This window comes from Podarcis erhardii, assembly GCF_964252035.2.
Source record: "Podarcis erhardii genome assembly, chromosome: 1".
NCBI classification, from domain to species: Eukaryota; Metazoa; Chordata; class Lepidosauria; order Squamata; family Lacertidae; genus Podarcis; species Podarcis erhardii.
Window position 1 is genome coordinate 20627001 of NC_138497.1, and position 144179 is coordinate 20771179.

The 144179-nt window shown below is 43.6% G+C and overlaps 1 protein-coding gene across 4 annotated transcripts; it reads right to left on the reverse strand.

Annotated features, from left to right (window-relative positions):
- Nucleotides 1–28244: 28244 nt before the first annotated feature.
- TUNAR (transmembrane neural differentiation associated intracellular calcium regulator) lies at nt 28245–87056 on the reverse strand. Of its 4 annotated transcripts, none has more exons than XM_081867358.1 (3): nt 86571–87051; nt 74875–75146; nt 28245–29148 (listed from the first exon to the last, which is right to left on the reverse strand). In XM_081867358.1, the coding sequence occupies exons 2-3, from the start codon at nt 74908–74910 to the stop codon at nt 28963–28965; spliced, it is 222 nt and encodes a 73-aa protein (XP_081723484.1). In that variant the 5' UTR covers nt 74911–75146; nt 86571–87051; the 3' UTR covers nt 28245–28962. The 4 variants fall into 4 exon arrangements, with proteins under 4 accessions (XP_081723484.1, XP_081723483.1, XP_081723485.1 ...); XM_081867357.1 differs by having other exon boundaries at nt 74875–75151; XM_081867359.1 differs by having other exon boundaries at nt 74875–75164.
- Between the last annotated feature and the right edge of the window lie 57123 nt (nt 87057–144179).

Genomic DNA, 144179 nt, shown 5'->3' on the forward strand with positions numbered 1-144179 from the left:
AAAGGAGAGCTCACAATCTCTTGAGGGAGACAGTTCCACTGTCAAACAGCTCTTACCATCAGAAACTTTCCCCGAATGTTTAGTCGGAATCTCCTTTCTTGTAACCTGAAGCCACTGGTTCAGGTCCCAGCCTCCAGAGCAGGAGGAAACAAGCTTGTTCCCAATGGCAGTTGCATCGCCATAGGTTCCTTACAAAACAGAGAAGAGGGAAACTAGGCCAGGTCTGAAGAGAGAGAATGAGTCTACCACAGAAGTATATGTAGTGCATCATTCAGCTCAGGTCTTCTGGGCACCGCTGAGAAAGTTTGGAGGGAGCGTTCTGAGGAAAACAGAGCGTTATCTTGCCAGGCTGTCTTTTTGCATATACACATACAAAACAGCAGAGGGAAATTTCTCCATCCTGACACTTTACAAATGGTGTTTCCCTCCTGGAGACCATACAACTGACTCACTGGGGATATAGCTTCTCCGTGCTTGTTAACAGCATCAGGAATAAAACAGGGCGACCTATTTGCTTCAAACGCACCCGGCACCCTGTTGTACAGTGAATTAATCTTCACCATCCTTGGCCATTTCTTTGTGACACAGCCGCCCAGCTGGCCCAGTAGCGGTGCATCTTCTTCACTGGTTGCACTCAGTTCTTGGGGCAAATGTTTTAGTGCTGAATTTCCGAAAGGCCTTTCCAAACAACCAGTTTATCAAACAAGAAATGAGTAGCTGCTGCACAGGGTCTAGGCCAGGCATAGGCAAACGTGGCGCTCCAGACGTTTTGGGACTACAATTCCCATCATCCCTGACCACTGCCCTTCAAAGAGGTAGAGACAGGCAATCACATTGCTACTCATGGCCTAACTGAATTGCCAGCTCTATCAGAGATCTTTGAAAATGCTATTTGCCTGTCTCAAGTTTCTCCACAGTCAAACGTCTCACTCGTGCCAGGCATCTCCCACTGCCCGCTTGCACAGAGATCAGACCAAGTGAAAATTAACTAAGATGCAATGGGGGTTGTTTGTTTGCTTATTTTTATTTTGAGGGTGCCCTGCTTTCACAAAGTGGCTTATGAGACTCTAAAGCATGTGGCAGTACAATGGCAAAGCTGCCAGGCCAAATAGATTGTTGTTGTTTAGTCGTGTCCGACTCTTCGTGACCCCATGGACCAGAGCACGCCAGGCACTCCTGTCTTCCACTGCCTCCCGCAGTTTGGTCAAACTCAAGTTGGTAGCTTCGAGAACACTATCCAACCATCTCGTCCTCTGTTGTCCCCTTCTCCTTGTGCCCTCCATCTTTCCCAACATCAGGGTCTTTTCCAGGGAGTCTTCTCTTCTCATGAGGTGGCCAAAGTACTGAAGCCTCAGCTTCAGGATCTGTCCTTCCAGTGAGCACTCAGGGCTGATTTCCTTCAGAATGGATAGGTTTGATCATCTTGCAGTCCATAGGACTCTCAAGAGTCACCATAATTCAAAAGCATCAATTATTCGGCGATCAGCCTTCTTTATGGTCCAGCTCACCCTTAGCTCTCAGCTATGTCCTTACTTGACTGTAACCACCACATTCTTTTCTATTTTGCTTGCTTATTTCTTTATTTTTAAGAGAAGTAGGAAAAGACAGAGGCCACATTGACATGCATTTCAAGCTCTGTGGTACCACTTTATTTTTTTTTATTATAAATATTTATTAAGTTTCAGAAAAGACAACAAACATAAGAAAAAAAACAAGAACAGATACACAAAAATACAAAATACATAAGTAAAAAGAAAAAATAGTTTCAAAAAAGAAAAGAAAAAACACTTTTTAAGAAAAAAGAAGAAAAAACACAAAAATCCCTCTTTTACTTCTCATCTTTGATTCACTTATTTTCTTATTTTCTCACATCTCCTTTTTTTGTATCCCTGTTGAAAATTAATTCAGCAAATTCATATCCAATTTATTTGTCTAATTATCCATCCAATCTTATTTTTAATCTCGTTAATTATCCATCCAACCTTATTTTTAACCACTTTAAACAATCATGGCTTCCCTCAAAGGATTATGGGAGCTGTCATTTGTTAAGGGTGCTGAGAATTATGACAGGACCCCCCTATTTCCTCTAGACAGCTACAATCTCAGAATTTCCTGCGAATAAGGATTGATTGTTAAACCAGTCTGGGTATCGTAGCTCTTTATTGAGAAATAAGTGCCGCTAAATCCATCGATTGTTTACTCCCTGGGAAGAGGATATACTGTAGGTTTGCAGCCTTAAAACCATAAACTGTAAAAGCCAGAAGAGAAGACACTATAGTTCTGCACTCATTTTTAAAAGTTTCAATAAAGTGAATTTAGTAGGTTTCAGCAGATTGGGGCAGGGAATGTGGAGGGAAGGGGACGTGATGTGTCCATTGGTTTTTCTGAAGCCTGTCATTGTTACAGCTCTGAATTTTGAGCTTTCAAATATCAGAGGAGTCAAGTGTTCCAGAGCTCAGTAAATGTCTCTGAATGGTATTGGCATAGTGGGCTGAGTTGGATAATAGCATATAGATTACAGACTTGCTTTTTGAGGCCAAGGAGAGACTCTCGATCAATCAGTGAGTTTTGCTAAGGGGCTCGGTGCCTCTCCGTTCTGTTTCTGTGCACTTCTTGGGAATCACGTTACCTAATCCTCACTTGAAATACTCAGTAGTTAAATGCCTAATTACTGTAAAATATTTTGCAAACAATTTAAAGGATGGAAAGCAAATAAACAGCATCTTTTAAACAGTAGCTTTAATCACATCCTACAGCTGGAGATCTCTGAGCAAAGATTAAGATAATTAACGAATGTCAACATGTCAGTCACATAAAAAGCACCTTCTTCATTTTTATTTTTATTTTTATTTTAATTATGCAAGCACTCCTCTTTCTTCAGGACGTGGGAGCACAGCGGAATCCTGTTTCTGTGAAGGTCACCCTTTGATTGCTGGAAGATTTCCCCATAGTGCAGGAGTTCAAACCTATTTTGATGCCTCCAGTAGGAGTTCCTCTCCCCAATTCAGCCACTGTTGTCAATGAATGAAATGCTGTATTCCCACCTCTGCGGAGCACTTTAAAAATAACCTTTGAATAACCTCCAGTAATTGGATTATAGTTGAATTTTGTGTGAATGCATATAAATACTAGTTAGAATCGTTTCCACTTGATGCCGTATTGGATTTTTGGCAAGTTTCCATTTCCCCCCAAGAAAGTTGCCTTTATGTAACATGCATTTCATTTCTTTTTAGCTACTGTTGATTTTAACCATCTGTTGAATATTTTTAATTACCTGTTTTTAACAGTTTTTTATTGACAATTTTAAGGCTTCATATTTTCCTAAAACACTTAGTGGTTTGTTTCTTTGTTTTTACAATCAAGTGATACACACACACACACACACACACACACACACATATATATTAGAAATTGTAGAATCCACCTAAATGCTGAAACCTCAAGGCAGCTATCAACGACATATTTAAAACAAACTAGGCAGTTTAAGAACAATTAAAAGCAGATAACACGTGAAAGCATCCGCAATGAATTTGCACTGTTTTGTTTGTTTGCTTGAGGGGACTTTGGGAGAAATCCTAACCTCCTGATCTTTACTGATAGAAAGGGTTTAGGATATAGTGGAGGTGTCCATCTGCTGGCCTTCATCACCTGCCAGGCATGGTGGAGCCATGGAAAACTCAGTGGATGGGACGGTACCACCAGAAGCAAGTAGAGATGGGGGAGAAATTAAAATCAGTTCACATTACAAGGTGGACCTACCAAATCTGTACCGTCCAAAGCAATATGGGAACTGAAACACTATCATCTTTCTAAATCCACACTAAATTTTACAATGAAGTTCTTCAGCCCGGTAATGTGTACAAAAATGCATATACTTGGACAAAGTGGGTATAACAAGGCATATATACATGGAAATAGCATGAAATGCATTGTATTTGGGGAAATTGCTTTGAAGTCCCAACAATCGGGCCTTCAAAGCACAACCACGCTAATCTGACAAAGCCGGCGCTTCAGATATGGGGAGATGATGGTCAGGAAGTGTTCTCCACCCCTGCAGCTGATATTTGTTTGCTCCATTAGTCTAGCAGTGCTGTTAAGAAAACTCAGTCCAGTGGATCAGGAGTTCTTGAGGCTGAGATTCCCCTAGTCAGGACTTCCAGGAATCCAGGCTCATGATTCCTGTCTAGACCAAGTCGGCCTAGTTGGTAGCCACCACTGCATCCTGTAGGAGTGAATTGCGTAGTTCAACCATGTGCTGTGTACTAAAGTATTTCTTTTGCCTATCCTGACTCTTCTAACAACCAGCTCTATTGGATGGATTCTGGTATATGTTAAGACCATAGCTAGAGCCCAAGTGAGCATTCATTCTTAAGCATCATGGAGCTGGCCTTCCTTTGGACAATGATAAAAGGTGGATTGTTTTAAGCTGCTTTAAACATTTAGGATTCAGTGGGTAATTATTATTATTTATTTGTTTATTTGTTTGTTTGTTTGTTTATACATACCTCACCCATCTGGCTGGGTTTCCCCAGCCACTCTGGACAGCTCCCAACAGAATATTAAAAACACAATAAAACATCAAACATTAAAAAAAATCCCTAAGCAGGGCTGCCTTCAGATGTCTTCTAAAAGTCAGATAGTTGTTTGTTTCATTGACATCTGATGGGAGGGCATCCCACAGGGCAGGTGCCACTACCGAGAAGGCCCTCTGCCTGGTTCCCTGTAGCTTCACATCTCACAGTGAGGGAACTGCCAGAAGGGCCTCGGAGCTGGACCTCAGCGTCCGGGCTGAACAATGGGGGTGGAGATGCTCCTTCAGGTATACTGGGCCGAGGCATCTGCAGACCAGATGGCACCCCAGTGTATTGCAGTCTCTCTGTGTGATTGGCATGTTGGGCATGAAGAATAATCCCTCTGTTAGATTTCCTCCTTGTATTCTAATAAAAGTTTTAAATAAAGAGAAGGTTGCCTCCCATTGGTGCCTCTATTGCTTTGCTTTCTTCTAATGAAATATTTACTGTGCCGTAATTGCAGTCCATCCCTCAGGCAGAGGGAAACTCTCAGACACTCGGCAAATATTCTACTCTGCCTCAGCAGGGCATTTGGAAGGAGAGAGGAAAGAAATGGTTCTCAGTAGATAACAATTGTTTGATAATGGCCTCTTTTGAGATGAGCTCTAGGGCTTTCTTCACTAACTGGATTAATTATCTTTGGAAGGGAGGCCTTAAATTACAGTTCGCCACATCACAGCTTGCTAATCGCTTCTGTATTAGGAAGGATCTTCCCACACAAACCTATCAGAGGACAGGCGTTTGAAGTGAGCCGCACGGGTCAAGTCTCAAAATTGCTTCTAAACTTTGGAGCAGTTGCTCAAATCACATTCCGAAGAACACTCAGGACACCATTTCTCCACTCAAGGCATTTTGTACCCAAATCCCAGCTGCTGTAACTGAGGCTGAGTTTTTCTGATCAAGTTTTAAAAGGAAATGCCATCACAAGCTCACAGGAATGTTCCTTTAATTATAAGAACATGTCTAAACTGCTGAATCTACTTCTTTCTATCTTTATTAGTAGCATCATTCAAACATCATAAAGTTGTAAAAGAATGCATTACAGAACAAATGACCAATGCTAAATCAAATTAAGTCCCTTAAAAAAACACTTGTTGCAACTTCTCTCATCTTCTCTCTTTTTAGGTTTTCCCTTCTCTTGTCTTTTTTTTCTGCCTTTATTCTTTTTTTTATACTAAATAGCTTTTTCATATCAGTATCTTATAAAAAATATACTTTGTAATGGGTATGTATTTTTTATATCTCTGAATAAGTATCAATAATTTATTTTTACTTTAAACCAACCAACCACATGTTTTATGTTTTTCTATCTGTTGGAAGCTGCCCGGAGTGGCTGGGGCAACCCAGTCAGATGGGTGGGGAATAATAATAATAATAATAATAATAATAATAATAATAATAATAGAATAGGATGTCCCTATTTTCATAGGAGAAATGTTGGAGGGTATGCATATGGTGCATGGAAGTATAAAGTGCATTCCCATTCCATGAAGTGGAGGATGAAAACAGATTACTAAAGCCATGAGCACTCTGGGGATAAGCAGGGAGGTGATCAACTGCAAGTGCAGTTTCCTATGCAGGGATGAGACTGAGAGAAGCTACACTTGTTGAATTTCTCTCTCCTACACACTGCTGCCGGCTCAGGTACTGCTACCAAGCTATGATCTTGCTTCAGACCAGCCTTAAGTAGAAGCAGCAGGCCAGGTGCTGCTATAAGAGAGAAGAGCTCTGGTTTTGCTTCAGCAACAAGCAGCCTTCTAATATTTACGTTTGATTGAAACTTTTCAGCAAAGGGATAAAATTAAAAAATCATGAGGAAAAGTGATCACAAAACAAAAAAGGAAAGAGAAAGATGTGTTTGAAACTGTAGTACAGTGGTACCTCGAGTTACAAACGCCTTAGGTTACAAACGCTTTAGCTTACAAGCTCCTCTAACCTGGAAGTCCTCAAGTTGAGAACTTTGCCCCAGGATGAGAACAGAAATTGCAGCGGCAGCAAGAGGCCCCATTAGTGAAAGCACGCCTCTTGTTAGGAACAGCTTCGGGTTAAGAACGGACCTCCGGAACAAATTAAGTTCATAACTAGAGGTACCATTGTACAATACAATATGCAGGGCTGTCACGTGGAAGATGGAGCAAGCTTGTTTTCTCCTGCTCTGGAGAAACCTATGGCTTCAAGTTACAAGAAAGGAGATTATGACTCAACACAGGAAGAACTTTCTGACAGTAAGAGCTGTTTGACAGTTGAACAGTCTCCCTCGGGAGGTTGTGGGCTCTCCTTCCTTGGAGGTTTCTAAGCAGAGGTTGGATGGCCACCTGTCATCAGTGGTGGAGCAAGCCGATTGGGTGCCTGGGGTAGCATGCATCCAGGGGCGGGACCAGCCACCCACGGGGCAGAGCCAGCCAGGCCAGGATGCTCTGTGGGGCCTCCGGAGTCTGCCTGCCACCTCCCTCTCAGCTGCCCTACAGCTGAGGGGGAGGTGGCAGGTGGACTGTTTGGGGCAGCGTGGAGCCTGCGCATTCCCAAGTTACCATGTCACTCCCAGGAGAGACGTGTGGTTTGAGCGTGCTGCAGGCCCCGCAGTGAGTTCCGCCTGGAATTTTGTCACCCCCCTCAGTAGTGACACCCAGGGCGACATGCCCCTACCACACTCCCTTCCTCTGCCCCTGCCTGTCATGGATGCTTTAGCTGAGATTCTTACATCGCAGGGACTAGGCCGAGATGGTCCTCAGGGTGGTGTAGTGGTTAAGAGCGGTAGTCTCATAATCTGGGGAACCGGGTTCGCGTCTCCGCTCCTCCACATGCAGCTGCTGGGTGACCTTGGGCTAGTCACACTTCTTTGAAGTCTCTCAGCCCCACTCACCTCACATAGTGTTTGTTGTGGGGGAGGAAGGGAAAGGAGAATGTTAGCCGCTTTGAGACTCCTTAAAAAGGAAAAGGGACCCCTGACCATTAGGTCCAGTCGTGGCCGACTCTGGGGTTGTGGCGCTCATCTCACTCTACAGGCCGAGGGAGCCAGCGTTTGTCTGCAGACAGCTTCCGGATCATGTGGCCAGCATGACTAAGCTGCTTCTGGTGAACCAGAGCAGTGCACGGAAACACCGTTTACCTTCCCGCTGGAACGGTACCTATTTATCTACTTGCACTTTGATGTGCTTTTGAACTGCTAGGTTGGCAGGAGCAGGGACCGAGCAACGGGAGCTCACCGCGTCATGGGGATTTGAACCGCCGACCTTCTGATCAGCAAGTCCTAGGCTCTGTGGTTTAACCCACAGCACCACCCACATCCCTTGAGACTCCTTAGGGTAGTGATAAAGTGGGATATCAAATCCAAACTCCTCCTCTTCCTCCTCCTCTTCTTCTTCTTCTCTATGATTCTATGATACCCCCTCTGACTCGGGAGCCCCCATCTCATCTTCTGGAGAAAGGGAATTCTGTTCCAGGCCATGACACCAGTTATGGTCCAGGAGCTTCATCAATCCATTTCACAGTACACACCCAGTTACCACACACTGAAAGGGCTGCGTCACATCCTGATCAGGGAAATATCAGCAGACAGGTTTGCTGGGACCGTCCCTGGAAAAGTCAGCCAGTGACCTGACACGTGCTCTACACCTGCAGACAGGTGGATGATGAATGGATACAGCCCGAGCGGGCTAATAACCTCCCGAGCAGGTGCAGGCGGGCTAGTTTTAAATCACCTTGAGAAAAGCGGCGCTGCGCAGCCAGGCAGCGAAAGCACCTCCTTGGAGGGTAAGCCTCGCCTTGCTCGAGATGACAAGTAGCCTGGGGGAGAGCGGAGGCTATTGTTTACCTTACTCTCTGGAGGCAGTGGGGGGGAAGGGAAGTTTTCAACACATTTCCACTCTGGGGAAATAGGTGCAAAAGAAGATTTATTAGTTATGAAGCATAAGGCATGCTGCAGGGAAAAGATAAAAAAGAAGAGGTGGGAAAAATACACAGGGGAAGGCAAAAGGCCTGCGTTCAAAGCGCTCTCATTGTCTGGGCTTGCAGAGCTGCGGTTTAGATTCTGGGATTAGTGGTGCAGCGAAGAGACTTGAGAGTCTTCATGCCCACACTGAGGCCAGTTTTAATTTCATTTCAGTGTCCTGCCCCACCAAGTACTTCTGGTATTTCTATATGCATCCTCCTCCCATAACGAAAAGCTAAAACGAAGCCTGTCCTTAGCTTCTACTTCTCTAGGCATGGGGTGGGGTCAGTATTCAATTCAATTTGTGTTTAAAATCATGCTAACCTTTTCAATTTTTCTGAAATGATTCAGAAACTGAATTCAAAATTCACACTTCTTTGAATCTTGCAGTGCAACTCAGGCAATGCATGCAAAATAGTATATAGGATAAAGTGCGGTTATAAGTTTCACTTATTTGTGAATATAGCATACAAAAACACAGCCTATTAGGCAAAAGTGCCTACAAAATTGTGCATAATTAGGTGGAAAAAAATTCCCGAGGATGTTTTAAAATTTAAAAAATCACAAACCGATGTGGAAATGTGGAGGATTAAACTTACGACTGGAAAAATGAGAAACCAAAGATGGCATAATCACCCATTGTTGCTCTTTGCACATCAAAGTTTTCTGATGTATGCTAAATATTTTTTAGAGGACAATGCAGGAATCTCAACTAAAGCATCCATAACAGGTGGCCACCCAACCTCTGCTTGGAAACTTTCAAGGACGGAGAGTTCACCACCTTTTGATGGAGTCTGTTCCACAGTTCTCACCCCCAGAAACTTCTTCCTGATGTTGAGTTGCAATCTCCTTTCTTGTAAAGTGAATCCATTGGTTCAGGTCCAGAGCAGGAGAATACAAGCTTGCTCCAAATGGTCCTTTGTACGTAAAGGAGAAGAGTTTTATGCCAGAATTTTGAAGCCTAGAAGATGATGGTGGTGACAGCAGGATGTATTGAAGTAAAGACTCATCTCAGCACATTGTGAAAAGGGAAAGCTATGAACAGGATTCTAAACAATGGAGAAGACAAGCAGAAGGGAGAATCCCTCTAACAAGGCCAACGGCTTAACAGATGCAGAGCAGCCAAAGAGTTATGGCAAGCAGCTTGCACCCACAAGCTGTCAGTGTGTTGAGCAGACACGCTTCAGCATGTGAACCAATGAAGAATTTGTCATGGCTCAAGTCTTGCTGCACACACAGAGCTCTGCTGGACTCTGCAAAGTTAGAGAAACATTAGGGTGGCAAGAATGGTGAACTGGGAGTGCTCCGCACAAGCAGATTAGCACAGAGGGTTGAGTGGATCCTTGCAGAGTTAGGCATGGAGGCCATTGCTTCTTTGAAGCTTAATCACACTCCAACCTCTCATTTTAGCCTACATAAAATCTACAGACTGTCAGCTCACATTTAGAAAGATTGTAGTGGTGTGATAAATATGGGTTGAGTTGCATGAGGAGCAGGAATGTGAGGCACACCAGGTTCACTCCAACTTGAACCTGTACATTTCTCCATAGCATCCAATTCTCATGCTGTGGATTTAAGGTAGAGAGCAGTTCTTGGCAGATATACCTGGATTCCCATGAAAATAAAATGTGCACGTTGCATATGCAAAATTTGTCTTGTAAAAAGTTCAGCATGCTAACTCAAAGTCAGGCCATTCTCCCCCCCCCCTCAGTGAGTGTTAAAGTCCCTCAGGTGGAATATTGGGAGGGGGCACATTCCAGTAGTTGGGAGAAGAGCAAAATGGGGGTGAGGCCATCCTCTTCTCTCCCCTCGCACTCTTATCTGGCCATTTCAGCACCAAACACCGAAGGTCACTTTAAACAGTCATGGTTTCCTCCAAAGAATTACAGGAATTAGTTTGTTAAAATGTGCTGAAAGTGCCAGGACACCCCAATTCACCCTGCAGAGCTACCATTCCTAGAGTTGCCTGAGAAGAGGGATTGATTGTTAACCCACTCTGGTAGTGGTAGTTCTGTGAGGGTACCAGGGGTCTCTTCAAACCACCTTTAAAAATTCACTTCCCAGGATTCTTTGGGGGCAGTTATGGCTGTTTAAAGCAGTATAACAGTGCTTTGCCTGTTGTTTTTGTTCGTGGAGTTGTTTTTGTCCATGGAGCACAAGGAGGAGGGACAACAGAGGACAATATGGTTGGACAGTGTTCTCGAAGCAACTAAACATCAACAACAAGAGTGCTTTAAATGTATGACATGGAGGTGGCCTCTCTCTTCCTCCACCTCTTTCTCTCACTTTTGTCAGAGATCTGAGCCGATTGCTTACAGTGGTCTTTTGAATTTAGGCCCAGGGTTGCCTGAAATCCCTGTTCTACCACATGGAATGACTGCAGTTGAAAGGAGAAACCTTTCTCCAGCTGTTTACTCAGATTTTGCATATCAGTGCTATGTCTTGCAAAGCATCAAAAACCGAGGGATATAAATAGAGTTCTCCTGGATAAGACCAAGATGGACAGGTAAAAGTGGAGAGTTTTGACCAAACGTGATCCACCTGGAGCAGGAACCAGCAAGCCACTCCAGTATCCCTGCCAAGAAAACTCCATGGACAAAGACAACAGGCATATGAAAGTTATGACGCTGGAAGATGAGCCCCTCAGGTCAGAAGGCATCCAACATGCTACTGAGGAAGAGCGGAGGACAAGTACAAGTAGATTCAGAGCTGATGAAGCGGCTGGGCCAAAGCCGAAAGGACGCTCAGTTGCGGATATGCCTGGAAGCGAAAAGAAAGTCCAATGCTGTAAAGAAAAATATTGCATAGGAACCTGGAATGTAAGAACCATGAACCTGGGTAAGTTGGATGTGGTCAAAAATGAGATGGCAAGAATAAATATTGACATCCTGGGCATCAGTGAACTAAAATGGACGAGAATGGGCAAATTCAGTTCGGATGACCATCATATCTACTACTGTGGGCAAGAATCCCGTAAAAGAAATGGAGTGGCCCTCATAGTCAACAAAAGAGTGGCAAAAGCTGTACTGGGATGCAATCTCAAAAATGATAGAATGATCTCGATACAAATCCAAGGCAGACCTTTTAACATCACAGTAATCCCAGTTTATGCACCAACCACTGGTGCTGAAGAAACTGAAATTGAGCAATTCTATGAAGACTTACAACACCTTATAGAAATGACACCAAAGAAGGATGTTCTTCTCATTATAGGGGATTGGAATGCTAAAGTAGGGAGTCAAGAGATAAAAGGAACAACTGGCAAGTTTGGCCTTGGAGTTCAAAACGAAGCAGGGCAAAGGCTAATAGAGTTCTGCCAAGAGAACAAGCTGGTCATCACAAACACTCTTTTCCAACAACACAAGAGACGACTCTACACATGGACATCACCAGATGGGCAGCATCGAAATCAGATTGATTATATTCTCTGCAGCCAAAGATGGAGAAGCTCTATACAGTCAGCAAAAACAAGACCTGGAGCTGACTGTGGCTCAGATCATCAGCTTCTTATAGCAAAATTCAAGCTTAAACTGAAGAAAGTAGGAAAAACCACTGGGCTGGTAAGATACAATCTAAGTCAAATCCCTTATGAATAAACAGTGGAAGTGAGGAACAGGTTTAAGGATTTAGATTTGGTGGACAGAGTGCCTGAAGAACTATGGATGGAGGCTCTTAACATTATACAGGAGGCAGCAACTAAAACCATCCTAATGAAAAGGAAATGCAAGAAAGCAAAGTGGCTGTCCAACGAGGCCTTACAAATAGCGGGGGAGAGAAGGCAAGCAAAATGCGAGGGAGATAGTGAAAGATACAGGAAATTGAATGCAGATTTCCAAAAAATAGCAAGGAGAGACAAGAAGGCCTTCTTAAACGAGCAATGCAAAGAAATAGAGGAAAACAATAGAATGGGAAAAACCAGAGATCTGTTCAAGAAAATTGGAGATATGAAAGGAACATTTCGTACAAAGATTACCACAATAAAAGACAAAAGTGGAAAGGACCTAACAGAAGCAGAAGACATCAAGAAGAGGTGGCAAGAATACACAGAGGAACTATACCAGAAAGAAATGGATGTCTCGTATACCCCAGGTAGTGTGGTTGCTGACCTTGAACCAGACATCCTGGAGAGAGAAGTCAAATGGGCCTTAGAAAGCACTGCTAATAACAAGGCCAGTGGAAGTGATGATATTCCAGCTGAACAATTTAAAATTTTAAAAGATGATGCTGTCAAGGTGCTACACTCAATATGCCAGCAAATTTGGAAAACTCAGCAATGGCCAGAGGATTGGAGAAGATCAGTCTACATCCCAATCCCCAAGAAGGACAGTGTCAAAGAATGCTCTAACTACCGCACAATTGCACTCATTTCACACGCTAGCAAGGTTATGCTTAAAATTCTATGTGGACCGAGAACTCCCAGAAGTGCAAGCTGGATTTCGAAGGGGCAGAGGAACCAGAGACCAAATTGCAAACATGCGCTGGATTATGGAGAAAGCTAGAGAGTTCCAGAAAGACATCTACTTCTGCTTCATTGACTATGCAAAAGCCTTTGACTGTGTCGACCACAGCAAACTATGGCAAGTTCTTAAAGAAATGGGAGTGCCTGATCACCTCATCTGTCTCCTGAGAAATCTCTATGTGGGACAAGAAGCTACAGTTAGAACTGGATATGGAACAACTGATTGGTTCAAAATTGGGAAAGGAGTACGGCAAAGCTGTATATTGTCTCCCTGCTTATTTAACTTATATGCAGAATTCATCATGCGAAAGGTTGGGCTGGATGAATCCCAAGCCGGAATTAAGATCGCTGGAAGACACTTCCGGGTTGGCGCGACTGGCTAATGGCGGATTCCCTCCGAGCTCCGGAGGGAATCGGCTTAGCAGGGGGCTGGGTCTTGCCGTGCCGGCGACACGGAGACCCTTAAAAACCACGGGCACGGAGCCTGTGGACATGGTGACTCGGCGGGCACCATAAGCGCCCTCCCGACTCGTGAAGGAGCCGTTTTAAAGGCTACGGATCGGGTGCCAGGGAGTGGCGTGGTGCTGTGAGTCCTTCGCTTCCCCTGCCGAGCGAAGCCGCAAGCCATTCTTCGGTCAGCGCTGACTTCTTCCTATTAAATTTGGACTTAAAAGCAAGAACAACAACCCGTGAGTAATTTGAAAATTGGATTACAATATATTTGGCTTTGGATTTGGCACGAGCGGGGGAGCTGAAAAAAAGGAAGTCCGTCTCCCCCCTATTGTAAACAGCTCAAAGCAAGGACCTGTCAACTAAGGTTGCGGGAAGAGCCGCTGGGATTGGATAAAGATACAAATTCCACGGATTTAAAAGGACTAAGCTAATGTGCTGGAGGACTAGAGTTTACTTTATTTGAATTAAGTACCATTCTTCACAAGCCCGGGAGTAACCCGAGTTAAGAGCCTGCTGAGGATTTATAGAAACCTTTGACAGCTGTCAAACTAGCTGTCAAAGTTGGAAGAATTGAAAGTTGAAACTTTAACCGGTTATATCGTTACAAAATATTGAAAACAAAGAAAGATTGTTGCAAACAAATTTGACTTTTGGGTCGGAGGGGAAAAGAACATTAAGTAACCAGAATCCCTCTAGAGGGGATTCTTGGACATTACAAGAATGGAACTAAAACAGGGAATACAGGAAATACGTGCTGACTTGAAAAAGCTGATTTCTCTCGTGGGAAAGTTGTTAGAGATGAATGAGAAAGGCCTTGTTTTGTCTACGAGCCCCTCAAACCCGAAGTTATCTGAAGATATACCAACTGAATTGGAAAAGGACTCGCTGCTCAAAACACAGGCAGCTGGACAAGAAAAAGAACCAAAGATTGAGGAGGAGAAGATATCTGCCAAGCAGGAGGAGCTGAAAGAAGGGATGGCCGAGATGATACAGAAGAGAAAAGAGAACTGGAGACCTGCTAAGAAGAACCTTAAATTGACCAAGGAGAAAGTCGGACTAGCTGGGACATATAGATTTTGGAAACAGTGTTGGAGCACCACCTGTAAACAAGTAGGTCTCATTGGAAGAATCACGGTCAGCACCGAGAAAATACATTTTCGACCCTGGGTGTTAAGCAAGAGAGACTTTCGAAGAAACCGGCTGAAAGGGGCTGAGAGAGACTTGCGTGCCTTGGACGTAAGATCACCAGGCTAAAAAGATGGACCAAATGGATTTTGGTTAGGGATGGAAACCGGGGAGGGAAGGGTGGGACCCAACAGTCCGAAGGGGGTCTGTTCTTTCTTTGCTTTAGGAGTATAAAAATTATAGGTTTTTTATTATTATAAAAATGGGGAATCGGTGGAGGGGAAATAGTGGCAATCTTAGGAAGGGTATATTTTTTTCTCTCTCTCTTTTTCTTCTTCTTCTCTATATATAGGGCTAAGGTATATATTTTAATAAATGGCTAAGGTATAATAATGAATTAAAGCTTAATTTTATTATAAAAAATTATCTTAATTAAACTAGGGTTAAGTGATTTTAAATAAACTATGTTTTAGGATATTAAGTGGAAAACTTGCTTGAAGTGGAAAACTTGCTTGAATAAACAATTTGTAACCTTTTGTTATTTACAAATAACCTTCTGTTATTTGTAACCTTTTGAAAATGTAATAAAGATCATTATAAAAAAAATAAATAAGATCGCCGGAAGAAATATCAACAACCTCAGATATGCAGATGATACAACCTTGATGGCAGAAAGTGAAGAGGAATTAAAGAACCTTTTAATGAGGGTGAAAGAGGAGAGCGCAAAATATGGTCTGAAGCTAAACATCAAAAAAACGAAGATCATGGCCACTGGTACCATCACCTCCTGGCAAATAGAAGGGAAAGAAATGGAGGCAGTGAGAGATTTTACTTTCTTGGGCTCCATGATCACTGCAGATGGTGACAGCAGTCACAAAATTAAAAGGCGCCTGCTCCTTGGGAGAAAGGCGATGGCAAACCTAGACAGCATCTTAAAAAGCAGAGACATCACCTTACCAACAAAGGTCCATATAGTTAAAGCCATGGTTTTCCCAGTAGTGATGTATGGAAGTGAGAGCTGGACCATAAAGAAGGCTGATCGCCGAAGAATTGATGCTTTTGAATTATGGTGCTGGAGGAGACTCTTGAGAGTCCCATGGACTGCAAGAAGATCAAATGCATCCATTCTTAAGGAAATCAGCCCTGAGTGCTCACTGGAAGGACAGATCATGAAGCTGAGGCTCCAATACTTTGGCCACCTCATGAGAAGAGAAGACTCCCTGGAAAAGACCCTGATGTTGGGAAAGATGGAGGGCACAAGGAGAAGGGGACGACAGAGGACGAGATGGTTCGACAGTGTTCTCGAAGCCACAAACATGAGTCTGACCAAACTGCGGGAGGCAGTGGAAGACAGGAGTGCCTGGCGTGCTCTGGTCCATGGGGTCATGAAGAGTCGGACACGACTAAACAACAACAAGGATAAGACTAAAGGCTTCCCTGATGTCCACCTGCAAGGCATGAAGGCAATAGCCCTCCCCATCTATGGCCCTTCAGGAGGTGGAATTCATTCTGGAGTTTCCTGTACTGGTTGTGGGTATTTGCTGCTGATAGACAGCCTGCCCCCACCCCACCCCACCCCCGGCGGCCAATGGCTTTATCTAATCCCCTCTAATCCAGTGGCTCTCACCACATCCTGTGACGGCAAACTGGTTATCTGTTGTGAGTGAAGAAGCACTTTCAGCAGTCCATTCTGAATCTACTGCCCATGACTTAGAAGAATTGCCGAAAACACACACATGCCAATTTATATGTACAGGTGCAGATTTAGGAATAACTGCTGGAATTTAAACAGATACAGTGGAACCTCAGTTGTCGAACACTTTGGAAGTTGAACGTTTCAGCTTTCAAATGCCGACAACCTGGAAGTGAACACATCCATTTTCGAATATGGCTCAGACGGCTTCCGAAGCGTGTTTCTCCATTCTTTTTCAATGGATTTTGCTGACCGGCAATTGTGGCTCGGTTGTCAAATGTTTTGGAAGATGAACGGTCTTCCAGAATGGATCACGTTCAACAACCAAGGTTCCACAGTACACATCTCGCCATTCTGGGAAGAGTGTAAAATGGTAGACACGACCCACCTACCCACCCCTTATTCTGCTCCCTGCTTTCTACCCATGCATATTCAGGGATATGGCAGCTCATAGGAAGCTGTCTTTTACTGAGTAAAGCCATTGCTCCATTTAGCTCAGCACAGGCAGCAGCTCTCCAGGGTTTCTGGCAGGGTTCTCTTACCTGGAGATGCCAGGAATTGAACTTGAGACCTTCTGCTTGCAAAGCAGATGCTCTGCATGGGACATTTTAGCTAGGGACATGCAGGTGAGAGATGGGGTGATCTGAAGACAGAGATTTAGATCAAAACTACAGTGGTACCTCTAGATACGAACGGGATCCGTTCCGGAGCCCCGTTCGCATCTAGAGGTAAACGTGACTAGCGACGGCACGTCTGCGCACGCACGTGTCATAGAATCATAGAATCATAGAATCATAGAATCATAGAATCATAGAATCATAGAATCATAGAATCATAGAGTTGGAAGAGACCACAAGGGCCATCGAGTCCAACCCCCTGCCAAGCAGGAAACACCATCAGAGCACTCCTGACATATGGTTGTCAAGCCTCTGCTTAAAGACCTCCAAAGAAGGAGACTCCACCACACTCCTTGGCAGCAAATTCCACTGTCGAACAGCTGTCGAAAAGTGTCACTTTTCACCGCTTTTGCGCATGCACATGATGTCATTTTGAGCGTCTGTGCATGCGCAAGCGGCAAAACCCGGAAGTAATGAGCTCCGATACTTCCGGGTTGCCGAGGAGCGCAACTTGAACGTGCTCAACTTGAAGCATATTTAACCTGAGGTATGACTGTATTAGGGACGTGGGTGGCACTGTGGGTAAAAGCCTCAGTGCCTAGGACTTGCCAATCGAAAGGTCGGTGGTTCGAATCCCCGTGGCGGGGTGCGCTCCCGTCGCTCGGTCCCAGCACCTGCCAACCTAGCAGTTCGAAAGCACCCCCGGGTGCAAGTAGATAAGTAGGGACCGCTTACTAGCGGGAAGGTAAATGGCGTTCCGTGTGCTGCGCTGGCTCGCCAGATGCAGCTTGTCACACTGGCCACGTGACCCGGAAGTGTCTGCGGACAGTGCTGGCTCCCGGCCTCTTAAATGAGATGGGCGCACAACCCTAGAGTCTGTCAAGACTGGCCCGTACGGGCAGGGGTACCTTTACCTTTTATGACTGTATAAGAAACAGATGCATCTTTTGGAGCATGTGGGTATTTTGGATACCACTTTTAAAATTTTTGTCTTAGGCATTATTCTCTCTCTTGTTTAAAGCTGTCAAAACAGATTGGTTTATTTGCATTGTTTAAACAAATTTGGATCGATCTTTTTGTACTTACTATTTATTGATGGTATTTCTAATTGTTTCATATTCATATGCATAGATAATATGAATGATTATACGCTAAGAACTTAATTCGTTCTGGAGGTCCGTTCTTAACCTGAAACTGTTTTTAACCTAAGGTACCACTTTAGCTAATGGGGCCTCCCACTGCCACCACACGATTTCTGTTCTCATCCTGAAGCAAAGTTCTTAACCTGAGGTTACTTCTGGGTTAGCGGAGTCTGTAACCTGAAGTGTCCGTAACGTGAAGCGTCTGTAACCCGAGGTACCACTGTACATCATTGTTCTCTTGATACGTTGTGAGTCACTTCGGGCACGTTATTTGGGGGAAAGTGGCATACAAATAAACAGATGGTGAAGGCAATAATTAAGAAAGGAGGGCCCTTTGAAACTGGGGGCCATGGAAGAATCCCTTGGGGGCCAGATTGGGCCTCTGGGCTGTTAGTGGCCTGTGTCTGCCTGAAGGGATGTATGCTGGAAAGGTTTGCCCTTTCCTTTTTGATATCCTGTTACTTTTGCTTTGGGTCACACATGAGTAGTATATGCAGAATTAAATGTCCACAAAGCAATACTGAAAAAATGAACAACAACCAGTGTCAGTATCAGGGCTTGGAGGAAAAGGGGAAAGAACTGGTACCCCTGGCCAGGTAACAAAGCCTATAAATAATTACCTGATTTGAAATGTGGTGGCTGGGCTCTGTTTTATAGTTACTCCCATCTCAGTAAATCTTGCAGTAAGCCCAGAGCTGAGTGATCGAAGAGCAGCCAGCTTGTTTATCGACCGCTTCTTTATTTTGATTCCCAAGCAGTGGAATCCCTGTACAAGGGGTTCTCTCTTTTCATTTCCTCCTCCTCTTCAATCCCCAGCCCCTCCAGGTATGACTGAGAATGTCTTCTGTTGCTAGTCAGTGTAGACAATACTGAGCTGCTTGGACCACTGGTCTGACTTGGGCTAATTTGCTCAACCCATTCCATAGCTTTGATCAACTTGGAAAGTTCCCAAGAGGATCTCAATAGCGGCTTAGTGCCATCTTCTCTTTTGCCTCAGTCTGCAAAATGTCTTGGGCTAGCCAAATTAATGCAATTAGCTGATGTGAGGATGGCTTGAACAGAGGGATAACCTTAATTCCTTTCCAGTCCTTTCCGATGTTTCCTCTACAGTGAGCAAGACTCCACATGTGTACACAGGGGAACGTATAGATTTGTCAAAAGTTTCATTGCTCGTTTTGGGTGCCCAGCGAATTTTGGACAACGTGCAACCTAGCAACACTACATGGTTGGGAGATTTTTTTTGGATGAATCCATTCCTAACATTGACATTTCAGCCTGGCTTTAGCTGTGCATCATGTCAGGATTGGATTTTGTGCCTTGGGGGCAGGGCCAGCCACAGGTCAAAACAAAACAAATCCAAAACTTTGGCTCTTCAGCAATTGAGAAGGCAGAGAGTATGTTTGCCTGAGGGCTCTGGTCTCCCAAGGACCCTCTTCCCCCCCATTATTCCAGGTATAAAATTCAACTGGACCGGTGGCAGGAGTGGCTAGTTTGATGGGCACCATTTCAGGTGGGCACCATTGCCATTATAAGAGAACAAGGGAGGCATTCACAGTGAGTTCCAGCCCCTCTTTTCCTAGAAAAATAGCACTGATTAAAGATCTGGGTGGCACTAATTCAAAAGCCTTGCGTTTTGCAGGGAGTTGGTCTGAAAATCAGATGCAATCTGCAATGCTGCTCCTGTAAATAGCAGTGTGCAGCATTAGAATAGTTTGAGAATGTAGTTTTCATGACCATATAATCAGATTTTGTAGCAGCCGTAAAACAACAACAACAATCTTTATTACGGTCCAGAGACCAACAAAACATTACAAATCAATACAGAGTTCATACAGCCTACCTTCAGGTTAATCAAGCACTTTGTTTGGAATATAGGGCTCATTTGTTCTTGCAACCACCGATAGAAACTTTGCCACTGCCAAAGTTCTAGCTTTTGTCCGGTCTTCCAGTAGGAACCTGACATAGTGAGCCTCTGACTTTCCCGGGAAAGGCACCAGCAAGGGTAGAATCAATTCAGCCCTGGCCTGCTCAAACTTCGCACAATGTAACAAAATATGATTTATGGAATCGATGTCTTGAGCACATGAGCAAAGTCTGTCCTGGTAGGGAACTCCTCTCAACCTACCATCCAGCACTGCAGAGGGGAAGACATTCAGTCTGGCCTTGGTAAAAAGCCTTCGATAGTTAGGTACTGTCAGGTTTTTGATGTAAGATGTTAGCTCAAAGACATACCCATATTGAACTCCTGCTGGCAGTGGACTACAGACTGCATGTGATCGAGATCGCAAGTCACTGTGTGCATTGTCCCATAATCTTTGCTTTAAAGCCTTTTGGGCGCCTTCATAGCCCAGGTAATACAGTTGGGGGGGAGACAGACCAATAGAGGTGGCTTTTTTAGCCATGGTTTTCTGCCATTTGCTGACAAATTCCTCATTGGTCAAATGTTGGTACAGACCCTTCCCTAGATTAAACACTGAAATCCTGAGCCAATGTCTTAGGGCAGCCCACCACGCTCTAGCTGAAATTGGGCATTCACCAGCTTCCAACAAAAGTACGGAGTTGGGGACGCAGTTAGGTACCTGCAGCAGAGATCGTATAAATTTTGCCTGAAAGCCATCTAGCTTTGGCAGGTCCCCATTATGCCAGACATTTGCTGCATACAGGAGTTGGGAAACGGGCTTTGCGTTGAAAACCCTTAAGGCTGCTGGAACATATTTGCCGCCCTTTGTGAAGAAGAATCTATGTATGGCTAGCTTTGTAATCTCCGCCTTTTGAAGGGAGGTTTGCCAATGGTGCTTCCAAGATCTTGTACGATGGAATGTGAGCCCTAGGTAACTGAAGTATTTTACCTGTTCAAGGTTATGGCCATCCAGCACCCATTTAGACTGGGAGAGTCTTCTTTCGAAGACTAAGATTTTAGATTTTTCATAATTAATGGATAAACCATTTCCAGAACAGTAATCAGAAAATTTCCTCAACAGATAATTCAAGCCCGGCCTGGAACGCGAGATGATGGCTGCGTCATCAGCATACAACAACAAAGGGGTCCTTCTCATTCCTATTTTTGGAATGTGTCCATCTGGGTCCATTAAGTTCTCTTCTAGGTCATTTAAGAATAGACAGAACAATGTGGGGGCCAAAATACAACCCTGTCTCACCCCCCTAGTCAAAAACCATTGCCATTATAAGAGAACAAGGGAGGCATTCACAGTGAGTTCCAGCCCCTCTTTTCCTAGAAAAATAGCACTGATTAAAGATCTGGGTGGCACTAATTCAAAAGCCTTGCGTTTTGCAGGGAGTTGGTCTGAAAATCAGATGCAATCTGCAATGCTGCTCCTGTAAATAGCAGTGTGCAGCATTAGAATAGTTTGAGAATGTAGTTTTCATGACCATATAATCAGATTTTGTAGCAGCCGTAAAACAACAACTATTATTATTATCATTACTATTGCAGGGGGGAAAAGAAGGGGCTTCCTATGCCAACTGTGGGTGCAAAATCTAAAAAACAAACAATTAAAGGCTAGTGGCTGAATAGTTAAGTACAGATTTTGTGGCCTACATATAGGCTCCTACAGTATGTCTGGAAGAAGAAAAATCCACTTTAGCACACAGAGTACAGTTGGCTGTCCCACCTGTGCAAGAGTGTTTGTTACAGTGCATTTGCCAATGATTTGTCCAATGTTCCACACTGTTTCATGAGAGGCCTTGATTTGATTTCTTGCCCTCAGGCTTGTGCTTACGTTGTGTGTTTGTTTTCAACTCTACTCTCCCTGCCACACAAACACACACACACACACCACCAACAGCAACAATGGAGAACACAGGGCACCCACAGGATATAGGGATGGCAGCTCTTTTATGTGACACAGGAAAGAGGTTTGTATCCCGGAATGGGGGTGGGGGGTGGGCTTTTTAAACTGATCTCTGCAACTTAAATGTACACAGAGAAACAAGCAGAAGAAATAAATGTATTGTTCCATATGCAGATCTAGAGTGAGACTCTGCTGCTCAACACATACTTAAGGAAGGGAATAATAACAGCACAGGCTATGCAAATGTGCAAAGCTAATTCCTAGCGCTATTGCCTACAATGAAACGCAGTGCCAGGGGAGGGGAATCTGAAGCTAAGAAACAGCAAGGAGGTATATGTGTGTGTGTTAATCATTCCGCTGCCCGCTGTTACAGTGCTTCAAATCCCCACCCTTCAGAGGCTTATTCTCCCTATCCATGTCACAAATTTCTCCTTCCCCTCCAAAAAAAAACATGGCCAGTTATTTTCAGCTCCAAATGGCAGGTAAGGGAGAACAGTGGTTCACTTAAAGTCAGGTGTGCAGCACAGTCCTTTGCATTTTTACTCAGTAGGGAGCCCCGCTGAATTCTCTGCAAATGTTTGACAGCCTTGGAGAGTTTGTAGCAGTGGTGAGATCTGAAACTGCCTTTCTGTCTCAGAATCATAACAGGGTTGTTGTTGTTTTTTAAGGCACATATTTGCATAAATTTTGCACATGCCGACTTTTAGGGACAGGTGCAAATTTAGAAGTAATTGCTATAATTTAAACAGAAATGCAATACAGCTCACTACAGTGGAGTGAGGGGACCTATGTGCCTGAGATCATTCTGCTGTCCAGTCTGTTGATGGGTAACTTCAACATTCTCCTTTCTAATGAAACTGGATTTGAACTGGACAGCCCTTCAAAGAGAGGAATGAATTTTGGGAAAATGATATCTGGGATACAGCAATGTCTGAGTGTCTCACCCAGTACAGGTGGGTAATTAAGGGCATGAAGAAAAGAGGCGCCTTCCAAGAAATGTGGACCCCTTTTTTTAACTATGTTAATGACTAAAATCAAGACTCAGGACTCAGCTACACAGGTCAATTCTAACGTTAAAAATGTGCTGTAAGAATGTGACACAGATGGTGCTTTAGAGCAGCAATCAGAAGTCAATGGTAAATTGCACTGGGAGCTATCAATACATTTTATAGCGTTTTTCATATCTGTGTAGATCCAGCCCTTGTTATACCCATCACTCAATATTCTCAATGGACAGGTTATGTCAAGTAATATGTTTGAACACTGAATGTGCAAGCTTATGTCTATAACAGATGGTTAGAACAAACACCATTAGCTGTACTGCTGGATGAGTGTTTAATAGCTTTTGCATTTGTTTAAAAACCAACAAAAATTGTTTAAAAGGAGAGAAAGAGAGCGGACTGTACATGTGCCCTAGCCACTTCCAAGCTATATCAGTGCTCATGGCCTCTTTTCCAGAAGGTTGTAAAAGGAAGCCTGCTTTTCCTCAAGGCATTCTCTTGTGGTCTTCTTTTGCTCTGGTCACCAAGCTGAGCTCATGGGAAGTCACTGGATGTGTAGCAAAGGAGGAAATAAAACCTGCCAATGCAGCAGTAAGGGATCACACAGACATTCTTAAGTTTCTAGAGAGCCTTTGTACGAGTGCCAAAAGTGTGGGAATTGTAGGTTGGTGAGAAGAATAGGGGTCTCCAAATAACTCTCAGCACCCTGAAGAAACTACAGCTCCCATAATTCTTTGGGGGAAGCTGTGAATGCAAAAGTGGTGTGATACAGCTTTAAATGTATAATACAGATTTGGCTCTAGTCCTACAAGGAATGGCTACGATTAGCTTGGAGAAGAGAAAGTCAAAGGGCTGTTTTCAAATAGCTGAAAAGCTGCCATGCTGACAATGGAGCAGACTTATTTTCTGTTGCTCTGGAGGGGCAGGACTAGGACCAGTGGGTGGAAATGGGAAGGAAACAGATTTTGGAGAAATGTCCTAATGGCAAGAACCTTTCCACTGCCTTGGTAGTTGATAGTTTCTCTGTTGCTGCTGTTGTTTAAGCAGGAGCTACACAGCCATTTGCCAAGGACGCTGCAGTTGCAAGATGTTAGACTACATGACCTGCAAGATCCCTGCCAACTCTAACATCCTATGATCATCTCTTGGTGTTGCAGCCATCTAGTGATGAATTTGCATAGCCAGGCAGTGATGTTTGCTGGGGGGAAAGAAAATGTTATGTACTGAGTTGAATAGGATCCAAACTGCAACAGTCTGATTGGTCCTAGAACAATAGGATCCAAAAGGCAGCAGTCTGATTGGTCCTAGAACAATAGGATTCAGAATGCAGCAGTCTGATTGGTCCTAGAACAATGCAGCAGTATGATTGGTTGGCAGGAACTACCCAATCATGCTCCAGATAGAAGTGAATCCACAACCTGATTGGCTTACAGTAGAATTCCGGAATTAGCCAATCATGTGCAGCCCATTGTGTAAATAATGTATATAAAGCAGATACTTTGAGGGGACTTTCATTCATTCCTCCTCACCACTATGAGCTGAATAAAGAGCATGAAATCACTTTGCGACTCTGAGTATATTTCACTGGCGACGAGGATGGGATCCCGCTGAGCTGACTGCCACACACAGCACCGCAGCACCGCCACCTGCCGCACCGCTGCCTCGCACCGTGTATCCAGGCTTCAGCTCCGGGACACAAGGAACTCAGAATGGCAACCGACAGCAGCTTCTCGCCATTCAACCCAGCATCTGGAGACTGGGAAGCGTACGCCTCCCGTTTCACCTTCCTCCTAGAAGCCAAAGGGGTCACCGATGAAGAAGACGCCAAGAAGAGGGCAATATTCTGTTGCGACTCTGAGTATATTTCAGAAAAGAAAAGAAAAGAAAAGAAGAAAAGAAAAGAAAAGAAAAGAAAAGAAAAGAAAAGCCCATATCCTTTTTCTTATCTAATTTTGAGCAGTACAAGGAATCAGGGCTGGCTGACTTGGTTCTCCTCCCCCATCTTTGTGTTCTGCATTCTTACAGCGCAGGTTGAATTAGTAAAACCTGAAGCAAAGATACACAGTCATAAGACACCGCTTTGATAGCTCCCCCATGCTTGCTTTTCAAAGTGCTTTCTCAACATTAAGCCTCTTAGCACCCCGCCGAGAAAGATCTACATTATTATCCAAAGCAAAGAGAGGTTAACTGCCTTTCCCCGGGCACAGAGGAGGCAAGATGTAAACACAAACCAAATTATAACCCTTTCACTAGTTTCTCAGTCCTAAACTATAACCAGGAGAGTCTACCTGTCATCAGGCCAGTTTTCAAAAGAGCTAATTATCTCCAATTAGGGTTGCATTTTCCAATAAGTTCAGCCTCAAGTTTGTCCTTGTGTGCAGAAGAGTTCTTCTTCACATCCTGCTTTATAGAAGGGGTGAAATGGCTCCTTTTTTTGCTACTACAGGTCTTTGCTTGAAAAGGGAATGGTGGCATTCAACACCGTGCTCCTCTCATCGTTCCATCAGCACAAGCATATCAGCTTATCAGATGGAATGATCCCCCCTCCCCTCTCTCCATGTGCTTTTTCTGGGGGTTCTCCCAACCCTTTAAAAGCCCATTTCATGGGCTGTGGGGGTACACAGGGGAAGGAGAGTGGGGGGAGCCCCCTGCGCAAGCGGAAGCCCATGTGCTGGCAGGGTTCAGTGGGTGAATCCCGTCCAATATATTTATAGCTGTATCAGACCTGAATGTTGAATGTATTGGATCTGGATGGAAACTTCCCACACTGGTTTAATGCTTTTAGTCCCAGGGTTGGAAGCCTTTTTTCTGTTGAGGGCCATATTCTGTCCAAGGTAACCTGCCAGGGGCCACACACTGGCAATGGGCAAGGTTGAAGCCATTGGTAGGTATGGCTGGAGCAAAAAAGAATGTAGTCCCTTCTTTCTTTCTCTCACTCTCCCCCCCCCCACCTCATTCTTTCCCTCTTCCTCCCATTGCCTTTTCTCTCTTTCTCTCGTTCTGCCCACTTGTGTCTTTCTCCCACTGATCCCCTTTATCTCTCCACTCCTTTCAATGGTTAGCAGCCTGCTGGGGAATGAACAGGTAGTTCTTGCCAGAGATCTGAACAGAAGCTTCCAATGGTCTTGTTTTCCTTCTCTTCTTTTCTTTAAAAAAGATTATTTATGCATTTCCCACAAATTTTATACAGACATCATACATTGTCCATCACATACAGTATCACTTCCCTTAGGACTTCCCAAGTCCATCTCTCCATGACATTTTATGCAAACCTTATTTCTGCTGCATATTCTGTTATTCCACCCAATTTTATCTCATGTGTTTCCTTTGTTTAATATTAACTGCTGCTCATAAGGGTTATACTCCTACTGGCTGGTTAAATGGAGTGTTATATCTCCTGAGATGTTCTCCGAAAGACTTGCATCCTTCTTTTATCTGTGTCTCATCTTTATTTCTTATTTTCATGGTCATAATTGCTAATTCTGTCAATTCTATCAGTTTATTCTGCTGTATTTCTTTCATTGGTAGTTCTTTTTCTTTCCATTTTTTCCGCATAAACTATTCTAGCCGCAGCGGTTGTGTGTAAGAAGAGGTTGAATGTCTTCTTTGGGATATTATCGCTTATTATCCCTAGTACGAAGGCCTCAGATCTTTTGTGAAATGCAAATTTAAAGATCTTTTTAAAATTCTATATGAATCTTTTCCCAGTACTCTCTAGCATACTTGCACAACTACCACATATGCGTCAGAGTTCCATCTACCTCTTGACACTTCCAACAAAACTTTGACCCCTTTTTAGTACATTTTTACCAGTTTGCTAGGTGTCAAGGACCACCTGTACATCATCTTATGTATGCTTTCCTTGGTAAGATAACAGGCCGAGAAATTCATGGTTTCCCCCCATAATTTTCCCCAGGCAGAAATTTCTATATTATAACCAATATTGATTGCCCATTTAGTCATTGTTGCCTTTACCATCTTGTCTTTGGTTTCCCACTCCAATAACAGTTTATATATTTTAGAGATTCATTTATCATCATTTCCTATTACAATTTATTTGAATTCTGAGCCAATTTCCCCAAATCCATTTTCTTTATCTTTTTAAAATAGCTTGTTCAACTGGAAGTACTGGAACCAATCCGTAGTATAATCTTGTACAGTCCACCATTCACTCTTTCTTCTTTAAACTCTATGAGATCTTTATAGGTAGTCCACCTTTTATCCACGTTTATCCTTTTTACTGATACCACCTAAGTAGGGGATAACCACCTTGGGGTTTTCCTTTCTAAGAGGTCCTTATGTCTTAGCCAGGCAGTGTACAGGCTCCTTCTTACTTACTACATGATTTTTGAAACCTTTATGTATCTTTGTTTTGTCATAATACAGATATTATGCATGCCATCCATAACGTAAGTCAAAACCCTATTTTCCTTCATTCCATTGCTCCATCCATTTTGTCCCTCTCTAAAATCAGACACCCCATAAGAGGACTTCTCTGCACACCTCCTGTCACTGCCATTTATCCTTTCTCACAGAGCTCCGTCCCCCTGCATAAAAGTGTGAAGGTCCACGGGGTCCTGAGGGCACTCCAGCATTAGTCCAAAGCAGGCGAAACAAAAAGCAGTACTTGCAAAGTATTAGTAAGAGAAGTGGAAGGACCTCTCAAACCAATACTATCCAGTTTTGAACTCATATCCAAGAGCAGGGGTGCCGGTTTGAATAAAATATTGTGGGGGCCCAGGTAAGCCCTGCCCCACATAATCAGTCACATGACACAGTGCACACACACCATTTGAATGGGAATGCCCATCAATTTTGTGGGGGCCCGTCCCCCTCAAATATTTTATTTTGGGGGCTGAAAGGAGTTGGCTCCTATGTCCACGAGCACCATGAAGAAGCCACAGATTTTCAGATTCCCCTCACAATCTAAATCCCATTCAAAGATGTGGGCCACAATCCTATATTTGTTTATCTCACAGCAAGCCCCATTGAACTTAATGGGACTTCAGTATAGCCTTGAAGTCCCCGTCAAAAATGGGAACTGAATACATATTTGAAAGGGTTGACATTCTCTGAGAGGAAGCGTGGAGGTGGAACAACTCTTTCTGCCCCTGTTGTCGTCTGTCTATATATAGAGTTGTGCCCATGAAACGACTTGGCAAAGGTCGCCGTGCCATACCTCCATATGAAATGCGATGTTTTCCAACTGATATTCCCGTTTCAAGTCAGGCATGTAAGCATGATGTGTCTGTGCTCTGCAGTGGAGCAGGAAACAAGGTGTCTGTCTCTGCTGCAAAGAAACAAAACTAAAGCCCAAACCCTTGGCATACGCTGATTTAGAAGGGGGGGGGGAGGATGGAGGAAGGGGAGAGAGAGAGAGGGGCGTTCTTTTGTGGAACAAACCCAGGCTGAAAAACAACAACACTGGTGTCACCCAAAGTTTGGCTCATGCTAAAAATATAGCACATTTATTAAAAATATATATTTATAAACATCGGTTTGAACAGACACAGATGTCAAGCAACCGAGAGAGAAAAGGAACGTCAGGTAACCTTACTTTGCTCAAGGTTTTACCCTTTGGTAGCTCAGGCAGCTCAGCGGAGTAGCTGGTTCCCCTCCCCCCTACCTTGTGATTGCACCATATGTTCATTTTAAGTTAAAAACTGGAAAAACAAAGAGCGAGAGAAAGAAAAGCTTGCTAGCTTCGATGTAAATCAAAGAAAGGAGAGTAGAGAAGATGCGGACTAATGGGCATGGAACATAACTTGGCACAGATATGCTATATATTTGTCACTGTTTATAATAGTGTCCAGTCTTTGGCTGTATTGAAAAGTTTTATCCATAGTGGGGGGTTTTCCCTTGACCCCCTGTCCAAAGCTGATACTTACAGATTTGCACTCATTTCTCTAGAACAGAGAGAGAGAGAGAGAGAGAGAGAGAGAGAGAGAGAGAGAGAGAGAGAGATGCGAGTTTTGCTTGTAACTGTGTGAAAAAAGTCTTGTTCAATTAATTGTGCTTCAACCTCCAACGCCCTCAGGCAGAGCTTTTATGACGTCTTAATATACTACAGAGTCAATTCTCATTAAGCCGTGTGTCAATAGCCGGCCACGTTTGCCATCACCTCTTGTCAGCTGTCTCCCCCGCTTTGCGTCTGCGGCTCACAATGTCGTGTAGATGTACACAAAAATGATCACGACGAGGTTCAGGATTGTCCCGATAATGCCCAGCATTGCCAGGATGGACTCCTCTTTGCTCTCCTTTTCCTGGTTGCCTTTTTCTTCTTCATTTCCACTAGTGATTACCATCTTGGTAGCCAGTTTCTTAATCCTTCTCCTTAGGCTAACCTACAATGTAAATAAAGAGAGAGAGAAAGAGGGAGCAAAGCAGAGAGTCAGAATACAATTGCTCTATTTATGAATTAGTGAATGGGCAAATTCTGTCAGGGTCAGTTCCTCGTTTTTCCAGTCTTCAGTTCTCCACATTTTCACATCAGCTTGCAATTTTTAAAATTAAAACTAAAAAGGCCTCGTGAAAATGCTTCAGTACCTGAGGGCAATATTTACCACACTTCTGTTTGCAGTTTTGCATGATAGGCATGTTTTTGCAAAGCAACATCCTCAAATCTAATGCATTTCGCCTGCTATTTTCATTAATAAAAGCATTTTGTGCATACTTTACACCAGCTTATTCATTTTTCTATGTATTTATAGACTGGGGATCTGCACTGTGAAATGTTGGAGAAAGATGGCTGTGTTTTGGTTTGCATATTGTCTTGAAAAGTGCAAATTAGGTAACTTCACTTTTACCTGTAAATGAGAACTGAATTGAATTCCCACCCTCCCATCCCTTTGTGTTGAATACGTATTCTGTAGTTGACCTCCTTTGTAATGTTTTATTTTGAAATCTTTAAGATAACATTTTAGTTTTCTGTTAATTTTCTGTTAATTATGTTGCTCTGACTGTATACTCTATATTTGACTTTCTTCAGAAATGTTTGATTCTGGATTGTTTTAGTTATGTTTTAATATGCCGTAAACCACTTTGGCATTTTTCTTAAAAATATATAAATGAAATAAATAATAATAGTAATAACCCCTATAATAATGAGGATCTCTTATACTGATAATAGTCAACCAATCATTCTGCAAGCCAGCAAGATGTTATTTTCTTTTATATACATGATTTCTTTCCCACACTTTACTGTAAGGTCCACAGTGGGTTACAACAATATAATTTTAGTTTTTAGTTTTGAGAAACTGAAATTGACTGATTTGTCTATTCCTAAAAGGAACAGGAAGGCTAGTTTTCGACTACATAGGGTTGCAAAAAAACCAACCCCCCCCAAACAAAAATGGCCTGGCTATGGGGTTTTTGTGTGTGATGCTACAGATGAATAGAAAGCTTTTGCTTGTTTATTTATTAAATGTGCATCCCATCTTTCCACATTTGAGCTCAAGGTGGTGTATATGGTTCCCCCTCCCTATTTTATCTTCACAGCAGCCCCATTAGGTAAGTGGGGCTGAGAGTTAGTGACTGGGTTAGAGTCATCCAATGAGCTTCTTGGCCAGTGTTAGAAACTGAGATATGAAAGCTAGGAGCTAAATGGCACCTTAAACATGGATAATGGGCACAACAATGGAATGTCTAGGTGCACTTTTTAATATAACCAGAATACAAAGCTGAAATATTATGTTCATTTTTCACATGGTCTAGTCCTTCCCCTGGCCAGCCCCCTAATATTCTTAAGAGGGTCTCTTCTCCAGTCTTCAGAGAGTAGTTGGAAGTGGGGAGGCAGAAAAAGGTCCTCCTTTCCTTTCACTGAAATCTTAGGCGTAATACTGTGCCCAGAGCTTAGAAACTGCTCAAGCTAATGAAATTCCCTGTCGCAAAATGCGCCTAGAACAATGGGAGTCTCAAATGCTGTTCATGGCTGAATGGAGATTCAAACCCTGGTCTCTCAGGTTCTAGTCTAACACTCTAATGACTACACCTCATTGTCTCTTTTTATTTATTCTTAAACAAATAAATAAACCTTGCCAGGCTTCACTTTGATATGACGAAAACCACCACGGCCCCCTGTTAAGCTTCACACTCATACCATCTCTGGGCTCTGTAACCTGGAGCCAAAAGGGTTCATTTATTAGCCTTTCCCAGGTTCTCAGAAGTTCTGATTTCAAAATCTGACACTCTGCAGCAGCACAGGTGAGGGCATAGCAGAACAGGCTTGGCCAAATCTCATTTCTGCTAATATAATCAGGGGGAGGAAAACAATCCCAGGAGGTAAACAAGAGTCCCCCGCCTTTTTTCTATATTTTCCCTGCACAGAAAGAAAGCTACAATGACTTTCTTATAAATAATGCAGAATAAAACCAGAGATGGAACTGTTTTTCTCTTTGTTTTTGTTTTTCCTTCTCCTTAATATAAAATGAAACATTTGCAGCATGGACAGCCGCTGCTGGTGGGATATGGTGGTGGACAGGCCCACTTTTTGAATCTGCAAGCTCTTTAGGACAGTGAAACACACACACACACACACACACACACACACACACACACACACACACACCCATGACTGATATTTGGTCTCTGAAAGGCAATCGCATTACGCCAAGTTGCATCCACAACTCAGGCGGCTGCATATCCATCACTGAAAGCAAGGCAGGATCTCGACCCACCTGATTTTGCCATGGTTTCATCCCTAAGACCCCCAATTCTAATAATAATAATAATAATAATAATAATAATAATAATAATAATAATAATAAAATAAAAAAAACCTTTATTGTCCCTACACCACCTGTGTGCAGTGAAATTAAATGAGCCCCCCCCCCCCCCTCAGTCTTGTTCGCGCTCTGTGTGCTTGTCGGTAGTCAATTACACCACTATTTTTTTTCATTCAGCAGCCCAACAGCGCACGGATAAAAACTGTTCTTTAACCTATTGGTGCGGCTGACTATACTTCTGTATCTCCTGCACGAAGGTAGGAGATTAAAGAGCTGCTGGGCAGGGTGTGAGTCATCCCTAAGAATTTTCCTTGCAGTCTCCTGAGATATCATCTAGCGAACTCCAAGGATAGCCCATGATGTCATATGCTGTATTCGCTACCCTCTGTAGGGACTTCCTGTCCGTGGCTGTCAAACCAGTGTATGAAAGGACACTTTCTATTGTGGCCCAGTAGAAGGAGATCGTCAATTGTTGTTTGACATTGTTCTTTCACAAGACCCTGAGGAAATGGAGTCTCTGTTGGGCCTTCCTAATCACCTGGGTTGTATTGATTTTCCAAGTGAGGTCTTCACTAAGGCAAACTCCCAGGAATTTAAAGGAAGAGACTCTCTCCACACACACACACCTGATATACAATGGGGCTAGTTTCTCTCTCTTCCTCCGAAAGTCCAACACCACCTCCTTTGACTTGCTGATATTTAGGTGCAAGTTGTTCTCTAGGCACCATGTGGAGACTTTTTGAACCTCCTCCCTATACGCTGATTCATCTCCACCTGTAATTAGACCCATTATAGTGATATCATCTGCAAACTTAATAACTGCATTGGATGGATCAGATGAAATGCAGTCATATGTATACAACGGGTACAGGTAGGGACTCAGCACGCATCCCTGTGGGGTGCCAGCGCTGAGCTTCAGAGAGGTAGTTGTAACAGGCCCAATCCTCACTATTTGTGTGCGATCCCTCTGGAAGTCTTTAATCCAATCACAGATGGTAGGGGAAAGGTCCAAGTCCATCAGCTTTTTAATAAGAATGTCCGGAAGGATGGCATTAAAAGCTGAGCTATAATCAATAAACAGCATTAATTCCCCGGTCTCTCCAGATGACTCGCTGCAAGGTGAAAAGCTGTGGGTATGGCTTCGTCTGTGACCTATTTCTCCTGTAAGCGAACTGGTGTTCATCAAAATCCGGTGGAAAACATGTCCTAAGGTGTTGAAGAACCAATCTCTCAACCCCTACCCAGGCTGGTAATATTCTTACAGAAGTTGGGAGTCACCCTCACTCTCTGCCGAGTGACAGCAAGATTCCAGGGGGTTCCAGGTGCTCACCCAGGGCTTGTGCTCTTTTGGAGAGTTGAAGACACAGTGGAGACTGTCGTAGCTTTAAGAAATATGATTTATTCACCCATTTACACCTTCAGTCTGTGTGGAGGGAGCCCAGATCTTACAGCGTGGACCTTTCAAGAGGGGCTTGTTCCTCACAAAAGTGCAGCATGTCTATCGTTATTCTGTAAGTGAGATATGTAGTGGATTTTTAATGAGTGCCTGGCTTTAGGTCCTGCACAGCTGAGACATGCTCAAGCCCTTTTGCTAAATTTTCACACGGTGCACTTGCCATTTGGGAACAGGATTTCTTAGCCCCCAACCACACTTACTGCGTAGCAGTATTTGCAGCAAATAACGTGTAGGGAGTACCTGATCTCAAACAAGCCCACCACAGGAAAGATACATCCTGGTCTCTATGAAAAAAGAAAGAGCAAATAATGGATATTCCAAAGGATATTAGAAAATAAGAGAGAAGCAGGAAATGTACACTAAAGAGAATGGGGAAACAGCTCTTTAGGATCCCAGGGATTCTTATTGTCTGATTTCCAAACAACTAACTTGTGTGGCAAGGCGTCCCCCCTGCCCTTTAGACCCCCCCCCCATACCAAAGGCATGACAACTATTAGAGAGCCAGTGTGGTGTAGTGGTTAAGAGTAGTAGACTCCTAATCTGGGGAACCTGGATCCCTTTAATAGGCTATCTCATTTTTGGACGGACCAGGCAGAGACTACAACCTCTCTTCCATCCAACACTATGCCTACCCAATGCCTAAACCACCACTTGAGCAAATGCTAACTGCCAAACCACCCATATCTGAAGCCAAAACCTTCAGCCTTCAACAGGTGGGAGCAACCAGGATGACCTCATTTTGCAGATATCACTGAGATGGGTGATTTTGTTTCATAACTCTCTTTCTAGGATGACTAGAGACTTAAAAAAAACCCTCAGAGTTTGGAGCTCCTGCTTAGGTGTGCCAATGAAGGACTTCCTCTGTGCCATCATGCCTACAGATGCCACGTTGGTGTCCTCTGTCACATATCACAGGTCCGTTTCCTGATCTTTTTTCCCCAATGTGGCTGGTCAACTTGGCATCAGGGGCTGAGGCACATATGTTTTGTTTCCTTGTCACTGTTGAAGGAGTCAACCACCAGCTTGCTTTTAGGAAAGTTTCCCAACTGCAAACTTTGAACAACCTCTGCGCTTCAGAAGATGGGAGCAGCAGCACATTTAAAAGAAATGATAAATAACAAAGGAATATTCCTTTCTTTTGTCTCATTCATACGGCTCAAGCCTATGCATTCCCCAGAATCTTCTCTTCCCTACTTGGCAATTTGATCACTGCTGGTGCCTCTCTTCTTCAGGAGATAAGGGAGACTCAGCACTCCAACAGCACAGGAACTCACACACCTCTTTACCCCTTCCTTCCGGGGGTTACTTCAGTTTGCCAATCAATGCAGGTTTCTGTTGTATATCTCTCATCTGCAGAGGGATGAAACTATCCTCCCAAAATTAATGCTCCCTTATCTCTTAATGTGTCATCACAATTAATAGCCTAGGGATAGAAAACATGCTGAAATTTCTGAACAATTTGCCTGGGAGATCTGCGATTGTGTATGAAAGCATACAGAACTGGGGGCTGATAGTCAAGCTAGACTGAACAGAGGTGTGGGACAGATCCTCATTTTTCGGTCTTTTTTCATGCTCCGTTCAAATAAAGGGAAAGCTGCTCTTGATTTACACCACCAGCAGATGTGGCCTTTGGGAAATGGTTACCAAAGAAGAGGCCTGACTTGTTTTGCAAATCATCAGATAATGCTTGCCAGCATAATGTTGAGCCTGGTCCAACATGGTGTCAAGCAAGTTTCTGCGATGTGATAATTAATTACTTCTGGCATTGCAGTAGCTGTGAGAGTTGAATCTGTTCAGTTCTCCACGGGATAAGCTTTCCTCGTGCATCTCTCTGGAGCATCTTAATAAATTATTGCTTTTAATCTCAAATCACATCATTCCCACAACTTTTTCAAGTGCAAGCCAAGGTGCCGGCAACATTCAGAGCCTGTCTCAAAAAAGTTGAAGCATTTTCTCTCAGATTATTTGGGGGGAATGCATTTCCAGGGGGTGCCCAAATGGTCTCATTCATGAGCTACTCTCTGTCTGCAGGGTTGCCAAGTTTTAAACCAGCCACCATGGCACTGTCTTTAACAGCAACAATGTTGTGTTTCCATACATGATACTGAAATTAGAAGCACAAGAGCATGCCAGACCCCTTTTCTGGTCATTTGGCAGCCTTATTCCTCTGGTGCTTGTTATCGACTAAGGTAGGCTAATGATTTCTCTTGGACCAGGGGGTACAAGTTTGTAAGTTTGCTGGGTTCATTCTGTGGCATGACTCCTGTGCTGATGTAACAGCTGCACAACAAGCAGAGATTCAGCTCTTCTCCTGCTCTAGCTCAGTTGGTTAGAGTGTGGTGCTAACAATGCCAAGGTTACAGGTTCGATCCCTGTATGGGACAACTGCGTATCCCTGCATTGCAGGGGGTTGGATTTGATGATGCTCAGGATCCCTTCCGACTCTGCAATTCTATGATTTCTATGGTTTCTAGTAAGGTTAATTCATAGTATAGTCTAGCTCAGTTGGTAGAGCATGAGACTCATAATCTCAGGGTTGTGGGTTCAAGCCCCACATTGAACAAAAGATTGGATTGGATTAATCAGGGGTCAGCAAACTTTTTCAGCAGGGGGCCAGTCCATTGTCCCTCAGACCTTGTGGGGGGCTGGACTATATTTTGAAAAAAATAATGAATGAATTCCTAGGCCCCACAAATAACCCAGAGACGCATTTTAAATAAAAGCACACATTCTACTCATGTAAAAACACCAGGCAGGCCCCACAAATAACCCAGAGATGCATTTTAAATAAAAGGACACATTTTACTCATGTAAAAACACGCTGATTCCTGGACCGTCCGCAGGCCAGATTTAGAAAGTGATTGGGCTGGATCCAGCCCCTGGGCCGTAGTTTGCCTACCCATGGATTAGATGGTCTTCACTGTCCCTTCCAACTCTATAATTCTATGATTCTTTGATAGTAAATACTTTCCATTTTTCATGCAGCTGTTCAGGGCCTGGGAAGGTTCCTACCAGGGTTGGAAAAAACTGTTGTGCACTCATGGGTAAATCAAGGTGCTTCTAGATATTCACTGTTTTCAGGTAGGATTCTATCACATACCAGAAAATTCAGGTTGCACAAATGCAGCTTACTGCAATAGCGGTGGAGTGACAATGCTCCCTTGAGCTCCGGTCGGTTGCACTGCTGCTGCTTACAATGAGGTGGAGGGGGGAGGGAGAAGCAGTGGTGCGCTGTGCCTGGTGCAAAAGCACCAGCAGGATCTCCACATTGGTCCTTCCATGTCTATATATATGAAATAGAATGGGGTTGGTTATGTGAGTCTTCCCACATAATGGGCACCAGCTCTTTCCATGCGACACCAATTCTCCATTAACAGATCCATCCAATAGGCTCTTGCACATTCTCGCAGCCATGCAGAAGCCTCTCAAGGAGGCCTTAACTGTGCATTGGAATGGAGTACAATATTGGAAAAATGGATTACCATTGGGCAACTGAGCAATCAGTTCAGTAATGTGTTAGTTGTGCAACTACTTGACTCCATTATGCATTAATATGTTTTTGATTTTCTTTCTTTCTGGTATTTCTTACCCACCCTTCACCCTAAAATCTCAGGACAAATTGCATAAACTAAAATACCAGGCTTGTCCATACAGTTGTTTAATACGGATAGGAAGCTTTCTGTACCTCTGTTAATTCACCATTGTTTGTATGCCATTCTTTTCTAAATCACTGCCTTCCCACACTTTCCCCTCCCCTGTTCTGGACTTTCTTATACCCCAATCCCTTTTGGAGTATCCCTTGTATGAGAAAATCTGTATTGAGGGAAGGGAAGTGTGAGAAGGCAGTGATTTAGAGGAGAAGGTGCTATGGAAAATGGAGAATTAATGAAGGTACAGGGAACTTTCTGTCCTCATTAACCAACAGTACAGATGAGCCCACAATCACAAAACAATGAATAATCAACATATCATAAAACAAGAACAAGAAAAGAATAAAACAAATACAGCTAGTAATGCCATTTACAAGTAAGGCAACCAAAAATTAATACCATCTGATGCAGAGATTGCTATGTTTATCATCTCACAACTAGCCTTAGCTATTATTGTGAATCTACCAGTGCTAACAATTATATTTTTGCAATATACTGCTCAGAATTGACCAGGTATAATGAGAAAGTGCTCTGAAATAGCTAGCGAGCATAGAGATGGTTCTTCATTAATAACTAAATAAAGCACAAATCAAAGCCAATGTGATCATTGACCTTATTTATTTATATCACAGTTATATTCCAGATTTCTTCTGAGCTCAAGGTGGCACTCATGGTTCCCCCTTTCCCCCTTTTATCCTCACAACAACCCTGTGAGGTAGGTTAGGATGAGAGGGAGCGATTGGCCCAAGGTCACCCAGGAAGCATTATGGCTAAGTAGGGATTTGAACCCCCTGGTCTCTCAGGTCCTAGTCCAACACTCTAACCACTACACTGTGCTGGCTCTAGATTACTCTAGACACTAGACTAATGGTCATTACGGCATGTGTATATTGTTTCCCCTCAGTCTTCCAAGTTCATGGGTTGGATTCAAATGAAATGTGGCATGTTAGATACTGCAGAAGGTACTCCACTCACGGAAGAGTGGTGTCCCACCTTGTGCTGGAGCAATGTGCAAAGCAGTGGCACAAGATCCAGAGATGCTCTCCACCTGGGCATGTTGTCTTGCATGAGCAGAAGCATGAGAACAGACTTAGAAGCTGCCCATTATAGCACCCAGAGAACCCTGCAAGTTTTCGCAGAGCTGATTTCCTTCCACATGTTGGATCCGTGGTTCTTCCCATCTAGTCCTTACAAAATACTTCCCTCCCCTCTCTAGTAATAGTTTAGTGAATAAGAACAGCCTAGATCAGCCTTCCTCAACCTCCCATCATTCTTATGATCGTTACTTATATGCCACTTAATATGCAAAGTCCATAATGAGTTTATATAAAATCCAGTAAGATAATTAACAAAGAAAAAAGATATATACAACATTTAAAACCAAAAATACAAAGAAATGCCTGAATAAAAAAGAAGAAGTTATCAATAAAGCATTCAGTTAAATATCAATAAAACATAAAACATAACCGAGCGATGAAATGCCTGTTTAAATAGACAGGTCTTTAGGAGTGTTTAAAGTCTGCCACAGTTGTTGTTTTTGTTAATTGAATTTATATACTGCCCTATAGGTCTCCTGGATGGTTAAGTCCAGTCAAATTTGACTATGGGGTTAGGGTTAGGCCGAGGGAGTCGGTGTTTGTCCGCAGACAGCTTTCCGGATCATGTGGCCAGCATGACTAAACCGCTTCTGGTGCAATGGAACACCATGATGGAAGCCAGAGCATATGGAAACGCTGTTTACCTTCCCACTGCAGCAGTACCTATTATCTACTTGCACTGCTGTGCTTTTGAACTGTTAGGTTGGCAGGAGCGAGGACAGAGCAACGGGAACTCACGGGGATTAGTCATGGGGATTCAAACCGTCAACCTTCTGATCGGCAAGCCCAAGAGGCTGAGTGGCTTAGACCACAGCACCACCCGCATCCCAGGGCAGTTCACAGAACTCAGGGCAGTTCACAGTTCCTGCCTCATGAACCGCATATGGAACTGTGTTCCAGAGAGTGGGTGGAACTCTGACCATTGGTCATGTTGACTGCGATGGATGAGAATACCACAAAACCTGGAATGTCATGGTTTCCCCATCTCTGCTTTAAAAGATAAACCCATCAAAAGTGCCAGGTGATGCTATGGGTAAATGCGTCTGGCCATTAACCAGAAGATTGGTGGTTTGAGCCCACCAAAGGGCAGGATTCCTGCATTACAGGGGGTTGGACTAGATGAATCTTGGGGACCCTTCCAACTCTACGATTTTATGACTGGGACTGTCAGATAAGAGACGAGCCAATGGTCTGGGATGATCAGAGTTGCAGTTTAAAACATCTGAAGAGGACCAGGTTGTGGAAGGGGGGCTGTCCAAATCCACTAAACAGCAAAAGAGCCATTTGGGTGGAAAGGAAGGATGTAATTAACAACAACAACAACTGTAATAGGGTCAATTGAAATCTGGCTGCAAAATGTTGCTTTAGAGGAATGTAAGGCAGTCAAATGGGCTAAGGGAGAGACATTCTGCGGCAGCATAAAGGTTGCAAAACCTTTGTCATATCCTTCAGAACACAGCTGGGAGGGAATTGCTGTGGCCAAGAAGTATGATGAGAATAGAAGCTACTTGAGGACATACGGGAGAGTTGGCTGCAAATTAAAGAATTTCCCCCGAGTCAGAAAGGTTCTCAGATCTCATAATGGTGAACATCTCCATGCCAGGAAACAATTCTTTTTTGGTCTCCTGAAGTTCAGCAGCACCTCTAACCTACATAGGTAAAAAAAGAAAAAAGAAAAAAACTAAAGGACTCCTGGACAGTTATGTCCAGTCAAAGGCGACTATGGCGTTGTGGCACTCATCTCACTTCAGGCCGAGGGAGCTGGTGTTTGTCCACAGACAGCTTTCCCGGTCATGTGGCCAATATGACTAAGCCACTTCTGTCACAATGGAACACTCTGACAGAAACCAGAGCACACAGAAACAGCATTCACCTTCCCACCACAGCAGTACCTATTTATCTACTTGCACTGGTTTGCTTTCAAACTGCAAAGTTGGCAGGTGCTGGGACAGAGCAACGGGAGCTCTGTGAGGATTTGAACTGCCAACCTTCCGATCAGCAAGCCCAAGAGGCTCAGTGGTTTAGACCACAGCTTCACCTGCTCCCCATAACCAACATAGGATAGGCCATCTGTACAGTGCTTCTGCAGCTACCCTATTCCTCTACTGGGTGTTGAGTTCAATGAATAATCTCCACTCTTGTCTGCTAAGGCAGAGTCATGCAAACTTCTTGCCCTTGAAGAAAACATGTGGCAGTGGAATGATCGTTGTGGGCAGGGGTGGCACATCTTGTTTCTCTGCTTCAGGTAGAATATGCCGCTCCGCCCTGCTGGTGCTGTGCCACTGCCCCACCTTGCAACCCTTCCTTGCCAGCTGGTCCACTCTGCGAGATCTCACCAGAAACTGGTGCCACTGCTGGCGTCACTTCTCTGCTGGCAGTAAGGCAGGAGGGGCGCCTGTGGGAGTACCGCTTCTTGGGTTTCTGCCACTTGGTTGTGGGGAATGGACATTCTTGTGGGTGTGGCAGGAACCAGCAGTAGGCAGTGCTAGAACTGGTTTCAAGTGAAGCCTAGATGATGGGCAGGTGATTCATTTACACAAACACACACAACAGCCACAGAGCTCTTTGTCAGGGTGGGGGGACACACTTGTGATGGGGGGATGGCACACAGGGAGTGTCATTCGTATATGCCCCCCTCCCAGCTTGAGTAGGCTGCCCTGAAGGCCTCCAAGGACTGCAGGTTGAGGCTTCCCCACAGAGCTACAATTTCCAGAGCAGTCTAACAACCAATCCCTCCTCCCAGGGAACTCTGGGAAAAGTTGCTCTGTGAGGGGAGTAGGGGGTCTCCTAACAACTCTCAGCACCCTTAACAAAGGACAGTTCCCGGGCTTCTTTGGGGGAAGCCATGATTGTTTGAAGCATAGGTAAAGGTAAAGAGACCCCTGACCATTAGGTCCAGTTACAGATGACTCTGGGGTTGCGGCACTCATCTCGCTTTATTGGCTGAGGGAGCCAGCGTACAGCTTCCGGGTCATGTGGCCAGCATGACTAAGCCGCTTCTGAGGAACCAGAGCAGCGCATGGAAACGCCATCTAAAGCATAGCCTCCAACATTTCTCTGATGAAAATAGGCAGTGCTTTTTTGTGAATGGATGCAAGGATACACATACCCCTAAACATTTTGTGAATCTTTGTCCATTTACTGTATTTATTTTTCCCCATTTTGAACTATAAAATGGTGATTTTGTTGAGTCAAAATGAGAAAAAAGCACTTAAAAGAGGGATATTATTATTATTATTATTATTATTATTATTATTAATACCCTGCTGGGTTTATATTGGGTTGCCCCAGTCACTCTGAGGGACTTCCAACTCATATAAAAACATAATAAAACATTAAACATTAAAAAAACCTTCCCTATACAGGGCTGCCTTCAGGTGTCTTCAAAAGGTTGTATTCAGTGGAACCTCAGTTGTCAAACGCTTCGGAAGCTGAACAATTCGGAACCTGAACACCGACAACCTGGAAGTGAATGCTTCCATTTTCGAACGCACCTCAGAAGTCGAACAGCTTCTGAGGTGTGTTTCTCTATTTTTAAAAGGAATTTGCTGACTGGCAATTGCGCCTCGGTTGTCTAATGTTTTGGAAGTCGAATAGCCTTCCAGAACAGATTATGTTCAACAACTGAGGTTCCGCTGTAGTTACTTATCTCCTTGACTCTGGGGCCGCGTGACTCCACACCATACCCTCAACATTTCTCCAATGAAAATAGGGACATCCTAAGGAAAAGTGGGACATTCCAGGATCAAATCAGAAACTGGGACAGCTTTTATGAATTTGGGACTGTCCCTGAAAAAATAGGGACACTTGGAGGGTCTGTCAAAGTGGTATGATAGTGCTTTCAATGTATGGTGTGCTTATGGCCTGTGTGCTGCTTCCTAGTAAAAGAGTTGTGAAATAATTTACAGCCAAGGGGGGGGGAGGGGAGAATGCAATAAGAAAATCACATAGACCCATTACAAGCTGGGGAAAACAAAAACACTTGTGCCTGGTATCAAAGCAATGAGAAGGGGCAGCATTCCATAAATGGGGGCTACCACAAAGAAGTCAATGCATGCCATAAGTTGCAGTAGACTCCCATTCGTGGAATGCTAAGAGCTTGTGACACACTGTCCATCCACACAGTTTTTGCAAGTCTAAGACAAGGAGCAAAAGCGATCAACGCCATAATGGTCAAAAGCTGCGGAGCTTGACCCAGAGTCAGATTTAGAATTTATTTCTCTTTTCTGCAGATCCTGAATATGGATCCTGCCAGCATGGCCCAATGCTCATGGCAGCTAACGATAAAATAAAATTAACATGCAGCAATTATACACTCTAAAGATAATGCCCTCCAAGCCAAAGCTCATCTGAACTCTGTGGTGCTGTTCAATGCACATCTTGACATCCCACTACAGTATGCAAAATCCACACCACTGCAAAGTGGTGAACCTTTGAGTTTTTGATCACAATGAGGATTTAATACATTTCCTGATTTTCAACAGGCCCCTGCAGCAGCTGCATCTGAAGGCTTCAGCAGGCGGCCTTGTTTATCTCCATGCTCTAGAAACCTCTGCCTGGTGATTTCTGCAGATCAAGCTTCCGTTCAAAGATATGGGAACAGGCCAGGCTGGATTTGCTCCCTGCTCAATTATTTCATGCAGTTCTTTAATAAATGTGTACCCTGCCTTTCAGGGTAGAAAACCTTCCCAAGGAGGCTAAGAAAGGTTCAGGGAAACAGAGACGCAACATTAAGAGCACCGCAATCAAAATTAAAAACCAAACCACTTCTTTGTCTATTAGTAAATGTGTATCCTGCCTTTTCCCACAAAGAAGCCCCGAGAAACCTGTACAAAACTCAGACAACCATACCGCTGTTCTGCTCAATCTCTCAGAATGCTAGAACATCGTAATCCAAGGAAATTGTCAGTAGATTCAGGATAGAGAAAAGAAAGCACTTCTTCATGCAACACAGCACAGTGGGCCCACCACTTAATGTGTAAATCGTGTTCTCCCTAAAGGAGGGCACATGTTGTGGTGAGACCTGGAGACTGACCTCCTGTTGTGGGTGGGTCTATTGGATAGCCACAACACCCAATTGGTCCCTCATTGCTAGGTTTAATCTGGCCAATGGGGTGCAGTCTAAACGGATCAAGGGACCTATATATACCCATGCACGTGACCCAGAGCTTCCTCTTTCGGCTCCTGCATCGGAACACCCACCCCCCTCTCCCTAATTTTAGGGCCTTTTGCAATTGACCTTGCTATGCCGTCATGTGTCGTCTGTTGTTGGGACAGGGGCACGGCAGGAATTTTCCCCACTTGGCTGATTGGCTATAGCCATTTGGGTTTCGCTTGCTGAGTAGCAATTTGTCACAAATTGTAAGGTTGTGAATAGGCACTGGTTCATGTGATAGGGATGGGAGAACGGTCTCGCCATCCCTATGTGAAGAGTATTCCATTAAAGGAATCCAGGGACTCAATTTGGTTTGGTCAACCTCTGAAAAGGGGTTGTGTCCGTGCCTGAGTCCAGGGGAGCATCTGAGGTGTGAAGAAGAAGAAGAGTTTGGATTTGATATCCCGCCTTTCACTCCCTTTAAGGAGTCTCAAAGCGGCTAACATTCTCCTTTCCCTTCCTCCCCCACAACAAACACTCTGTGAGGTGAGTGGGGCTGAGAGACTTCAGAGAAGTGTGACTAGCCCAAGGTCACCCAGCAGCTGCATGTGGAGGAGCGGGGGAGACACGAACCCAGTTCCCCAGATTAGGAGACTACCGCTCTTAACCACTACACCACACTGGCTCTGCTCCCAGGCTTTTCACCTTCCTCAGGTGTTCACCCTTGGCTGACCTATGATAGAGCTCTGGGTCAGTGCTACCTGCAAGGGTGCAGGGAGCTGGTCGAACCAGAGCCTATGCAACCACTCACTTTTCTGTAATCAATAAAGCTGTGGCCTAAATTCAGCCAAAAACGAAAACTAAAATTTGAGTCAAATGTGTCTTTATTTAGAGGGGAGGTTTCTGGGTCTGAACACGCAACTTGCATAGGTCAATGCAACTTTAGGGGCATGCCCAAAAAGTAAGCAAATGAATGAATGAATGAATGAATGAATGAATGAATAAATAAATAAATAAATAAATAAATGGAGAGTATGGGGAAGCTGTTGCACCTCCCAGAGTCCTTGTGTGACCTTCTCAGTGTGGATTTGCATGCGAGAGTGTTGGATAGCCACACCCACTTTTGGACAGAGGGTTGACCAGGGCTGAATGCAGCTTTCAGGCTAGAGAAGGTTAGCTTACCTATACTGTGAGGATTAGACAGTTTATGTAAACATGTGATCAGATATGGACTCTCCCTCCTTTCCTTTACCTGCCTTGTGCCCCACAACTAACCATATGATAGACCTTTCATAAGGATTGGGGTTGGATGATCGCATATGTGTTCTGTTGTTCCTCAGGTCAGCACCTGTGGGGTGAAATTCCCTGCTGCTGTTCCACTTGCAACAAAGGTAAGGGGAGGTGATATTCTCTCACTGAGAGCCAGTGTGGTGTAGTGGTTAAGAACAGTAGACTGATAATCTGGTGAACCGGGTTCGCTTCCCCGCTCCTCCCCCGCTCCTCCACATGCAGATGCTGGGTGACCTTGGGCAGGTCATACTGATGTATCTCAGCCTCACTCACTGTTTATTGTGGGGGAGGAAGGGAAAGGAGATTGTTAGCCACTCCTTAGGATAGTGATAAAGCAGGATATCAAATCCAAACTCCTCCCCTTCTTCTTCTTCTTCTTCTTCTTCTTCTTCTTCTTCTTCTTCTTCTTCTTCTTCATGTCCTCTTTGCATCCTATGTCCCTGCACCGATGGAGAGACCCTCCAAAACAGCACAAAGAGTGGCATGGGGGGTGCTGCTGGGGGGAAGGGATGCCTCCACTGGATCATAATCAGCTATGGGAACAAAATGGCGACATTGGATCTCACCCACTGGAACTTTTCTTCAGAACAACGCTGTAACGTCACAAGACTCTTGTATATAGTCAAACATGAGTGTGTTTCAGAGTCACCCAGGGTGCTTCCAGACAGGTACTTAATATTGCAGTCATATAATGCAAATGAGTAATCAGCAACAGTTCCCCCCCCCATATATATTTTTAAAAAATCTTACGGAATTTTCTGCATGAAGAGTGTATCTGGATTAAATGGGGCGGGAGGGATACAACCTGCCATTTTTATGCCAAGGGTGTCATGCGGACACTGCCAAAGAAAAAAAGTTGTTGGTCATCTGTAACACCCGTCTGGAAGCACCCTATAACTCTCCTATGCAGGGCTGAATTCTCTGCTGTTGTGGAGAATAGTCTCCTCTCTGCAATGGTGGCCAGACTATATAAAGAACATATTTGAATGTCTCTTGCAATGCAGCATATACACTGCAATGCCTCAAGGTCATGGTAGGTTGCACCACTGTACATGATGCATCCTGACATGCTCTAATGTATCGTCGGTAATTGAAAAACAGTGACTATGTAAAAAAGGAGATAAAAACAAGAATTTGCCCCCAAAGCAAATTATATCTTGCCCCTATCTTGCAGTGGCGGTATCCAGGCACCATTATAGTGGAGGTGGATCTGAGCTTATTATTATCAATATTTATTAAACTTATCTAGCGGCCTTCATCAGAAGATCACTGGGTGGTTTGCAGTATAACAGTGCCAAAATACATAACATAATAACAAACAAGCAAACATAAACCTACAATATCTCCCAACACCCATGAATAAAATACGTAGCAACCGTTCTCTCTCTTGCTCTCTTTTCATGTTTCCCAACTACTGGTTTTCAGAAGCTTTCTGCCTGATGCTAGAGATAGTAGTATACAACCAACTCAGTGAGTGGACACTGATAATCTCATCTTTATCTGGTATTCAGGGGCAGCTGCCTCCAGCAGCAAAAACAGAACCCAGCTATCCTCCTGGCCAGTAGCCACTGATAGATTTATGCGCCATGAATTTATCCAATCGTCTTTTAAAGCCACCCAAGCAGGTGGCCATCACTGCCTCTTGGGAGAGTGAATTTCACACACAGCGCAAAGAAAAGTCCTTCCTCTTGTCTATTTGGAATCTCCCACCAATCAGCTTCAATGGATTACCACTGGGTTCTAGTGTTACAAGAGACGGAGAGAAATGTTTCGCTATCTACTTTCTCTTGACCATCCTGCATACATGTTTGTCACCCTTTCTTGCCTCCGTATTTGTTACCAAGTTCAAAAAAGGCCCAAGCATTCCTCAAAGGGGAGCTGTTCCAGCCCCTCAATCATTTGGGTTGGCCTGTTCTTTCTGCTTCACACCTGAAAGCCATCGCCTGATGTCTCCATCAACTAGTATTGCCAGCAGGGCTGTCTTTAGCAGATGCGGAGCCAGGGTGCAAATATCCGCCCAGCGCCCCCAAAGTACCACGGATAGTGTTGGGTAGACGTAGCTGCGCACTGCCAACCATCGGGGGGGGGCGGAACTCTCCCCCATGCCACTGCGGGAGAGCGATCACGGGGCTTGGGAGTGAAGTTGCGCCCCTCCCAAGCCTCCAAGGGAGGAGAGCGCAACTTCCCTCCCAAGCCTCCTCGGGAGGAGAGCGATCCCCGCAGAGGCTTGGGAGGAAAGCTGTACGTGCGCTAGCTTTATGGTTGGCGGGGCGCAGCTGGCGGGCATGCAGGGAAAGGGGAGGCTGCCGGCAAAGCTGCACAGCTCCCCCACCTGCTGGGGCACCCCTGAGAGGCCAGCTCCCTGGCGCGACGCACCACTAAGCCGTATGGGAAAAACGGCTCTGATTGCCAGAGCACTCCAAGTTAAAGATTCCCTAGCATATAGCAGACAGATGCCAACAACCACAAGGGGTTGGGAACCTTATTAAGCCTGGGGGCTGCAATGCCTTCTGGGAAACCTTCCAAGGGCCGCATGTCACCACTGAGTACAGCCAGGTGCAAAAAGTGGACGGAGGACAGTGCAGTAGGCTAGTTTCTATGCACACTGCTTCCTATCCTTTCCCAAGCAAGGAAGAGGCATTATCAGAGTTCTAGGAAATATCCCAGTCAGGCAAAGAAACCTGGGGTGTCTGGGGGAAAGTTCTGAGGGCCAGCTAGAGAAGTCTGGGGGCCATATTTGCCCCCTGGGCTTGAGGTTCCCCACTCCTGATTTATGAACTGGCTTACTAGCAGTACATGTGAAAAGGGACTAGGGGTCTTGGTGGACCACAAGCTTGACATGAGTCAACCATGTGATGCAGCGGGGGGGGGGGGGGAGAGAGAAAAGCTAATGCTTTTCTAGGCTGCATCAGCAGAAGTATAGTGTCCAGATCATGGGAAGTTCTATTCTGCCTTGATCAGACCACACCTGGAATACTGTGTCCAACTCTGGGCACCACAGTTTAGGAAGGATGCTGGCATGATGGAACATGTGCAGAGGAGGGCAACCAAGATGATCAAGTGTCAGGGGTGCCGTCAACAGCTCACTGGCTATCTGCCTAGTGAAATCAGAGAGATTGCTTTTCAGCTACTTTATTTTAATCCACAGAAGCACAGGAAGACATGGAATGTACATCCTCACACTTGAACCAACGTTGCTCAGAGTGCCCCCCCCCCCGGCAGTTACTTCCTAGCATTCAGACCCCTCCTGCTGCCTATGGTGGCTGCTAAGGGAATTTCTCTGTTTGGCTTTCTGCTCTGAAACATGAAGGGCACATCTGATGCTAGGGGAAGCAGGGGGCTCTGGCAAACTCTCCAGAGACAGCATGTTACTTGGCCACAGTACTGTTTCTAACACATCTGACTCCTGTCTCTGTTCACTGTTATCTTGCTCCTTTCATCTTATGGGGAGTGACCCATCTCAAACCGCCACAATCCTACGTCCATACTCTCTCAAGGGCTGTCACATGGAAGAGGGAACAAGCTTGTTTTCTCCTGCTCTGGAGGGTAGGACTCAAACCAATGACTTCAACTTAGAAGAAAGGTGATTCTGACTAAACATCAGGAAAAGCTTTCTGGCAGGAAGAGGTGTTTGAGAGTGGAACAGACTCCCACGAGAGGTGGTGGACTCTCCTTCCTTGGAGGTTTTAAGCAGAGGTTGAATGTCCGTCCATCATGGATGCTTTAGCTGATTTTCCTGCATTGCAGAGAGTTGGACTGGATTACTCTTGGGGTCCCTCCCACTCTACAATTCTATGATTCTATATACTGCTCATCAACCAAGCAAAGCGAAAAAGCTTTACCCACTTCAGTGGCACTCTAGGCTATGAAGTAAGCATGTGACCACACCGCAGTGGCTGAGATGTTATTTTTCATTGAAGGCAGTGTCGGCCGGTGGAGAGAGAAGAAACAAATCTATAGTGATGTGGATTGAAATGATGGCCGTGAGTGTGTACAAAACAAAAGTACATTGAAGGAATTGTTCAACAAGAGCTTATCCTGCTGAAAAGATTACTCACAGAAGGTTGCCAAGGTCTGTGTCATCTTAGATTATCTGCAATTCAATGCCAGCTACACAAGTTAGAACCACCCAGGGGCTCTCTACTCTTAGGCAGAAGGTCACTAAACACTAACAGTTGATCTATGGCTCCTGAGACATGAAGAAGGAGTCATAACCAAAATATAACAATGCATAGTTTTTCTTTCCTGGCCTCTTTTCATGATCCTTCAAATAGAGGGTCGTGCTGCTGTCTTCCCTATGAGACCATGATCAGTAGTTCTAGGGCTGTCTGAGGCCAGAAATGGTATACGTCTGTTCTCCAAGTAAACTGGGTAGTGGTGGGCAAGGCTGCAAAGACTGCATTCCTTTATGGGCACCCTTCCAGAGGCCACAAGCCACACTGTGAGTGGCAAAAGTGGGTGGAACCAGAGCAACAGGTGTGGCAGAAGAACATAGGAAGAGCCTGCTGGATTGAGCCAATGGCCCATCTAGTCCAGCATCCTGTTCTCACAGTGGCCAACCAAATGCCTGTGGCAAGCCGGCAAGCAGGACCTGAGCACAGGAGCACATTTCCCACTTGTGGTTTCCAGCAACTGATATTCAGATGCATTACTGCTTCTGGAACGTGGAGGTAGAGCATAGGCAACACTTTCCATTATACATCAGGCTATGTTTCAGCCAAGGCAAAAGCCGAAGGTTTACATACAGACACATAATCATAATCTATGTGAGAAAGAGGCATTGTCACAGCCCAAGTCAGGTAAGAGCACATGAGAAAGGTGCAGAGCAGGGCCAGAAAAGGAGATAGTCTGGGGAGAGTGCAAGGGGCTGGGCACAGAGGCCTGTGAGATGGGAGGTTGCAGTCATCCTCCAGACCTGAAAATCCTCACCCCTGGCCTGCAGTAACACCTTAACAAGCTATGACTCTAAGCTAGTTGTAGACTCCAAGCTAAGACTTACATGTAAGCTTGCACAAAATGGCAGCCACCCATACTGATCCCATCTGGATTTTCTTGACGTTAGTCCTACTGCATTCTGTGGAGCTTTCTGCCAAGTATGAGTGTGCACAGGACTGTATGTGCATCCTTCAGGAGGAATTCAGCATCATGCTAAGGTGATCGTTCCATCAGGGCAAGGATTTGGGCTTGCCAGATGGGATGATACCCCCTCTCTTCCCCCCTGCACTGTTCTAAAAGTTTTCCTGACTCCCCTGAGCCATGTATTTTTTTGGGGGGGGGTGTAAGTGGCACACAGAGGAGAACGGGGAGAAATCCTAGTTGTTCACGCAAAGGTCCTTGTAATGTTCAATCTGGTCCTTCATTACAAGAAAAACTACCAGCAGAGGAGCTAAGGAGTTAAAGCTCCAGATTTTTTTTGCAAAGCAGCTAGCTTTAAAAAACAAAGCAGAAAAGTAGAGAAACAAGTTTAATGCTCCTGACTTTGCTTTTAAGATAAAAACTAGAGCAAGGGCCAACAGACTCTAAATCGCAGCAGAGCTGACATTCAAGCTGAAGTAGAGCACTCTTTTTAAAAAGATGTGTTTGCCCATTGGATTTAGCAACAGAAGCTTTCCTTCCACTGGTCCAAAATTTATATTCCTTTTGCTTTGTGGAAGCGTCTATTGGGACACATAAAATTGCCCTTGGGCTGTAATTACACCAGCTTCCTTCTTGTGCATACGGAGAGTGTCATCAAATGTAGGGAGACCTGGAGGCAGAGCTTTTTTCAGCCGGAACTCACCGGAATTCAGTTCCAGCCCCTCTCAGGTGGGCGCCATTGCCATCCAGATGGATAGGGTATAAATAATAAGTTGTTGTTGTTGTTGTTGTTGTTGTTGTTGTTGTTGTTGTTGTTGTTCTAAGAGAATGAGGGAAGTATTCATGGTGAGTTCTGGCACCTCTTTTTCTAAAAAAAAAATAGCACTGCCTGTAGGAGTATCTGAGCAGAACTGTGAAGAAACTGGGCTTGTAGCTACTGTAACAGGACCAGTGGTCATTTTCACAGGACTCTGGTTCGCTAGAAGCGGCTTAGTCGTGCTGGCCACATGACCCGGAAACTGTACGCTGGCTCCCTCAGCCAATAAAGCGAGATGAGTGCCGCAACCCCAGAGTCGGCCACGACTGGACCTAATGGTCAGGGGTCCCTTTACCTTTACCTTATTGTTTCAGAACTTGTGAATTAAGTAAGTTCACCTGGAAATGCAAACAGAATGGACTTTCCTCATCCGTAGCTATAAGAATTAGTGTGTCTTATCTTGATTTTTGTTTGTCCAGAGACCAAAGCAGAACAGAAAAGAAGAGTATGTTCACAATGAGCAACAATGGCTTCATTGCTTTGCTTTTAAAAAAAACCTAACGTGATGAAGCAGATGTGCATGTATCTGCCTGGTTCACACCTAAAGCAGGGAAGAGGTGGGTCTACTCCAGGGGAGGCTGACAGACTACAACTTCCATCATTCCTGACCATTGGCCATGCCAGCTGAGGCTGATGGGAGTTGTAGTCCAACAGTATCTGGAAGACTCCATGTTGGCTACCCCATGTCTACTCTTTACATGAAAAAATGTCTTCCCTATACTGACCAACCATAGCTGCTGATCACCATACCTCTCCTGATCACAGCAGAGAATATAAAAAGGCATGTCATCTGTAGAACTCGCTTGTTCTGATGATTTAACAAAGGTAATCTGGGCTTTCCAAACCCCAGCTCATTTGTGCTGGTGAGGTTTTTATCTCTCTGAAGTTGGAATCACATCAACAAACAAATGTGAAATGCCATCGCCGTGTAGTGAAGCATCTCCATCCCATTCCACAGCAACAGCAACTACTAATGAAGGCAGAGAAAGGAAACTTGTAATATGACAGCACACCATGAGATGTTTATATTAGTCATTATGCTGGGAAGGTAGAAACCATGACTGGGAAATAAATTCAGCTCAGCCTACATTTAAAGTTTACCTAATCCACAACCATAGGCGAACCAAAACATTGCCATCATTTTGACATTCCCTCTTCTTCAAATTTTGCAGCGCGGTTTTCCAGCCAGGTAATGTGTACAAAATGCATATACTAAAGTAAAGTATGCATAGAAATGGACACATTGGTGAAAATAACAAAAAAGGCATTATATTAGAGAAAAGCTTTGAGAAATGTGTATATTAGGCAAAATTGCATGCAAAAATGTGTGTATTGGAAGAAATTGACACTAAAATGATGGCAAACTTTCACGATGTGCAGATGTGGAGAACTGAACTTAAGGCTGTGGAAATGACCACATTGGTCATTAGCCCACAGCGCCACCTGCGTCCCACCCACCACCTGTGTCCCACCCTCTGAAACAATACAAGATTCAAAATACAACTAGCCTTCAAAATTCGCACCTCTCTGAATTTTGCAATGCCATTCTATATGTAAGCAGTATTTACAAAGGTGCATATATTGTGTGGGGGGTGCTATTGGCTTTGTTTGTTTTTGCTTTATTGTGTATTTTATTTTTATTTTGGATTTTCATTTTGGATTTTTCTGTTGTGAACCATCCTGAGATATTCAGATGAAGGCAGTACAGTCATACCTTGGGTTGAAGTAGCTTTGGGATAAGTATTTTTGGGTTGCGCGCTGCGGCGACCTGGAAGTTATGGAGCACGTTACTTGCGGGTTTCACCACTTGCGCATGCGCAGAGGGTCAAAATAACATCATGCGCATGCGCAGGAGCGGGAAATCGCAACCCGCGCACGCGCAGACATGCGGACGCAAGTTGCGTTCGCTTCTGGATGCGAACGGGGCTCCGGAATGGATCCCGTTCGCATCCAGAGGTACCACTGTATACAAATTTAACAACAACAACAACAACAACATATTGGGGAAAATGTGCATTAAAATGACTATATTACTGAAATTATTTATTTATTTATTCATTTATTCATTTATTTATTTATTTATACATACCCCACCCATCTGGCTGGGTTTCCCCAGCCACTCTGGTTGGCTAAAAAAATAATCCTATAAAATATGTTCTATTGGGGGAAATTGCTTGCAAAACTGTAGATTAGTTAAAACAGTAGAGGAGAAATTTCCACCAAAATGCTAGGGCATATTCGTGAGTTAGTTTGTTTTTTTAAAAAAGGCATGCAAATCATTGCAGAAATGTGAAGAAGTGAATATAATACAGGAAAAATTAGAAACTGACTGTGCCCAAACTAACAGATCTATCCCTACTTACAGGCCTGATGAATGGGTAGCTTATACAGCTTCCATGCACTTGGAGGTTTGGATACAAGGGCAAAAAAAGTTCCACAACGGTTATATTTGGCTGCAGCTGAGGAGAGAGGCTGCTCAAAAGGTCAGAAGAAAGAGCTCAAGGCTGCTTCATCTTCTAAGAGTTACTTTATTCCTTTGAAGGTGTTCATCAAAGAGCAAGATTTAATGTTCTGCTTGAGAATGGGCACAGGCATCCTAGAGGACAGGAGTTCTGAAAGGCTAGGCAAAGTGCATTGTCAGGACATTCTTCACATCTGAAGCTGAGAACGCCTTCTAGTTTGCAGCACATCACTGGCAAATGTTGCCAGTGGAGGAGTGAAGCAAGAAAAGGACACTGGCGGCAGCAGATAGCTTGATGAAAATGCTGGCCCCAGTCTGTGGCAAAGGTGAGGCAGGCAAAATATCCATGAAACGGATTGAAAATAAAGCTGTCGATATCATAACACCGCCCTAGAGCATCTATAGCATAACCATATTACTGGAATATGGCTGCCACACCTCAAAATGGTTATCGTAGAAATCGAAAAGATTCAGAAAAGTAGGTGGAGCAAGTCCTCTGTGATGGAAGGTCATGGTGTTTGGGGCTGTTTGTTTGTTTGTTTATTAAATTTGTATACAGTGGTACCTCAGGTTAAGAACTTAATTCGTTCTGAAGGTCCGTTCTTAACCTGAAACTGTTCTTAATCTGAGGTACCACTTTAGCTAATGGGGCCTCCCACTGCCGCCACACGATTTCTGTTCTCATCCTGAAGCAAAGTTCTTAACCCGAGGTACTATTTCTGGGTTAGCAGAGTCTGTAACCTGAAGCGTCTGTAACCTGAGGTACCACTGTACTGCCCAATACCCGTAGATCTCAGGACGGTTCACAACAGGACAGTTTAGGGACAAATATGAGTAACGAGAGACATGGTAGAGGTGTATAATATTATGTGTGGTTTTGACAGAGTGGGTAGGAAGAAGTCTTCCTCCCTCTCTCTTAACTTTAGAACCATGGTGCTATCCAATGAAACTGAATGTTGAAATGTCCTGGATAGACAAAAGAAAGTACTTCTCCACTAAGTGCATAGTTAAAGTATGGTATTCAGTCCTAACTCCCTTGTTCCAACAGCTCCCAGGCAGTTTCCAGGCATAATTAAAAGTGCCAATTATGACATAAAAAGCTCTGCAAGGTCTAGGTCCAAGCCACCTGAAAGACTGTATTCCCTTATTCAGTCCCACCACCCTCACAGGCATTCTGCAGGGATGCAGGAGAGGGCCTTCTCAGTGGTGGCTCCCAGACTTTGGACCTCCTTCCCTAGAAAAGTTAGTTTAGCTCCCTCCTTGTTGTCCTTCTGCTGGCAGGGGACTTTCCTCTCGCAACAGACTTCTGGGAACTGACTGCTTTTAATAAAAGGGCTGGTGCTGTGACAAGAAAAGAAGGTGGGATAGAAATATAATAATAATAATAATAATAATAATAATAATAATAATAATAATAATGGCCACCAACTTGGACTTCAAAAGGTACTTGGGCAAATTCATGGAGGATATCAATGGTTACAAGGCATGATGGATATGTTCTACCTCTAGTGTTGGAGGCAGTATATTCCTGAATATTAATTGATGGGAATCACAATTGGGGGTGTTGTGGTGCCCATGCCCTACTTGCAGGTTTCCTATAGGCATAGGTTCCCATAGGTTCTTATGTCCTTCCAAGCTCAGAGGGACACAGGTGGTGCTATGGTCTAAACTACTGAGCCTCTTGGGCTTGCTAATCAGAAGGTCGGCGGTTCAAATCCCCATGATGGGGTGTGGTCCTGTTGCTCTGTCCCAGCTCCTGCCAACCTAGCAGTTCAAAAGCACGCCAGTGCAAGTAGAGAAATAGGTACTGCTGTAGTGAGAAGGTAAATGGCGTTTCCGTGTGCTCTGGTTTCTGTCACGATGTTCTGTTGCACCAGAAGTGGTTTAGTCTGCTGGCCACATGACCTGGAAAGCTGTCTGTGGACAAATACTGGCTCCCTCAGCCTGAAAGCGAGATGAGTGCCCCAACCCCATAGTCGCCTTTGACTGGACTTAACTTTCCAGAGCAAAAATCATCATCCAAGTAGCTTATATGCACCATGGGGACCCAGCTCTGTGCAACCTGAACCGCTCAGGTTCTCTGCTGCTGGGGCAGCACATTATCTGTGTGAGAAAAGTTTAATTCGTTTATATACAGGTATGTGTTTCATTAGCTGCTTCCTACTAAATGTTTTGTGTGAATGTGAATTCAAGAACGGACGCTTGACCTGAAACGTGTAGATGTGTTTGCCTGAAATGTGAAACCTCAAAGTATGGACAGTGATGGGGGGCATGCAAGCCCTGCCCCCAATGCCTTCACACGTGTTGCACTCCCCCTTGGTCACCAACCTTCCCTCTATTGCACAAGGCAGATCTTCAGGGATCCTACTCACATTGTCTCTAATGCAAGCAGACTCCCCTGTGTTATCAAGGACCTTGTTCTGCCAGGATCCTTTATTATGTGGAGGAGCAAACTCAAGGAGGATCCTGTGTGGACCTTCCCATGCAAAATGGGGGATTTAAAAAAGAAAAAAGAAAATCCACAAATTGCTGCAAAGAATTTTTATTTTTTTTTTTTTTGGTAGAGAACCAAATTTAAGATTGAAACTGAAAAACTGAGAGAATCGAAATGACAAATGCTTCCATCCCTAGTAGAAATGTCTAAAGAGGGATGGGAGAGGGAGAGGGAGAGAGGAAGGAGGGAGAGGAGAAACTATCTAAGCATGGAGCTGCTTATTTTCTGTGCATTGCTTCCATAAAGCACTTTGGGAATTTTTCAAGATCTGTTACAGTGAAAAGACCCCACTGTCAATAAGAATTAATCTACCGAATCCCTTCTCAAACTACACGTTTCCTGACTCAAATACACGTTTTTACAACAGCAAGCAATATGCTTCTTGAGCCTAGCTGCACAGTCGCATTAAGCAAAGCCTCATTTTTCTAGATGTTTGAATGAAGGATGGACTCCAAGTTATACCAGGCCCCTCCTACTTCAATGTCACTTCCTGTAAAAGCTACTTGAAATCTGGCTTGTGTGAAGTCTATCTCCTTCTGCCTCTTTGGCCATTTAAGTACTTAGAAGCTCATCTATAGTTCTCAGAAACCATCTGGATAGGCCCCTCTCCCATATATAATTGTACCAGGCTGCTCATTGCTGTTCAGAATACATTTAAATTCGTATATATTGCATGAATACTACTACTACTACTACTACTACTAATAATAATAATTTTATTTGTATCCTGCCCTCCCCGGCCAAAGCTGGGCTCAGAGCAGCTAACAGCAGGTAAAAATAGCACAGTGTGCATAAAATCACTCAGTCAATTAATTAAAATACATTCTAGAATCCATTCAGAATCAAATTAATGGCAACCATTGGGTTGGAGTTCTATGAAGACTACAGAAGGAGAAAGGGGGTCAGACTGTGCCTTGGCCAAAGGCCTGGCGGAACAGCTCCATCTTGCAGGCCCTGTGGAAAGATGTAAAGTCCCGCAGGGCCCTAGCCTCTTGTGACAGAGCATTCCACCAGATCAGGGCCACGGCCAAAAAAGCCCTGGCTCTGGTTGAGGCCAGTTTAACCTCCCTGTGGCCTGGGATCTCCAAAATGTTTTTATTTGAAGACTGTAAGGTCTCCATGGGACATACCAGGAGAGGCAGTCCTGTAGGTACAAGGGTCCTAGGCCGTATAGGGCTTTAAAGGTTAAAACCAGCACCTTAAACCTGATCCTGTACTCCACTGGGAGCAACTGGTATAGCACTGGGTGAATGTGATCCTGCAGTGAGAACCCTGTAAGGAGTTTCGCCGCGGCATTCTGCACCACCTGGAGTTTCTGAATCAGTCTCAAGGGCAGCCCCACCTAGAGTGAGTTACAATAATCAGCTTGGAGGTGATCGTGGATCACAGTGGCTAGGTCAGGGCGAGAGAGGTAAGGAGCCAACTGCTTAGCTTGGCGGAGATGAAAAAATGCCGCTTTTGTTATAGATGCAACCTGCACCTCAATAGAAAGGGAAATGTCGAAGATTACACCCAATGTGGCATACGTACAGAGCCCCCGCTCGTTTCACGGACTATTGACCTGCATACCACGGCTTTATCCTTCCGCTGCCACCAACCAGGTTTCTTCTGGTGAAATCCTGAGTCTCAGTCAGGTTGTAAAGTCAACAATGAAGATTAAAGTTTATTGAAGAACAAACAAGTTTTAAATATGTTCAGATTTCTCAAATGCGCACCCTTAACTAGATGTGGCACTATATCACACTGTCACACTCTTCTCTCTCAGTTCTATCCCTGTCTCTCATTCTAACTGTCATAACCACTATGTTTGACTTTTACTGCCTCTGTCTGACCCTCACTCCTCTACCTCCCTATGGTAAAACCAGGTAGGCTCCGCTTCTGAGCTTTCTCAGTGGTCTATCTACATTAACCATTTCCATCCCCCTGCACAAACATAACCACAAGGAATGGGCAAACGCCACACCCAAACTCTTAACGGACAGCACTGGCACTAATTGTGCCCCCGCAAGAGATGGGAGTTGGCCCCCCAATCCCATACCGTCCCAGAGGGAAGACCCTCAAAGAACTAGAGGGACAGAAGTAGGGGGAGATCTTTTTAGGATATTTCCGTTCCACCTTAAAAGGGAGCAGGCTTTGTGAGTCTGCGTATTTCCTGTTCACAGGATGTTTCTTTTTTTGTATATCCGTCTTGGGGCTTGGGGGCCATGATGGCTTTTGTCTCCCTGGCAGTATCCCAGCAGATCTATGTGGCTGTAATGTGTGTTGTGAATCCCATGTACCTTCTGAGAGGGGAAATCAGAAAACCCTGAACTAATTTTGCCGGAAACAAGCCAGTGATAGCTGGTAGCACTGGACCCATGGCGAATTCAGAACAATTTGTGTTAAAAACGTTATTCAAGAGGAGTTCAGATGAGGAGGGATTTGTTTGATTTTTTTATTTCCATAACTGATATATAAAACACTGAAGCAAACCAACCCCTTTAATTTATTTAGGTTTTCTCTCTCTCCAGGATTTCTTACTTGCAGAGTTGACAATCCTACTTAGACTTGAAAACCAGCAAGGACTTTCCCACTGAAAAGGACTGGCTGAAAAGGACTGGCTGTTGTATTCACATATGGACATGGCTGTGTTTAATATGAAAGGAGAAATTTGCTAGAGGATGCATATTTACAGCAAAACATATGTTTAGGGGACATTGCTATTGCATAAAAACATCTGTTTTTGCTCTGAGTAGACATGCTGCTCTCTTTTGGATTTGTGTTTTGTTTTGTTTTGTTTTGTTTTATGTATTTTACACCCTTCGCACCATGGAACTGGAAGCATGATATGGAGAGCAACATTTTGCACAGAACCAGCAAAGAGTGTATTGATCAACCCACACGTACATGCAAGCGGACGGATCCCACATTTCCCAATCAATCTCTTATAACAGCAGGAATGCAAGATGCACAAGATCAATTCTTCAGTAAACAAAAGACAAAGAGAAAACTTTTGCAAAAAATAAAAATAAAAATCTAACTCCATGGATTTATAAAACACAATTAACTGCAGGAAAGGGAAGGAAACATTGGATGGTCAACACAAAGAAGACAGAAAAGAACCTTGGAGCTATATGCAGAAACAACGGCATCTTTCAGACCAGACACTAAGGACTCTGAGGGCCTTCTGGTGGTTCCCTCACCGCAAGAAGTGAAGTAACAGGGAACCAGGCAGAGGGCCTTCTCAGTAGTGGCGCCTGCCCTGTGGAACACCCTCCCATCAAATGTCAAGGAAATAAACAACTATCTGACTTTTAGAAGACATCTGAAGGCAACCCTGTTTAGGGAAGTTATTCTGTTGGGAGCCGCCCAGAATGGCTGGGGAAACCCAGCCAGATGGCCAGGGTGTAAATAAAATATTATTACTGTTGTTGTTGCTGTTGTTGTTGTTGTTGTTGTTGTTGTTGTTGTTGTTGTTGTTGTTGTTGTTATTTCAGATGAAGAGAACAAACCCTGATATGCTCCCACAAATGGAAACAACAGTAACAACTCCTGTATGACACAAGCATGTGAAGGGAAAGGCTGTTGTATTAGCCTGCAGATGCAGAGACATGGGGGACCAATCAAACATTTGAGCTCCCCAGCAGCTTAAATGGGCAAGTCCTCCAACACATACATCCCATGTGATTTCTGTACATCTCTTTCACCTCTGTACATCTCTTTCACCATTGAAAAACATTGGGTTTGGGGTCATAATGGAATTTTGATTGTGGAATTCGGTCTGCAACGGATCATCCATACATCCACTTGATATGAACTGGCTTTCAGATATGCCTTCTGAAAACAACAATAAGAACATCCATGTGAAGTGTGACAATGTTTGCCCCTAATATAAGTGAAGAAAAACACATTGATACCCACAGACAAGATGTGTGTGTGTGGTGGTGGGGAGTTCGTCAGTCCAATCAGCTTTGATTCATGGAAGGGTTCGAGGGCGCCATCTTGTTCTTTGACTCAGACAGCAAAATGTCTTGGGCCAGCCCTGAGTGCCTCTAATACTTCAGACAGGGAAAAGGGATGTGCCCAATTTGATGTTCAAATGAAGAGACCATTGGGAAAAGCTAGAGCAGAACAGAGTGAGTAGCTGCTAGGATTTGGTAAGTAATGCCGGTTCCACAATACAGACTAAAAGTTTTCACCAACATTGTAGAGGCAACAATGGTACCAATTTGTCTAGCTCAGCAAGGCCTTTCATGTCCCTGGAAGAACTTCTCATGCAAAAATCTGAAATATCATGAATGTGTTTGAATTACATGTGAACTTTCCTTTAAACAGAGAGAGAGAGAGAGAAGGCTAAGGTACCCAACAAAAACGACTATGCAAACATATTTTTTAAAAAATACAAAAGTGTACAAATGCAATTAAGAACACTAAGGGCACAATAATTAAAAAGAAGAAAAAAGCAAGCAAGCATAGAAATGCAGGCACCGTTGAGTAAATTCCTCCAGCGTAGCATAATTCATTCAGCCACATAGAAGGGCAGTCATCTCCTCCTGGCTGATCTGCTTCCTGCCACTGATTCCCTCTATTCCAAATGCGTGTCAGAATGACACTTAAGTGTAAAGGGCTTTGTATCATCTTCTGCATATGGGGAAATTGCCATTCTAAATTAAACAAGCAATTACAGGTGTTCTGAACATCTGTGTTTATTACCTTTCCTCTCGAAATTAAGCCATTAACTTGCAATAAGCATCTCTCTCTTCCCCTAAGAGCCTAATCTTAGGTCACCTGGTAAACCGACTGGCGATACACACAAGCAACGAAAAGCTGTGCCTTCGGTGTAGTGGGTTCAAATCTATGGAACTCTCTCCCATTAGAAGTCAGATAGGCTCTGCCCCTCCTAAATGTTAGATGCCAGGTTAAAACAATACTACGTATTTCAGGGGCTCTTTTCACCATGACATTGTTCTGATGTTTCTATTGCTTTCATCTGTGTTTTAAATTTTGTATACTGCATGGTGTGTGGTGGTGTGAGAGTGTGTGTGTTAGCCACTTGGAGGCATACAGTGAAACGTGGGATACAAATTATTTAAATAAATAAATTTAAGTTGAAAGGAATTGTGTTCTGGAAAAGTGTGCAGCTGTGCAACCTAATCTCCATGTCTGTGTCCCAGCTAAGTATGATCTGTTGGATGTGGACTGGAGAGGCTCACTGGCAGAGGAAGAGGGGTGCGGGGGGTGCGGCCTGCTCTGGGTGCCATCCCTGTGGGGCGATATCACCGTGCCCCCCCAGACGCTCACCACGTGGGCGGCAGAAGGCTAGGGACGCTCACTGTGCGGGCAGCTAGCCCCGCCCCTGCGCCGCTCTGGGTGCCAGAGCAGATAGCTCCGCCTCTGGAGAGGCTTGCTCCAAAGATTGGAGCCAACCAAAATCCTCCTCCTTATTCCAGACATCCAACAAAGCCCTGCACTGCTGTCACCACTGATTTAAAATGTAAGGAGGTTTTCCCTTTGCAGTTTAAAGGATTTATTTGGAGCTTGCTCTCCTTTTGAGTTTCCTGAGGCACCTGGAAGCGCAAATTCAATAAACTAACTAAAGTAAATTTAGTTTAGTTTTGCTCCAGATTATTGGTTATATGGAAGAGTTTAATTCTAAACAGCAGGTCATAAACTAAAATCTAATTGGGCTAAGGAAGTCTATAATAATTGCCATTGAAGGACACAGATCCCAACCCTCAAGGGAAGAAGGTTCAGAGCCTGGAGATTCGTGGTGAGATGATGATGAGTGGTCAGGGGGAGAAGAGGGAGAAGACTGGAAGGAGGAGGTGTTGGAAGCTGAAGAGGTAACCAGGTTTGGTGAGCAGGAAGAGGCTGGGGCACAGATATGTCCAGAATCAGAGGCAGAAGCTGAAGCAAGAGAGGCCAAGAGGCAGAGATGAGTCAGGCTGGTGAAGAAGCAAAGGTGTCTCTTCCTCCTTCTGCAAAAAAACCTCCCCTCCTGTGGTTGCCCAGCACCAGGAAAGGGATGAAGTGGGAGTAGCAAAGGCAAGCACACTGGCATAGTCTCAGATTGTTTGAGAAAAATCTGGGAAAGGAGCAGACTTAGGCAGCTGTGGGAAGATGGGGACCTTCAGTCTCCACAAATGCCTCATAGGGGCAAGTCCTATCCAGAAGAGTTGCTGTGCTCATTAGGCCTGACACTCCTGAGGAGACCTTGTTTCTTCTAAGAAAGAGTTAACTTCATGTACTATGTGTGATTTATTGCTGCATTGCCCCTAACAATAATAATCTAAATAGAACTTACTTCTGATTAGACATGTCCAGGCTTGCACTATTACCTGACTTTTAACTGATTAATTAAGTGATTACATTTAAGTAAATTTACATATCACAAAAAATTCAATATAGATTATTCTCATGAGATACTAAGGAAAGTGTGAAACTGATTATAATTTAATTAACAGAAGCTGCCATTCTTTGTTTGGATGAAAGATAATCTTTAGTGTTCTTTTCTTTAGTTATGGCTGTGAACACACCAGAATCAAAATAGCTTTGAAAATAAATTGTTGTGGTCTTAATTCTTAGTCTCACCAATTGCAGTTTTCCCTTACACTGACTTCCCCACTAATTAAGGCTGTGACCCAATGGAAACTTGGGAGTAGTCCCCAATGAATTGAATGGGTCTTACCGGTAATTTGAAGCAAATATGCATAGGATTGGGTTGCACAACTGTAATCTTAAGCATATTCACTGAGTAAATCCATTGAACTCAGTGGGTCTCCTCTGTGAGTAAATACTCTTACCATGAACCAGTGTAGTACAGAGGTTAGAGTGTAAGACTAGGACCTGGGGGAGTAAGGTTCAAATCCCCTACTTGCCTATGAAATTTACTGGGTGACCTAGGGCCACACCCTCCCTCACTTTCAGCGTAATCTGCCTCATGGGGTGGACTCTCCTTCCTTGGAGGCTTTTAAGCAGAGTTTGGGTGGCCATCTATCATGGATGCTTTTGTGGAGTTGGCAAAGCTGATGGGGAGGATTTGGAATCAACCTGAAGAAAAATACCAAAAGGACTGAAGCAAATTTATTTATTATTTGAAAGAAAATTGTACCCATATGAAAACGTTTGTAGCATTAACGTGAAATTTTTTGTAATGAGAAATTAAGATGCTGATTTATTTTTAAATATTTACAAATAAGAATGCGATTTCTAAAGGCTAATATATGATAAAGAAGTGATTATGGGAATGCGATAGATATGTTAAATGTCATAGGGATGTCAGAAAGAGAGACAGAAGGAAGTCAAAGCTCATTCTGAGCAAATAACATAAGTTGTGAATATGTGTATGAAATTAAGATGAAATATAGAAAAATCAATAAAAATTATGATTAAAAAAATATATCATGGATGCTTTAGTTGAGATTCCTGCACTGCAGGGGGTTGTTCGGGTTGCCATACATCTGGAATTTCCCAGTCATTGCTGGAAAATGGCACTTGGGAGCATTGTCCAGGTTGAAAATGCAGAAGTCTGGAAAAAATCCAGACATACTGTATGGCAACCCATGTCGGAAGTCAATATTTTGGCGATTTCCCGAAAATAGCTCAAAACTAAAAAAAGAAGTAGCTCAACAACCTTTTGAAATATGGCAACCCTAAGACTCTCAGGATCCCTTCTAATTCTATGATTCTATATTGGCGCTCTGGTTTGAGGCGCTGGGCTTAATTCCAATACTGGATGCAAAGGATACGCCACTTCCTTTTTAATTGCTCTGTTTGCACTTTGAGTTTCAACAGAGTTCGTACTGGCAATGTGTTCTCTGGGTTGTTCTCATAATTATGTAACGGGATGCCTGACAAACTATTATTATTATTTTATTTTTAAAAATGCAATTGGCTTGTTTCCTTTTTTCAAAGAATGCACGCTCTATAGATTTTTCTCCATCTACGCCTGAAGTGAAGATCAATGCAAAGAAATAATTTAAATTCACAATCAGCTTTTGTGCTGTAGCAGAATTATGTAACAGACTTGTAATTGGCCAGTTGCCTTGTTATGAGTTGGTGAGTAGAAATTGTTCTGCACTGACTGGAAGTGGCAGGAGGCTAGCTTGTTGAAACTGAAGACAGGCTGGGGTTGAGTGCCCCCCATTAACAGCTGGTCCATCCCAGCTAAGGCTGTTTCACCCCATTTCCATGTGGATTTTGGGGGGAAATCCTTAAGACGGCTGCATGGAAATGCAAACTTTTTTTTTTTAAGTAACTACAAGGCAGTCTGAGGGCTTCAGCACTGCGTCTGTTCTTCTGAAATGTATTTCTTCCTTTTAAATTTTAAAAAATAGACAATCTAGCTGCCCACAGAATGTTCTTGTCGCCAAGATCTCTACGCGGGGCTGCCCTTGAAGCTGTCCCAGAAACTCCAGCGGGTACAGAATGCTGCAGCGAGGCTCCTCACGGGGTCTCTGCCATGGGAGCATATTCACCCAGTGCTTTTCAAGCTGCACTGGCTCCTGGTGGAGTACAGGGTCAGATTTAAGGTGCTGGTTTTGACCTTTAAAGCCTTTCACAGCCTAGGACCCTCGTACCTACGGGACCGCCTCTCCCGGTATGCCCCACGGAGAGCCTCAAGGTCCATAAAGAGCAACACCCTAGTGGTCCCGGGCCCTAAGGAAGTTAGATTAGCTTCAACCAGAGCCAGGGCCTTTTCAGCACTGGCTCCGGCCTGGTGGAACGCTCTGCCTCATGAGACCAGGGCCCTGCAGGATCTGCTTTCTTTCCACAGGGCCTGTAAGACAGAGTTGTTCCGCCTGGCCTTTGGCCTGGAGCCAATTTGATTCCCTCCCCCTCTTTCTTTTTTCTTTTCCTTTCTCCTTCTGCGATGAGGTTACATTTTAATATTTTAATGTTTCAATATTTTAATGTTGTATTTTAATGTTGTTTTTAAGTTGTATTCATTCAACTTGTTTTTATTATTGCTTGTTAGCTGCCCTGAGCCCGGCCTTGGCTGGGGAGGGCGGGGTATAAATAAAAATTATTATTATTATTATTATTATTATTATTATTATTATTAACTTGATGGGACTTGATGACATTCCAGAAGTCTCAGGTGGAATCAGGGTCATCAATATTGGGGACCCCAGGCAAGCCCCACCCTGCATAATTGATCACAAGACATGGGTCACGCACACAACATTTGAATGGTAATGCCCATCAACTTGGAGTTGGCACCCATGGGTTTAATTTTACGGGAGGGAGAGTTGGAGTCCAGCAATATCTGTCAGGCCACAGGTTCCTACCCCTGGCCTATACAATTGGTCCTGCCCTGTGATGGTTTAATTCACAAGCACCAGAGTGATGATGGTTTGTTCCAGGCAGCAATAGAACCTGTGCCGCTTGGCATATGCTAAGGTTATCCTGGGAAGTAGAGTCATTAAATGCACAGTAACATGGCATTTTATTCCTGGGAAGTGGCTCTTTGTGGAGAGAGTTCCCCCAGATTTTTGAAGAGGTACAGAACTCTGTTTAGATTTTCCTTGCAATGCAAAAAACCCTGGGATTCCCAAATGCATGCTGTATAATGCCAGTGATTTCAATGGGACTTATCCTAGATAAGTGTGCATAGGATTGCAACCTCCACCTCCAAAATCAGCGAGGAGATCAGGCCAAGGCTGGTGCAAAAGCAGTTAAATTTATTCTTGCATTCTTGCACACCCAGCTTATATTTTCAGGTGTTGTATCTGGCAAGAACAATGTATTCAATTAAACTGTCTTCTAATAATTTCATATCTAGTTAAACTGGCTGAAAAACAATGCTCTCCATCATTTAAATTGTCTTCTGCTATTTCACATGGAGCAGCCTTCGCCAGTCACACAGGTAGAGACTTCACAGCGCAATTTATCTTCATGGACGTACTGCTATAGAATTACTTCTCCTCCAAAAGCCTGGTGCCTTAATAAAAGCTGTCCCTCTGGTGGATAAAATGTTTTATTGATAGTACAAGAGTGATCAACTGAATTTCCTTCATTTTCTGATTTGTTTTGGAGAAACTTTCCCACCCACCTTCCCAAACATTTCCCCCCTTCTTTATATAAATTTGAGGGATTACTTCCAATTGAAGAGTTACAGTGTCCTTATTAAAGGCACCAATTACCTGCTCATGTCATATCTTCCAAGTTTGGGCACAAATAACACTATTAATATTCTGTACCAATTTCACATAATAAATGGCCTTTCTTTGATATTTCTCAGCAGGATAGTTTTCCATTACCACATTGGATTTATTTATGGATATTCTCAAAAATCTGCATAAACACACAATGAATACCCAACTACAGAAGTTACAAACACACACACATGCTGGTCTAGATTTGTCTTTCGGGATTTTCAAAATCAAAAATCCCTAAAGCTGCAATCCTGACTCCACTAAACTGGGACTAAGTCCCATTGAACATACTTTTGAGTAAACATGGTTAGGATTGCTTTAAGGCATTCCTACAGAAACCCCACTTCATTTGCATAATCACAGCAAATATGCTTTTAAATTTTAAATTTTAATGTAATGTAATTTTCTTTTCTTTTCCATTTTTCAACATTTACGAGAAAATCTTCATGCTCTGTTCCATCTTGTTTCCATTGCCCTCCTTCCCTTTCTTCTTTGCTTCTAACTGCATTCATTTATTTTGGGGGGTATATCAGTCACCTTTACATACTTAAAATGTGTGCTCAAGATGCTTCACAGGTGTAATAAATAAATAAATAAAGATAAAATTCTAAAGAGTATCAACAATTACATCTTTAGGCATACACTTAAAATTTTAGGTGTCTACCTAAAAACAGTATACTTTTAAAATGGTAATGATATTAAAGCTTTTGCAGATGACCTAGTTTTGACCCTGCAGGAGCCAGAATCTAGTACGAAAAGAGTATTACAACTGATTCAGGACTTTGGTCGGGTGGCGGGATTTAAATTAAATAAACAGAAAACTAAGGTGTTGGGAAAAAATTTGACAGATACAGAGTCAGAACGGTTTCAGAGAGAAACAGAACTAACTGTGGTTAAAAAAGTAAAGTACCTAGGGGTAAATATAACAGCAAAAAATCTGAGTCTATTTAAGGATAACTATGAAAAATGTTGGTCTGAAATTAAGAGAGACTTGGACAGTTGGACAAAACTGAAGCTTTCTTTGTTAGGCCGAATTGCTGCTATTAAGATGAATGTATTGCCAAAAATGTTGTTTTTGTTTCAAACACTACAGATTGTGGACAAGACGGAGTGCTTCCGGAAGTGGCAGAAAGATATTTCTAAATTTGTCTAAAACAAAATAAAAAAATTCCTTCCAGTAGCACCTTAAAGACCAACTGAGTTAGTTCTAGGTATGAGCTTTCGTGTGCATGCACACTTCTTATCTGAAGAAGTGTGCATGCACACGAAAGCTCATACCTAGAACTAACTCAGTTGGTCTTTAAGGTGCTACTGGAAGGAATTTTTTTATTTTGTTTTGACCATGGCAGACCAACACGGCTACCTATCTGTAACTAAATTTGTCTGGCAGGGCAAAAAGCCCAGAATTAAGTTTAAGATATTAACTGATGCGAAAGAAAGAGGGGGCTTTGCCCTGCCAGACTTAAAGTTGTACTATGAAGCCGCAGCTTTCTGCTGGCCAAAAGACTGGCTACTTCTCAAGGACACTGACGTACTGGATTTGGAAGGTTTCAACAATGCTTTTGGTTGGCATGCATACTTATGGTACGACAAGGTTAAGATCAATAAGGCCTTTAAGAACCATATTGTTAGAAAAGCAGTATTAACGTCTGGACAAAATACAAAGACTTATTGGAAAACAAGACTCCGAGGTGGCTTTCGCCTCTGGAAGCTAAGGCCCGGAAAAGACCCAATATGGAGGCCAAATGGCCAAAATATTGGGAAATATTAGAAAAAGATGGAGACAATTGGAAATTGCAGAGTTTGGAGAAAATGAAGGATAAAGTGCGAGACTGGTTACATTACGCTCAGATTAAAGAAGTTTTTAAAAATGACAAAAAGTTAGGGTTCCAGGTGGAGAAATCGAAATTAGAAACAGAATTGTTAGAACCAAAGACTAAGGTACTATCTAGAATGTATAACTTGCTGTTAAAATGGAATACACAAGACGAAATGGTTAAATCGGCTATGATAAAATGGGCACAGGACATTGGGCACAACATCATGTTTGAGGACTGGGAAAGGTTATGGACCACTGGGTTGAACTTCACCGCATGTAATGCTCTGAAGGAAAATGTAATGAAAATGATATATAGATGGTACATGACCCCAGTTAAACTTGCCAAAATATACCATTCGTCTGATAATAAATGTTGGAAATGTAAAGAAAATGAAGGAACATTCTTTCACCTCTGGTGGACATGCCCTAAGGTGAAGGCCTTCTGGGAAATGATATATAATGAACTGAAAAAGGTATTTAAGTATACCTTCACTAAGAAACCAGAGGCCTTCCTCCTGGGTATTGTCGGCCAGAAGGTGCTAAAGAAGGATCAAACATTTTTTATGTATGCAACAACTCCCTTGATCCCTGTCCTTGGCCATGCCAGTTGGGGCTGATGTGAGTTGGAAATGATTAATGGTTCCTCAACATCCCAGAAAAAGTGACAAGTGGGGTACTGCAAGGTTCTGTCCAGGGCCCTTTGTTGTTCAACGTCTTTTTAAAAGACTTGGACGAAGGAATTGAGAGAACGCTCATCCAATCTGCAGATGACACCAAACTTGGAAGGGTAGAAGACAGAATCGGGACCTATTGGAGAATTGGTTCTAAACTAACAACATGAATTTTAATAGGGACAAAGGTAAGGTTCTGCACTTAGGCAGGAAGAACCAGCTGCACAAACAGAAGATGGGGGACAGCTGGCTTGGCAGCAGTACATGTGAAAAGGATCTAGGGGTCTTAGTAGACCATAAGCTCAGCATGAGTCAACAGTGGGATGCAACAGCAAAAAAGCTAATGCTATTCTAGGTTGCATCAACAGAAGTATAGTGTCCAGCTCAAGGGAAGTAACAGTACCACTCTGTTCTGCCTTGGTCAGACCACACTTGGAATACTGTGTCTAATTCTGGGCACCACAATTTAAGAAGGATGTTGACAAGCTGGAACGTGTGCAGAGGAGGGCAACCAAGGTGAACAAGGATCAGGAAAGTAAGCCTTATGAGGAGCAGTTGAAAGAGCTGGGTATGTTTAGCCTGGATAAGAGGAGGAGTTGAGTTATGATAGCCATATTCAACTATCTAAAGGGCTGTGTCACATGGAAGATGGAGCAAGCTTGGACTAGATGACATAGCTGTCAACAGTTCCCTTTTTTAAAGGGAAATTCCCTTATTCTGAATAGGATTCCTAGCATGAAAAGAGAAAAGTTGACAGCTATGCTAGATGACCCTTGGGTCCCTTCCACCTCTACAATTCTATGAAGGACACCTGGAGCACCAAAGGTAAGCAAATCCTGCTCCACACCTTTGAATCATGTGTTGCAGACTCAGTTAAATGCTGAAAAATTACATTTTCAAAGATGTGGCGGGGGGGGGGGTATCTCATGATGCCTGGGGAATCTAGATCTCCTTAATGCAAGATAAAAGAATTGCACCCCAGTAATTCCATTCCACAAGTGTTTTCTCTGTCTCCTCTTCACCCAAAATGCAACAAATAAATTAACATTCAGAGTGAAAATCACCAAGAGCCACTTCTAAGGCTTCAGTTTTAAGCTCCTTGCATGTCACTACTGATCTGCAGAACAAACTGGAAAGTTGAGCATGTGTAATGAATCCAGAGTCATGTGTTGGTGTAAGGGAAACTCAAGTTATTTCAGGATTCCTGTTTCTCTATAGTACTCAAATTAGAATTTGCACATTGGCCATTGTAGCGAGGGGCTCATAAACTTTTCCCAAATTAAGCATGTCACTTACCCATCATTAAAAAAAGAGATGCATCTCTCAAAAAGAGTTCAAAGAAAGGGCTCGGATTTGCTTACTTATTTGCATTGGCTAAAGTTGCATAAAAATGCAATTACCATAGTGCAAATAGAAATACAATGCATCACACCACAGTATGGAGGACCAGCTGAGATGTGCGCTTGCTCAAGCCTCTTGTCTTGGGTAGTTCTCTGGCTGAAGGTTGACTCTCATGAATGTACTATTAAAATAGGAGTCATGTGTGGCAGACCTGTTCTCCCAGAGAGTCCGGATCTTAATTTACTAATCTCCCAACTTCAGGATTGACACGCAAGGAGAGATGTAGCACTTGGGGACAGTCATAATCTCATAGCAAAGGGCAGATTTTTCTCCCTTTTGATGAAAACATCACAAACCACCCCAAAATTGTTCCTCACTATGAACCTCACCACTCAAAAAAAACAAAACCCCCATCAACATTGCAGTACTGTTTACACTTGGATCCCTCATACTGGTTCAGGACTTTGGAGAGGGTAAATGACCCTTCTAACTTTGAACTTTTCCTTGCTGCTGTTTAGTCGTTTAGTCGTGTCCGACTCTTCGTGACCCCATGGACCAGAGCACGCCAGGCACTCCTATCTTCCACTACCTCCCGCAGTTTGGTAAGACTCATTTTTGTAGCTTCGAGAACACTGTCCAACCATCTCGCCCTCTGTCGTCCCCTTCTCCTTGTGCCCTCCATCTTTCCCAGCATCAGGGTCTTTTCCAGGGAGTCTTCTCTTCTCATGAGGTGCCAAGTACTGGAGCCTCAGCTTCACGATCTGTCCTTCCAGTGAGCACTCAGGGCTGATTTCCTTAAGAATGGATACGTTTGATCTTCTTGCAGTCCATGGGACTCTCAAGAGTCTCTTCCAGCACCATAATTCAAAAGCATCAATTCTTCGGCGATCAGCCTTCTTTATGGTCCAGCTCTCACTTCTATACATCACTACTGGGAAAACCATAGCTTTAACTACACGGACCTTTGTTGGTAAGGTGATGTCTCTGCTTTTAATGATCCTGTCTAGGTTTGCCATCGCCTTTCTCCCAAGGAGCAGGCGTCTTTTAATTTCGTGACTGCTGTCACCGAACTTTTCCTTAGTTTTTACTATATGAAAAATATACAAATTATTAAAATATGAGCTTCTGTTGAAATATATTTACTTGTGCTTCTGGACCTGTAATTAATTGTAAACTTTTGCAGTTGGAAAAGATTGCTAAATAATGCATTTACAGAGCTTAAAAAAACTGATATATCTGTTATTGACCTAGTTTGCTTGCTGTAATTACACAGTAAGGAAAGATTTACGTGAGCAAAAATAATGTTATTAAAGTGACTCTGTTTAGAAGAGAAAAAAAGGAATTATGCCCCAAGCTTAATGACTGCTGCCATGACAATGAAGGAACCCAACTTGACAAAACCTTTACTCACATGAATTGTTTTTAGTCACATGTTAGCTTCACCTCACTTTTCACTGGATTGAGTGCCGTAAGTCAGAATTTGCCTCAACGTTCAGTTCTAACCACAGGAAATGCTTAAAACTATCCTAACCAGGGTTTGCGCCACACAGTGTTGGAATCGGCCCTTTAGTGTGATGGTTCCTATCCTTTACAACTTCCCCAGACACCTTTTCTATTGGGCTTTCGGCACCTGTTGAAGACATGCCTTTTCAGCAAGTCCTTCATGGGAAGCGATTCATAAATGAAACAAACAAACAAATAAGAGCTGTAATAATGATTTTCTCAAATGTGGTTCATTTATGATCTTTTCCTCCTATGTCCTTTTGAAGGTCAGATGTATGGCTATTGTTGAAAGAGCTTTTTCTGTGGCCCCTAAACGTTAGAGCTCACACCCTAGGCATGTTTGCCTGACACCATCTTTATTCTTTCTAAAGGGCCAGGCAAAGTCTGCCCTGTTCTCTTGTGCTTTTCATGGAATTATCGGTACCTCTCTCTTCTCAAATCCTCTTCAGAGGGAGTAGTGTTTCGTGGTATTTAAGATCCTTCAATGAGGGTGCTTGGATGTCACAGAAAACATAGTGAATGGTTTACTGTGTATGCACCATCATATGAATGGGGAAGGAATTCAATTCGCTTTTTAATGTGAACCTGCCTGATTTACATTTCCTGGGGGGGGGGGGGTGAACCACAAAGCAGCTATCCTTTGAAATTTGCACTGCTCTGATGGTTCTCCAACCAAAAATTGTGTACAAAATGGGGGAAAGCATATGTATCTATGAATGAAGTAAACATACAAAAAATTGCATTGTGCAATTAGGCAAAAGTATTTGCAAAAATATGTATAGTAAGCAGGGTTGCATAGAAGAATGTGAATAATTAGGGGGTTGCCTGTACTACAAGCAGCTATATTTCCCCCCATCTCGGTTTAGGACTAAGGGCCAAGCACATTCACTATTTGATCACTCCAGGGACTGGTAGTGACTTGTGCATGTGAATGGACCGTCTCAGATGGAACTTCAGTATCACCTCTCCCAACCATGTTTTTTCAATGTTGCACCAACACCAGAGGTGTCTGTGCAATCCAGGATTCCTTGAGAACCACAGCATGCCCTCTTTCTTGGAATACTGTGTACAGTTCTGGCCCTCTCACCAAATAGGGGAGAGTAGAGCTGGAGAAAGTTCAGCAAGGGGCAACCAACGTGACCAAAGGGTTGGAGCAAATACCTTATGAGGAAAGGTGAAAACATCTGGAGCTTCTTAGTTTCAAAGAAAAGTGAGTAGTGGTGTATAAAGTTGGGCATGGTATAGAAAAAGTAGATAAGTACCGCCTACACTAGGACTTGGGGTCATCCAATGAAGCTGAATATTGGAAGATTCGGGAAAAGACAAAAGGGGATCTCTCTTCACACAGCGAATAATAATAATAATAATAAATAGTTAAACTGTGGAATTCACTCCTGCCTGCTATAGTAATGGCCACCGACTTTAAAAGGGGTTCAACAAATTCATAACAGATAAGACTATCAGTGGCTACTAGCCAGGATGGATATGTTCACTCTGCACTGTTGGGTTCAATATGTCTCTGAATATCAGTTGCTGTGAATCAGTGTGGAGAGAGAGCTGTTGACATCATGTTTCGCTTGCATAGATGTCTGGTTGGTGACTGTGAGAACAGGATGCTGGAAAAGAAGATCCAGCAGAGATCTTCAGATATAGTGCCTCCCTGGACATTCGCTGCAGAACCTTCTGTGCTTAATCCTCGACTGCGTACACCCCATACCTTCAAAGCACATGACTTCCCCCAAGGAATCTTGGGAACTTTTATTAAGGGTGCTGGGAACTGCAGCTTTTGCTTGTGTTCTAGGAAGCTGCCTTGTAGCAGGTCACCCTATTAGTGCATCTAAGACAGTGTCATTAGACTTCCGGCAGTGGCTCTCCAAGGTCTATGGGAGAGGCAGAGATCTTTCTCATTATCCACTACCCATTTCTGTAAACTGGAGTTGATGGGAACTGAATTGGTTCCAAGTCTAGTTGCTGTACTTTCCCATATAACCTCCTTTTAATCCATTTGTACTTCTCCTAGGGCCCTTGTATTTACGGCTTAGGGCCTTCGTATTTACGGGACTGGCTCTCCTGGTGTGCCCCACAGAGGACCTTAAGGTCCATGAATAACCATAGTTTAGAGGTCCCGGGCCCTAAGGAAGTCAGATTATCCTTCACCAGGGCCAGGGCTTTCTCAGTGATGGCTCCGACCTGGTGGAATGCTCTGTCCCATGAGACCAGGGCCCTGCAGGATTTAACCTCCTTCCGCAGGGCCTGTAAGACAGAGCTATTCCTCCTGGCTTTCAATTTGAATTTAGCCTGATCTTTTATTCCCCTTCCTTCCCCCCCCTCCCCTTTTTATGAAGTTTACCCGCTCTGGGATCCCACAGCTAATTCTCCCCTGGCCTCCTTGCTGGCCCAAATAGGACTAATTTAGCCAGCTAGCCCTGGTGATCATCTAATGTTTATTGGCTGGATTTCCCCCTAAATTGATTTTAGAACTTTATTGTTATTCACGCTTTTATACTGTATTTTATGCTGTTTTTTGTTGTATCACAATTAAATGTTTTAAATTTGTTGTTAGCCGCCCTGAGCCCGGTTTTCTGAGCCGGGAAGGGTGGGGTATAAATAAAAAAAATATTTATTTATTATTTATTTACACCATTCTGCTCTGTCCCTTATTTCTCCTGCTTTGATAACTTCTGACCTTCAGCCCCAGTCTGTAACCACACCATGTCATCATCTGGGTCACTGTTTGACTTGTACGTTTGAACACTTCCAGATTCTGCAAGGCACAACCGGTCAGGGATGTAGCGTGGGGGGGGGGGAGAGACAGGGGATATAGCCCCTGGTACACAATTTTGTGAACCAGGCACACCCATTCAGGGATCCCTGTTCCACCCTGCCTGCTGTTGGTTGCCAAGGTTGTCTTGCCACCCTGTGCCACCCTGCCTGCCAAGGTTGTCTTGCCACTATGTCCCCGGCCCCCTTGCTGAATGGCCGCCCTGTGTGGGCGGGCAGGCAAGCGGCACAGAGCAGCCCCAGAAACCCTCCATGGTGTCATTGCTGAGTGCTGGGCTGGCACTGCCGGTTTTGTTCACCCTCCTCACCCTGCCCCCTGTCCTGCCCAGTACATGTGCATGCATGTGCACATGCCCCGGGTGCCAGCAAAGGACGCAACACCACCGCAACCATTCTCTTACAAAACACCTCTATGTTGTCTTTATTACTCATGCACTGACTGTCCAAACAAAGGAGTTTCGCTTCGTGTCTTTCTCCCTCATGCTCACACTGTGATTCCTCAGGACAATATATACATAATGCCTTATCAATATTTCAGGTATTCCAACTTTTGCCTGACTTGTCCAGCCAATCAAAAATATATTGATGTCCAGAAATTATAAGAACAAAATGCTACTACAACAGGCATCCATTGGTGTGAATGATATATTTTTACCTCAAGGGAACCTTCAGCTCGATCAAAAAGAAACCTACTTGATTTCATTGAGTCTGAGTTTGTCGTAAGTTTGCTTAAGATTCCAGTCCTAAAGAGGAAAATCCCACTGTTTCTACAATCTGGTGACCCGCTGCCTCCTACACACACTCCATCAGTCCTCAGAGCTGTCATTTGCATGGGCTACTGTGCATAGTTGCTAATGTTAGATTGCTTTTGTAGCTTAGGGATGTTTTGTTGTTTGAGTGTGTTGTCACTTGCTTTACACTACCTCTAAGCATATGATAATGTAGGGAGAAATATCGCATTTACTAAAAGTTCACAGACACAATTTGCAGTTATTTCCTCCACAGGAGTGACAGCACAAAGTACTGCCGCAATCGTGGAAATTGCTGCAACGGGGGACCAGTGTGCCGATAGCTCATGCAATACTTTTTCCATGCAATTACAGTTGCACATGTAGCCTGCAGTAATTGTGCTGAGAAAATGGCTGTGGAAATGGTTTCGTTGTCATAAAGTTGAGTGGTGACCACCCACAAACTTTCTTTACCTGCCTAGTGTCTGTAGAATCCAAGTCTAACATAGCAGAAAAGCCAGAGAAGTCGTCTTCTTCTTTATTACCCCTTTGTCTTATGCAGGGATCAGAGATAGTAGAAGGCCACTTTTCAACAGCCAAATTACCTTGGTCATACATTGTAACAAGGCTATTATAGACTACAATCCCATGCATAGGTACTCATGTATATGTCCCGCTGAATCGATGCAACTCAGCCACACACAAGTGACAGCAGGACCAAATCCATAATCTTATATTGCTCCCCAAAATACAATACAAATCACAACCTGGCCAATGTTTTCATTTTTTTTAAAATAGACACCATGAAACATTTAAGCCACGAGCATTGAGGACCTAGATGCCTGATTACAATAATAAGCAAACGACGAGCACAGTTTTACATGCTTTCAAACAGAAACCAGCATTTGCTACGAGAAGAGAAATGGCCTTACCATGCAATGCATCAGGAGGAGAAAATCGCCGAGCATGCTGCAGAGATTAAGCTCAGCATGGCATCCAGATTCCCTTTGGAATGCGTGAAGATTGTCCAACCCATCCTTCCCAGCCAAGCGGACAAGTTTTCTCTAGGCTTGAATTCTTCACCAGGAGTCAGAGCTTTCAAGTGCATTGTACTTTCTTCATTGAGAGGTATGTTTCCTCCAGTTACGTTTCAGCTCTGCAATGCCATTTCCAATCAGCCTTGAGAGGTTCTTCATTCCGAGATCTGTGCTGTCATCAGAGACTCCAAAGGAAAGGGAGGAGGACAGAGAGAGAGAGAGAGAGAGAGAGAGAGAGAGAGAGAGAGAAGTATTTTAGTGAAGCTCTGGAGTAGCTAACAAAAAAGGAGGAGGGTGCATCTCCTTTACTCCACTGCAACAAAATTTTGCCCATCCCCCCTACAAAGAGGCAATTATTTTCTAATGAACAAACTTTCGCAATTCCCACATAGTGCATATTCTGTAATTGCAGCTCAGTTTTGCACTGCCGACAAATGACTTCCCTCTGCTTTAAAAGAAGATTAAAACAAGAAACTCCCCGCTTCTCCTTTCCTAACCTGTGTTAGGTCAGGCGTTAGAAATTCTGCCTTCTCTTTAGAAAGCGGTTGGGATAAGAGAGGCGACAAATTCGCCGGAAAGGGGAAATCCTCCAGCCGAGAGAAAAGGCCGCAGGCTGATTCACTCTGGGGCTGCTTACTCTGAATTCAAAAGAGAGATGATCCAAAGAACAGTGATCCTTAAGAGAGGGAGTGATGGAGATGTGGGAGAGAATAACCAAGGTGATTGAGATTCTGGAGTCAGATACTTGTTTATTTCCTTGACATCTGATGGGAGGGCGTTCCACAGGGTGGGTGCCACTACCAAGAAGGCCCTCTGCCTGGTTCCCTGTAACCTCACTTCTCACAGAGAAAGAACTGCCAGAAAGCCCTTGGAGCTGGATCTCAGTGTCCAGGCTGAACAATGGGGGTGGAGACGCATACATTTCAGGCATACATCTTCTTATCATTGCTTGTTCCTTTCACTTGAAGATGCTGGAAATTTAACATGGGGCCCTGGCCTACTAACTCACTGTCACAGATCACAGCACTGATGCCTTGCCTCTGCCTGCTGTTGCTGCCCACCAACTCAGAAGAGTATTCAATAATAGAGTTTTGCCCAGATCCCCTTCAAAGTGACTGGAAAGCTCAGACACAGAATTAAGCCTTTGTAGTTATGCTAAAAGCAGTGCTGTCTGATCAGCGCTGACAAGTGACAGGTTCCTCTCACTGGCAGTTTCTCCATTTGTGGAATGCCCCCCCCCATTATTTTGTTTGTTTGTTAAATTCATGGAGAAAAGGCTATCAGTCTCTTGATACTATGTCTCTTGATATCAGTTGCTGCGAATCACAAGTAGGGAAAGTACATTCACATGCTGCTTGCAAGTTTATGTTCACATATCTAATAATAGGTATCTGAAGAAGTGTGCATGCACACGAAAGCTCATACCAAGAACTAACTTAGTTGGTCTTTAAGGTGCTACTGGAAGGAATTTTTCTATTTTGTTTTATCTAATAATATGTATTCATTAAGTTGCAAATGAAGTAAATGTGAATGTGAGGCTCCTACTCAGGTAAAACAGTTGAATCATTTGGAAGGAAGTTCAAAGAATTCTGACTAAAATTTAGCCAAATTACATGGTTTGGCTCATCTGCCACCACTGCATTGCAGCCAATGGAAGTTTACTTTCCAAATTCGGAAAGCCGCATTCAAAGCCCAACCACTGTATTTCAAGAGGAGTTTGCAGTATTTCTCTTAGACATTAGCCGGGTTCCATGGAACTGCCATTGGTTTAGTACTGTTAACTTTGATGGACAGTGACTCTCCAGAAGCTCTGGCAGAGAGACTCTTCAGTGCCCAGTAGCTAGGGATGGGTGCCATCAGTTCATTTCTGGAGCTAGTCACTGTCACATGCATTCATTCATAAGTGGCTTCACTGCTATTTCCACATTAAAATGCAAACAACAACAATACAGGGGAAAAACTGCTGGGAAAATCACATTTAAACATGCACTTTCTCACAAAATAACAATTTCTAAACATAGTTTATTTATAATATTTTCATATTTCATATTCTAATATTTTCTCTTGAGAGTCCCATGGACTGCACGAAGATCAAATATATCCATTCTTAAGGAAATCAGCCCTGAGTGCTCACTGGAAGGACAGATCCTGAAGCTGAGGCTCCAATACTTTGGCCACCTCATGAGAAGAGAAGACTCCCTGGAAAAGACCCTGATGTTGGGAAAGATGGAGGGCACAAGGAGAAGGGGACGACAGAGGACAAGATGGTTGGACAGTGTTCTCGAAGCTACTAACATGAGTTTGACCAAACTGCGGGAGGCAGTGGAAGACAGGAGTGCCTGGTGTGCTCTGGTCCATGGGGTCACGAAGAGTCGGACACAACTAAACGACCAAACAACAACAACAATATTTTCATCCAACTCTACAATTCTATGATTCTATGATTATCTATAACAGGGGTGGGTCACAGGATCTGGGTGGTAGGCCAAATTCTTACCTCCACATTCAAACCCCGCAGGCTAAGTTTGACACCTAATGTCACAATGACATCACATGACCCATTTTTGCCTTTGCAGGGTGGGGAGGAAGTGTGCCGTTCTTTCCACACTCCAACAATAAGCTGATTGTCAGCACTGGGGAAACTGTGCACACTCTTCCCAAGTGCCGACAGACAACTGATTGTTGCTGCCAGAGAAGTGTTGTGCAAGGGGCTTTGCAGGCAGTGCTGATCAGTAAAGCCCTTTTCACCCAAGACCTGCTTTTACTTGCCCAACAGCTGGCACCATATATTAATCTCCCAATACTGTTTTTTCCCAATGTCTTCATTTTCCCAATCTTAAATTTATTTCTCCACATTTTGTGGCATTTGCAAGAAGAAGAAAATCCTCATGAAGATTCATCAGCTTTTAAGTGCAAAATTCTCCTAATGAACACATTATTGTATGTACTTTTAACTAATAATGAACTAACACATTTCTGCAAGAAATTTCCCATGATAAAGTGCATTTTTGTATATTGCTTTCCCCAACATATGTATTCTTCTGCACATACACACCCAATATATACATTTGGTACATATTGTTTGACTGGAGAACCGCATTGCAAAATTCAGAGAAGTATGAATTCCAAAGGATAGCGACGTTTCACTTTGCGTGTTGTTTCAAGAAGTGTTAATTGGGAATTACCCCATTAAAATGCAAACAAAAAGTACCGTATTTTTTGCACCATAACACTCACTTTTTTCCTCCTAGAAAGTAAGGGGAAATGTCTGTGCGTGTTATGGAGGAAATGCCTACGGGTGGCATGCCTACGGATTTTCCTCCTCTAAAAACTATGTGCGTGTTATGGTCGGGTGCGTGTTATAGAGCGAAAAATACGGTAATTTTGCCTCCATCTCTACTCCCCCATCAGTCACCTCAAAGTAAGGTTAAGTGCAACAAAGCTCTATACCACACACATGAGAACATCACCTAAATTTCACATACACACACGTGCATACGCACAAACGATAATATTCATATGCAATTTATTTTTTCATTAATTGGTAGAGAATGAATAAGAAAAAGCTGTAGTCAGAGTGCTGAGAGCTGTTAGGAGACCCCTGTTTCCTGCCCAGAGCTACAATTCTCAGAGTGGTTGTCAATTCCTCTTCCTCACAGAGAACTCTAGGAACTGTAACTTTCTGAAGGGACTGGTGGTCTGCATAGCAGTGAAAATCAGCTGATTATTTGGTCTTATGAAGTGCAATGCATGGGTCAACTCACCTCAAAAATATAGAGTCAGAAAAGATCTAGAACCAAAGTGACCAAGGGGATGGAGTTACTCTCCTACGAAGAAAAACTGCAGGTTTTGGGACTTAAGAGGTGACATGATAGAAGTTTATAAAATTATGCGTGGCATGAAAGAAACACCAGAATTCACAGACACCCAATGAACCTGAAAATTTGAAGAGTTGGGACAGATAAGTTATTTCTTTGCACACAGGAAGCAATGGTGGCCACCAACTTAGATGGCTTTCAAGGAGGATGAGATTAATTCATGGAGGAGAGGGCTATTGATGGCTCCTTGTCATGATGGCTATTCTCTGCCTCCATGTTGGAGGAAGCAATGCTTCTAGATACTAGTTGCTGGAAACCACAGGAAAGGAGATCACTCTTGTGCTCAAATCCTGCTTGTAGGTTTCCCACAGACATCTGATTGGCCCTAGTGAGAACAGGATGCTGGACTTGATGGCTTGACCCAGCAGGCTCTTCTTATGGTCTTACGTCTTTACAAGCATCAATGATCAACTGATTACAAGATGATTACATGATTACATGAAGACATAGCTTTTCTTGGAAAGGCCTTCTTAGGAGAAACAACAGCTGCCAGTCAGCATCCCTCAAGAAGAACAAAGAAGAATTTGCCTCCATTCCTGGAATTTCCGCCCCTCTCTTGGAGAACCATCAGAACGTCCACACCATTTCACAACTGTGTGAATGGGTCAGCAAAATGTGTGTGAGGGGTTGAGTTCATGCTCAGCATTAGCCCCGGACAGGCCTGGGCAGAGGTGGGGCAGCAGAGTACACTTGCTCCAGGCCTCAGAGGGGTGCTGCTGGACTTACACAATCATGCCACTCACCACCTGGCCCAGGGCGGAGCCTGACAGGCCTATAAGAACTGCTGCTGCAGCTACCACCCAGAAGGACTCCCCTGCTCAGCGCCTGAGGGCCCCAGTCCTGCCACTCACCACCTGGTCTAGGGTGGGGCCTGATGGGCACTATAAAGGACTGCTGCCACCGCTGCTGCTGGACAGAGAGGGCTGTTTTGTTTTGTTTCTGTTTTTTGTTTAAATTGCTGCTATTTTTTACCTATGTCATTTTAAACTGTGATATTAATGCTGTATTCTTAGTTTTAGATTTTGATTTATGTGGAAATTGTTTCCCATTTGGTTGTGTATCTTCTTGATGTGGTTTATTTATTGTTTATAACCTTTGTAATTATGTAAATCTTGTCATAGGGGGATGCGGGTGGCGCTGTGGGTTAAACCACAGAGCCTAGGACATGCTGATCAGAAGGTCGGCGGTTTGAATCCCCGCAACGGGGTGAGCTCCCATTGCTCGGTCCCTGCTCCTGCCAACCTAGCAGTTCAAAAGCAGGTCAAAGTGCAAGTAGATAAACAGGTACCGCTCCGGCGGGAAGGTAAACAGTGTTTCCGTGCGCTGCTCTGGTTCGCCAGAAGCGGCTTATTCATGCTGGCCACATGACCTGGAAGCTGTACACCAGCTCCCTCGGCCAATAAAGCGAGATGAGCGCTGTAACCCCAGAGTTGGTAACAACTGGACCTAATGGTCAGGGGTCCCTTTACCTTTAAATCTTGTCATGCTGTAAGCCACCTTGAGCATTGTTTTTTTAACTGTGGGAAGGCGGCATACAAATAAAATGATGAAATGCCAAGAGTGCCCTGTGCCTCCTAGCCGGCAGGGGACTCTTGCCCTGGTATCAGATAAGCTCTGCATGGTCCTGGGCCTGGGCCTGGGCCTGGAAAGTGTGAAAAGAACACTCACAACTATGTTTTACAGTCATAGAGTCAGAGAATTGTAGAGTTGTAATGGACTGTATGGATCACTTAGTTCAACGCTCTGCAATGTAGGAATAGGCAGCTGTCATACATGGAGGCTGGCAATGCTATTTTTCTAGAAGAAGAAGTGCCAGAACTCACCATGAATGCCTCCCTTGTTGTTTTAGAATGACAATGGTGCCCACCTGAGAGGTGCCAGAACTGAGTTCTGGTGAGTTCCGGCTGGAAAAAAGCTCTGGGAGCAAGGGGTGTAGGTTGGAAGTGATAGACAAGCTAGCTCACATGAAAACTTGACTACCATTGTTCAACTTCTCATTCAAATTCTCATGCCAGAAGGTGACACGGCACACAGTTTAGAAGCCACTGTCCTAACTAAATTGCACTTCAGTTTAGAAGCCATGTTTTTGGAATGCTTTAGTACAACTCAGTCTCGGCTTTGAAGAACAGTGGATTCAGGAAGTTGGCGAGATTAGACTCCATCGGACAATATCAGTGTAATATCATGTGAAGGGAAAAGAAGTACACCCTCAGCATTTAGAGATAGTGGCTGAAACTGCCGTACAGACTTCTGGGAAAAGATTTATAATGAATTGAAAAAAATGTTGAAATATACATTTATAAAGAAACCAGAGGTCTTTCTTCTTGGAATAACAGGTTTGGAATTGCCCAAGAAAGATGTTAAATTATGTTTGTATGCCACAACTGCTGCTCATATTTTGTTAGCTAAAAAGTGGAAAACCCAAGAATTACCAACAGTAGAAGAATGGCAGATGAAGATGATGGATTTTTCGGAGCTAGCCGACCTAACCGGAAGAGTCCACGACCAGAAGGAGGAGGAATATCAGGAAGAATGGAATAAATTTAATGATTATCTAGTTAAATTTGTTAAGTTAAATTAACCGGAAATAGCTTGCAGATATTTAATCAGGTTTAGGATTTTGTTTATGTTAGGTGATGAATTAATATGTTTAATTATATAAGGTGAAGATTTAAGGATGTTAATGTTTAAGTTAAATTTTATAAAAATTAGGATTTGGAAAACCGTTAAAAGGACATGCAATGAAATTCAACAAAGGGGAAGCGAGGAAGTCACTTAACAAAGTTAATAACTGTAAATTTCAATAAGGCTATGATTTATGTTTGTTATGTTTGTTTGTCTTGTGTGTTTGTTTGTTTACAATATTGTGAAAACCAATAAAATTTTTGGAAGAAAAAAAAAGAAACTGCCGTACAGTCTTCAAGCCTCCAGTGTTCAACTATGTATAGAATAACACTAAAACTAGAAAAAAGCAGTTCAGTGCAAAATATTTTACTGCAACTGAGTCAATATGGAAAAGAAATGAAAAATTAAAAAAAAAGCAGAACACTTATCATCTGAGTTAAGCAGCTGTGTTTAAATTACACTTACTGTTCAATACCTAATTATTTCATGAAGCTGCAGATCAAGCCTTGCAAGGAAGTATCACATACCTCTGCACATACCAGCCACAGCCAGAGTTTGCTGACCTAAGTTACACTCCTAATAGGCAATTTCTGCAGTGTTTCAGTGCACTATTCATACTGCTTCCCTTGGCCGAACCTACTTCTGCTCCAGCAATGCTCCCCCAGGGGTGATCTGGAACAGCGAATGGCCATTAAAGGCTGCATGTGGATAGCAGAGGCATAATTTGATTGCAGAAATTCTGCATCCTATTTGCGCGCGGAGAAGTTGTGCTGGGGATAGGGGCTTTCCGCCAAACTTCTCCAGAGAGAGGAGGAATTCTCCAACAGCTTCTCAGGGATGGGGTTCATCATCAGCATAGTAGCAGTTACAAAGCTTCTTCCTTTTTCCCTAATTGGTGGGTTTCTTAAGGTTGGTGCTGAAGCAGCGACTGCGCTGGCAGCCTGGCCATCATTTAAAATCCTCCACTGTGTCTTGGATCTCTCCCTGTTCTAAGGCAACTGTCCCCAAAAGGGGGGAGAGAAGTGAATAATATTTGGGGGGGGGAATCTGCAAAGCGGCCTCCTTTTTTCCAGGTGAGGAGAAAAGAGGAAATCTCAGACTTTTTCCTCAGAAAAACACCTTCTGGGAAATTTAAGATAAGCTCTCATGGATTAGGTGCCAGAACTGGGAATGGCATCCCAGAATTTTGTGAGCTGATGAGGGTGAAATTAGATTATGGTGCAAATGAATGAATGAATGAATGAATGAATGAATGAATAAAGTGCACGAGGATCTCCTTTTTTAAAAGAAAAATAAGTTCAAAGCAGCTGTTAGGAACCTGCATAAGAATAGGTCCAAGATGCTGCGGAAAGAGATACTGACAGCTTTTAAGGGCATTTTTTGGTTTGAAGAAATGATGCAAGTGACTCCCCCTATTCTCTAGCACGATATCCCCACATATCCCCATTTCCCTCACTTATAAAGCTGTTTTTAACTTCTTTTATTCTTCTTATTTTTAAAAAGAGTGGGTGATCTTCATCATATATTTCCAGTCTCATCTAGCAGTACCCATAGAACATTTCTTCACGGGATCAGATGTGCTTGAGTAAAGTCTGCCTTGAGTCCCTCAACTTGCCTGCATGGGAAATAAGCATAAAAGCGGGGCCTTAGTCCCCTGTAGATGGCAAAACAAAGGGGTCCCCCCTTTGATTACACAACTACCTTGGCAGGGAATAAAGTTAGCCATTCCTTTCACAAGCATTCCAAGAGGTTCACTGGTGTGAGCATGCTTTTTGATGCAGCCTACTCTACTAGTGGCTCCCCTCTCTCCATCATGCACCTACTTACGAGATCCCAAGGGAAGCAGATGCATTGTGCCATCAGCAACATGGGGCTGCATCAGCAGTGGGAGCCCCACGCAACCCAATGCGATCCATCAGCAAAGTGAACGTTGCAGAGGACACTGGGGCAGAGCCCTCAGACCATGTGCTGGCGCAAGTGGCTTCTGAGCTAAGAGGTGTGCCCCAGCCTTCCCTGCTATGTTGCAAAGGTTCCTGTGGTGCATATTTCATCTCTCATGCTCCAGGCAAACACCACCACCCACCACCACCCCTGAAGCAATGCTGAAACTAAGAGGGTGCCTAAGCAGCCTTTGCAACATTGCTGAAATTGCCTCTCTGATTTTCTGTAGCGGTCTCTCACAGGCAACAAAACGTCTCACCCCATCAGTCAAATGCAAAAACGTAATAAATGTCGTAATCCTCAACCACTGTCTCTCTTCCCTTTCTTATGCACCCTTGTTTTGAGTACGGGGCTCCCATGTGCTTCTCCTCTCCTAATAGCACCACATATTGAGAGTTGCACATGGAGGGGGGCTGTGTGTAGGAAAGGGTCTGAATCAGGCCCATAGCATTGGACCAAATTATATTATTCGCATTCCCATTGCTTCTTTTCTAAGTAGATTTTGTTTTTAATCTTATGAAAGAGACGTGTCAGTCTGCAGAAGTAATAAGGATGAATTTGCAGAATTTCCATTCCAAACATCATATAAGAATCAGATTATCTCTGAATACGATGCAGTGATGTATTTGCACATCCTCTGTTTGTTGTCGAAGCTCATTGGGGAAATGATCATCTTCCTGTACAACCATGTAATAAGACAGGACATGCAATGTGCGAATTCACTGAATCTCAAGAGTGATCATCTGCCTGAAATCCTTTTCACCCTAAGCAGATTTGTACTTCAAAAAAGAGAGAAAACTGTCCAGTAAGTTACCCAAATTAACAGTTGTAACTGCTGCATAAATACACACACATTATTATTATTCTTTAACTTAGTGCAAATGCCCAAAAGGCAGAGAGAGAGAGAGAGAGAGAGAGAGAGAGAGAGAGAGAGAGAATTGCATCAGGTTACTGGAGAAGAAAACAGCTATCCTCTCAATAAGTCTTATTAAAGTTTAGTTAAGCTCCCCATTATTGGCTTAAAATCATGAACAGGAAAATAACTTCTCTTCAAGTTTCTATGCACTGAAAATTGTAGAAATTTGGGGATATCTTCTTTCATTGGATTAGCTTCTAGGAAAGTATACATCTGTGTGTGTGTGTGTGTGTGTGTGTGTGTGTGTGTGTATTTCAAATAATGCAGTCGAAAAAATCAAAACATGTTGCAAGGCTGAGACTTTAATATTAATGCTCTGGCTGTCAGTTTTGTGCTCTGCTCCGTTTCACTGTGCTGAATAGTATTATTCAGGCTTCCAAAGTTTATTGAAATGATTTGGTTGAGTACTAGATGTAAAGGGATGGGAAATGGAATTTAGGAAATCGCTTTTCAAAAATGCTTTTAAGGAATCTGTGCTCATGAAGAGCATGAAAGGACTTAATCTTTCTGAAGCACTGTTCTGTGCAACTGTTTTCATCTTTGACAAACTTTCTTGACTGAATCTTTTTTTTTCTTTTTGAAATGTCTTAATTTGATGCAAGACATTTGGAAATTAGCAGAATAGTGATACTAAGGTTGCAGTCCCAAGCACACTCAGCATGATGCTGAGCACAATGGGACTTAGCATGCCTAGGATTCCGGCACACTTTTTAAAAAGTAAGTAGCAGCAATACTGCTAGGATTTACTTCTAGGTAAATGTGACTAGAATCAAACATGTGAGGTCACAGTCAGGAAACTTCCATGGAACTAAACCTGCTCCACTGACTGGTTTGTGGAATAGTTTACTCAGAATCCCAGCTGATGTCTATTAGGAAATAAACCATGCCAAAGCAATCACGTTCCTACAGTACATCCAGATTGCTGCTTTCATAATTGAGAAATATGATATGACATGATGTGACTCTTGTTTGCTTGCCTATATCTCTATATTCCACAGTTAATCAGCTACTAAGTTCATATTAAATTCTTCCTATTTTAACATCTCACTTCCTTTCCTCTGCTGATCATGAGGTGGCTTTTTAACGTGTGCCCTCCGTGAGATGGGGTGCTAAATGGCTTATGCGGTGCAGAAACGATAACAGCTTTGCCTGCTGTTAATTAAGCATACAGCTATTCATATATTTTAGTTATAATTTTTCTCTGTCAGCATGCTTGTGTGCAGATCGCATAACTAAAATGCAAACCAGTATTTGAATTAATTACTTTCCACAATCAACTATACTTTCTCCCTTGTGGTATCGCTATAAAATTAATAATTTTGCTCAACACTGCCTCTGGGTTATTTTCCTAAAAGGCTACCCTAAAGATTCATCTTACACCTTTAAGATTCATATTGAAAACCATGAAAGTGCAACTAAAAAACTGAGGTGTTTTAATTCGAATGGCATTGGGGTGTGTGTGTGTGTGTGTGTGTGTGTGTGTATACATATATGCGCACAAGAGTAATTTTCAATTTTTCTTAGCAAAAGAACCAATGATCACCTGTCACTGCAAATAGCATTCTCTATTAAGGCATTATTAGCACATCCCTCACTCATGCAGTAGTTCTGTAACTGATCCAAGTTGAATAGCCCAGATTAACCATAAACCCATTAAGAATCTTCATGTTGATCCAGAGACTACATTCAGCTTATCAGCATTTAAAATGCCACCGAACAGAAACCTAGTTAATGGGGAGGGGGGGGGGGAGAGAATCCTGGTGAAACAAAAACTTGATGGTTGCAAAAAGCAAAGATTGAGAAAACGAACTGGAAGGATGTGCTTGAGCAATCACACAGCCTGTTCCCATGCATGTTTATTTGGAAGTAAGTCCCACTGACTTCACTGGGGCTTACCCCCACATCACTGTGCAATAAGGATCCAGTCAAAATTTGCCAGGATACTTGTAAATACAGACCTCCTCTTAAGATAAGGTCCACCTTTGTAACATGCTTGCTGGGCAGCTGTGCCCAAGTTCTCACAATGAAAACAGCTAAAATGTATTAATGAAAAATGTACAACTCGGGCATGAATAATCTGTCTTGCAAGTATTACCAAGATAGCACTGTGCAGCTAAAAACTAGCGTCATGCAATTTCCTCCGAAACAACAACTGCCCCCCACTCAAACCCCCATTCAGTTTGTTTGTTTTTTTAAAAAAGAAGAAGAAGAAGAAGGGTCTTAAGACTCACATATTCCACTTGGAAGAGATGTTAAAAGTTTAAGCCATCGTCTTTTGCAGTGCTGCTCATCCTGTCCACAAAATCAGCCCTTCACATTTATCTTACATGGAAAGCAAATAATGACATTCTCTCCAGCTCTTATCCTCCTTGGTAAGTGACAGCTCTTTACGGACACCGGCAGCCTTGCTGAAGTATTATTGTAATCCATCCGAGCTTCCCAAGATTGCTCAGGAGATTGAGTCTGAAATATACATCATCTTTAGTTTCGCAAGCTGCTCAGTGCTTTCCCCCTGCCGTGTGCCTTCCCCCTCCTGGATGCCTGGATATCTCAAACTGGATGTAGCACAGGCTTGGCTATTTATACAGCGTTCTGCACTGCCTGGAACACAGAAGGAGGAGAGCAAATGAAACTGAACTCTTCAGAGATGAAAAATGCTCTCACATGCCCGGGCATTTCCCATATCAAATGGTATTCATTTTTTTCGAAGTGGAAGGCAGCCCCTGGGTTCAAATAGAGCCAAGCAAGCACACAGATATATATATATACACACACACACAAATGGTTTGGTTGGTTGGAGAAGCAATACGGAATGATACAGAGAAACAAGCAGCAGCTTAGTGAGCATCAGGAAGGGATGGGCATCTTGTGATTGCTTTGAATTTAATGCTCCTCAAGGGGAGTTTGTTTGTTGTTTGTTGTTGTTTAAAAAAGAGACCTCTACAAATACAGCGAAACCTGTCTCATGGAGTGAAAATCTGTTGGCTCAGCCAAGTTCTTCTGGCAAAGTTATACAGCATGTGTATATTTACTTTTGCTGATTTTCTCGGCATTACAGCCACAGTTCAACAACAACGGGATTTACTCACCAGATGTATCTTTTCTCCCTCCTCGAGAAAGATGAAGAAGAACAGGATCTGGGGGGGAAATATTGCCCTGGTCCTGATTTGCTGAAGTCAATAAGGCCATTGACCAAAGGCAGGAGCACCTTTGTTCTGTGATAATAAGGGTCAGACGAAAGGCCAAGATGCCCTGACATGATTCCTGGTAACCTTTTGATAGCCAAGTCTTCTATCCAGCAGAGATTACATTTTGCACTATGCCTGAGGGCAGTGTGCTAGCTTATTTGTTAAGGGGCAGGGGAACACAGCCCTGTCTTCCAAAAGAAGGAAAAGGCTCAGGGACCTCAGGAAGAACAACTGAGGGGCTCTCACTGCTTTCTTCTCACTTTCCCCAACATAGGAGCCAACTCCTAGGGGTCAAAGTCCCTTTGCCTCCCTCCCCCAATAAAATATTTGAAGCCCCCCCCCAAGTTGATGGACATTGCCATTCAAATGGTGTTGCGTGCACTGCATCATGTGATCAATTATGCAGGGCGGGACTTGCCTGCCCCCAATATTTTATTCAAGTTGGAGCCCCTGTCCCCCAAGATTTGCCACCTGAGGCAGCCACCTCACTCTGCCTAATGGTAGGACTGGCCCTCTGACCTCCTGCTACTGCCACTTCATCACATCAAGAAAGCAACTGGAATCCCATCCCAGCATTTTTAATTTGCCAGTGCAGAGTCACATGCCAGTGTGGTTCATTTGATCTCCACTGTGCAGGAAGAGAAGAGGAGCAGTGTGGTCTGAGGGCTGGACAGGTCGGATTCATACCATACATGCACATCCGCTTTCTAGTGGTAACATATCCACTATAAATTTAAAGCCAATGTGAAACTTGACTTTCCTTAAGGAACCTTGCGAATTGTATATTCTAGTAGATAGCCCTACCCTCTTTTCAGAACTACAGTTCCCAAGATCCCTTGCCCAGATGGCTGCAGTGCATTTAAATTTATAGGGTGGGCATCAAAATAGTTAACAACAGCAGTACACATAGCTGAAGAAGCCCTTTCTTGGGGTGCATTCCTGTATTGTTCAGGACTGTAATGGCTAACATGGGGTGCAAGGAATGACCTAGGAGTGTAGATATCTTTTCTCTAAAGGCATCTCCATAAGGTACATTGGGCAGAAGTCATGTGACTATACAGCCTCAGCTGGTCATAGACTGGAGGAGACCAGAAGAAGCTAAAGTCCCCCATATATGTGGACTAGGAGCACTGAACCACCAATTCAGAACTATTTGTTAGCTTGAACATGAACCTCAGGAATGTTCTTACCTTCTGAAGCACTTCCTGAGCTGGATCCCAGCCAACATAAAAACCATGTTGCCTTCTTGTTTCAAAAAGGAAAGCTGTTGATTCTTCTGTGCACAATCAACATCTGTTAGCAAGTGCTTGTAAATACGCTTTGGGGCATTAAATGCCCAGGCACATGCATAGGTGAGATAAGTGTGATGTATTTGTAGTGTGAGATCACTGCTAATATAGCAAAGAGGAAATGCCAGTGTCTGAGTGCCAGTGCCAGTGCCAGTGCCAGTGTGAAGGAGAGATTCTGTTCATTCCTTTCTCAGTCACATGTGTTCCAGTGCTGGGTTGGAAAGAAGGAGAAGGGGGGGGGGGTGGAGAGAAAGAGAAAAGGGAAAAGGTATTTGCTTTTATAACTGTATACATAAAAATTGCTTCCTGGATCAGGGCAAGGTTCATTTGCTCAAGTATTCTGTTTCTAGCAGTGGACAGCCAGGTGTCTCTTGAAAGAGCATGAGTAGGGTATGAAAGTAATAGCTGAATTTTGGTGTTAAGCATCTCTGGACATGGATGCATACAATCTTTCTGCAAATGCTAAAGGGGATGAGAATTTTTATAATAATTTTTATTAATTTTCATTTATAACAATCCAATAAAAGTCACATTAATACAATACCAAATTATAATACAATTATTAAAGCCAATTATTCAATGCCAAATCAAACAATTTGGATGACTTCCCGTGCTCTGGATTTCAGGGGGTGTCGTTCTTATTCCATCCAGCTCCAAAACTCTTAATTAGTCCAAATGCAGCAGTTCCGATCTTGATTGCTTATTTTAACAGCCACTGATATGATGACTTTCATTCATATTTAGATGTTCCATATCCATTAATTTTGCAAGGGGTTTTTTATCCTGTGAGGCGGATGAGATTTGTTGCTTGTGTTTGTTCAGCATCCCCCTGCCCAACGTTTGAACCAACAGGAGAAGCTAAAAATGCTAATGTCTCAATTTATGATTTGCTTCAATTGTGAACTTTATATTTAACACTATTTTGTTGTTGTTGTTGGCCATCCAGAATTTCTTCTGAAAAACAAGTGGGAGATAAGTTTATAACTAAAGAAATAAAAGTATAGCGCTAAAGTAGCCCTTAACAAACAATACATGGCGGTACAATCCTATATGTGGCAACTCTCATAAGCTCAGGTAAATGTGAGTCTACAGCTTTAGGTTGCAATCCTAAACACATTTTGAGAAACACTTCAAGGAAGCCACCATACTTCCATTTCAGCAGAAATGAAATAGTGGGAACTGCCTGAAAGCACTTCTCAAAAGCACTGTTTGCAGCAGCTGTCCCCTCTTCTTCATTTAAAGGAGAAGCAGGCAGCTGCTGCAAACAGCACTTTTGCAAAGCCTTCGAGACATCCCTGCACTGCACACTCCCAATTTAGGCTGAAATGAGCACAGGGCCTGTTTCATAGCCTTGCAACTATCCCCATACTCTCCTATTAAACCTCCAAGACTAGGAGTTTAAAAGGGAAGGGCGAGACTTGCAAAGGTGCTCATTTGACAGGTAAATGGCCTCACTCACCTGTCATAATTTACCCTCAAGGCAAAATAAGGATTTAGCCTGTGGAGTCACGAAGCTTTCTCACTCCTGCTGCAGGGGAATAACTTCCCCAAGGAACTGTATCAGTGATATCACAGGCATTACCCAATAGGGTCCTGAGACAGTCACACACTCACCTCACAGGCAAGATTTCAGAAGCAATATCTGCGCTAGTGAAGGGGCTGGTGGGGAATTGCATATAACTTATTTATAATATTTTTGGAGGTGCACATTCATTTTGTAAAATGGATGGAAAACAAAGCAAATGAGACCCATTTGTTTCATTTGTCTTAGTTATGGGAACAGATGGGGAAGCAAATGAATGAATGGAAATTCATTTTTCATTCATTTTGACCATTTTATCCCCTCCCTCCCAAACAACTATTGGGATGAAAACAGTCTGGAGCAGCGGGAACAAGTCACAGAAAGGTGACAGGGATCAGAAACTGACACATTTGCTTATTTAAGAAATTAATACCACACTTTTCAAGAAAGCTTCTCCGCAAAGTGGCATACAACGATACCGAAACGCACAAGAACAATACAATATACAAGAATAACATATTCATTCCATGACCAAATAAGGATAAATCCAGCAGCCAACAATAAAACAATAAGCTCTGGTCACTCCAGCTCAAAATTGGATATTATAGGGTGGAAGCAGGTTTGGAAAAGGGCAAGCAAAATGATCAAGCAGGTGGAGTGAGCAAAGGTTACAGCATTTGGGACATTTTAGTGAAAAGGTGACCAGGGGTAAGTACCTTAAGTAATGATAGAAGTTTATAAAATTATGCATGGCATCGAGAAGGTGGACAGAGAAAAGCTTTCCTCCATCTGTCATAATACAAGAACTCATAGATGTCCAATGAAGCTGAAGGTTGGAAGATTCAGGACAAAGAAAATAACTTCCTCCCACGGAGCATGATTAAACTGTGGGTCTTGCTCCCTCAGGATGCAGCAATGACCACCAACCAAGATGGCTTTGAAAGGCAATTAGACAAATTGACAAATGGAGGAGAGGGCTGTCAATGGCTACAAGCCATGATGTCTACTGCATAGTTGGAGGCAGTAATACTTCTGCATACCCGTTGCAGGAAACCACTGGAGAAGACAGTGCTCTTGTGCTCGAATCCTGCTTGGGGGCTCACCACAGGCATCTGGTTGGACACTGTGACAACAGAATGTTGGACTAGATGGGCCACTGGCCTGATTCAGCAGTCTGCTTATGTTCTTAAGTTCCAGCTCGTTCGACCTTTTCTACCTCTAAACAGCTGAGGAGTTCCATAGCCTCCCCAGGGAGAAATTCCAACAGCTCTCGGAAAGGGAGGAAACAAGGTCTCTGGTGAGGTCTCCCAACCATTCTACTAATGCTAGGTAACGTAAGAAGAAAGGGATGGCAGGAGTTGTGGTGCAAGTGGTTGGACCTCACTGCTTTCCTGATTATGTAATTAGAAGCATATTGAGATTAGATTTGGACTTGGAATACTGAAGAGAAAAGAAAGTATATCTCCAGTATATCTGAAGGAGCGTCTCCACCCCCATCGTTCTACCCGGACACTGAGGTCCAGCACCAAGGGCCTTCTGGAGGTTCCCTCACTGCGAGAAGCCAAGTTACAAGGAACCAGGCAGAGGGGCTTCTCGGTAGTCGCGCTCTCCCTGTGGAACGCCCTCCCACCAGATGTCAAAGAGAACAACAACTACCAGACTTTTAATAGGCATCTGAAGGCAGCCCTGTTTAGGGAAGCTTTTAATGTTTGATGTATTACAGTATTTTAAAAATTTTTTGGAAGGTGCCCAGAGTGGCTAGGGAAGCCCAGCCAGAGGGGCGGGGTATAAATACATTGTTGTTGTTGTTGTTGTTGTTGTTGTTGTTGTTGTTATAGACACTTGCTATTCTATATTTATGTATTGGACTAGTGCCAGCTGCTTTTTTTTACTGGACCAAGCACTGCAGAAAACCCAGTTCTCTAAAACTTATTATGGAAAGCAACACATTGTATTGTTGAGACAAGGATTGTTGAGACGAGGGATGGTGGTGGAATGTGCAAACGGGCTACATAACAAACTGACCCATAGTCCACTTGTCTCCTTGCAAAGCAATCTAGCTTGGAACAATTTGCTGTGGATTTTCCCTATGCTGGTTGTTTGGTGTGTTTTTTACAGAATTTGTCAAATACGACAACATTTGTTCTGATACAATTTAGTCAGCTACCATCACCAATGTTTATCTTAACTGCCTGCTAACACGGTACCTTTGAAATGTGTATTCACTTCAACTTCTGCTCATTGATTATGTGTTGAGGTGATTATATTAGCCATTAACCACAACTAAAATGCTTTGAACAATGCGAGCTGGGTTTTGGGGGGTCTGATGGGTCGCTCATGTCCTTGACAATATACGCTGTTAATATGCTAGCTAGCTGACAGTAAAAAATGACCAAAAACACAATAATTTCATGGGGGGGTCCATCACCTCCTCATCCTCACTTAAACAGACAGCAACCCTCAAGCAAGATGCATACTTCAGTGGGCAATTACTGGCTCATTGAGTTTTCAGCCAGCTCTAAAATCGTCATAAAGAAACGTAAGGAATAACATTATATTCAACAAGCTAAAGGAACAGGTAAAAATAGAGAAGGAATAATTGAAGAGAAACATTGAAAAGTGAGTCCACTTAATTGTAATCTAAACCAGTACCTAGTATCAGATTGCATCCTTAGTTGGGGCCTACAGGAAAAGGAAAAGTGCCTGGACAGTTAAGTCCAATCAAATTTGACTATGAGATACAGCACTCATCTCCACTTTCAGGCCAAGGGAGCCGACATTTGTCCACAGACAGTTTTTGCGGGTCATGTGGCCAGCATGACTAAACCACTTCTGGCGTGATGGGACATCATGACAGAAGCCAGAGCACACAGAAACGCTGTTTACCTTCCCGCTGGAGCAGTACCGCTGGAGCAGTATCTACTTGCACTTTGACATGCTTTCAAACTGCTAGGCAGGAGCTGGGACAGAGCAACGGGAGCTCACCCCATCGTGGGGATTCAAACCGCCGACCTTCTGATTGGCAAGCCCAAGAGGCTTTGTGGTTTAGACCACAGCACCTATAGGATGAAACTCAACAGAGTGTAATTCAATGAGGTGAAATTCAACTCTCTCTCTCCTCTTGTCCTCCTCCCATGCACCATACTGGGGATTCTCCTGATCTTTCAGAGTGAACTTGGGGAGTGCACAGGAGGAGGAGGAAGAAAGCTCAGTTGCAGTAGCAGGAGTCCTTGTGCTGGCTTCTGCTTGCAGAATAAGGTAGCTGAATCTGGCTAGCCAGAATGGCCCTGCTTCTGACTTCATGTATTTTTCTTGCACAGGCAATTACGTCTGAATAGAGCTACGATGACTGTATGGAATGAAAATTATTATCCAGTTTCTTGCCACACAGGAAAATAAATATATTATCCTTGTTGTTACTATTATTCATTATGAATTGCTTCCTATGAAGCAATGTAATAAAAACCATATCCAAATAATTACCTATGTAAAAACAGTTTAAACAATTGAAAATGTGTATGTACCAGCAACTGCATTGATGGCAATATAAAAAAAGACCTTCACTTAGAAAGCTTGTTGAAAGCAGAAAGTCTACAACAAATGATGAAGAAAAGCCAACAGAGGTGTCAGTTCTGTGGTATGTAACAAGAGAGAGGTTCAAAGGGCACTGCCAGACTCAAGGCCCAATTTTAACATTGTGTGCAGCAGACCTCTTGATAAGATGGCATCTTGAATTTGTCTTCTCTTGCAAAACACAGTGATCAGCTTGGTATATAAGGGATGAGACCTTTTAGATATGTCCATAGGAAACAAAGGCTCCAGCTTGCGGAGGCGATTGGGGTGGGGGCAACGTCACACACACGACATCAGAACATTGGGAGGAACATGGCGGCCACACAGCTCCTCCTCCAACTTCTTTTGGTGCTTGAAATATACTCTGAGTCCTATAGTGATTTCATGCTCGTTATTGCAGCTTGTAAAACAGTGATGAATTGCCCCCCAAACCTCAGGCTTTTATATACATTATTTACACAATGAGTCCCATCTGATTGGCTGATTCTGCTTCCCTCCTGGAGCCTGATTGGTCTTTTCCTGCAGGCCAATCAGTTGTTGCATTCTACGATCCTACTTGCCTATTGTTCTAGGATCCAAGCTTAGTACATAACAGCGCTGCCACCAGTGAGAGGTGTTTTTGACCCTTCTTCCCCTCTGTAGCTGGAGGAGAAGGAAGAGGAGGAGCTGGTCACTGGAGCCATGCTGAGAAAAGTCACCAGGAAACAAAGATAACCACAAATCTCCCAGTCACAGACTCCAGTTCAACATAAGGCTTCTGTTTTTTTGTGCTTGAATACCCTAACAACATAGACATGTGCCCATCAAGTCTTCTTCTTCTTTTGCGATCACTCATAGCCGAGTAAGATTGTCTTCCATAAACACAGTTTTAACAATGAGTCCATAAGTGACTGTGGAGGCCAATTCTGGACCCACACGCCCTTCCACAGTGGGGACATTGGTTTCCAGGCAAGAGTTGATCACAGTGTGGATTTGCCAAGCATGCCTTCCTCTTAGCACATTTCTCCCTTGCATTCTGAGTTTGAGTGTCTTCAAAGTCCATGACACCTTTGGTAAAGGCTGTTCTCCAACTGGAGTGCTTGCAGGCCAGTGTTTCCCAGTTGTCAGTGTTTATACTACATTTTTTTAGATTTGCCTTGAGACAGTCTTTAAACCTCTTTTGTTGACCACCAGCATTATGCTTTCCATTTTTAAGTTCGGAATAGAGTAGTTGCATTGGAAGATGATAATCAGGCATCCACACAACATGACCAGTCCAACAAAGCTGATGTTGAAAAATCATTGCTTCAACACTGGTGATTTGTAGAAGTGGACATATTTCACACCAAAAACTCAGGTGAAGAGTCAGGGACATCATTATCTCCTGCTTCCAAGTTTTTCTGTGACACCCTTGCCTGGGTAAATCCATATGTTTTTGTGTGGATGTCTGTAATTGCCTCCCATGTGAATCAAATACAGATAGCACTTCCCCATCCTGCCTCATCTGCCTGTCATCTTTTCAGGTGGCACCCACAGCAGGACAGGAATCCATGTGTGGTTGTGTGGAGACCTATGCATTCCTCAATACAGTAGGTGAGTGGCTAGGTGAGCTGCATCCCCGTTACCATGGCAGTGGGAAAGACAATCTCAGCTTGAGGGTGCCCAGAAAGTCTCATAAGAAGGCAAGGAACTCTCGTGAGATTATGTTCCTGGTCACAGAGGACAAATCTGTGGCCTTTGCTTCACTGCTAGGAAACAAGGCTGAAGAACTGAGTTTGTTCACCCTCTTCCCTCTAATTCTGAGGTCAAGGGAGGGAGAATCTTGGGAGGCCAAAGACGAAACCAGGACAGAGACAGTGTTTAAGCCTCCCTGCTACAACTGGAGGAGTCCTGGGGCACTAAAGTAGGTACACATATTAAAGCACAAAACGTAAAGCGAAAATAATCTCATAGTGTGGTTCACGGAAGTCTGTATTTTACATCTTCTCCCATACTGTTCATTGTGCGGGAAAATGGCTTTGACAGGCTAGGTTCAAATTCAGTTTAGAACAAATTATAGCTATTTCACTGGGCACCAGGGCTTCCAAATATATCCCTACTGATCTATCTATATATGTGAATTTATAGAGAGTTTCCCTGCTACAACCTAAGAGAATTACCACAGCTATTTTCCCCATCATGTTTCAGGTTATTTTGCCAATATGACAATAAACATATTTCGTGGGCTCTGTTTCTCTCTCCAAAGAAGTTTATTTCAGACAATTAAAAATAAAATTGTTTCCGGATTCGAAAATGTTTAAAAGTGACATACTTAAGATCACAAAAACTACTGAAATGCAGCACCATCCAGTGTTTAATATCTCATAGATTCTAATTTAAAAGTTACTAAATACATTGCCAAGAGACAATTAAGAGTTCATTTAAAACTCTTGACTGTTCTTCTGCAACTGAGTTTTCACTTGCCCCACATCGGGCATCATATTTGTGGGCCAGGTAGGTGTGACTTGGGGGGCGGGGAAGTGCCCCTGTAGGCCAAGTTATGAACTCTGCCAGTGGGCAGGGTTTCCACCACTATCCTAGAAGGAGGTGGTAAGAGGCTGGCTCTAGACACATCAAAGAAGCGTTTCAGTTTAAAGCGTTGTAAATTAAAACAGGGAAAACAGGTAGAGAAAAACAGGACTCCACATCGCCATCTAGTGACACAATGTTATATCACTAATAATAATAATAAGTGATAAAACATCAAACAATAAAATTTCCCTGAACAGGGCTGCCTTCAGACGTCTTCTAAAAGTCAGATAGTTGTTTATTTCCTTGACATCTGATGGGAGTGTATTCCACAGGGTGGGCGCCACTACTGAGAAGGCCCTCTGCCTGTTTCCCTGTTACTTCACTTCTTGCAGTGAGGGAACCACCAGAAGGCCCTCAGAGCTGGACCTCAGTGTCCGGGCTGAACGATGGGGGTGGAGACACTCCTTCAGATATACTGAAGGTATACAACGCATATAAATAGCTTTTTCTTTACCAGTCTAGCTGTCCAGAGAGGAGGAAAACAGTCCTCCATAATGCTCCATAATGGATTGGATCCAAGCTGAAGCCTCGACTATATGTGTAAAGCAGTATCGGAGCACTTTAAACAGTTCTCTACCTGTTCTCTACCTATGACTCCCACCCCAAAATGCCAGGACTGTAGTTTAAGGGTGCTGAGAGATGTCAGGAGACCCTTCTTCCCCTTACAGAGTGAAAATTTTCCGAGTTCCCTGGTTAGATTAATTGATGGTTAAGAAATTTTGAGAACTGTAGCTCCGTAGGGGCCTTCTAGCAACTCTTATCACCCTCAGCACCCTTAACAAACTGCATTGCAGTGTAGGTAGGTTCCCACAAGGCAAGACACAGTAATAACAGCAAGAACCTTTATTGAACAAACAGAACTGGACAACAGGCGCAAAGCAACTGTTTATATACATTTCTGGAAGCCTGGACCACTCCCACTCCCAACATGATTGGCTGTCTGAACTTCCAAGCTGTGAATCGTAAGTCAGAGTTTAAGGGCCAATGGCAGAGGATATCATGTATCGAATTAGAACACGGGCTCAGAATCCTTAGTCCAGACTCAAACTCAGGCAAAACACAGACCACTGAATACATACTTTGTGGGATGAAATGTCTATTTAGGGAATTGCTTTAAATTTGCAGTGCAGAAAGTGCCATAGCCATGCTTGCAGTTGGATCATTGAAATCAAAGGAACATACTTAAATGTCATTTATTTCAGCGGGTCTGCTCTAAGCATGATGGGAAATCTAGACCTACCTCTTTATTTTTTCGTATATCTTTACATTTTTCAAGAATGCAACACAATGAAAAGTTTTAAATTAAAGAATAACCAACTTTATAGGATCAAATAATTGTCCACAACAATTGCTTCATAACAAAGTTTGCAACCCTGAACAAAAGCTGCGATGAAGGGCATCCTTTAAACCGCAAAGTAATTTGGATATTTTAATCCCTTGTGCCTTAGGAATGGTCTGCTAAGGATCTTATCAAATTTCATGCCCACCAACCTTATTGTATTTCAGATAGAAAGCTGGTTTTAACCTCCAGAAGGGCTTGCCTCTGTTGTCTCCCTTTACACCAGTGGCAAAGATAGACATGCTTAGTTATCGATTTTTTTCTCTCCTCTGACTCCCAGATGTAAGTTGTTTCAGATATATCAGCAAATTTCATAAATAAAAATGTGTCAAGGGCATATTGAAGAATGCAAGCAATCCAGTTGCCGTTTTGCTAAACTGGACATATTTATCTCTAAAGCAGACGCTCTCAAATTCTGTCACGAGGAGTGGGTGCGCATTATATTTCTACCCTGAGCTGCTGTTCTAACAGAAACGCCTAGTCTCTATGCATGCAGCAAAATGAGATGGAAGAATATTGAGGTGGTAGAATGGACTGTGCCACTTCAGACTGCTGGCCGGGATGCCATTTCTTTAACAACAACAACAGCCCACCAAGAAGAGAAGTTCTTGACCAGTCTAGTCCCTGGTCTGTTAATCTTATACTTGCAAAATGGCACCTCTTCCTGCGGCCCATTCTCCCATCTCAGAATGCTCCTAATCAGTGCTATTTTTCTAGAAAAAGAGGTGCCGGAACTCACTAAGAACACTTCCCTTGTTCTTTTATAATGTCAATGGAGCCCACCTGAGAGGTGCCGGAACTGAGTTCCCGGATGAAGAAAGCCCTGCTCCTGCTTCATTCAACTACGTGTGTACACCCTGCTGCAACCTAGAGCATGTGCCCCTCAACATACCTAGGCTGGTGGGTTTCTGCGAGGTGAGACACAGTGATTACAGCAAAAGACTTTATCGAGCTGATGACTAACAGCACAGAACAGTCAAACAAGGGCAAAGCAACTGCTTATATATATTTCTGAAGGCCTGGGCCACTCCCACTCTCAGCGTGATTGGCTATCTAAATCCCCAAGCTGCAAATCATAACAAAGAGCTTAAGAGCCAATACCAGTAGCCCAAACCCTGACAATACTATGTGATTGGATATCATGTATTGAATCAAAACACAAGACTTATCCTAGTTCAGACTCAAGCTCAGGCAAACATTACATACATAAATAACATACACCCTGCAATGAAAGCATCATAATACCTCTTTAATTATCCATTCCCCAAAGAATCTTGGGAGCTGTAGGTTGTTACAGGTGCTGAGAGATGTTAGGAGATCCCTTTCCCCTTCCTAGAACTACAATTCTCAAAGTGGTTTAACAGTTCCACTTCACAGGGAACTCCTGGGAATTGTAGGTCTGTGAAGGGGACAGGGGGCTTCCTAACAACTCTCAGCACCCTACAGCTTCCAGAATTCTTTGGGAGAAGCCATGCCTGCCTAAAGTGTTTTCAATGTTTGATAAGGATGTAGTCCCAGGGTCCCAGTGGTCAGGAGCGGAAGGTAAGTGTTATGTACTGAGTTGAATAGGATCAAAAATGCAGCAGTCTGATTGGTCCTAGAACAATAGGATCCAGAATGCAGCAGTCTGATTGGTCCACAGGAGCCACCCATTCCAGCTCCAGGTGGAAGTGAATCCGCAACCTGATTGGCCTACAGGAGAATCCGGAACTAGCCAATCACGTGGGGCCCATTGTGTAAATAATGTATATAAATCAGACAGTTTGGGGAAACTTCCGTTCCTCGCTACTATGAGCTGAATAAAGAGTAAGAAATCCACACTCGACTCCGAGTATATTTCAGTAAGAATTTATTCTCTGTTTACCAGGCAAAGGCCAAGCCAGAGGTGTTGTACTGAATACCAGCCACATGGACTGAAGTTGCACATAACCCTTCTGTGCTGAGGCCTAACTACACACACACACACACACACACACAGAGAGAGAGAGAGAGAGAGAGAGAGAGAGAGAGAGAGAGAGAGAATTTGTACACATTTTTTGGTTGAAGAACGGCATCACAAGATTCAAGAAAGTGGATTTTGAAGGATAGCTGTGTCTCAGTTTGCATATTGTATCAGGGAGTGCAGATTAGGTACGTCTGCATTAAAATGAGAAGTGAATTGAATTGCTCCTCCATTACTCATTCCAATTCACAAAACACATTGCACACACTCTCAGTGCTTCTTAGTCAGCCAGCTTCTTCATTTGCTTCTGAAAAGACAGCAGCTTTGGAGTGTACATCTCTGTGAGGCCACTGAACTTATCACCTTGTTGAAAGGAATGGGCATGCCTTTGTGACCAGAGGAACTCCATATGCCCATCACAAGCCCACAAAGAATTATTTGATTGACATGATGGTGTCGTGGATTTCAGGCTAAGCTGGTTGATTCCATCTCAAGAGGAATAGCTTAACCGCTGAACACCTTCACTCTGGATGTCCACAGGAACAAATGAGGACATAACTGTGTAATTTATTATTAGATGTTTGCTTTGGGATGGTGTCAGGAGGAGGAAAGGTCTGCAAAGCAGGTCTGCAGCATAGTGATGCTAGTACATTATTTATTGGTCTAAGGGGCTTGGCTGGCTGAGTAGTAGTAACATATGATTTAGGAAGCAGGTGTGGTCCTGCTTTCTCCATGGAAAGAAGGAAGTACAAGTGAATCCCTCAACATATACAGCCAACGCATGGAGGAAACAGGAGGACTTACAGCAACCAGCTCCACCCCCCCAGTTCAGTGCATCTCATAGCCCCTCTTAGAGTTTACACATTCACTCTGTGGCCTTGGAAAGGAGCAAGCCTATGGACATACAGATGTATGCGAATCAGCGACCTTTTCCAGATGTTACACCCAACAAGATGTCAGGATGCTGTCAGTGGCCCTGGCTGGTTGCCCAGGAAAGTATAAAGACAAGGGAAAGTTTCTTACTGTCCTTTTTTATTTCAAACTTTATGGAGAGAGGCTGTAGAACCCAGCCTGTTGGATAATGGCATTGTCCTGAGTGAGTGGCGCCCGCCCTGTGGAACGCCCTCCCATCAGATGTCAAAGAAATAAACAACTATATGACATTTAGAAGACATCTGAAGGCAGCACTTTTTAGGGAAGTTTTTAATGACTGCTGTTTCATTGTATTTTTAACCTTCTGTTGGAAGCCTCCCAGAGTGGTTGGGGAAACCCAGCCAGATTGGTGGGGTAGAAATAATATATTATTATTATTATTATTATTATTATTATTATTATTATTATTATTATTATCACCACTCCCATCATCATCATCTCCACCCCCCATCTCTCCTACTTCCTCATTCCTCATTCTCATCGTCTCCTCTATGGGTGCTGCTACGTGCCCTCTGTCTTTGAGCTCTTTGCTCTCCTACTTTTAAGGCTCGCCAGGTTCTGGGAGATGGTGGGTCTTGGAATGCTTTCTAATGATGTGTCAGCCAGCTGCTGCCTGCTCCTCCTCTCCCATTATTTCCCAACTTTTCTCTTCACCTGCCTCTGAGCTTTGATCTCCCTCCAACCCCTGTTGTAAATCTATACCGTCTTCCTCTTCCTCTTCCCTGGAAGGGTCAGAATGGGGAGGTGGTCTCCACCATTCCTCCTCTGCCCACTCCCTGACACATGCAGATCTTGTAGTTGGGGGCAGTGGTTGGGGTGTAGCCAGCCACAGTCCCACGGTTACCAGTTGCTGGAAACCACAGGAGGTGAGAGTCCCTAATTGGGAGGGATTAATTGTTAAGCCACCCTGGGAGGTTTTAGTACCCTTAACAAACTACAGCTCCCAGGATTCTTAGGAGGAAGCTGCATGCTTTAAATATATGTTGTGAATATCTGACTATATTCATGGCAATAAAACAGGATAGGCTGCAATCGTGACCAGTGGCATAGCATGGGGGGCTGGGGGACCGTGGCCCTGGGTACATTTTTTTGAGGGGGCACAACCAGGTCAATCAGGCTGAACAGGCTGATTTGAAGCAGTGGTGAGGGCTGGGCTGGTGCGACTGCAGCGGGCTCCCTCTACACACTGCCTCCAGCACATACTGCCCCCCAGTGCACTGCGCACCTGCCCCGGGCAGCAGCAGCATATGCTCCGCCACTGTTCCTAACCTCACCTGGGAGTAAGCCCCATTGAATTAAATGGGCTTAACTCTGCGTAATTGGACTGTAAAGAAATAGACATCATCTCTAATGCACCTGTCTTTTTAAACACACATGTGTGAACACTGATTCCATGCAGCGTAGTCAATCTTTTCACATGCTAGTGGGGCTCATTTTGAATGGCTGGTAATAGCTTCTTGGACCATTTTGCTTTTCTAGCATATCTTTAGTGTAAAGTACAAAAATCAGGTCAGGAACAAATACGTCCCGGGGATTAAAAACTCCCTACGCCTCTAACTAGAGAAACAATCTGATTGCTTCTAATTTACATTTCTGCATACTCGTGGGAAGTCTCCGGCTCTTGCTTTCCATATAAGCCTCCAGGACTCGACTTTTGCTTCAATCATATCTGCCTAAACCCCATTCAAGTACCTTGAACAGATGTGGTTTTTATTAGCGTTTGTCTTCTCTTTGGAATTTTTCTCTAATTTCATGCCCAGAAGAAAAGGAGAAGCCTGAGTATTATATGCATGTATAATAAGAATAAGAAGAAGGGCTTGAGCAGATGTTAAATCTGCAAGATTGGAGAACCAAAGACACTTTCCCCTCTCCGTCACTGCAGTGCATGTGGCAGACTGAAAAGGATCCTTATGCCCATGTGCAATATTTCACGTCAGACAGAGACTCAGACTAGAAATAATCATGATATGCGCCATCAAACTGTAGTCCTAGCTGGGCATTTCCCCTTCACAAAATTGGAATTGCATGAGTGAGAGAGCAAGTCCATATTCCTGGTGCCCTACACCTCTGTTGCATCTCTAATGGTTCACGCCTACCACCGTCAGCACCAGAGATGCAGAACCTTAGGGCTGGGGACTTTCTATCCAGGCCTGTAGGGGATGCAGGCGGCGCTATGGTCTAAACCACTGAGCCTCTTGGGCTTGCTGATCAGAAGGTCGGCGGTTCAAATCCCCACGACGGGTAAGCTCCCGTTGCTCGGTCCCACATCCAGCCAACCTAGCAATTTGAAAGCATGCCAGCGCAAATAGATAAATAGGTTCTTTGGTGATCACTTGTAGCCGAGTAAGATTGTCTTCCATAAACACGGTTTTAACAATGAGTTTGTAGGTGTCTGTGGAGGGCAATTCTGGATCCACATGTCCTTCTACAGGGGGGGACATTGGTTTCCAGGCAGGAGTTGATCACGTTGTGGATTTGCCAAGCATGCCTTCCTCTTTGCACATTTCTCCCTTGCGTTCTGAGTTCGAGTGTCTTCAAAGTCCATGACACCTTTGGTAAAGGCTGTTCTCCAACTGGAGTGCTCACAGGCCAGTGTTTCCCAGTTGTTAGTGTTTATACTACTTTTTTTAGATTTGCCTTGAGACAGTCTTTAAACCTCTTTTGTTGACCACCAGCATTATGCTTTCCATTTTTAAGTTTGGAATAGAGTAGTTGCTTTGGAAGACGATAATCAGGCATCTGCACAACATGACCAGTCCAACAAGGTTGATGTTGAATAATCATTGCTTCAACACTGGTGATCTTTGTTTCTTCCAGTACACTGATATTGGTTTGCCTGTCTTCCCAAGTGATGTGTAACAATTTTCAGAGACACAGATAAATAGGTACCACTGCAGCGGGAAGGTAAACGGTTTAGGTACCACTGCAGTGGGTAGGTAAACGGCATTTCTGTGCACTCTGGCTTCCATCACAGTGTTCCATTGCACCAGAAGCGGTTTAGTCATGCTGGCCACATGACCCGGAAAGCTGTCTGCACCAGCTCCCTCGACCTGAAAGCGAGATGATCGCCACAACCCCATAGTCTCCTTTGACTAGACTTAAGCATCCAGGGGTCCTTTACCTTTACCTTTTTTACCTTAGCCTGTGGACTCTCACTAAATCACATCCCCTCCCAGGCTACGTTCACCACCGGTCCTGTTCCACACCTTCCTTGATTGTTGTTCCCTAGCAGGAGTGTATCCCCGAACTATGGAGGCAGAGTATAGCCATCATGGCAAGTAGACATCATTAGCCCTCTCCTCCACAAATTTGTCTAATTCTCTTTCAAAGCCACCTAGATTGGTGGCCTTCACTGCCTTCTGAAGGAGCAGGTTCCATAGTTTAACTATGCACTGTGTGAAGATGCACTTTCCTATATCTGTCTTGAATCTCCCAGCATTCAGGTTCATTGGATGTTTACCAGGGATGGATCTACTATGAAACTAATGAAGCTTAAGCTTCAGGGCCCCAATCCTGGAGGGACTCCAAAAGTGACTTTAGTCCACATTGCTTAATTTTATTTGGGAGGGGGGAGTCTAGTAGACCCAATGTGATTTGCACAACTCAATTTTTTGTTGCATATATTTCAACAAGCCGAAAGTTTGGGCGTCAGTAGCACAGATGCTGTAAAGGTGGAGTGAGCTGTCATGGAACAAGTCCACTGAAGATTACTTTCTTGCTGGCTACAATGCCCGCCAGCCCCCATGACAGATCAAGCTTCAGAGCCTCAACAATGTAAATCCACTAAAGGTCCATAGCATGGAATTTGCCTTTTTCATGGCCACTGCTTACTTTTCATGCAGGCATTTGGTAGCTCAAGGATACGGTTGCTGGGAAACCCAAAATCACTGGATGGATGTATTTAATTGTACCTGCTCTTATTTTTTTTCTAGTTGTAATTGTTTAATGGTGATTTTGTTAAATAAATAAAAATAAAGCACACAGTGACATTAGATCCATTAAACAAACCTGCAGCCAACAATCAATTCAAACAACTCAAAATATAAATGTAAGTGATGCCTGCATATATGGGCAATTTTTCATTGAAATGCAGCATTAAAGTATTTTTAATGGAGGAATGTTTCAAGGCAGATTTTAAATGAATAAATACCATGCGTGCCGCAGCTGCCACAGCTGGAGAGAATCTGGGAGTTGCTATTGTGATCACAGGGGACAGAGCTGGGATGGAAAGAAAAATATTAACTTGATGTTTCTAGCCAGTTTCCTAATTACACATTGCCTCTCTGCATCAAGGAGATGCAGAAGGTGACCATATCTGAAGAGGCACCTCGTCCCATGCAGCACTGCTCCAGGAGCTTGAAGAGCATGAGGGTTATTGTTAATGAAAAGGCTCCTTTCTCCCTTCTTTTGTGGCGTGCTAGGAATGTCACACCAAATCACTTTTAATGGCCTTGTTCTACAGACACATTGCGAGCCCTATTGGAAATCTCAGATATCCGACCTAAAACTTCCACTCTTGCTTTTCTTCCAAAAGGATTGTGCGGGTTTCATAAATGTTGCATGGTGAGTCCTGCTGAAAGGTGCACTTTCAAAAGTTAACGCAAGTTCAAATGACAAATCATTTGCTCTCGCAAACCCCAGACTTCCCTGAAGCTCATGAACGAAATGTGCGTACCTCCACCAACTGAACTCTCTCTCTCTCTGTGTGTGTGTGTCTCTGTGTCTGTCTGTCTCTCTACCCACAGTCTCCCAGTGAGAGGCACTGGGTTGACCCCAATAATGGCACGCATCACATGTGCAACACACATCATGTGTGCAAAGGAGGAGGTTGTGGCACAGGTGTGACATCACACACACAACATGCACAGGGCTGCCTCAAGATTGAGGGGGCCCAGCTCCCTTGAAGCAAATATTGAGGGGTCCCAGGTGCCTTTGGTCCCTTAGATTTAGTGCACCTGATCCCAGTACATTCCAGTAACAGCTTGATTATGTGAACTGCCCTAAGGTGTGCCCCCCTTCATGGCTATGGGGCAGACTCCAGCCAATGTAAATGTTTACTTAATAAGAATATTTATTAAATATCCTCACCTGCCCCTCGTCATAACTGGCACCAGAGTGGGTCACCATACGATTAAAACTCATCCAAATTAAACAGTCACAGTAGGAAACTGGCTTCAGGACAAGAGCATCTAAGGCAAATACTGTACAATTAAAACCCAAATCCTTAAAATACAGAGCAGGCTAAAATCTTCTGCAATAGCAGATACCCTGCAATCAAATAGGCTTTTGCAGCACGGGAATGGGAAAATGATAGGTGCCAAGTTTTCCTCTAAGACACAAGTAAGGTCCCTTTTTGGATCCATGGGCCAGATCCACATCTGATCTAGGCCTACAGGCCAAACTTGATAGGTTTGTTGGACTGCCGAGCTGGAGATGCCACAGCTGTCATTCTTCACCAATCAGATCCTTCCTCCAAGGTCTCCAGATACCAAAAGTCAGGGTCAAACAAAATAAAAAAATTCCTTCCAGTAGCACCTTAGAGACCAACTAAGTTTGTTATTGGTATGAGCTTTCGTGTGCATGCACACTTCTTCAGATACACTGAAACAGAACTGAGGGACAAACAGTATGTGATGTGAGAGTTTCTGTTTTCGTGCTATATTTAAAAAACAATGGCAGGTACATTCCTCCACCTTGCAAATGGATTAGAACTGTGGTGTTGGAAGAGGGTTTCTAATCCTTTCTCCTGCACTGTTGCCCCAACTAGACCCTCCCCAAGTTGGCATTTGGACAAAGGCCTAGGAGCAAAGGGTCAGCTATCCCCATGTACAACAGCCTCAATTCAAACTGTAACACACACACACCCCAGACAGCTGCTTTCTGCAAAATAAAAGAAGTTGTCAGGAATTCCAATAACTGAATTATCACACCACATGTCGTTTGACCCTCCAAGTGGGAGAAAGCATGGGAGGATTGTCTCTAGTGAACACATGGCCACTAAGGCACTGGCTGCAGGGCAGAATCTGCCATTTGAAATGCCACAGCTGCTGACTTCCGGGTTGGCGCCATCGCCGAATGGCGGACTCCCTCCGAGCTCCGGAGGGAGCCTGCTCGGCAGGGGCTGGGTTCTACCGCGCCGGCGACGCGGGGACCCTCAAAAACCATGGGCGCTGAAACCCATGGGCATGGTGACTCGGCGGGCACCGTTTGCGCCCCCCCCCGACCACGCGAAGGAGCCTTTTTAAAGGCTACGGAGTGGGTGACGGGGGGGGGGTGTGCTGTGAGTCCTCCGCTTCCCCTGCCGAGCGAAGCCGCATCCCATTTGGCGGAGAGCGCTGACTTCTTCCATTGAAAATCTGGACTTAAAAGAATAACCCGTGAGTAATTGGAACTTGGATTAAAAAGGGGAACAAATTTTTTCTTAAATTTGGAGCAAGCGGGGGAGGTGCAAAAAGGAAGTCAGCCTCCCCCCTGTTGTAGAGGAGCTAAAGCAAAGGACCTGACAACTAAGATCGAGTGCAACATTTTTTTTGATAAAGTTACTAATTTCGCGATGGAAAATTATAAGCTGGGCTGGAGGAGAAAAGTGGAATGTGAATTAAAATACAAACCTCCCCCCCCCCCCGGAAACCCCGGGAGCGATCCGTGAGAGCGCCGGGAGAAGAGAAATAGAGGTTTTGACAGCTGTCAAAGGAGCTGCCAAAACTGAAGAACAAAAAGAGAACTTAGTTACGAGGACTTTGCTGGTTACATTTGTTATAATTTGGATATAAAGTGTTTAAAACAAGGAATAATAAGTTACTTTGGCTGGTGGGTGTGATCGGGAAGGAAACTGAGTTATTATAATCCCTCTAGAGGAGCTGTGGGTCATTACAAGTATTGCTGGCATGGAATTTGAATCGGACTTTTTATCTCCTGGGAAACTGCAGAAATGGAACACTATTTTGTCTACAGAGGTCTACACACTAAAGGAGACAATAGATTTATCTATTGAAGAATGGAAGGGACTTGACGTAATGTTTTGTTCCTGAATAACAAAGCCTCTGTAGAGGAATTACAAGCTTTTTGGAATTAGAACATTTATGCAGTAGAGCAGGGGGGGGGAAGAGGAGAAGAGAGAACAACAAGAACAACAAGAATAACAAGAATTGGACAAAGTTGGAAGATAGACCCCTTCCAAGATTGGACATTCGAAATCAAAGAGGACCAAAAGACGGCAAAGACTATTAAAAAGACGGCAAAGCGGACTGGTGAAGGATTATGGCTTAGATGTGGGAGCTCCAGGATGACAGTAGACATTGATGGACATTGGGAACGCAACCGGGAAAGGGGGGGAGGGAAATTTGGAATCCAAAGGGTGTTAAATTACATTTTATTCTTTTTTCTATTTTTTTTTTTATGTCAATCTGTACTGTATATTAAAGAGGGGAACTCGTGGAAGGGAACAGGTCGATTTTAGGGGATGGGAAAATATTTTTTAAATTGGGTTAATGATAATAACTTTAAAATTTGGGGTAAGAATTTGCTGAACCTATTTGAAAGAATTGGAATACAAGAGGGGGAGCGGAGGGGAAGTCCTGGAAAGATGACATTGAAAACAAGGCCTTAAATTTGGATGTTTTTCTTTTCTGTTATATTTGAAAATTTTAATAAATATTATTAAAAAAAAATAATGAAATGCCACAGCTGCTGAGGTTGATTTGGAAGGGACCCCAAGGGTCATCTAGTCAAACTTCCTGCAAGGAATATTTTGCCCAACGTGGGGCTTGAACCCACAACCCTGAGATTAAGAGTCTCATGCTCTACCAGCTGAGCTACTCTCACATCTAAAGGATGTCATACCTTGGATCCCAAACGCCTTGGTACTCGGACATTTTGGCTCCTGAACGCCGCAATGTCGGAAGTGAGTGTTCCGGTTTGTGAACGTTCTTTAGAATCTGAATGTCTGATGGGGTTTCTGCGACTTCCAATTGGCTTCAGGAGCTTCCTGCAGACAATCAGAAGCTGTGCTTTGGTTTCCAAATGTTCAGGAAGTCGAGTGGACTTCTGGAACCGATTCCATTCATCTTCCAAGGTACAACTGTACTTCAATAGTATATTTTGCACCTAAAGTACAAATGCCTTTGTTAAAAGTGGTGGATAAAAGTAGCACCTTGGACCATATGTGACATTAGCAGCAGGTGAGGAGTAATGACCCCGGGGAAAGCATTGGGGCATTAAACATGGGCTCTTATTTTCCACACCAAAAGTTAGGAATCAATCTTGCCATGATAGTCCAAGCGTTGTTGCTGTTTTATTTCAGTTATGAATCGCTTCCCATGAGGCACCCCTAAGCAATTTACAATATTATAAAAAAGCATATACAATACATCCTAGCTGCTAGGAAATTTGCGTGTTGGGGAAGAGCTGTAGCTTGGCAAAAGAACACTTGCTTTGCAGGCAGAATATTCCAGGTTCAGTCCCCAGCATCGACAGGTATGGCTGGGAACATTCGCCACTTGAAACCACACAAAGCTATGGGCAGTCAGTCTGGACAGTGCTGAGCTAGATAGACCAATAGCCTGTCTTAGTATTAAGTAGCTCCCTCTGTTGCTCTATGTGATCTCATAACTGCGGACAGCAAGAGGGATTCAGGGAAGTCATGACTACAGGAAGTGATGGAGGAAGGTGTGCAGTGGTAAAGATGGTCCCCATTCCTATAAGGGCCATTGAAGTGGTTCCCAGAAGAAGCTGCCCAGATTTTCTTTTAATCTTTTATTTAATATCTGGTTTGTATTCATGGTATGAAAAGCTTTGGGCTGCCTATTTCTTGACGCCTTAGGAAAGGGAAGGAATTGTTCTTCCGTAGCTGAAATGAATTGTGCCACCTGGATCTATAACCAAACGCAAGAGAAGACCTATTAGCAAACGAAGTGGAGAAAGTTGGGGAGGGTGGAAATGAAAAAGCTGACATGATTTTAATTATGATTTGCATGCACTTTATCCAGGGCGAGGGTGGGGGAGTGTAGTTGAAAAGATCAAAGAACTCCTCCTATCCTTCTGACAAACCTTGCAGCAGATATTTTGCACAGCCCAGCTCAATACATGGACCCATATGCTGTGCTCATCAAAAACTTGAAGGTTGTGTGATGTTACACCAGGAAAAGGATGCTGTAAGGAATCAGGCAGTAAGCAAATCTATTTTTTATTCACTAACTGGCCAACCCCGGAGAGAGTTATAACCATTAATTGATAGGTTTTTTGTTCTTAAGTCTGCTTTTTCCCAAGGCCTTCAGAATCATTATATATATATATATGAATGTAAGTTGAGTGATTAATGTGCAGAACAACTGGCTAGTGTGCACATTCACCAGGCCTCTTGGGGAAAGTGCACATAACCCTTCCAGGAAGAGGGAACTATGCACATTTCCAGGTCAATATGCAATGGGTAGAATTCAACACCATGCTCTTCCCATCGTCCCATCTGCACAAGTATTTCAACTGTTCCAACATGCTGTTCCATGGGTTCTTGCACACACACCCTGACCCAATTTTGGCATGCATGAGGTAGGGATGGGCAAAATCTGGTTTTCAACATCATGATATATCACCTGCTAAACATCATGATATATCATGATGTCTGAAATAAAGATGGAGCTATATAGAGGCATTGGCTGTCTTCAGAGTTTTCCCACATGGTGATTTTGGCCGGGTACACCCCTCCTGAGCATTAACAACAACAACAACAATATTTATTTATATCCCGCCCTTCCTGGCCAGAACCGGGCTCAGAGTGGCTAACATCAAAATATATAATACATTAAGACATAAAATTCAGCAATTGACTGTGATAGAGCTTAAAATCAATTAAGATCAAAATAACTATAATATAGGGGTTTAAGCTGTGGCTTAAACCACAGAGTCTAGGACTTGCTGATCAGAAGGTCGGCGGTTCGAATCCCCGCGACGGGTGAGCTCCCGTTGCTCGGTCCCTGCTCCTGCCAACCTAGCAGTTCGAAAGCACTTCAAAGTGCAAGTAGATAAATAGGTACCGCTCCGGCGGGAAGGCAAATGGCGTTTCCGTGCACTGCTCTGGTTCGCCAGAAGTGGCTTAGTCATGCTGGCCACATGACCCGGAAGCTGTACGCCGGCTCCCTCAGCCAATAAAGCGAGATGAGCGCCACAACCCCAGAGTCGGCCACGACTGGACCTAATGGTCAGGGGTCCCTTTACCTTTACTATAGGGGTTGGGAACCTTCAGTACTCACCAGACTCAACTATTTGTATCAGTCGGTGAGAAGAGTTAGAGAGGCCACTTATATGCAGGGTCTTGTAAAAGGAGAGGGGTCAGACTGAGCCCCGACCAAAGGCCTGGCGGAACAGCTCCGGAACATTGACACTGTTACATTTGTTTCTTGATGCAAGTTTAGATCTCAGTCATAAAGAACCATCCATTTTCATCCACAAGAGTGGTCACAACACAGAACTCAATGACATTTCATTGCATACATACTGATTAGCAGTACCACAGAGTTTGGCCATGCACTCTTTTAGAGAAACGAACACAAAAAATTAAAAGTTATCATGCGACACAAAGGAAAAGGACTAATTTGAGACAACATTGAAGATGTTCATTAGCTATATGAGCCTGAGAAAAGATTATTCTTTGCCACCCCCAGCGTTCTTCTGATTATGGAACTTTTAATTCACTTCTCCTTCTCAAACCCTGTAAAAGTTAATGTTTAGATAATGATATTAACGATGAAGTTATAATGTATACGTACTAAATTGCTTCCCTTCTCATATGTTCATGCTTTACTATTTGTATTTTCCCAGATGAGTTTCCACTGCTTTCATTTTAATTTGTGTTCTTGTAAACTCAATAAAGATATATACTGGGGGCGGGGGCGGGGTGTACATTCTCGAATTTTCAATGGGCCTTGGGGGATGTGCATATCATCAGAAAGCAAGATTCCCTCATTCTTCCACTATCAAGAGCAGGATTCTTTCAGCAGTGGGTGGGGCCCAAGATGGCAGTGGATAGGATCAGAGGTAGTTCCCACTCCTTCTCCCCCAGCCCTCTTTTCACTGCTGAATACAGTAGTACCTTGGTTCTCAGACACTTTGGTTCTCAAACTCCAAAAACCCGGAAGTAAGTGTACCGGTTTTCGAACGTTTCTTGGAAGCTGAGCATCTGATGCGGCTGTTGGCTATTGTTTCCAGGGCACTTGCACCAATCAGAAGCTGTGCCTTGGTTTTTGAACATTTTGGCAGTCATACGGACTTCCGGAATGGATTAAGTTTGGCGCTTTTGTTTTTGCTATTGATTTTGCGTTTTTCTTTTTGAGGCTTTTTCGATTAATTTGTTCTTGTGACTGTGTGGAACCCAGTTCAGCTAGTGACTGAATGATTGTGTGATTGCGGAAATGGATAAAAGCCCCCCATCCAAACAATGACTATCATCAGTGCAGGTAAGAAAAAACAAATTTAATTTTTATCATCTACAGTACTGTCTTATTTATTTTATAGTACAGTACATTGATTATTGCTTTCATTTTATGGATTAATGATCTCATTAGATAGTAAAATTCATGTTAAATTGCTGTTTTAGGGGTTGTTTTCAAAAGTCTGGAACAGATTAATTCATTTTGCATTACTTTCTATGGGAAACCATGCCTTGATTTTGGAACGCTTTGGTTTTGGAACGGACTTCTGGAACGTATTAAGTTTGAGAACCAAGGTGCCACTGTAATTGTACTGAGTTGCTTAAATCTCTTCCCACCCCTCTGACTCCCATGGTGGTTGGTCCTATGCTGCCATTAAACTTTTCCCAAAGTTTAATAGTAGCACTTGTGTGTGTGTACAATCTGAATTATGGAAACAAGCATCTTTTCTTCCACCCATGTGTTACATCCTCCCCATTCATTCTTAGATCTTTTTAAAATATATATAACACCCACACACACAGTAACTCAAGGTTACAAATGTTCAAAGGATGAGTTATGTTTTAAATAATCTCAGAACGTTATGGCTTAATTTTCATTTGTCTTTATAAAGAATGTTTGCTCTTTCTCTATTAGTAACGACAGAAATTATCTTCTTAACTACTCCAGTGTGACAATCTGGTTTTTTTCTAGAAAAATTAGTTAATAATATAAAGGGGGGCAGGGCGGAATCTGAATTAAATCTGCATGGTGCAGCATTCATAAGATCTGTTTACTGGGTACCCCAACCCCCAAAGTCTTCTTTCTGCTCTAATGATGATTGGGCTATTGCTGAAATATTAGTGCTGGTGCTTTAGGAGATGTTCTCAGTCCACTTTTTAAAAGCGAATAAATAAGGCAGCAAAACAATACAGGCATGTTCCATCAATTTTGAATTAAAATGGCAAGTTAATTGTTCAATTGGAAAAAGGCGGAGGAGAGCACAAGCTCATACGAGCTCGGTCTTTCAAACTCCCAAGGACAAAAAAAAAGAGGAGAGAGTCAATGGGTACTTCTTTCATCAGATTTGCTTGAGTTTATAACAAGTGCCATCTAATTCAATCTTTCTTTGATTCTGTGGCAGCGATATTTCAAAGGCAAAGAACGGCATGAATGAGAATCATGGAAACGACTGGGGCTCCTTCAAAGAAAGCTTTGCAGCCTAAGGAAATTAGGTACTTGAATCCAAGATAAATTTCTATGTTAATTCTATGTTGAGTGGTGGTTAGCAGATGCTTGGAACCAGACACAGGGACAAGGGGAGCCTTACTGGAAGTCAGACCTCTCGTTCTGTATTATCTACATTGACTGGATACAGCTCTCCAGGAAACACTCCTAGTCCTATGGATTGAACCATGGACCGACTGCAGAAGATCTGCCACAGGGGATGTAAATAAGATTCATTGTTATCAAACATCATTCCAAAAGTTCCACCATGGGTGAATTGAACACTATGCCTTACGGACGTCTGTGATCTTTCAAAGGACTGTGCACTCTCAGGCTTCTTCAAAATATCATTTAGTTACATCACACTAAATGCTTTCCCAAAAAAACCCCATATTTATTCCACAAACATATTCCTTTCGCAAACAGCCCTGTTAATAATATTGATCCGTGGCTGACTGAGACTTAGAAGCTTCAGCAAAGACCTAGAACAGGGGTTAGCAAACTTTTTTTTTTCTTTTTTTTTAAGTAATATTTATTAAACTTTCCAATAAAAACATACAAATACAAAACAACTACAATAAAGACAAACGCAAACAAAAAACAACAAGTATAATTTCAAAACTTATTTTCTCAACCTAATTTCCCTGACTTCCTCATACCTCACCGTTTTGTATTCTAGTTTCATTATCCCATCAGCAACTCCATTCCCTTATTTCCCAAAAGTTTTTTACTAATTCCATTCTTTTTCTTACTCTAATGTCTCTGAAAACCACAATATTTTTAAGTCCATGTCAATCTAACATTCCTTAATCTTATAATATTTGTTAAGATAGTCCTTAAATTTCTTCCAATCTTCTTCCACTGTCTCTTTCTCCTGGTCTCGGATTCTGCCCGTCATCTCTGCGAGTCCCATGTAATCTGTCATCTTCATCTGCCATTCTTCCAGGGTGGGTAGGTCTGGTGTCTTCCAATACTTTGCAATAAGGATCCTTGCTGCTGTTGTGGCATATAAAAACAAAGTTCTATCCTTCTTTAACACCACATGGCTGACCATACCCAAAAACTTGCTCCGACCATAACCCTGTGAAAATGGAAATGAAAGTAACATCGGTTGGTTCCTTTAGATGGAGAATGAATGACACTTTGTTTAGAGATCAGGAAATTACAAAGAAGGCCCAAAAAATTATGAAAGATTATTTTGAGATAAACTTGAAGACTTCTGTGGAAAAAAGAGTAATTTGGGACGCTAGCAAAGCCGTAACGAGAGGTTTTTTGATTCAGCAAAATGCAATAAAAAAGAGAATCCAAGAGGAGAAAAAAGAAAAGATTTGGGGGAAAATAAGAGAAGGAGAGAAGAAACTTAGATCCAAACCGAAGTCACAAGAGATCCTAAGAGAAATTAAATTATACCAAGTACAATATATGAAAATGATAAACCAAGAGATAGAATGGAAAATTAAACAGATGAGACAAAAGACTTTTGAATCAGCGAATAAATGTGAAAAGTTGCTAGCATGGCAACTGAAGAAGAGGCAAAAATTAAACACTGTTACCAATCTTGAAGTTGACGGAAAGAGTATCCAGAATCCACAGGAGATTAGAAATTGTTTTCAAAGATATTTTAAACAACTTTACACACAAGGGCCACAGAATGAAATTGACCAATTTTTGAAAGTTAATGGACTGGGAAAAATCTCCCAAGAAAATAAATTGTTTTTGAATTACAAAATAACAGAACAAGAGATTGAAGGGGCCATTCAGAGTTTGAAACCAGGCAAGTCTCCAGGACCTGATGGACTAACCCCCAAATATTATAGAACTTTGAAAGACTATTTAATCCAACCACTAAAGGAGGTTTGTAACGAAATTATGGAGGGGGGGAAAGCGCCAGAGTCGTGGCAAGAAGCATTTATCACACTTATACCAAAAGATGAGACTGAGAAGACGCAACTTAAGAACTACCGTCCCATATCCCTTTTAAATGTGGATTACAAAATTTTTGCTGATATTTTGGCTAAAAGATTGAAAAAAGTTTTAGTTGAAACGATACACAAAGCCCAGGCTGGCTTTCTCCCTGGTAGACATCTATCTGATAATATGAGGAACATAATTAATATTTTAGAAAAGTTACAGGTGGAAATTAATACAGAAGCGGTTCTGATATTTGTGGATGCAGAGAAAGCCTTTGATAATATTTCTTGGAATTTTATGGGAAAAAAATCTTCAGGGGATGGGGGTAGGACAAAACTTCGAGAATTGTATAGGTGCGATTTACTCTGAACGAAAGGCAAAGCTGATAGTGAACAATATGGTGTCAGAAGAAAGGGACACGACAAGGCTGCCCAATTTCCCCATTACTTTTTATTTCAGTCCTGGAAGTCTTACTTAACATGATAAGAAGGGACCGTTTGATACAGGGCATTCAGGTCGGAGTCAAACACTATAAACTTAAAGCATATGCAGATGATCTTGTTTTGACATTACAAGAACCAATAGCTAGTACCAAGAGGGCCTTAGAAATAATCCAGGATTTTGGTCATGTGGTGGGATTTAAGTTAAATAAGACAAAAACTAAGGTTTTGGGGAAAAACTTGACTCCGATTGAAAGAGAAAGGTTTCCGAAGGAGACAGATCTAACATTGGTAAAGAAGGTAAAATACCTAGGGGTAAACATGACCTCTAAGAACGTGAATCTATTTAAGGATAATTATGAAAAATGCTGGTCAGAGGTGAAAAAGGATTTGGAAATATGGGCAAATTTGAAGCTTTCCTTGCTAGGCCAAATTTCTGTTATTAAGATGAATGTATTGCCGAGATTGTTGTTTTTGTTTCAATCGTTACAAATTATTGACAAGATGGACTGTTTCAAGAGGTGGCCAAGAGATATCTCTAGATTTGTCTGGCAGGGCAAAAAGCCCAGAATAAAATTTAAGATACTTACAGATTCTAAAGATAGAGGGGGATTTGCCCTGCCAGATTTGAAGTTATATTATGAATCAGCAGCTTTTTGCTGGTTGAAGGAATGGCTACTTCTTGAAAACACTGACGTTTTAGATCTTGAAGGTTATGATAATGCATTTGGATGGCATGCATATTTGTGGTATGGCAAGGTTAAGGTATTTATTCCACAAACATATTCCTTTCGCAAACAGCCCTGTTAATAATATTGATCCGTGGCTGACTGAGACTTAGAAGCTTCAGCAAAGACCTAGAACAGGGGTTAGCAAACTTTTTCAGCAAGGTGCCAGTCCACTGTCCCTCAGACCTTGTGGGGACCGGACTATTTTTTTGTTGGGGGGTGACAAGTTCCTATGCCCCACAAATAACCCAGAGATGCATTTTAAATAAAAGCACACATTCTACTCATCTAAAAACACCAGGCAGGTCCCACAAATAACCCAGAGACGCATTTTTAATAAAAGGACATATTCTACTCATGTAAAAACACACTGATTCCCGGACCGTCCGCAGGCCGGATTTAGAAGGCGATTGGGCCAGATCCAGCCCCCGGGCCTTAGTTTGCCTACCCATGACCCAGAATGATAAAGTTTGTTTTATATAGGATGACCTAGGTGAGCTATCTATAAAAGCACAGAGCACCAGACACACACATATATCCCCATTGCAACAACATTATAATCATCGTCATTTACTGTGCTTATATTCCACTATTTGCCTGAGTTGGGATTCATGGCAACTTACTACATTTCGAACAACATTATAAAATACAAAGTAATAAAAACAAGCTACTTGAAACCAATAATTAAAACACAGCAGAAGACATTTAAACCCAACAATTGAACTACAGGTTGACCTGATCAGCATCAGTGATCAGCATCTCCTGCACCTCAATTTGCAAAGGTCTTAGGCTGCCAGAGCAAGGTTAACAAACAGGGAACCAAACTAACCTCTCTTGGGAGGTAATTCTACAATAGGGGAGCAGCCACAAAGAAGGCTCTCTCTCCTATCACCACCAGCCATGTCTCTGGTGATGATAGGACCAAGAGAAGGTGCTCACCTGAGGATCATAGCACCTGAGCAGGTTCATATAGGGAGATGCGATCTCTCAGGTAGTTTGGGCCCAAGCCGTAAAGGGCTTTGTAGGTCATAACCAGCACTTTGAATTGTGCCTGGAAACAAACCGGTAGCCAGTGAAGTAGTTTTAGCAGAGGAGTAACATGCGGTGGCACTGTGGGTTAAACCACAGAGCCTAGGACTTGCAGATCAGAAGGTCGGCGGTTCGAATCCCCGTGACGGGGTGAGCTCCCATTGCTCGGTCCCTGTTCCTGCCAACCTAGCAGTTCGAAAGCACGTCAAAGTGCAAGTAGATAAATAGGTACCGCTCTGGCGGGAAGGTAAATGGCATTTCCGTGCACTGCTCTGGTTCGCCAGAAGTGGCTTAGTCATGCTGGCCACATGACCCGGAAGCTGTACGCCGGCTCCCACAGTCAATAAAGCGAGATGAGCGCCACAACCCCAGAGTCAGCCACGACTGGCCCTAATGGTCAGGGGTCCCTTTACCTTTAACATGCTTCCCATAACTAGCTCCAGTCAGCAGTCTGGCCACAGCATTTTGGACCAGCTGAAGCTTCCTAGCACTTTCCAAGGGCATCAGGTTTATAAAGAGATTGATTAAACTGGGTGGTTTTGGATTTCAGACTGCCTACAGCAGAATCCTAAAACCTGCCTGCTGTAGCAGAAAGTGAATACCTAGAAATGACTCACCAACCTCTGGACCTGTGCAACTGTTTATAAACAGTGAACAAATGCTTGTGCAGCTGTAAATAATGGGCTCTTCTGACGCCGTCCGTACATTACAACTTACATTTGTTTTCCTGTGTGGAGAGGGCGATCATGGTGGGGAAACGTAAACAAGGGTTAGCCTTGACTCACCCTGAAACAGGATCAGAGGAAACAAGAACCTTGCAGGACAGACTATAAAAATCTGCAGAATTCATGCAATATGAGAGCCTGAAAAATAGCCCTGTTTGATTAGAATAACAGCCTACCTAGTCCAGCACTGGCAAGCAGGACACAAGAGCTACAGCACTCTCTCTACTGGTGCTCCCCAGCAACTGGTATTCAAAGATATAGTGTCAGTCTTTTCATGACTGAAATAGCTGTGTTCTTTAAACAGGCGAATTTGAGAGTAAGAGCACTCTGAAAAATCTCCCTTTGCCTTGTATTTCTGCTCTTGTGTCTGACTCACTGCTCTGTGCCTGCCTGCCTGCTCATTGGAAGGAGTAATCCAAGTCAGTGATTCATGCAAAAGTACAACATATAGCTTCCTCATTCATTCATTCATTCATTCATTCATTCATTCATTGAGTTATTCAATGTGGCATGCTAGTATGTTGCAAACCGCCCTTATAGTATTAGTACTATAATAATATGACAGTAGTAGCATATGACATCAAATGTGAGTGAATTGTTGGGCTATAGGTAGGTTCCAGTGAATTCAGGGAATGGGAAAAGATTCCATTTCAAATGGATTTATACACAGAACTTGGTGGTTCTTGCCCAATCAATATTTTCTCACACCAGACTGCTTTTTGAATTGAGCTTATGTCCAAACAACATGCACATTTTATTTCTCTTTTTTTTTTTAAAAAAAAAAAAGCCTAATTATATACAACATTACATGCAAGAAATATGCATAAGAGATTCAAGCCCCATGTGGTACTCTAGTTCTGAATCATGATTTTTAAAGTATTTTAATACACTTACAGTACATTTATTGTTGTCTGTATATCTGCACTGGGTGTGTATATTCAGATACAGATAATATATGTTTATAGAAAAAATGCATATACAGTGGTACCTGGGGTTACATACGCTTCAGGTTACAGACTCCGCTAACCCAGAAATAGTACCTCAGGTTAAGAACTTTGCTTCAGGATGAGAACAGAAATCGTGCTCCAGCGGTGCGGCAGCAGCAGGAGGCTCCATTAGCTAAAGTGGTGCTTCAGGTTAAGAACAGTTTCAGGTTAAGTACGGACCTCCAGAACGAATTAAGTACTTAACCTGAGGTACCACTGTAATGTGCAAGATTTTTTTTATAGTAGAACTAGTGGGGGGAAATAACATTACTCACCAAGGAGTGGGACAGAAATTGGGAGGGCAGAAATCTGTGTTGGGTAAGTTCATCCCTGAGATTTTCAGAAAACTCCATCCTGAGTTATATTCTGCCTGATTCTTGCTCACATCTAATGAATTACCACTAGCCACTGCTTGGAGGCACCTTTCCAGGTAGCTAGATGTTAACATCTAGCAGTCACTTCTTCCTGCAGCCGCCAAAGTGAAACATCTTAAGACAAATACTTGAAAGAGCTGGGTATATTTAGCCCTGGGGAAAAGAAGGTTAAGGGGAGACAAGATGGCTGTCTTCAACGATCTGAAGGGCTGTCATGTGGATGATGGAGCAGACTTGTTCTCCTTTGCTCCAGAGGGCAGGATTAGAATGAATGGATGGGAACAGCGGAGAAGTTAGCTAAGCATGAGGAGGAATTCCTAATGGTAACAGCAGTTCAGCGGTGGAATAGACTGACTCAGGAGGTGTTGGCTATCTTACTCTGGAGGTATTTGAGCAGAGGCTGCATGGTCCAAGAAAAGAAAGGATGCTGTCCTTGCATTCTGCAGTGCAGATCCTGCATTGCAGAGGTGGTTGGTTTAGATCAGTGTTCCCCAACCTTGGGCCTCCAGCTGTTTTTGGACTACAACTCCCATCATCCTTGACCACTGGTCTTGCTAGCAAGGGATGATGGGAGTTGTAGTCCAAAAACAGCTGGAGGCCCAAGGTTGGGGAACACTGGTTTAGATAACTTCTAAGGTCCTGTCCAACCCAATGAACTATATCCAAGATGGTACTAAGTGAAGTTCCATCAGCGCAAGGATTTCTGTCTACACAACCAAACTTTCCCCCCTCTCCTAAGTCCCTTATATCTTCGAACCTCCTTAATTTTAAATCTTTATCTACTTCTATTAATAATTCTTTATATGTTGCCCAATCATTTCTCATATTCCTTTTCCCCCCACCGATATTGCTTCAAGTGGAGAGAGCCACCATGGTGTTTTGTGTTCCAATATTTTTTTGTATTTATCCCATACTTCATACACTGGTTTCCATATAAAGGTAAAGGTACCCCTGCCCGTACGGGCCAGTCGTGTCCGACTCTAGGGTTGTGCGCCCATCTCACTTAAGAGGCCGGGGGCCAGCGCTGTCCGGAGACACTTCCGGGTCACGTGGGGTTTCCATATAACATGATTCAAAAAAGCTTATGAACTTTAACCTTGTCATACCACAAATAGGTGTGCCAGCAAAATCTGTTAAGGTGTCCTTCAAGATCTAATATGGAACCATTTTCCAATGATATCCATTCCTTTAAATAGCTAAGACAAGATGCCTCAAAATATAATTTAAATAAACCATTTCCAATCCTTTATTATAAAGTTTGTTGTCTTGATTTCTTATTCTTCCGGTAAGTTTCACCATTTCTGCATAGTCCATTAATTTCTGTAGCCATTCTTCTCTCATCAGGACTCCTTCTTTCCATTTTTGGGTAAATATCATTCTTGCAGCTGTAAATTTCTATATTGTTTAGGTAGCTCTGATTCCATAATCCCCAAGAGAAAAGCTTCTGGGTTGTTGTTTTTTTACAAATGTTATCTTAAATATCTTTTTCAATTCATTCTACAGTGGTACCTTGGGTTACATACGCTTCAGGTTACAGACTCCGCAAACCCAGAAATAATACCTTGGGTTAAGAGCTTTGCGTCAGGATGAGAACAGAAATTGCGCGGCGGCGGTGTGGCAGCAGTGGGAGGCCCCATTATCATAGAATCATAGAATCATAGAGTTGGAAGAGACCACAAGGGCCATCGAGTCCAACCCCCTGCCAAGCAGGAAACACCATCAGAGCACTCCTGACATATGGTTGTCAAGCCTCTGCTTAAAGACCTCCAAAGAAGGAGACTCCACCACACTCCTTGGCAGCAAATTCCACTGTCGAACAGCTCTTACTGTCAGGAAGTTCTTCCTAATGTTTGGGTGGAATCTTCTTTCTTGTAGTTTGGAGCCATTGCTCCGTGTCCGCTTCTCTGGAGCATCAGAAAACAATCTTTCTCCCTCCTCTATGTGACATCCTTTTATATATTTGAACATGGCTATCATATCACCCCTTAACCTCCTCTTCTCCAGGCTAAACATGCCCAGCTCTCTTAGCTGTTCCCCATAAGGCATCGTTTCCAGGCCTTTGACCATTTTGGTTGCCCTCCTCTGGACCCGTTCCAGTTTGTCAGTGTCCTTCTTGAACTGTGCTGCCCAGAACTGGACACAGTACTCCAGGTGAGGTCTGACCAGAGCAGAATACAGTGGCACTATTACTTCCCTTGATCTAGATGCTATACTCCTATTGATGCAGCCCAGAATTGCATTGGCTTTTTTAGCTGCCGCATCACACTGTTGGCTCATGTCAAGTTTGTGGTCAACCAAGACTCCTAGATCCTTTTCACATGTACTGCTCTCAAGCCAGGTGTCACCCATCTTGTATTTGTGCCTCTCATTTTAGCTAAAGTGGTGCTTCAGGTTAAGAACAGTTTCAGGTTAAGAACGGACCTCCAGAACGAATTAAGTACGTAACCAGAGGTACCACTTTATATAGTTTCCCAGTAAGCTTTAACCTTATTACAAGACCACCATACACTTCCTAGGTGTATGGACTTGGTGTCTAACGAGTTAGTTATCCCTGAGTTTGCTAGGCAAAGCATGGAATGCTCTGTCTTTGATTGAGTTTCTGGACATCCAGTGTTTGTTGGGGAAATGGGGTTGGTTGGGGTGTGTGCATGTGAATATATAAGGCTTCTTTTTCATTATCTGCTTCCTCCCATTCCACTTCTCTACACAGTCATATGCAAACAATTCCAAAGCAGCAATTTCCATTTGCCATATATTACTTTCTTTTTTTTAAAAAAAAAAAAAAGAGAGAGAGAGAGAGAGAGATGTTTGAGCTCTTTGGGCAGTAGCATGCAACCTAGGATGAACAGCAGCTGAAACCCATTATACCTTAATTTGTGGTTGTAAATAGTCCAAAGCGGTGTGGTGAAAGGTATGAGATCAGTGAAAAGTTATTTCCATTTTGAAATGAAAATATGTATCGAAGTAAAGTAACCGTTAACTGTCATCCATAGAGGGTGAACAAATTGCTCTGCAGGGCAAACGCATTCCCATTTACTCAAGAAACTGATGAGCTTGCCCCACTGCTATAATGAAAGCAAAAACAGGGCAGGTGTGGGGTAGGGAAGAGTACTTGATGAAAATTGGCCACTACATTTTCCTCCATGCACTGTTGTACTTCTGGCTTCACTGTGTTCATACAAAAATAAGATATAAAATAAAATAAAATGGGATGACCCTCTGGAAGCGAAACAGTTCTCCTTATTTTTTAAAAAATATACCAAGGCAGGTGTGGAGAATCATAGAATCATAAAATCATAGAGTTGGAAGAGACCACAAGGGCCATCGAGTCCAACCCCCTGCCAAGCAGGAAACACCATCAGAGCACTCCTGACATATGGTTGTCAAGCCTCTGCTTAAAGACCTCCAAAGAAGGAGACTCTACCACACTCCTTGGCAGCAAATTCCACTGTCGAACAGCTCTTACTGTCAGGAAGTTCTTCCTAATGTTTAGGTGGAATCTTCTTTCTTGTAGTTTGGATCCATTGCTCTGTGTCCGCTTCTCTGGAGCATCAGAAAACAACCTTTCTCCCTCTTCTATGTGACATCCTTTTATATATTTGAACATGGCTATCATATCACCCTTTAACCTCCTCTTCTCCAGGCTAAACATGCGCAGCTCCCTTAGCCGTTCCTCATAAGGCATCGTTTCCAGGCCTTTGACCATTTTGGTTGCCCTCCTCTGGACCCGTTCCAGTTTGTCAGTGTCCTTCTTGAACTGTGGTGCCCAGAACTGGACACAGTACTCCAGGTGAGGTCTGACCAGAACAGAATACAGTGGCACTATTACTTCCCTTGATCTAGATGCTATACTCCTATTGATGCAGCCCAGAATTGCATTGGCTTTTTTAGCTGCCGTGTAACACTGTTGGCCCATGTCAAGTTTGTGGTCAACCAAGACTCCTAGATCCTTTTCACATGTACTGCTCTCAAGCCAGGTGTCACCCATCTTGTATTTGTGCCTCTCATTTTTTTTGCCCAAGTGCTATACTTTACGTTTCTCCCTATTAAAATTCATCTTGTTTGTTTTGGCCCAGTTCTCTAATCTGTCAAGGTCGTTTTGAAGTGTGATCCTGTCCTCTGGGGTGTTAGCCACCCCTCCCAGTTTGGTGTCATCTGCAAATTTGATCAGGATGCCCTTGAGTCCATCATCCAAGTCGTTGATAAAGATGTTGAATTAGACCGGGCCCAAGACAGAACCCTGTGGCACCCCACTAGTCACTCTTCTCCAGGATGAAGAGGAACCATTGATGAGCACCCTTTGGGTTCGGTCAGTCAGCCAGTTACAAATCCACTGAGTGGTAGCATAGTCAAGACCGCATTTTACCAGCTTCTTTACAAGAATATCATGGGGCACCTTGTCAAATGCCTTGCTGAAATCAAGGTAGGCTACATCCACTGTGTTCCCTTCATCTACCAGGCTTGTAATTCTGTCAAAAAACGAGATCAGATTAGTCTGACATGACTTATTTTTCAGAAATCCATGCTGACTATTGGTGATCACAGCATTCCTTTCTAGGTGCTCACAGACTGTTTGCTTAATGATCTGCTCCAGAATCTTCCCTGGTATTGATGTCAGACTGACTGGGCGGTAATTATTTGGGTCCTCTCTTTTCCCCTTTTTGATAATAGGTACAACATTTGCCCTCCTCCAGTCTGCCGGGACTTCGCCTGTTCTCCAGGAATTCTCAAAGATGACTGCCAGTGGTTCTGAGATCACATCTGCCAGTTCTTTTAATACTCTTGGATGCAGTTCATCTGGCCCTGGAGACTTGAATACATCTAAACTAGCCAAGTATTCTTGTACTATCTCCTTAGTTATTCTGGGCTGTGTTTCCTCTGCTGAATCATTTGCTCCAAATTCTTCAGGTCGGGGATTGTTTTCTTTATTGGAGAAGACTGAGGCAAAGAAGGCATTGAGGAGTTCAGCCCTTTCTGTGTCCCCTGTTTGCATTTCACCACCTTCTCCTCTGAGTGACCCCACTGTTTCTTTGTTCTTCCTTTTGCTACGAACATACCCATAAAAGCCTTTTTTGTTGCTTTTAACCTCTCTAGCAAGCCTGAGTTCATTCTGTGCTTTAGCTTTTCTGACTTTGTGTCTACACGTGCTGGCTATTTGTTTGAATTCCTCTTTGGTGGTTTCCCCCCCTTTTCCATTTTTTGTACATATCCTTTTTTAATCTTAACTCAGTTAAAAGTTCTTTAGATAGCCACCCTGGCTTCTTTAGGCACCTTCCATGTTTCCGTCTCATTGGTATTGCCTGAAGTTTTGGTCCTCTGAAGCTTTGGTCCTCCGAATGTTGCTGGAATGCAACTCCCATGAACCCCAGCAAACATGTCCAATAGCAAGGGATGATGGGACCTGTAGTTTAGCAACACCAAGAGAGTCAAAGATGTGTGGTCATCTTTCACCTGAAGCACATACCCAAGTCAAAGTATGAGGGTGCTTGGTGTATTGGCCTTCAGTGATGATCTTAGCGTGACAAGGAGTGCCAAGGGCACGTTGCCAACAGCAGCTGTGGAAGTCACTGGGTTTCTTCTCTTGAGTCTTCACCACAATAGGTGTTTTGAGGGTGCACTGCTATGCAGCTAGATGCTGAGGACAAAGACCTTGTACGTCAGCATCTGTGTCTTTGATGGTCAATCTGAGATCATTCAATTGTCAAAAGTGGTGGCATCCCATATGTGTGCAATGTGGCCTCATCAACACAGGTCACATCCACACCATACTCTGATGCCACTTCAACAGTCATGGCTTCCCCCAAAGAATTCTGGGAACTGCAGTTGGTTAAGGGTGCTGAGAGTTGCTAGGAGACCCTTCTCAGAGCTCCAGTTCCTAGCACCCTTAACAAAATACAGTTTCCAGGATTCTAAGGGGGAAGTCTTGGCTGTTAAAAGTTGCATCAGAATGCTTTAAATGTGTGGTGTTGATGTGATTACAGTGAGGCAAAGGGCATTAAACTGGTTTCCTTTCTCTGCGTTGTTCATTGCTGATTCAACTGACAACGGTTGTATCATCCAGAATTCTTGAAAGCATTCATTTTCATATTTGGCTATGGTGCCTGCTCTTCCAAGTGGTAAACAATCTACCAGTTGAAATAAAATGATGGGCTGCTCACAATAGATTGTCTTCATCATTGTCTTACTTATTCATAATGCTGTTCTGCTAAATAGCTTTTAAAAAAACAACAGCAACAGCCCAGACCCTTCTTGAATTCAAGGTTGTCTTCTGTGGTGACAAGAAACCTGCTTTTGTTTCGTTTTGAGATTGGCCTCCTTGTATTTCTAAGTAACCAATGAATAGTAGAAGGATTAGCTATATGGCTGTCCCATTTCTTCATAGGTTTATTATGTGATTTCTAATTCAGCTGGAGCCACTGGCACCAGGCCTTTCCTGGTCAGTGGCGAATCCAACATCCCACAAAGCAAGAACCTGCATGATTTTAGCAATATGTTTCAAGAACGTCCTTAGACAGTTGGCTGTGACACTGCTACATGGGGGTCACTGTCCAATTTATCTCTTAGTGCACATACAGGCCCTGGACTGCCGAGTGAGATTAACAAGTGCAGCAGAAAAATACACAGTGATTCATCATCATAACAAAGCATGGCAAAAATTATCAGGTATTTCAGATGGCTGGAGCCTTCACAAAATTACACGAGGAAAAAATTGTTTGGTCTGTTCTGTTTGGAGTGAAAGAATGTGATGTAGATAAGTGGGAAGCTATAGCTCCCAGCCCTTGCAACGCGTGCAAATTACCCTTTTGTGGTGCTACCAAATTTAATTTACTGTTTGCTTTTCCTATTGAGGTGTGTGTGTTAGAGAGAGTGGGGTGCCTTTAGGGATTTTCTGTTACCTTTTCAAATTGTTCTTTTTGTGTCAGGAAGGATGTTTCACAAATCAACCTATAAACTAGGAAAGATGAAGGCTGGGGAGCACTTGCTCTCAATCAGCTAAGAGGGAATGGATGTTTTTGCCATGCATTTGTCGAAAAGAGCTGCTATTAATTAGTCTTGAGTTTACATCATCCTAAAGAATTGCCTTTGTTTGATCTGCCTTGCTGAAGAAATGTTAACTCATCAGCATCTTCTTGAAAAGTTCTTCTCTCTCTCTCTCTCTCTCTCTCTCTCTCTCTCTCTCTCTCTCTTCCCCTCGGTTTCTGGGCTGCAGTTTGAGACGGTGCTTTATTTGAGTTTTCTCCCAAAGGACAACTCTTTGGCAGGCAAATCAAGGCTGCAAGATGCTTATGTGGAGGTTTCCTCCACTGTTTCCACAAATGCTAAAAATCTATTGTAAGTAAGAAGGCACAACAGTTAAGCATGTAACTAGGGATGGATGGATAGATTCCAGCTCCACATGAGGACAGAATTAAGTCTGTCCTATCCTTGTGGATTCAAAAGGGGGAACCCTCAAAAACCTGTATGGAAATACAAAGGTTTTGTTGTTGTTGTTGTTGTTGTTTTAAAAGTCTAAGAAAGTTCGAGGGCTCCCTGCTGTGGTGCCTTCTCCAGACAATTTTTCCGTACACTTTTTCTATACAATTCAGAATGTCAACAAGTGGCATTTCTCCCAGGTGGATTTCCTTTATTGTAATTCAAAATGTGCAATGGCAAGGAACCTCATGTGATAGCCACTCCAGGCTGTGGGCAGTTGGAGGACTGTTCTGGAGCTTTCAAAAACGGAAGTGAGAATGTCAAAGGACAGTGGCAGCATTGTAGCCCTTGGGCAATCTCGCAAAGTGGCCTCATGATCCAGTCCAGGTCATTATCGTCTTGGATCAAATCAGATCTGCCTGCTTCTGAATCTGCGGGTACCGTGCCATCCCCAGGCGTAACTAACTTGTGCTCATATTCTATATGAAGGGGGTACAAAAGAAGTGATTGCATACAAAAGCCTCCAGCTGCATATGGCTCATGACTGGTGATCTCTCAAATGTGTATTTGTGGTGAATAATAACACTGATGGATTTTATCGTTCTCTGCTGTTAATAAGAATGAATGAATTTCTAGTTAAGTATGTTGCTTACCATTCACAGAGTATCAACTCAATGCAAAAAAAGTTTGTTCTTCCATAATCTCCATCTGTACTGCATGCCTCCACAGTTCACGGTTTTGAGATCATCTTGCTATGAAATTGTTTCCTTTACCTGCTCTGTATTCCACCAAGATTTCGCAGCCAACTGAGAATGCCCTCTTAATTATTCAGCTGCGGAACAGCTTTTGGCACAGCTGTTTGGGTAATAGATGGCTCCCTGTGGCCCACTGGAACATCTGGCAAAGGGCACATAGAGAAGCCATGCAGCATGTTTGCTGCTACAGAGACCCAAGAATGGAACAGAACAGCTTTGCTCCTTGCTGTACTTCTTGGTGGGAGAACGCAAACTCTTGAAGCACAACATCTGGTACACGATTTCACTGCATACACAAGAAGTTGGACTTTCCCCTTGGATCCATAAGCTTCCAGCCCCACAGTGGCAACAGATATGACTTTGCATGGCGAGTTCCCAGCCCCCCCCCATGTAGAAATAATGACACATGACACAATTATTAAGGTTAATGGGCTAAAGGTCCGTATAGTTAAGGTTAATGGGCTAAAGGTCCATATAGTTAAAGCCATGGTTTTCCCAGTAGTGATGTATGGAAGTGAGAACTGGACCAGAAAGAAGGCTGATCGCTGAAGAATTGATGCTTTTGAATTATGGTGCTGGAGGAGACTCTTGAGAGTCCCGTGGACTGCAAGAAGATCAAACCTCTCCATTCTTAAGGAAATCAGCCCTGAGTGCTCACTGGAAGGACAAATCGTGAAGCTGAGGCTCCAATACTTTGGCCACCTCATGAGAAGAGAAGACTCCCTGGAAAAGACCCTGATGTTGGGAAAGATGGAGGGCACAAGGAAAAGGGGACAACAGATGATGAGATGGTTGGACAGTGTTCTCAAAGCTATGAACATGAGTTTGACCAAACTGCGGGAGGCAGTGGAAGACAGGAGTGCCTGGTATGCTCTGGTCCATGGGGTCATGAAGAGTCGGACATGACTAAATGACTAAACAACAACAATGGGCTAAAAAAGGCCACAACTTTATTGGTTACAGGTGATGAGCAGTATTGGCTTAGGCATTGGACCTAACTGACTATATCTGACTCCAGCCCATCTGCTGGAAGTCTGGGAAGGGTTAACCACCAGTAGGGGTGCACCACCTGCTGATGCACATCAACTAGGAGCTCCCCCGGGGTCACCGATAGGGGGCATGCCTTAGGCCCTAACCTCTCTAGGCTTCAGATAGCCCCCCAAATCCTTTAACGGACTACCCTTCAAAATGTGGGGCAGGTGATGGTGCTACCTCCCCTTTTTCCATCTACAGAATTATTCCAATGCCTAACTGCCAATACACAGAGAGTTGTGACGATTTGCTGCAAGGTAGGCAAAAACCAAGTGGCAGGTGCCAGTTTGCCAAGTGGAAAAATTCCTACCAGGTCCCTCAATGGCGACCCACCAAGGTCCATAGGAAGCAACCTTAAAGGGCGGGAGGGTGGAAAAACCGGAGCAGCTGGCGGGCAGGCAAAGAGGGAGATCCCTGGCTGCGTCCTGCCTTTAAGGGACAGGCCACACGCCTGAAGCAAACCGATTGGCCGGCGAGGGGGTGATGCAGCCAGGAATCCCCCAGTCGTGCAGGGGTTGGCCTCCCATCCCCTGGTCACATGGAAGGGGCCATGAAGCCTGCAACCCCACCTCCTCCCTAAGGCGGAAGTGGCTTATCTTGACAGAGGGGTGGGAATGGAACATGGCCTGGGAACTGCAGGAAGTTCCTGCGGTTCCTAGAGCTACTTCATATAGTTTCAATAAGGGCTGAAGACCTTGAGAAGGCAAAGCAAGACAGGAAGAAGAGCTGGGCAGGCAAGTGGGCAAACCTTTGGTCAAGGGAGTGGAGAGGTAGAGAAGTAAGTTGGGGCATCTTCACCTGAAAGTCAAGTTGCTCAGACTGAACCAGCTGCTCATATCACTGACCCTTCATAAGACCTTTGGAGAGTTGAAGTATCACTCTTTAAACATCCGCTGTGCTGGTAACTAAGAGGTTAGTCCAATATCTCCCTCTTCAGGCAAACTGACAAGGAGGCTCAGAGAGTCAAAGATCTTCCTCAGGAACCCAATTTGGTGCTTTACGGCTCTGCATTTAAGTGTGGAATGCTTAAAAAAGCAGTCAGAACTTATATAAAGTCCACAACATTTGGGGTCGGGTGAATGCAAGCATGTGACATGGGGGGCAGAGGCTCCCCCCACTTCCCCTTATTATGCATGAACTCATATTTGCTGGTTCCCCCTTCTCTGTCATGCACCACTCTTGTAATGTTTGGATGACCCAAAACACAAGATAAAAGATGTCTCATATGGGAAGTGTCAATTTCTACTTTACAGCTCCCAAGCGATCTGAGATGAAAACTGATATGGGCACTCCCAAACCAGGGAGGCGTAAGGAATCCGATCTTTGCAAATTCCAACATGAACTGATTTGATCTGCAGCTTTTGGACTGATGTGCAAAGCGGAACTTAATTAACTAGTGGCTTTTGCACTTCTGAAATCACCTTTCAATATATAGGCGTGCATTGAGAGAAAATACATTTAGAAATGCAAATTTTGACATGAAATGTTTTCAAAATGAGAAAAGAGACTGATTTGCCCATCCCTGTTCACAGATGACTTTCATCATCCAAATGATACCAGGGTAATACGGTTTTCCAGCTACAAGAAACAAAGCAGCAACCTTATTCTTACAACCTACAAAAAGGTCTTAATTTACCTTCACGGGGAGTTCAGTCTAAGAAGCATGGTGAATATGCAGTTGTGTAGGCCTAGAGGGTGCGGCGGTTTGAAGTTGGTGCTTTTTGGAGCAGGTGAGCTCCGGTAGTTGGTTAGCTAAGCACTTGTTGCCAGGCAACAGGTTCCAGACCATTATGTTCCCCTAATAATGTTCTGTAGTGTTTAATGCCTGCTTGATGGCTGCCTGCATGTTTTCTTGAATTCCCCTTCTGACCTATATTCCGTGTGGAAGTTGTTGTTCTCTGAAACACCATGGAAAAACAGCGAGCTACAAAGTTCAGGATGTTTTTTTCAGGTAGATGGGAAGGTAAAAAGAGAAACAAGGGCACAGGAGGAAAAGGCTGGATGCCATAGCTTATCTCCCTAATGCAACAAGTAAAACAAGAATGTAAGAAAAGCCTGCTGGATCAGGCCAATGGTCCACCTAGTCCAGCATCCTGTTCTCACAGTGGCCAACCAGATGCCTGTGGAAAACTCACAGGCAGGACCTAAGCGCAAGAGCTGTCTCCCTTCTGGAAGTTTCCAGCATCCAGCATTCAGAAGATTTACTACCTCTGGCTAATAGCCACAGATAGCTTTTCAGATAACTTGTGGAGAGCAGATATATGGGCTCAGTCCCAGCCAATATTGGTACAAAGAAAAACAATACAGAAAGGTGAATTCTTTTGTCTAAGTTTGGAGCAAATACTCCAAAATTCAAAATTGCAAAATATGCATCAAAGTAAAAGTGTGGAAATATAGGCAGTTAAACCTTTAAAATGTTACCGTTGCTGTTGTTTATTAAATTTCTATACTGCCCTTCATCTGAAAATCACAGAAAGAAAACAATTAAAAACAGTTTCAATAGTTAAAAGTTATTGGAGCAGCAGCTCTGCCTCTGCTTTGTAGCTGGTGCTGCAGCCAGGAGCTGAAGATTGACTGCAGGTTCAGAGGTCACAACAATAATGCTGCTGTCAGCAGCTGGGACTGGCTTGCCTGACAGTGAGAGGCTCAGCAGGAGCAAGGAATTAGGATCAGGGTTGGAGGTAGTGTTAGGGTTAGGATAAGTATTGGCAGAAGGGTTAGGGTTAGGGTTAGGGTTAGGGTTAGGGTTAGGGTTAGGCTTACAGATAGGTAGCCGTGTTGGTCTGCCATAGTCAAAACAAAACAAATTCCTTCCAGTAGCACCTTAAAGACCAGCTAAGTCAGTTCTTGGTATGAGCTTTCGTGTGCATGCACACTTCTTCGTGCATGCACACGAAAGCTCATACCAAGAACTGACTTAGTTGGTCTTTAAGGTGCTATTGGAAGGAATTTGTTTTGTTTTGGTTAGGGTTAGGGCTAGGGCTAGGGCTAGGGCTAGGGCTAGGGCTAGGGCTAGGGCTAGGGCTAGGGCTAGGGCTAGGGCTAGGGCTAGGGCTAGGGCTAGGGCTAGGGCTAGGGCTAGGGCTAGGGTTAGGGTTAGGGCTAGGGCTATGGTTGTTTTTAGGGTTCAGGTTCGGGTTGGGTTAGGATTGGGATTAGGGTTAGGGTTGGGATTCTAGGCAGGGTTAGGGTCAGTGTTGGAGGTATGGTTAGGGTTAAGGTTGGAGGTAGGGTTGGGTTTAGGGTTAGGACTACAGTTAAGTTTGGAGCCAGGGTTAGGGTTAGGTTTAGAGTTGGAACTGGGGTTAGAATTAGATTTATCATTAGGGTTAAGCAGTGCTTTTTTCAGGGGGTACTCAAGAGTACCCAGCACTGGCACCTCTTTTTTGTTGTTGTTAAAAATGTGGCACACTTAATGTAACAACTTCATGGTTAGTACCTGTTCCTCTTCTCTTTTTTTAAGTTAAAAAGTGTGACACTTACTGTAGCAATATATAAAAACACAAGAACACATAACATAATAACAAACAAAACAATAACCTCTGCATATACATGGTTTAAAAGGCTGCAGATTCTTTAATTAGCCAGAGGCCCAGGAGAAGAGGAATACGCCTGGTGCCTAAAGCTATGTAAGTCACCAGGTGGGGCTCCCTGGGGAGAGTATTCCACAAGCGGGGAGCCACTGCAGAAAAGGCCCTCATGTTGCCACCCTCTGGACCTCTTGTGGATGGTTGTGAAGTGTGGGTGGGGCCACAGCAGCAGTTGCCCTGGCGTAAAATTCTTAGGGGCGCAAAATTTCAAAAGGAAAGTAGTAATAATAGATTAACTATAGCACGCCCTCCCCCTCAGACAGAAAACCTCACAATGTTCGTGTGGACGGACTGAGGAGTGGATTTGGGTGATGACCGGTTGCTAGAACATGGGCTTTAGAAAGATACCCACTCCCAACCAATCATCGCTCCCACTCTCCACTGTGCTCAACACTCACAGGGAGCTGCAGCTGCCACTCAGGTAGCTTGCCAAGCTATTGTTCCAGCCTATTATCAGGTAGTGCCAAGGATACTTACCTTGCCCCATGTTCTGGCAATCCACGCTACACCACTGCTTGTGGAGGAAGCACATGAAGAAGGACCTCCGATGATGACTGCAGGGTCTGGATTGGTTCAAGTGGGGAGAGGCAGTTCTTGAGGTATCATAGTCCTGGACAGTTTAAGCCTTTATACGTCAAAACAATCTAGATGACTCTAGTATTGTTTCAAGGTATCATGCCTGGGTATTAAATGCTAAGGAAACATAACACGAATGGTATCCATCTCATGCTTGTATCTGCCGCGATAGTGTTAAAAGCAGAGGGGTGCCATTTCATCTGACTGAGCTCTCTTAATTTGTTCTTAGAAAAATAATAATAATGGGTTTTGGTGGGGCTGACATCCCTTAGCCTCCCCACTCTGGCATTACTGCATCAGGGTTGTTGTTTTTAAATTAACAATACACTGAGCTTAATCAGGGCAACCTACTCCATCTTGGAATTTTGGAACCATCATGGTTGTCAGGAGTGCGTTTGTGCCCCTGGACCCTTTCTTGGTCAAACAGAAGGCAAGTTAAATTTTCTGCTTGGCAACATAGGAAGCTGCCTCACACCATGCCAGACCATTGGTCCAGCTAGTTCAGTATTATCCACACTGGCTGGCGGCAGCTCTCAAAAGATTCAGCCCTACCTGGATATGCCAGGGATCGAACCTGCAACCTTCTACATGCAAAACAGATGCTCTACTGCTGAGCTATGATCTCTCTCTAACTACATTGGGCCTCAGAGCTATGGTGATGGAAAGGCTTCCTGTTATATATATAGCAGAGGCCACTGATAGTGATGTTCCTTGTTGCAACTGAAAATCCAACGCCCTTCATTCACATAATGAAATCCAGTGCCATTCATTCACAAACTGAGATCTAATACCATTTGCTCATATTGGGACCTCCCTGTCCCAAAGGCTTGATGTGGGCAACAATATTAAAAAAACCCAAAAAGAGTTGTTTCATCTTTTAAATAAGTCAGTAATTGCATGAAAAGGATCTAATTCTCAGCTGGTCCGGAGAATCACCATCAAAGACATCTCTCTACAGTCTACTTCTCTTCAAACGTACAACACAGCGCTATCGAGAGGTCATTCTCTGCTGATGGTAAAAAACCACAAGGAGGCATAATGTAAGCCCTATTTAGGTAACAATTACATACACAATGAATGCATGGAGAAGAAAGTTGTGGCACACCTGCTGTGTCTCTTTTCCTATTCTCCCACCATGCCTTCAGCTGAAGATCTGAACTGAGATTCTGGTGCAGTTGAATTTGCATAAGTGCCGTACCTGCAACAAGGAATCCACCATTTGCAGGGTTCCCAATTACTGTGCAGAGACAACCCAGGCACAGTCAACGTGTCCATGCTGGGGCTATATTCAGCATCCATGATTCTGCCTTCCCCTCCAGGTGTTTCAGGAATATCAATAAGGTGTTTTGTTTTTGTTTTTAAGGTGTGTACGTCTTGAGTCATGCTAGCCTTCTGGGCTATTTAAAAACCAGCATTAAAAGTGGAACTTCTAAGAGACAAGCAGCCCATCAGGATGTTAAAAACATTAAGCACAATTTAGAGAGTCTGCGTCAACTGCACAGCGTGTTTCTTGCTTTTAACGAAAGCTGATGGATCTAATAAGCAAGAGTTTTCATTTCAAGGGCAATTTAATTTAAACAAACCCAACCTGGCAGTAACCTCTCATTGTTATTGCTAGTATTCTAAGCAATTAGCTAGCTTTAGCGCTAATTGACAAGCTCTTACAGCAAACCACTTCTGAGACCACGGTGTGCTTCTTGGCAACTCTGACTGGCTTAGGAGGCAGAACTGCAATCCTTGGATGGGTTATTTAAGTTCAGTTGGATGCCAAATGAACTTGCTCTATTATTATTTTTTGGAAAGTTGTTTGCACCCTAGGATTTCCATCCAGAAATCCACTTCAAGATATTCAGATGGGGTGAAACTGAAACAAGGTCGACTGAGACTGGCGTCTTCAGAGAGGCTGCAATTCCCCCTTTTCCTAAGAGCCAACAATTGGCACTCAAAATAACTGCACGTTCCATTGACATGTAAGTGGTTTGGTTTATCTTCCCACTCAGCAGGACCAGATCCCTCCTGTGCTTGAAGCAAACCTTTCTGTTACCGCCTGTCCTTGTGAATAACTGGCTTTTGTTTCCTTTTCCCTGCTACAAAGGATGTGAGGGAGGTGGCATTGTGCCCAGCCGCAGATGGGAGCATGGCATGCAGATGTTGGTGGATGTTCACCACCCTTGTGTGCCAGCCAAAATGGAGCAAACAGCTGCTGGACTATTTAAGGAGGGAGGGACTTTGTCAGCTGAGCTACTGGGGCAATTTCAAGATGTTAATACTAGCATAAGGTAAAGGTAAAGGGACCCCTGACCATTAGGTCCAGTCGTGACCGACTCTGGGGTTGCAGTGATCATCTCGCTTTATTGGCCGAGGGAGCCGGCATACAGCTTCTGGGTCATGTGGCTAGCATGACTAAGCCACTTCTGGCGAACCAGAGCAGTGCACGGAAATGCCGTTTACCTTCCCACCAGAGCGGTACCTATTTATCTACTTGCACTTGACGTGCTTTCGAACTGCTAGGTTGGCAGGAGCTGGGACCGAGCAACGGGAGCTCACCCCGTTGCGGGGATTCGAACCACCGACCTTCTGATCAGCAAGTCCTAGACTCTGTGGTTTAACCCACAGTGCCACCCGTGTCCCTTGCCACCCGCGTCCCTTACTAGCATAGAACACCCCAAATGGCTTGGGACCCAAGTACCTAAAAGAGCATCTTCCCCAATGCCAACCATCTCTGACCCTGCAATTGGCAGATAAGGCCTTGGTGATGCTCAGTATGCATTGATCTGTGGCAGCGCCTTTTCAATAACAGTTGCCCATTTGTTGGAATGCCCTCCCTTGTGACTTCATTGCTGACTTCCAGCAGAAATGTAAAAGCTTTCCTTTTCACTCAGGAATTGGATGGTTGAAAGACACAGTTCTGAGCAACCCTAATATCAATGGCTGAGGTAATGTTTTTGACTGTTTTTAAACATTTTGCTTGGTTGGTTTTATCATTACCATGTCTTCCACCCAGGGCTCCTTCAGAAGGAAGGATGGGATATGTATTGCAACAACAACAACCCAAAAAAGACAAGAAGAAATCTGTATGAAATCAGAGTCTTTTTATTGGACATAGCAGAGGAAACACTTTGCTTCATCAATCCAAGGGTGGTATCAAAGTGTTTTAAGATCATTATGAAATATACATAGCACTGCATGGTATGCCATAGTTGCAAGTTAAAGTTAAGACTATAACTGTGCAATAAGTTTTAGAAATTGTAGCTCTATCTTTGATTTTTGTTTGGTTATAACTGAAGAGGCGATAATTTAATATGCATTCTTTCTTCTTCATTAATTATCATCATCATCAACATTGAATAAAAAGCACATACATGCATAAGTATTCAAAGCTTCCCCATTCCCTTTGCACTAGAATTATAATGGATATCGCCTTTTTAGAAAAACAAAACAAAACAAAAAAAACAACCTGGAGCATTTGCATCTAAAAATCATTTCCCCCAAATATTTTAAAAGAGATAAGAGGGCAGAAGACGCATACAGCATGCGTGACTTTATCTCTTTTAGCTACCTGAAAGTTGTCAAGTCCTACAGCAAAGCCTAAGGCACTTAGTAAGATGCATCCCTGAAGCCTCTTTGCTAATCAGGTCTTAAACCGATGCTATTCATGGCCGATTTCATCTCTGTGTAAGAACAAAACAGTGCCAAAGTAGTCTGAAGGCTCCACCTTCCAAGGGTGAGATGCTGAATGCAATGCAGCTCTGTTTGCTCCTATGGGAATTGAGGGAACACGGTATCACCAGGAGATGCTACTTGTTTGCAGGATGAGTCTGTGTATGAATATTTTAATGGCAAACTGCTATAAGCAATGAAAACAAGCCACCATGCTGAGCAGTGAGCTTTCCCTAAACCTGTCTGACAGCAGTGGTGTTATTACCTCCATGTGTCTATTACGCTTTGGGCAACTTGCTCTTGAATGCTAACAACACGACAGTTGCTGTTAGGCACCTATGGAAGGGCTGCAGCTCAGGGGTAGAAAACATGCTTTGCATGCAGAAGGTCCCAGGTCCCATCCCTGGCATCTCCAGTTTAAAAGGATCAAGTAGCAGGCAATGTGGGAAACCTGTGTCTGAGATCCAGGAGGACTGCTGATGTAGCTCAGTGGTACAGCATCTGCTTTGCACACGGAAGGGTCCAGGCTCAGTCTCCAACATTTCCAGGTAGGGTAGAGAGAGAATCCCCACCTGAAACCTGGGGAGCCACTGCCAGTCAGTGTAGACATACTGAGCTAGATGGAGCAGTAGTCTGATTCAATATAAGGCAGACTTCTATGTTCCTAGATGGGCAAGTGATCTATCCTGGTATGAAGCAGTTTCCTTCGAACCTTCTTCTTCCCCTGCCTCACAAAAGATGCAAACAGTTCAGGAGAACAATGATGCATCTTTCTGTATCTCTGAATCATCACCATCACCATCTTTATCAGACTTACTCGTCACTTGTTACCTAAAAGGTCTTCAAGCGAATTAGAGCCCAGCCACATATACCATTGCTCTGCACTTCTAGGTCCAGGTCCAGGCTTTCCAGGTCCAGGTCCAAGCACTTCTTAAAGCTTTTGCCCCACCACTTTCCCCACGAAAACCCATTCTTTACCGCTGAATCGGAATCAACAGCAATCTGTGAAAAACTTGAATTGCCATTTGCTCCAACCTTGCAGTAAAGATCAGGTTTGCCTGGGGAAAGAGACATGGCAAAAAAACCCCCAAAAAACAACAACACAAAAAACACTAGGACACAGACCGGGAAATGCAAACGTGTGCTTAGAAAGCATATGTAGAAGATAAATGTGGTTAAGCCGTTACGTTTTAAAAACATAAGCATGAAATGCCAGTATCTAGTGTAAGCCCAAATCTAGATACAGTGGTACCTCAGGTTACATACACTTCAGGTTACATACGCTTCAGGTTACAGACTCCGCTAACCCAGAAATAGTACCTCAGGTTAAGAACTTTGCTTCAGGGTGAGAACAGAAATCGTGCTCCGGCGGCGTGGCGGCAGCGGGAGGCCCCATTAGCTAAAGTGGTGCTTCAGGTTAAGAACAGTTTCAGGTTAAGTACGGAACTCCAGAATGAATTAAGTACTTAACCTGAGGTACCACTATATTAAACAGTCTTGGGGTATGTGTGTTTTATAAATAAAAGCACCTACAGGAGATTTCAAGTTTGACAAGAGGAGGAGGAGGAGATGCTTAACCATTTTAGAACATATGGCTTTCCAGTCAAAATCATGCTCCCCCAAGTAGCTTTTCTATCTTCAGGCAAAAAACAATAACAAATGCAGATAGTTTGGTCTTCATTTAGATCAAGGTGTTCATGTATGTTCTTCATACAAGTTTCATTGGATTTGGATGAATTCCAACCCAAAGTGGGGTGCTTCTCGGAGATGTGGAGCTTGTCAGAAGCCAAGCGCAATCCCAAATGCTTACTGTTGAAATTTGTTGTGGTGCTGTGGTAATGCAGATTTTTTTGGGGGAGTGGGGGGGGCGCTGCAGACAAGTGCCCGCTGAAAGCAAAAGTAATGTCTCTAAGCTTGAAAGGGGCCCAGCACAAATTCACCCGGCTCTATTTACTTGCAATGTGGCAGGATGTCTTTTGTGACAGGGCTGTTATTTCTGCAAATTCCATCCACTTCTGCCAAGAAGTGGGGTGGAGTTATAACTGCAATTTGATTTCCCAGTAGTGAATTGAGGAAGGGAGGAGGATACAAAATGGACTTGGATGGATCTCGAGCGGAATCAGGCAACTATGAACCGGATTGAGGAGGGCTGTTTTCTGAAGTAACAAATCAGGGCCTAAACTAAATCTTGCAATTGGTACACTAATTCCACCCAGTGTTTAAGGATGGGCTTTGCACAGGCGTTTCTTTATGCTCATGAGTCTTACAGTCATACCTCGGGTTACAGGCGCTTCAGGTTGCATTTTCTTGGGTTATGGATGCGCTGAAACCCGGAAGTACCAGAACCGGTTACTTCTGGGTTTCCGTGGTCGCGCATACTCAGAAGCGCTAAATCGCACTTTGTGCATGTGCAGAAGCACCGAATCACAACCCGCGCATGCACAGATGTGGCGCTGCGGGTTGCGAATGCTGCTGGTTGCGAACGTGCCTCCCGCATGGATCATGTTCGTAACCCGAGCATCCACTGTATTTTGAATAACCAGAACTAATGGAATAATGAAAAGAATAGGAAATGAAGACTCTTCTCCCATTTACAGATATGCTTTTGGGGATGACATCCCTATATCAGTGTCCAGTGCAGTGCAGCAGTTACCCAGAGCCAGCCCCATGATACCAGCAGCCCGGCTGCTTGCCATTTTCCCCCCGTGCCCCCTCAAAACATATTAGATGTGTTATTTATAAAAACATAGAGTATGCAGAAATTCTGAAACTAAAAAAGATGTGGGAGTGAGTGCTCCAAATGACCCTTGCTGCCTTGTAGATGAGAGAACAGGCTCTCCCAGAAGCTGAGTCTCTCAATCCTGAGAGCAGAGGATTCCCTCAAGCGACAGCCTTTGAGCGCTCCATTTTCTCTACAGGAATCTGCAGCCCGCTGTCTAAGTCATATCACAACATTCATTTTTTTTCTTATGAGCAGCGAGGCAAAAGCTCCAGGCAACATGTATCTCATCTGTCACTGTGTCTTGCAACTTAGCATCCAATGCCGAGGTGGTGATTGTCATCATGACATCTTCCCAAGGGTAGGAGGCGAAATTAAAAGGTCTAATCTTCCCATGACCCTTTCCCCTGTCCTTTCCAGCAGTTCCCTTGAAAGGAGACACCGGCCCTTTTGTGTCTGATTAATTCAGCCCATATATAGCACCACATGGTTTTTAAATGGTATGGGAGCCACCATGTCAGCAACGCCAGCGCCAGCAGGAAAGCCACCAGTGCCTGGGAGCAAAGCAGAACTCCCAAAGTCTCCTTCCCTTACAGAACTAGCAGTGATGGCTGCGTAAGTGTCTGTGTCTGTCTTTGCCATGCCACTCTGTCTACCAATTTCAGTACCCAAGAAAACAGGAATGGGGGCGTTTTTCAGCCTGAGGGTCACCCTCCCTTCTAGGCAAGCTTCCAAGGGCGACATGCCAGAGACGAGCGAGGACAGAAGCAAAAGTGGGCAGAATGAACAAATGTTAATTTTACCGTTCTGCAGTAAGCTTGTTTTTCAAAACACACACACACACACACACACAGAGAGAGAGAGAGAGAGAGAGAGAGAGAGAGAGAGAGAGAGACAGAGACAGAGACAGAGAGAGAGAGAGAGAGAGAGAGAGAGAGAGAGAGAGAGAGATGCCTCTGGCTTCCATCCAGGAAAGTCGGAAGCATTACCAGAGTACAAGGCCACATTCCAGCCAAACAAAAGCACCCAAGAAGGGTGCAGAGCTCAGCCAATGAAAAGTGTTGCCTGGGGACAAGGGGTGGTGTTTGAGAAGGGGTGTGGCTTGAAGAGAGTCCCAGGGGCCACCTGAGGTTCCAATCATTGAGTATAAGCAACCATTCATGCCTCCAGTCAGTAGAGGGTAGAGTTGAGATTAACAGATAGGGGAAAATATACTTTGTGGGTGCCCAGTAACCCCCCAAGATCTGCCCCTTCCTCTTGCTCACTCTCACTTCTCTTCTCCACAAGGCAGCCATGAAAGCAGCTCTCACCATGTGAGCTTTACCAACGGCACCTTTGTGTGTTTTGTTTATCTTTTTAAGGAGTGCTAGTGATGGTGTGAAAGAGACAGAAGAGATGAAAGAGGGACTGAGTGGATTCAGCTTCCAAGCTTAATAGCTGCCATAAACCAGTCAATATTATTATTCTAAAACCCAGGACCCATTGGCTATGCTGGCCAGGGCTGATAGTTACTATTATTTATTGAATTTATATACCGCCCTATACCTGGAGATCTCAGGGCAGTTCACAGAACAAAATCAAAATATAAAACCACAAAATATATAATCAAAATGAAAAAAACAAACCAATAACCACCCCCTAAAAAAAACCACATTTTTAAAGGGCATAGGGTGTCAATCAAATCAACCAAAGGCCTGGTTAAAAAGGAATGTTTTTGCCTGGTGCCTAAAGGTGCGTAATGAAGACTCCAGGCAAACTTCCCTGGGGAGGGCATTCCACAGATTGGGGGAGAGACAGCCTGTTCTTGTGTTGCCACCCTTCAGACCTCTCGAGGAGGAGGTACACAAAGAAGGGCCTCAGAAGATGATCTCAGGATCCGGGTAGGTTCATATGGAAAGAGGCGGTCCTTGAGTTATTGTAGTCCTGAGCCGTTCAAACTCCTGATGGGAGTTTGAGTTCCACAGTACAGTGGTACCTCGGGTTACAGATGCTTCAGGTTACAGATGCTTCAGGTTACAGACTCCACTAACCAGAAATAGTACCTCGGGTTAAGAACTTTGCTTCAGGATGAGAACAGAAATTGCATGGCGGCGGCACAGCGACAGCAGGAGGCCCCATTAGCTAAAGTGGTACCTCAGGTTAAGAACAGTTTCAGGTTAAGAACGGACCTCCAGAACGAATTAAGGTCATAACCCGAAATACCACTGTATCTGGAAGGTCACAAGTTCTTCATCCCATCCTGAGCTAGAAGATATGGTGGCCAAACTACTAGGTATCACATGCCCCATCTGTTTGGTTAGCCTGGAAGAACCAGTTTTTCAGCAAGAGCATAATGGACAGAGATCTAAGACAACAATCCTATACCTACTTGGAAGTAAGCTATAATGAGCTCACCAGCACTTGCTTCTGAGTAGACATGCATAGGATTCTGCTGCCACTTTTGTGGCTGGCTTGTGAAGGAGTCATGGTATGAAGTTGGGTTCCGAGGGTGCCCTATTTTTCTTCCTTTTAAGAAATCAGTGCTGTTTCACATACTAGCACAAGCTATGCCTAGATACTTGCCAGATCTTCCATGCTTGGCGTTTGTATTTGGATATAAACACATCTTTTCCAGAGATGCCATATGTCTTCAGTGCTTTCTGTTTGCAAGGAAACTGACTAGTCTGTCAAAGGCTGCCTAGCCACCTGGAAATTCCAACCACTCAGGGAATGTGGAGTCGCTTGTCCTGTGCTTTTGGTTAAATGCTGCAGGGATGTGTTGATAAGGCAGAAAGCTGCCATCCAGACACACCCTTTGAGAAGATGCATGGCCCTATTAGGATTCTTGCTCCGTGTTTGCAGTCATGAGATTGTTTTGTTATCACATGACAGTGTATGTTTTCATTCCACAGTGTGGGAAGTGACGGAGATGGGATGTCTGTGTTACTGTGTTCCGTGAAGTGGGACTATTGTCCTTTCTCTCTTTGCTGTCTGATGAGAAAGAAGAAGGAGCTAAGTCAGAATGCTCTGAGTGTATTATATGTAAATAAAGTAGATTAGCCAAAATTCTGAGCTACTGAGTTCTGTTACGCAAACTGCAAATACCCTGCAGGATCCCTAAGTATGCTGATGCCTCTTGGTATCAGTCACTGTGATGTTCGGGTTGGAGAAAGCTTTTGAAGCTCCCAAACGACCACCCTGGAGGGAGAGAACATGCCAGTCAGGCATGTGTCTCTGCCAGGGTCCTACATGTGAGTAGGACGACCCTAACAGGCCCTGTAGCTTGGACCCTGTCAAAGAAGCATCACACACAGGCATTTTTAAGAGGGGGGCAAAGAGACAGAAACTAATATAGCAAATGGAGGGCTGGGTGTACAGACATTGGTGTGTGTATGGAAAATGAGCCAGGGAGAGAGCAAGCATGCATATCTCCTAGATATACAGTGGGGAGTCTCATTTGTGCAGGAAAATCTCTATTAATAAACAAAGAAGTCCTACCCTACTCCCTAAACTGAAGGCGTTGGAGGGCTGAGTATGCAAGTAAGCATTTTCCTGGTGGCTGCTGCTGCTATGGAATTCTGGACAAATCCCCAACACAGTCTTATGGTTTATTTGGAAGATGTGGAGCAGCTCAGTTCATATCAGAATTGAAAAAGACTGAATTTTTTGAGCATCCCTACTAAACTGGAGCTCAGGGGCAGGAAAATGCCCCCTCTCTGGAATTCTGCTTCAAATGACCTCACAGCAGTTCCTTCACTGGAAGTTGCTTTCAAATGAGCAACGCATTTCAGCTGGCAAGATCCTGAATTGCATCACAGTGTTTCCCTTAGCCCTTTTGCAACAATGAAGAAGAGGCCGTTAAAAGATTAATCCGTTTGAAGATGATGTATAATAAATAACAATAGATGGCCTTAGAGTGAAGGCATGGTTGAATTCACTCCGAGGGCTCACTCTGAATGTCATGTCGAAGCCCCTTGAGTCAATTACATCATCTGCGTTTTCTCCAGGGTCATCATTCTATGTATAATTCACATCGCTGAAGCTTCTACCCACATCAATAAACTAAAATCATCTGGTGTGACAACAGGCAAACAGATATCATTCTTAGTATTCAAAGTCCCAGTACTCATCAATAAGGTCTGCTTCATGTATCAAATGCACATGAAAAATCTAAACCTTTGCCCATGTAGCAGTCTTTGTAAATGTGAATTACTCTTCTGACACATTTTTTTTAATTTACAGCATTTATCATCCATCCTATACAAAAAAGAACCATGTAAACATTCTCATCTAAAGAAGCTTTCCATAAATTATGGCCCGTATTTGGGTGGTGTGAAAAAGACCTAAAATTATCCACCCTGGTCAGCAGAGTAATTGGGAGGAACATTTCTCCAGGCAGAGAAGAAATTCTCCAGCAGTTTCTCAGGGGTGGGCCTCACCATTTGCACCTGCAATAATTTTCTTCTTTCCCCCTAAGGCAGCAGCAACTGTGTTGGCAGCTTGACCACCGTTTTGTATCATCCCAAATGCCCCAAACCTATCAACATTCTACTTAAGAACCCCTGCTGGATCAGGCCGAAGACCCCTCTAATCCAGCACCCTGCTCTCACAGTGGCGAACCAGATGCCTGTGAGAAGCCCCCAAGCAGAATCTGAGCAAAACAGTGCCTTTCCCAGCTGTGATTCCCAGGAATTGGTATTCTGAGGCACTGTGGAAGGAAAATGGAGACCACCATTTTAAAATGTGGAAAATAATAAGAGAAAATGCTGCTAAGTGTCGCCCCCCCCCCCGGTGGATTGAGAAAAATAAAAATAAATGGGAAATCATATCAAAAGAATGTCTTCTGGGGAATTTTTACTCAGTTCCGGAACCATCAGCAGACTTCAGAGCTATGCTACTCAGTCCATTGTCATCTTCTCACAATTCTTTCATCTGTCCAAGGCTTGGCTCCAAAATCT

Bases quoted from the DNA above. Each gene is read 5' to 3' on its own strand.
- TUNAR (XM_081867358.1), bottom strand. From the start codon at position 74,910: ATGCTCGGCGATTTTCTCCTCCTGATGCATTGCATG. The intron at 29,149-74,874 runs GTAAGGCCATTT...TTTACATTGTAG, and splicing joins TCCTCCTGATGCATTGCATG to GTTAGCCTAAGGAGAAGGAT.